This window comes from Macadamia integrifolia, chromosome 2 (assembly GCF_013358625.1).
Source record: "Macadamia integrifolia cultivar HAES 741 chromosome 2, SCU_Mint_v3, whole genome shotgun sequence".
Lineage (NCBI taxonomy): Eukaryota > Viridiplantae > Streptophyta > Magnoliopsida > Proteales > Proteaceae > Macadamia > Macadamia integrifolia.
The window spans coordinates 17421912-17557449 of NC_056558.1; the positions used below are offsets into that span (position 1 = coordinate 17421912).

The following is a 135538-nucleotide window of genomic DNA, read 5'->3' on the forward strand; positions in this document are numbered from 1 at the left end:
TCAAATGGTGGGACAACTGTGATGTCTCCAAATGTGAACGGACGACATTAATCAAAAGCCTCACAGGTCTTCAACCTGTTCCAACAATCCAAACCACCTCAAAATCAAGCATCAAAACTGAGAAGGAAGCCCTTCGTGCCCGTCTAGCCGAACTCGGATCCGACTCAGACAATGAAGACAATGAAGGCTCCAGTGACGGCACCTATAGTCTCAAATCCATCCAAGGATCTATTCCTGCCCATGAACTCTGCTATGGGCAAGATCCATATGAGGTTGACCCTAACTTTGAGCCTGCTAGCTCTAAGGCATCCTCCTCCAGCAAATTCAAAGAAGTTACTTCCCGACGATCCCGTCGGGTTGCCAAAACAAAATCCTCATCGACCAAACCCTAAAATTTGGTCTATAACGTCTGCTAGGACGGTCATAAACTAGTCGACGGGTGTAGTCATAAAACCACACCTAGTCAAATAACCTCGGACGACCTACTAAGGAAAGGAGGTACTGTTACTGCCCCAGGTCAAAGGGCAGTCCGGCCATTATCCGGCTCAAACAAATAGAATATAAACCTCTTGATCAAACCAATACGGAGAACAGTGTCTCTGACACGTGGAATGCCGTGGTAAGATCATTGAAGATTCCAAATCTACTATCGACAGCAAACTTATCAAAGATGCCAAATCATTTGTCGATAGCAAATCTAACTTTCGTCGCCAACAGTTCCCCAATTGTCGGCAGCAACTGTTCACTTCAAATACAGATTCAAGTGCACAGTTCCAAATAGTAACAAATGAAATGTCAAATAGTACCTAATTTGGTACAGTACCAAATGAAACCCAAATGTAATCCAAACTCACATGTAACTCAAATGAGCCTCCTTACATTATAAAAGGAGCACCACCCCTTCTCCCAAATCACTTGAAAAAATCAGAACTCAAACTTGTAAATTGGAGATTTAGTGGTAGAAGCTCCGAAGCAAGCTTTGCCTCCACAAGTTCTTCCAAGATCTCTCAGAGCTCATCACCTGACTGCAACCATAGGCTCTGATCATCTCAAGTCTGATCGTCCATCAAAGGTTAGCTACCTATAGCTCAAAGACTACTTCAACAAACCAACCTTCTTCTTCTCAAATCCTCTAACCTAAGCCTACCCAAACCTATCTCCAAATATTGTAAAACTTTATTTTCAAATATATCTCAAAATATTTTCTTTGATTGCATTATTAGCTTTCTGCATCTGCATCTGCATCTGCATACAGCAGCTTCTTGTTCTATCCTCAGATCAAAGCCTACAGTCGTGCCTCTTGATTCTGAAAGATAGATCTGGTTAAGCAGCTTTAATTTTCTGCAATTCCATATCCTTTATTTTTAGTTTATGGTTTTGTTCTTTATTTGTTCTTTCTTTATTCTTGCACAAAATTAGTTATGAGTAAGGTATTGCACCCATCTCAGTGTTAGTCTCCTTGCTGGATCGGAGTAAGGTATTGCACCTATCTCGTTCTGATTGCTATACAGAACCAGGAGATCCCGATTTCCCTGGATTTTAGCATATCTCGATCCTGTAATCTAGTATACTTAAGATATTATTCATAAATAAGAAAATACCCCCTATTTGAATCCAATAAAAATAGTTTAAAAATCAAATTCCTAAAGAATAAAAAGTCAACCCCCCAGTCCAAGAACAAAAACTGGATTTTGGTTATAGGGGCGATTTTCAATTAAATGCTGGGGTTTTTCGCAATTATGAAAATTTTATAAATCCTATAATGTTAAAACATTACTAAAAACCAAAAGTCCGGTAAAATAATATTTTGTTTTGATATCCCTAAAATTATTTTCATTTAAGCAATTTTAACAGCATTCGCACACTTTAAAATAAGTTTGACTTAAACATAACTATGTCATTACAACTCAGATTTAAGTAATCTTAAACTTGTTGACAAGCTGGTTTTATATTATACCTAATACAAAAAGTCTCATGTAAAAATAAAAATCATTTGACCAGTCAAACTTATTATAGAACAAGAGCATTTCTCTAAATGTTGATTCTTTATAACTTTATGTGACTTAATATTGATTTTTTATGATTTGATACGGCTAAATGTTGATTTTAATGACTTGATGTGGCTTAATGTTGATTTTTTATGATATAAGGTATATATAGCTTACTAAATAATGTTAAAAAAGATAACATGCATGCCTTGAGGGTAGTGAGTCACTACTTGGATGGAACCGCCTAGACACTACTTGGAATTGAGTCACTACTTTCGAGTGTTTTGTAATTGAGTCACTATTGTTCAGTGTTGATAGATAACTGTCGATGATGTAATATTTTTATCTATTTTGGATCATTTAGATTATGTCTTAGTTTTGATGTAGATTGTAGACTATATAGAGTCATGTAGTAAAGTTTCAGAATTTAAGCCAATAAGTCAACGTAATGATTATCGAACCTTTGGTTCACCACACAAGTAAGACTTTGTGTTTTTTTTATGAAACTAATGATGTGAATGTGTTAGAAATTAATAGGTTGTACACAAAAAATCAGACAAAAAAAACACTGTTTGGGGGTCGAAACCTAAGTTTCCACTATATCGCGAAAAATTCCCTAGTATTCTCAAAATTTCCCAGGTTTCCACCAAAATTTCAGTCTCCCCAGAGGTCGAAACCCGATACCGTGAACCTTGGTTGGTTGACTGAATAAGTTGAAGGAGATGGAGAACATGCACAAGCTGAACTAATCCTAAAAGGCCCAGAGATGTAGAGAAAATTTACACCAACTGAATTGATTATATGAGTTTCAGCAATAAATATGCTACCAAAAAACACAAATTACATCCCCAATAAAACTAGCATAATTTAAATTTTAAACAGGACATCTTCTGTCCTTTTCAGTACACCCGCCCCCCTTTTCCAACACCAAAAGAAAAGAACATCTTGCTACATATGACATGCAGATAATACTTCCAAGTTGCAACGTAATTGACACACAGATCCCTGTATATCTCCCTTTATTTTGTAGGAGTATGGCATAAATAACAAAGAATGTCAAAGAAACTCAAACTACACAATCTGGTATTTTTCATGAATTGTTTATTTTATTTATTTAGTTATTTTATATTGATGATGAAATGAAGCTTAAACCAAGAATACAAAAAGAAATTGATCACTAAATTAAATATTTAAATGAATCAAAAAGAAGAAGGTTGCTCCATCGTGACCTAGTGGTCACACAGTTCGAGTTGGGAAACAGCCCCTCCGCAGAGCGGGGTAAGACTGTGTGCATAATGACCCTCCCTAGACCCCGTAATGGTGGGAGCCCCACGCACTGGGTACACCCTTTAAAACAAGGTTGAAAGGAAAAATAATGGATTGTCAAATGTATATAGTCTTATATTTTCTTTATAATCCCAGCTATACAAAGATAGAGTCCAACCTGGACATCACTTTTTTCAGCTAGTGAGATCCTAAGTTTATAGTAGTTGATGTAAAGAACTACCTTGGGCCCCACGGTACAACTGGTTGTTTATCAGCATATTTGATGTCCTTTGAGACCTGCATTGTAAAGCATTTAAAATAGTAAAAATCAAAGAACATTGTAGAATAAGATTAACATAAAAATCTACAGCTAGATCATTGATCTTAAAAGTGTTTGATAAGCTTTGCAAAGGCGACAGTAGATTAATGAAGGCAGATTCCTTCCTTTCATACAACAGCAGAGCGGCAAAAAACACCCAAATCGCTTGTCCAGTCTAAGGCTAAGAGTATCCATAACTGCAATATTCTCCATCAAGGAACTTTTGGCCTCCCTTTCTATTGAGTGTACAAACCCAGGAGTTTACACGGGAGCAATGCTGTAGTGTCTAAAACAACAATGGAGCAAAAGAGGTGGACATAAGGCTTCATTTAATTTATTTATTAGTTTTGGAAGGGGTAGAAAGGTGGACATAAAGCATGGGATAATTTCCTTTAAGCATTTTATTTTCTTGTTTCATTTCATTTGTTGGTCTATGTGGGATGTAACTTAGCACTTTTAACTAAAATCATACACTAAAATGGATCTGACATGACACTGGGAGAGCTCAAACACCACATTCATAATTCAATCTCAGTAGGTCTCTCCACTCGCTCTCAAAAACAAATCAGCATTTGATAATTTGGGTGAAAAAATTTCAGTAACTGTTTAAAAAATAAATAAATAAAAGATCTTAAAAACCATCCACAATCATATTTCATATCTAGAACGCCCAATTTCTAATTTTCAACATCCATAGAACCCAAAAAATACAAACCTATATCTTAAACCATTTTATTAAAGCACTATAGTCACTCAAATTTGTAATAGGACAACAAATGCCCATGGAAACATCCCTAAAAGAGTCTAGCCTGTTAAAATTTTTAGCAGGGGAATGATCACATGTTGGCCCAACAAAGTACTAAAGATAATCTTAGATCAGTAGGTTTGAAACTCAGGCCTTGACCATATTTATAGATCACATTCCAACGGTTTAAAAAAAAAAAAAAAAAGCCAGTATGTTTTCAAGCAGACTAGGTTTTTTGAATTTCGACCGACCACAAATCAGAGCCAGTCGACCGCTGCCTGTAGACTTTCGAAGAACACCCTCTCTGTAACCATAGAATGGTACCAGTCATCCAAACCAATGTCCGTCTGACAAATGATGCTCACATAACCAGCGATTCATGTACCGGTTGACTGCCAAAGTGCACACAGTTGAACAGCTCCACACATGGCCAATCAGCCGAAGTATCGACTGCCAGTGCTATTAATGGCCCTTTTTCTCCAATTTGAAGCAAATCACTTGGACAGATTTTCCAAAATGGTCTCTTTACCATGCCAAGTGAGCCAAAGTAAGGTCCATTCAGGTTACTCCATTCAACTGCTCAAGTGAATCAGGCAGGTCACTTGAGCAGCTATATGTCTTCAATTTTGATGCTCCAACTCAAGTTCACTTCTTCATAATGCTTGGAAACTGTTAACTCATTAAAGCACTAGACAGCAACAAACTTTTTCATCTAAGATTAGGTTAGCATGCAATCACTAAAACATAAAACAATTAAAACTTAAAAGAACATGGATTGCTTACCTGGCATCCTTTGCCTCAACAACCATGATGCATGAACATCCAAAAGGCCCAATCACATAGTATGGCTTTCCTCCTCATACCAAGGAATGTTGTAAAAAAACTACATCGGGTTGTATGAGCTATTTCTGTCACATTCCTTAGGCCCTTGGTGGTGGGATGAGGAGGTCCAGGTAGCCATTAAGATTAAGAAAGAGAGATTAAAGACTTGGAAAAGGACTAAGGAAGTAGAAGATAAAAATGAGGTATAAGCTGCCAGAAACATAGCATGGAAGACTGTGGGAAAAGTAAGGGCAAAGAAATATGATGATTTGTATAATAATCTTAACATAAGGGAAGAGGAAAATCTATTTATAAGTTAGTTAAAATACGAGAAAGGAAGAGTACAGATTTCAATCATGTTAGATGTATTAAAAGTGATGATGGTAGAGTGCTAGTAAAGGATGATGGCATTATGAAGGGAAGGGATGAGTATAGATTTCAATCATGTTAGATGTATTAAAAGTGATGATGGTAGAATGCTAGTAAAGGATGATGGTATTATGAAGGGTAGGGATGAGTATTAATGCGACTTACCAAATGGTGACAGTACGATTTGGAATGGCCCGGAAGATTGCATTACCCATCAGAGCATCCCGCATTATAGATATGTTAGAAAGGTTTGAGTGACCGAAGTTAGAAGAAGCCTTAAGAAAGATCAAAGTGGGTAAGACACCAAGCCTAGATGAGGTCCCAATTGAAGTGTGGAAGAGCTTGGGACTTTGTGGTCTATCCTAGCTAACCATACTATTTAATAAAATTATGAGCATAAGAAAGATGTCAGATGAATGGAGGAGAAGCATTGTAGATCCAATCTCCAGAAATAAGGTGATATCCAGAGATGCAACATCTCTAGAGGCATAAAACTCGTGATGCTATGGAATTATGGGAGAATGTTACCGAGACCCACCTAAGAAGAGAAACTAGCATCTCGGGAAACCAATTCGATTATATGTCAGGTAGATCCATGAAAAGCAATCTACCTACTGAGGAGACTCATGGAGAGATCTAGAGTCTACAAGAAGGATCTCTTTATTAAAAATGAAACTAATAATAAAAAGACAAGGGGGGACATAACCCGCCTTACCCCAACCCAGGAGAGACAAGTCACTCTATCACTCTCAAAACCCAAAAGAAAAACCATTATAAAATAAACTATTACATTCTAAAGACTAGTAAACCAGCTTTGCCCTCTCGAATGATGCAACTAAGATCACCTAGAAAAGGATCATCACCATAGAAAATCAAATTTATTGTAGACTCACAAGCAAAATTAACTATAACCAATCCGCTGCTTGATTGCTTTCCCGAAATGAAAACGAGATGTGGGCTCTCAGAGAATCGCAAAGGTTGATAACTTCCCAAAACCAATACCAACAGCTCCATAAATTACATGATCTTTAGGTAACCAAGTTCACAATCAAGGAGGAATCAGAATTGACATAAAAATCGGAGAGGCCCAATTCCCCATACAATCTCAATCCATCTCTAAGGGCTCTCAACTCAGCCATTGAATTTGAACACACCCCATAGAAATTAGAGAATGCCGCAAGAACATTCCCGTTATTGTTTCTAATAATGCCTCCCCCACCACTAATGCTCGGATTTCCCTTACTTGCACCATCTACATTCAGTTTAACAGTATGAAAGGGAGGGCAATATATAGGAACTGGAGCCTTAACTCAACTAATAGGAGGATTTAACTGGAGTCTACAAGAAGGATCTCCATATGGTCTTTATCGACCAAGAAAAAGCATACATCAGAGTTTCTAGAGAGTTAATCTGGCATGTATTAGAGAAGAGAAGGGTGTCATGTACTAATGTGGCTATAATTGAAGACATATATGAGGGAGGTCAAGGTAACGAGCTCCAATTACAATTGGGTTATATCAAGGTTCAGCCTTAAGCCCTTATCTATTTACACTAATCATAGAAGATTTAACCAGGATCATTCAAGATAAGGTTCCATGGTGTATGCTTTTTGCCAATGATGTTGTTCTAATGGATAAAACAGGAGCAAGGATTAATAATAAGTTGGAGTTATTTAGATCTCCTTAGAATCAAGAGGTCATATGATAAGTAGAATGAAGACGGAGCATATGGTATAACTTTAGTTGCACAAGGATGGATAACCAAGCAGTGAAACTTGAGGAGAGAGAGAGAGAAATACCACAATGTGACTAGTTTAGATATATAGGCTCAACCATATAAGGAAAGTGATATAGAAGATGATGTCTCTCACAAAATTCAAGTAGGATGGATGATGTGGCGAGGTGCACCTGGGGACTTGTGTGACCGATGTATTCCTCTAAAGCTTAAAAGGAAAATTATATAAGACAATTGGAAGACGGACTATGATGTATGGGGCAGAATGTTGGGGAGTCGAGAAGAATAATATAGATAAGTTAAGTGTAGCAGAGACATAGTAAATGTTTCTATATTTGTTATTTCATTTACTTGAGATATTATTCATAAATAAATAAATTCCACCTTATTTGAATCCAACAAAAATAGTTCAAAAATCAAATCCTAAAAGGAAAAAAAGTCGACCCCCAATCTTAAGGCCGATTTTCAACTTTCAAATGCTGGGGTTTTTCTCAATTTTAAAAAATCATGGTAAACATTGTTAAAAACCAAAAGTCCAGTAAAATAATCTTTTGTTTTGGTGTCCATAAAATTATTTTCATTTAGGCGATTTTAACAGCATTCACGCACTTTAATATAAGTTTGATCGAAATATAACTTTATCACTACAACTCAGATTTAAGTAATCTTAACCTTGTTGGAAAACTAGCCTTGACTATACCTAATACAAAAAATCTTATGTAAAAAATAAAATCATTTAACTAGTCGAACTTATTATCGGACAAGAGCATTTCTCAAAATGATGATTTTTTTTTTTATGATTTGATGCGGCTTAAGTTGATTTTTGAGGATTTGATGTGGCTTACTATTGATTTTTGATGACTTGATGTGGCTTAATGTTGATTTTTTATGATAAAAGGTATAACATACTAAATAATGTTACAAAAGAGGGTAAATGTTGATTTGTTGTCTTAGGCGCCTTGTTCGCCTTAAGGCGGACGACTTATCACCTAAACGCTTAGACATCCCTCTAGCGAATTGGTTCGCCTTCACACTATGACAACTGTGCAAAAATGAGGCTATTGAAATAGATGTGCGGCAAGACTAGGAGAGTTAGTAAGGAATGACTAGGTTAGAGCTGATTTGGGAGTTGCTCCGATCCAAGACAAGTTCCGAGAATGTCGTTTGAAGTGGTATAGCCATGTTCAAAGGAGGCCTTGGCGATGCACAATAAGGAAGAATGGTCAAATTAAGAGGGAAGGAGCTAAAAGAGTTAGGGTAAGCCTAAAATGACAATAGATGAAGTTGTAAGGAAATATATGGAGAGTCTAGGTCTTGACTCTGACATGATTACAAACAGAGTAATTTGGAGTGCTAAGATCCATGTAGCCAACCCCTTTGTTTTCTCCTTTCTTTCTTTTTTTTTTTTTTTTTCCTTTTTTTTTTTCACTCCACCATAGATCCATGCAACTGACCCCATTTAGTTGGGAAAAGGTTGAGTTGTTGTTGTTGTTGAACGGTTTAGTGGGATTTTGGGGCCGCTTGAAAGCTTAGTCAACTAAATTTCAAGCAATACCAAGATATTGCAATTATGAGCTTGATTTGGAAAATTATGTCCATTTTCCTGATCAATTTTAAACGTGTGACAAGATTTTTGTTCAAGGAAGTTTTTCTAGATTAGGAGTTATATCATCCCTAGAGCCTATTTCTTTCATTAGTGTTCTTATTTATTTAGGGAAAGGGTTAAGCTCCCATAAGAGTTGCTAATTTGAAATTAAAGTCATATTAGCAATTCTTTTCCTCGGTGTCAACAAGTCAAACTCATGGAAGGACATAGGGATCTGATTAGTACCTATATAAAGCATTGTAACTAGGGTATTTTGAGCGGAATATTTTTGTTTGTGACTTTGCTTAAGTGAATGGTCCTTTCCAAAGTGGTATGATGGCCAAACCACTAGATTTGTTCATGAGGAATGAGCTTCTTATCTCTTTACTTTTCTTCTTCAAATTATATGCTTTTGTTATAGCTCTAGTTAGCCCCATTACCGCACATTTTGTAATTTTGCCTACATCAAACCCATTCAGTTTGAAAGGTGAACGGATTTGTTTACTGACCAAGTAAGTTCAGATCCAATACTCAGGGACTTCGTGTGTGTGTGTGTGTGTGTGTGTGTGTGTGTGTGTGTGTGTGGTTTTTTTTTTTTTAAGGGGGAGGGAACCAAATAGAGTCAATACCACGTAGTGGAAGATCATTCAAAAGCCTTTATGTTGGGAAAAATATTTGACAAGATTATTCTGACATGAGGTGCCCCATATTGAACTGGACCAGAATAAATGGTAGTCGTGGGCACACATCCTATTCCAATATGACCTATAACAGGCAAACTAACTTCTAAGAAATCAATGCCTTCACCATTGGTAAGGTCTCAGAAGTGACAATTGAAAACCATGCATCTAACCTCAGCCCCTCACTCTCAAAAAGAAATTTCATCTTATTTAACCAAGGAGCTGATGACCATCCAACCATATTTAGGCTTTAGCTACATCCAATTCAACCAAAAGTTGAATTCATATAATCGAGAAATTTGTTTCCAAATATTTTCTTTGCGCCTTCTTTTCGACTTAACAATCAGTAGAGAAAATGTGACAAATTAAATACAATGCTTCCTGATCCTAAAAGAAAAGAAATTCAAAATAAGTTACACAAAAAGGGAATTCACACACCTTAAATGAACCAAATGTTAGGCCCTTCTTCCGATTTGTCAGCTGTGCCATCATGACTTTATCATATGCCTTCTCCAACTGCAAAGAACATAAATTTAAATACCTCAGGATCTCATATTAAAAGAAACCCTTATTTCTTATAATATTCCAAACATGAAATTTAACCCAAATATCAAATTCAAGTAAAAGACCCTTTGTAACCTACAAGGACAGCAGTTGCTTCATCACCTCTTCTCACAGCTTCCTTCCGTTTTCGTGTATATGCTGCCTTAATCATATCAAATCCTTCTATGGAGCTTACACCGAGAACCTTAGATACAAATAGAAAAGAGTCAGTTAGTAATGCAGGAGTAGATTACAAGAAACTACCCCAGCAATTTAACCCCAAACAATATTTAAGAACATAGTTTTTAAGGCGGTAAGGCGATGGAGGCGTTTGAGGGTCTTTCAGAGCGCCTTAGCGATAAGGCAAGCATAAAGCGCCGCTTTATCGACTAAAGCGTTCCTGTGCAATTTTTTTTATAAAACCAATTTATTTGGCTCAAATTCTAGTTGAATCCTATTACTCATATGTTAAATAAATATTAAATGTTCATATTCATACCAATGTAAGATATTCATCAAGAAAACAAATCAATAAAGTGAATAAACTAAGTTCATCTTCATCAATCATCAATCATCAATCATTAATCATCATAACATATTAACATATAATATAAATACATAATTATGAAATAAAATTATAAATATAAAGAAAATAAGACATAAAAAATACAAGTATTTATTATACTTACCTCTATGATGCCAAAATGAGTGCCTAAGTCCTAAGGTCATCCACTATATTTCTACTCCAGTCAAAGAAGAATGAAGCTCACCGTTACCGGAGCAAAATGGTGGCCTGGATCAATGGTTTTTCCTTGTTCCTTGATTCCTTCTCAAAGCCCTTTCTTAAAACCCTTGACAAAATCCAAACCCTGTTTGTGAATCTTGTTTTTGTTTTGTTTGTTTTGGTTATTTTTTATGGAGTAAAGCTAATCCCATACATCTCAAGTGTTAACAAAACCATACACCTACCAATAAAAAATCTATATTTGGAATCTTCATCAAGTAATTTTAAAATGTGTTTAAAAAAAAAAAACCCATAAGGCGCCACTTCACATAAGGCGGAGCACTGCCTTACCATCTCTAGACCGCATCAGCGCCTTAAAAACTATGCTTAAGAACAAAACCAGATATAACCCACATAAGGATGAAAGCAATCCACGGAACAAGAGTTTAATAACCCACACAAGAGTCAAGACCCAACAAAATAGAGCCCCAAAAGCTACACCCAAAAACAAACCCTATGGGATAAAATAACCCTGCGGATAGGGTATGGAGCAATACCTGCAGTTGGAGTTGTAGGCCTCTGATGAGGCTGAAATTGTGGTCGATTGTAGGTTTTGTAGGTAGGAACAAAACCCCCAAAATTGGATGACTTCTGATGCCTGGATTGAAAGTTATTCAGTTTCTTGATTTCTGACCTTGGAGAGAGAATCTGAAAAAATTCTGCAGAACCAGCAATCGGATCGACTTGGACAGAGTCAAGAAGATAACCGATTGGTCCTATAGCACCCCTGAACACCTCCCAACAGTAACCCTCCAATCAGGTCTCAGAATGGGGAAGAGGAGAGAGTTCGCAGGTCTCAAAAATCCAAGATTCCAAGCAGGCCGATTCTGATTTCTGGTGTTTCTAGCAGGTCTGATATGCTCACAGTAGCAGTAAATAAGAACAATAAATAAAGGACAAAATAAAATAGAAAATGAAGAATAGAACAGATGGGGGGTTGAGAAGGGTTAAAGAAAATAAAGGAAGTGGTTATCTCCGCCTGGGCTTCTCACCCACAACTATCTCAATTGTTCTAAAGCAATGTCTACAACTTTTCTTTATTCAAATTTAAGAAATATCAGTGCATATGCTCCTCTATTTAAAGAGGGTAGAATTACAATCATACCTTAACTAGGAGCTAGTTTCCAAAATGGACTAGACACTCTTACTATAATTAGGACTTCAAATAGAACTAGGACTAGACTTCTAACTTCAACATGGAGTAGGACTGACTAACTAATAATCCTTATAGGACATTACACTTGATGGGCCCAATGGCCTTTATTGAATTAAAACACTTAAATAAAAGCACTATATATAATCACATTTTCCTACTTTTTACCCATATTTTAGGCTCATTAAAGTGGCCCATTTCAAAGAAAACCCATGGGATCAACGGCCCAACACATACATAACGCAACCCAAGGCTTATTTGCAATAAAATAAGAATAAGTGACTTATCTACATCAACTCGCCTTCTCTTAGAAAAAATTTGTCCTCGAATTTTGTAGAGTGTGAGAGTGATTATATCATGGTGCATGTCCCTCTTCAAGCTATAGAAAAATTCAGGTCGCTCTTTGATAATAAAGATGTAGTCTAGAATGTGAGGAGTTTGATGTTCAATATACTTTAATGGGATGATGAACTCCACATGCTCAACTTCAACATCTTTGGATGTATCCATAGGGTCATCTACATATACAACTTTGATCTCTTCTAACTTCAATGCAACATAAAGCTCTTTTGGTTCATCTACTTGGTGGTTCCCAACCGGTTCCATTTATAATTCAAACACAACTTCATTATTGAACCCCTTAGGATCTTCCTCTTGGTTGTTCACAATCATCACAGTTGTTGTAGAGTCAGGTTCCTCAGTTTCAACCTCATTATCCATTGTGGCAACCTTGTTACTTTCGACTTCTTCCACATGAGTCATTGATGGGAACATCAATGACTAGTTCTTCCTCAACAATAGGAATGGCTGAAAAATTTAACACTAACCTCAACTTTTGACTCGAGTTCACTAGTCAAAGGTGTCTTCTCTTGTTGCTCCTTTGCAATAGACGTTGATGATTCCTTCATGCTCTTGTCAATTGTGGGTGGCTTTTGGACATCTGGTGGAAGTACCTGCTTCGTTCATGCTCAAATAGGTACATGCCTGCCAACTCATACTGCATCTCGTCCCACATTCTAAGTTTATACCATTGAGCTTGAAGTTGCCTTTCATGGACTCTCCACCATTCTTAAGCACAACTAACCAATCATGAGCAAGCATATCGAAGCTTTTGTGTCTCTGTCAAGTTATAGTAGTCAAAGTATTCCTCCAGAGAATCTAACCAATCAAGGGTGTCGAACATATCCCTTGGTCCAGCGAAGTAGCGAACTAACGTAATCATCTTCGGTTAGGCTTTGATAGATTGTTTGGAGCTTTCTTCAACCATAGTTCTGATACCGCTTAATGCAGGAGTAGAATACAAGAAACTACCCCAGCAATTTATAACCCCCAACAATACAAAAGTGCACCTCAAAGGTAGAGATTTACGACCCACATAACTTAACAACCTCTATGGGTGGAATTACAATCAAAGATACTTAAGAACAAAACCAGAAATAACCCCCATAAGGATGGAAGCAACCCACAGAACAAGAGTTTAATAACCCACACAAGACCCAACAAAATAGAGCCCCAATAGCTACACCCAAAAACAAACCCTATGGGATAAAATAACCCTGCGGATAGGGTATGGAGCAATACCTGCGGTTGGAGTTGTAGGCCTCCGATGAGGCTGAAACTGTGGTCGATTGTAGGTCTTGTAGGTAGGAACAAAATCCCCAAAATTGGATGACTTCTGATGCCTGGATTGAAAGTTATTTAGTTTCTTGATTTCTGACCTTGGAGAGAGAATCTGAGAAGATTCTGCAGAACCAGCAATCGGATCGACTTGGACAGAGTCAAGAAGATAACCGGTTGGTCCTATAGCACCCCTGAACACCTCCCAACAGAAACCCTCCAATCATATCTCAGAATGGGGAAGAGGTGAGAGTTCGCAGGTCTTAAAAATCCAAGATTCCAAGCTAGCCGATTCTGATTTCTGATGTTTCTGGCAGGTCTGATATGCTCACAGTAGCAGTAAATAAGAACAGTAAATAAAAGACAATAAAATAGAAAAAGAAGAATAGAACAGATGGGGGGTTGAGAAGGGTGAAAGAGAATAAAGAAAGTGGTTATCTCAGCCTGAGCTTCTCACCCACAACTATCTCAGTTGTTCTAAAGCAATGTCTACAACTTTTCTTTATTCAAATCTAAGAAATATCAGTGCATATGCTCCTCTATTTAAAGAGGGTAGAATTACAATCATACCTTAACTAGGATCTAATTTCCAAATAGGACTAGACACTCCTACTACAACTAGGACTTCAAATAGAACTAGGACTAGACTTCTAACTCCAACATGGAGTAGGACTGACTAACTAATAATCCTTATAGGACATTACACTTGATGGGCCCAATGGCCTTTATTGAATTAAAACAACTTAAATAAAATAACTGAATATAAATCCCGTTTTCCTATTTTCTACCTATATTTTAGCTTCATTAAAGTGGCCCATTTCAAAGAAAACCCATGGGATCAAAGGCCCAACACATACATAACACAACCCAATGCTTATTTGCAATAAAATAAGCCCAAGTGACTTATCCACATCAGTTAGTAAGGACAAAAAAAAAAAATACTTCCCACAAGCTTATGATTATTCCAATAAGAAAGGCAAACAGAACATGAATTGAAGTTACCTCATATGGGTTAACATCACCATCACGATTAGAACTTCCTGCAGCAGATGAAGCCATACAAAAAACCACCACGGATTTCCGGGGAACTGTTCTAGAATACCTGTTCAAACCAAGATCATGTTAAAACTAAGGCATTGAAAAATTAATAAACAGCTATAAGTAATGTTGTTTGGAAGAACAGGCTCAACATATAGTAACCCAAAATGGGTCGTGTATTTGCCATTCCAGCTCCCTTTTAAGCATTGTCTCAATAATACTCTTATAGAAACAGAACCTTAAAACAATGCAAAAAAAACAAATGGAAACTGCAAACAACAATCACACAATCGCACACAGAGATTTAAGTGGTTCGGCAATATTTTCTACATCCAGGGTGGGATGAGATCCTACTTCAGTATCAATGGAGAATATGGTTACAACCGCTCATCCTCACACCTCTCTCACATTGCTTACATAGATAGAATCCTCGCTACAAATATATGGCAAACCTTATACAAGAAAATTACCGAAATATCCATATGGTCCCTAAAAATAATTTCTCGGGGGCTACCACCCCTGAACCCTCGCATGGACCCACCAAAAATGATGATAACGTGCAAGGTGGGCCTATTCCACTTTTGCAAGCAACGGAATAGAAGCCAATGTACCCCCAACAACTCTTCCACATGGGAAAAAGAAAGTCACTCTATCACCCTTATTCAATTTAAAACCAAAAAAAAAAACGAACACAAAATGCTACCCGCTGGTGCAGGTACACACCTAGACACAGCAGATGCAGAAAGACCGTGCTGCCCCGTGCACCCTCACATTGGCCCACTCGCTGGCTTGTAACTGTGCCAGCAGGGTAGCATTCTCCTGCCCAGAAAAAGACAGCAATTTGTTATCATTTGACAAGGCTCAGAAGTGATTAGTCCAGGAGATCCATTACCAGATAGATAGCCGAGATATGCCATGTCAATGATCCACGTATAAGAAAACCTTTGTCACTACAGGCTTCAATGCAAGCAGGGACATAACCAGATACAGTTCGCCTTTTATGGTAGAAAAAGTAACAAACCCCACAGAACAGAACTCATAAATGCAAAGCCTCAGGTAGCATTTCACTTAAAGTATAAGTTTCAAAAAACCTCAAGCCTATTTCTCATAATTGTATAAGAAATTATAAACAACGGGTAGAATGAAGTACCTACAGAACCACAATAGTATGAAATCAAATAAAACCAATTACAGAAAGCAATATGAAAATCAAACTTTAGATGTCGAGAGCAAGAAATTTTCAGAAATCGCAAAACCTCGAAATTAAAGATGACTAAGCAGAAAAATACAGGGGTTAATGGCAATGGCACCAAACTCAACTTCAAAATTAGTGAAACTTTCTCGACAGATATTACCTAACAAACAGAGAGGGCGAAGGAGCACGAGAAGCTAGACGTTTCCTTGGAGAGAAATGATAGTTTGAGCACTGGAGAACGTTCGAGATGGCCATCGCCATTTCTGTGAGTCCTTCCAATGGTCAAATGAACGAGCTCTGTAAAATTAGGTTTCAAGGTCTTTTAGGCTTTTCAGATGCTCGAGGACATCGTCGTTAAGAAATGGCAGACACTCGCCATTGAACTCAACCGTTTTTACCCTAGGGCCTAGGGGTAAACAAAAACTATTCTTTTCCTTTGGGTTGGGTTGGGTTGGGTTGGGTTGGGTGGGGAGAGGATTTTTGCATGGTGAACCGCCATGTGCACAGCCATCGGATGGAGGTAAAAGGATGCACCGTAGGGCCTCATCCTAAATCCAACAGTGTACATAATCGTACATCATATATGATCATGTATAAATTAGAGTATTCACTTATTTTGGGCATGCTTACTGAGCATGCATAGTGCAGAATAGGGGTGTCAATACCTAAATCGGACTGGTAAAACCGCCTTTGACTGAGCCGATTGAATCTGGACTAAATCGAATTAAAGCCTTATTGGGCCGATTTCGAATTGCCATATTGTAACCCCCTTAACAAACTGTACTACACCATAAACTGATTGAACCATAAACCAAATCGAAACCGATTCAAAAACCAGACTGAAATTGAATCAAACTGGTAAGAAAGCGAAAATAGCTCAGAAATCACCAAAAAAAATCAAAATTTGTATAGTTTTGTATGGAAAATCAAACCCAAATCGGTCAAAAAATCGAAACCAACATGATTACAAACCGATACAAGAAACCGAAGCAAAACCAAAACCAAACCGCCTCGAAACTAAAACCAAATCGAAATCTAAATATCCTTATTGGTTTGGTTTCACTTTCACCATTCCCACACCGAACCAATTCAACCTGGACCAAAACCGGGACTAACCAAACCATTGACACCCCTAGTGCAGAATATGCATATTTTTCCTATTTAAATATAAAAACATGATGTACACACCTGCGAGATATAGGAGTTGTTGTCGCATGGCTCTCAATGAGGCAAACCTGCACAACACAAATTAGAGGTTGGCCCTGAGAGGCTTTGGGACCAGGCTCTAATGCTAAAGTTAGGTCTCAATATCTTCATCCCTCCATAGAGTAATTAGTTGATTGAGAGTCTTACTTGCAACTCCAACTAAGTGCTTCTTAAATAAATGGCCCGAGTCCTCATTGGTCAAGCGTCACTGGCACGCTCACACGAGTCCTCTTCTTATTAGAAAGATCATCCTTTGTCGTGGCTGAGCTGGATAGGGCAATAGCGATTAACTCAACCTCGGTTGGTTGCCATAACGGCTAACAAGACCGTGGTGTGTTTAGGGGCTAGATAACCGCCTGACCCGGGTTAATTACTTAAGTCATAGCTTAAGTTGGTCACCAATGTGGAGACTCCATGTGCGGGTAGGTTGTAAGGTTGGGGTCCCTCTTGTTGGTCGAGGGGGTCTGTTCATGCTCGTATTAACGAGGTCGAGGGTAGGGCCTCCCGACCATTGACCGATCAACAGATATATTGGTATATCATATGCCCCCCCCCCTAATCTCTTAAGCTCCTAGTATAGGAGTTCAGGGGAGTGTCTCTTGCATCCAAGTACGTGCTTCGACCTTTTTTTTTTCCTTTTTGGTAGAAAGCTTCGACCTCTTCAATGACCGGTCGACCGACATATTGGTATATCAGGAGTCTTATACACTAGTTAGCATTATACTACCATTGACGGCTTTCCATAGTTTTGTACTAATGGGCGCACTGTTGTGCATAAGGCTTCTTCTTTGCCTCCCTGGTCTCCAAATCCCTTGGCCACTTGTATGCCTAACGTGAGCTTTCTATGTTTTTTATTTATGGGGATGGTGCCTGGTTAAATGGCTCCTTCCTTGGTGGATGGGGAGGCCAAGTCCTTCTGGCTGCTAAGTGTGTTTTATGTCGTGGGCTCTCTACTTCTTCAATGGAAGCGGCAACAGTTTGTGATGCAATTCTTCTCTCCTATAGTTATAGTGATAACATATCTTCATATATACCTGGACTATTTGTCCGTTATCTCAGCTTTGAATAACTTGGAGTTTTTTACCGATTGGACGACTTCCTCCACAGTTGAAGATATTCTGGATTGGATTTCAATTTTCGCTTTTGTTAGTTTTATTTATAGCTTTCATAATATTTAAGGCCATTTGATGGCCTCTGGTGGGATTCAAATTTCAGTTTTCTCATGCATGGTTTCTTTCCCCTCCCCTATTCTTATACTAATGTAAACACCTTATGCCATAGGAAGTTTCCCTCAACTTCTTTTAATTGATTAGTTTCTTTACTAAACCCTAAAAAAAAACCTATCTTCTAAAATTTAATAAATGATTAGACTCCTAGTTTCAACTTTCAAGTTCTAATAATATAGGGGAAATGAACGATTCATAGTCCGACAGCCTCTGTACCTAGACACAAATTTTGGGCCGTGTAATGATGCCCCTAGCCCATGCAAAACACATAAAAATCACCCCTATTGATGCCTACGTGTATGCCCTTTCATTGGCCTCCACGTTGGTGCAAGGCCCACATTAACATGGAGCGTTCTTTTCCCCTACAATATATAAATAAGGGGAAAGCATCTACTGTTGAATTACTACTCAACTTGGTCATATGATCTTCTATCTTCCAAGTACCTCAAATTAGATGAGTAAACTAAAAGAGAGCGTAAATACCCACTAAATCCATGGATATAGACATTGAATTGCAATGATCATAAGTAAGTAATATTGAGATGGATGCAAAAGGTAGGGGGAGATTAGAAAATTGGAATATATTGTATCATTTGAACTGAAGCTAGATAATATATGTAAGCTGGAATATATTTATTGTTGTTTAAAATATGGAGATAAGAATGTTATCTAGTTGTGCATCTAGGCACAAGGGTGATGAAATGACCATCCTATTCCCCTATTAGATGCTTGGGGTAAAAGCCACATGACCAAGTAGGGTTCCCTCCCGTAAAATATAAAATATAGACCGTATAGGTCTTCTTGTTCTCAGCCGCTCAGGTAAGGATGGGTTTCAAGTAACCAAGGGTCCAAGGCATCACCTAAAGGCAAAGCCCAATCTTACCTCAGGTTTTATTTTTTTAAAGCCCAAGCCCAACCTAGTTTTCTTTTGAGGTTCGGCTCAGGACTCAGGTGGGTTCGACTAAAGCAGCCTCAGCAAGACATGGGTAGAGTTCGTTGTAGGAGAGAGAGAGAGAGATTCTTATGAGGGAATTTGCCAAAATGCTAAAAAATCGAGGGTGAGCACTTTGTTTAAAAGGAAAAAAAAAAAAAAATCAATCAAAGGCTAAGCCCAACCTTACCTCAGGTTTTATCTTTATTTTTAAAGCCCAAACCTAGAAGAGTAAAGTAGCTTAAGGGCCCACTCTCATGGCAACACATGGGTAGAGTTTGTTATGAGAGAGAGAGAGTGATTCTTATAAGAGAATTTGCTAAAACGTTAAAAAATTGAGGATGAGCCTTTGTTTACAAAAAATGACAACGGGGAAAGAGAATTTTGTCTCAAAGTGTGAACTGTTCCCATGCTTCTATGTGTCTATTTTTTTTTTCTCTTTACGTGAAAAGATATCCCTATCCTTCATTTGCAAGATGAGAAAGAGATAAAGAGAGCGGCATAGGTCGCACTCTTGGATAGAACCACTTTCCAAAGAAAAAGTCGAAAGTTTTCCTGCACCACGAATGCAGAAAATAAATAAATAAATAAATAATCAGTGATTATATGTGTTTGTCCGTAGAGTGCAGGGTCAATAATATTCTTGTAGAATTCCCCAATCCCTTATGGAGACCATCCAAGTCCCTTGGTCAAGGGGTTCCGTGTTAGGTTTACACCAAGCCACCCTCCCATTGGGATGGGGTGTTACTATAAAACACAATTCTTAAGTAGCTTAGGTTTTTTTTTTTTCTTCAGGAAATAATAAAAAGGAAAATCTTGTTGTAAAATAAGGTTGCACATTAAAAAAATACTTTTAGGTATTATGTCTCGTTAAACACTATCAATGATATGATTAATATAAAATAATAAATTACCCCAAAAATATAATACATAAGGGCTTACAGATTTTGTTATAATTATATATAGTTGCAAATCCAAGGTTCGGATGGTCTCCATAGGAATGGATTAGGCCATATGTTAGTCCAATTGCAAACAGATAAGCAATTGGACCGAAGCTGAAACTGATTGAAATCATAAACTTTTTTAGCGGTTTTGTTTTTAGTTTGGCCTAGTAATAAACTGAAATTGTTTCAGCTAGATCAAAATCGGATTGAATTGATCGATTACCACCCTTCTTACTAGATATGCATTTACTGTCTGTCTATATATATATATATATATATATATATATTGTTGAAGACCCATATTAGGGCTAGACATACAAGGGACCCACGAGGGACCACTGAGCCCCACTTATTAGTGATTATTAATGTACTAACTATTAGTATATTTTATGAAGATGGGGGGAGGATACGGAGTGATCGACCTTCCGTCAACTTAAACTAAACCCTAATTATCGAACTACAAGCCACTGAGCTAGAACCTTATCCCCAAACATTTGCTATGATTGACATAATTACAGGTACCCAACCTAATTTGAAATCTACCAAACAAATCTAATAGCTCCATTAGGTATGAACACAAGAAATTTATGTATTTGACTCCACCGCCAGCCAGACAAAAAAGGTGCCAAGCAGGACTGTCCTACTTTACGGGATGTTTGACATCTGATCTACCTTAAAATACACGGGTTTCGAGTGTCAAATAACCAAAATACCCCTGACTTGTTGCAGTTGGTTATCAAACAACCCATAGCTTTGTGTATGGCCAGCTAATTATTAAAAAGGAAATAAATGTCCCAAGAGGACAACAATAATACTACTTTCACAAGTAATATCTCCAAGAACCCTTCTCAGCCATTCCTTTGGCTAGCGGCAGCCAAGGAAAAATTGTGCCAAGAGGACAACAATAATATTAATATTGTCAATGACTTAACAAGTAACCTCCAAAAATCAATATCAGCCATCAACCATATTATAGTCTCTTGACTTTCTTCCTATGTGATTTTCGTGTAGTGTGTGTCTATGTCTCAAGCTGTCCAGAAGATATGGAGAAGAATTCTTTTCATTGAGATTACGGCTAATTAATGGTTTTGATAGATTGATTTTCCAAACACCCCCTACACTCCTTTCATATGAATGAAAAATATAATAAAATAAAAGAAAGAAATAAAATGTCAATAGGACAAACAAATGGGAGAGCCCTTGCCTAAAGAACCTAACAGCAAACTAAGATGGAGGGGGATTTCAAGAGAAAGGGGGAAGGCATCTACCAAATAATTGGGGAAACAACAAAATCAGGGAAGGGAGCAATTACGTCTAATAAGTGTTAGAAATGTTACAGGGCTAGATACGTTACCAATTGGGATGTTACCAATACGGGGGGACAAATGGTTCAGTCTTCGGATGTGAGACTTTCCCAACTTTAGAGGTTTTTTCATTTTTTAGTTTGTAATAATATATGAAAAGAAGAACGCTACCTAATCATACATATAGCTTCTACATCAATGCAAGGGCTAATGAGAAGGTGAACAGGAGCAACAAGAAGGGTGGATTTTTTTTTTGTATTTCATTGAAATAGGGTCATCATTTCATCCCCTATGTGAGTGCAAGAACCACGGGACCATGTAATATTTTTTTCACTCTCAATATGTAGAGAACATTGACAGAGTTGCTGACCGAACTGAAGGGTTTAGAACTAAGATATGCATGCACCTCTATGTTGATCATTGAATTAGATTTACTTGATAGGATGATAGGTCACAATTTTAAAATTTTCCCTCTTGCTTTGACTATGTGAGTCCATAAAACTTTTTTTTTCCTTCTTTTAGTGTTAAACCAATATTTGTTGTTTTATGGTTGTTCTTGTTGGCAACCCGACCACGTGGCGGTGATGACGTGGTCAGTTTGGGTGACATGGATATAAATGATGACATGGCAGTGTCCAGTGTCACCGATGAGATAACAGAGCTGCTTGATATGCATTGAATGGTTTGATACATCCTTAGTATGTAGTGCGGGTTTTTGGGTCAAAACTGGTAAAATTGACCTATTTACGCTCGGGAGCATTTTTGACAGTGAAAATGATATTTTTGGAAGATGATTTTTCATGAAAAATATATATTATAATTTATCTAGTCCAGTGTATCTGATTTTGTCGCATTCCGATATCGTATGAAGTAGTTACGACATTTGTGACAGTTGAGGGCAATTTCGACATTGAAGATGAATTTTTTAAAGGAAGTGTTCTCCATGTAACGATACAAAAAAAATCCGATCTTTCCAACGGTTCTGATTTCATTGTGTTCTGATTCCATATAAGAAAGATGCGTCATTGGAAAGGTCTAGGGGCATTTTGGTCTTTTTATATGGCTAAGTCAGATGATCGGGTCTTCTGAAAATTCGTAGAGCGTCCAGTCATGATTCCCACACACTTCATTTCATCTTGATCGGATATCGTATGAAAAAAATTATAAATATTTCCGTAAAGCCATATCAAAAATCTAAACTGAAAATTCATCAGTTGCTCTCGATCTTGGGTGGATTTTTTGGAATTTATTTTTGAAATATGAAGGGCTTTTGTGTAATTTGAAGATTTTGAAGGTCTAAGTTGCAAAGGGTCTTTAAGCACTGAAATATATGAAGGCAGGGGCTTGATTGTAATAAAGAGAAGTAAAGGGAAGTGAAATGGATGGTCCAGATTCGACCACGTAGGCTTGATGCCCATCCAAAGGCTGCTGAGATTTTGCACTGACATGGACGAGATAGATGCTTGCATGTGGGATTTGATTGGCTAGATGCATAAGCCTTGATGCATTGGTGCTACACTTTATCAAGGTATGTTGTGGTGTCTCGTGCGTGCATAGAAGGTATAAAAAGTTTCCGATCTTAAGGATCACATTAGATATGATTGAAGCCATCTTGAAGGATTCAGATCCAATGGTTGATAAGCATTTCACTTTGTGAGTGGGAGATAAGCTCCCTTAAAATCCGGAAAAGTAACCAATAAAAAATCAACAACAAAAAGTAATTGCTGACGTCAACATGACGTCATCAATTGACTCTCTTATTCAAATCTTGTGGCTGAGATTTACTATCCGTTATTTTAATCGGACGGTCGTTATTAAAAGATTCTCTTTGATGAGATCTACGGACAGATTTGTGCCTCTATTGCTCATGCTGCCGGCGTAGCCTACGCCACTCCTACGAAGATTCTATTTCAAGCTATTTCATTGCTTCAACTTCAAATGGTCATATCTCCCTCATTTTAACTCAAATTTGGGTGAACCAAGTTGCTACTTCTTCGTTTTTTCAATACCTACACTGTGGTAGTAAGAAAAATAAGTTTTTAATGAAGAAAGACTATGATTTTGGCAAGAGAAGCTTTTCCCTCTTTGTTGGTCCTTGAATGAACATGAATACTTAATGATAAATGTTCTTAGGCCATTAAAGGAGGTAAAGGAGGTAAAAGAGGTGGTTAAGGTGTGTTAATGATACATTAACTCAAAACCAAGGAGGAAGAGAAGAAAGCAATGATGTGTTTGCTTTGAAGAGTAGGAAGCCAAGGAGAGAAGGTGTGAGCACCAAACTTGTCAGTACAAGTTTCTAGTCATCCCAGGCAATCAATTGTGAGATTCTCTAACCTTTGATTAACATTATATGCACGTATGTATGTTAGGGTTAGTTGTGGATGAATGTTTACATGCTAGATTAGTTATGGATGAACTGTAAGTATGCTAGCTAGTTGTGGATATATTTGCTAGAGAAGGCTTAACTGTAGAGCATTGATATAAGCCCAAATTTACTATATTCTTTATTGAGTGCTTAGTGGGTGCTAAGCACCGGGAGTGGGTGCTACACATTGTACCGGCACTGCGAGTGCCATCTCAACTTCGGCTTGAGAAAATTGGGTGTGGATGCTCCCGACTGTGGGTGCAGACAAAAGTAGTGTATTGAGAAGGTACAAAGCCTTTACAGGTACTACGCCGGGGATGTATGCAAATTATCGAACCTCGTAAAAACCCTGTGTTGTGAGTGTTTGTTTGCATTTTATATTGAAGTACGTAGAATGTGGAATGGGTATGCACACCTGAAAGTGCCTATGAGAGGCTGAGTGTGCATATGACTGTGTAAAAACAGGGACAGGTATATTAGGTTTTTCTTAGCCAGACATCAGACAGGTTTTTGAGGATCGGAATTAGACTCACTGATTCACCCTCCCTCTCAGTGACTGTCGGGTTACAACAATATTGGGGCCTAACAAAGATGAGGGAACCACGAGGGGCCAACAAAGGGGCCATTGGCCTCTATAGATGCCATTGGTGCTGAGGGAGTGAGGAACTCTCTTCTATGTGCCAATGAATGATCGGATCACACACCAAAACCTAACACTTGTACAATTTGAGCTCTTTTGACATCAATGTTCGGCCAAAGCCATCACACTCAAATACTCGATGCTCAGTTGAAAAATGATATCCAATCCAATAAGGATAAGGATACATAGTCATCACTTATTTTTTTTTTTCTTTTCCTTTGTTGGATATAAACCTTGAAATTTTTTTAGGGTAATTTACAACGCCACCCCCTGGAGAATGCCAATATTAGAGGGACACCCCCTCTATTTCATCAAATTGGACTCGGACCTCTTGTCGTCAGTCGGCGATACAGAATATATAAAGAATGCTGACATCAGCAATTCATAATTTTCCTAAATACTATTTTGCCCTTAAAAATAGGAAAATATCGAAATTACCCTTAATGGTTGTATTCCAAAATCGATTGAACAATGAAACTCACAACTCACAATTGTGTGAGTCACTGAGTTGGAGAAGAAGATCCCTTATACCTGATCGATCGGCAGCTACAATCCCTTTCGATGAAGAAGCCAAACCTTCTCCCTCACCTCCTCCTCCTCCATCGCCGCCACCACCTCTGCCTCCATGTCCGCCACCAGAGCTTGGCACGCCACTGACAGATCCGACCTCATTGATCCAAATAGAGCGATGGAGACTTGCACGGGCTCTTCAATGGACTTACCAGCGGTGAAATCATATCGATCTCTAGACCTTGGTTCTTGATTCTACACCTGAGGTTCGATGGCTGAGTTTTCTAGACCACTGCCACTAACACTACTCCTTCACCACGCTGACACCCCTCCCCTTCCCTATTTCTCAAGTTCCCTAATATGGCCGATCGTGTGAGTCACCGAGTTGGAGAAGATCCCTTATACCTGATCGATCGGCGACTGCAACCCCTTCCGGCGAAGGTGCCAAACCTTCTCCCTCACCTGCTCCTTCTCCACCATCGCCGCCGCCACCTCTGCCTCCATGTCTGCCACCGCCTCTACCTCCATGTCCGCCATCGACAGATTCGGCCTCATTGGACCGAAATCAGAGAGGTCGCAGGGAGGTAAAGGTTTTGAAACAATCATGGCCGTGAATAGGAATGGGAGGAGGAAGAAGATGAAACTGAGTCCGATGAAATCATTTATTTTGATCCAAATACTGCCGATGGAGACTTGCACGGGCACCATCAGATGCAGCACCACTCGCCATCGACGAAATGAGCACAACTCACCGTTGATGGAATGAGCAAAACTTGCCAGCTACAGCAACTCGGGTAGTCTGGATCTCGCCGGACTCACAAGTTGAGGTACGGAAAAGGAACGAGGGAGAGAGAGTGATAAGTGATAAGGGTGATTAAAGGGTATTTTTAGAATAGTATAATAATGGTGTTTTACTCATAAGGGCAAAATTATCATTTTACAACATCCACTTAACATAGACTGACAACAAGGGGTCTAAGTCCAATTTGGTGAAAGAGAAGGGGTGTCTCTCTAATATTGGTATTCTCCAGGGGGTGACATTGTAAATTACCCCTTTTTTTTTATTGAAAACTATGAATAAGGCAACACATTGATGGATGGTATTATTTTGGTTGAGCTCTAATTCATATTTTGTTACTCTATCTGTGGCCCTCCACCATAAGGGTAAATATTGACCCAACTTTAAAACCTTCGATCACTCATTTTTAATATCCATAAAAGGGTCTTAGGGTTGGACACTTCGTTAGTTTGTTAGGAACTAATTATTCAACAAATGAGAGGGTTGGGATAGTAAAATGTGTGTTACCTTTCTCACGAACCAAGTTTTAGTTCAAACAAACTTAGCTACATTAAAAAGCATCGGAAAATTATGAATATCTAAACAAGGGCACGGGAATCACCTCTTAGCATGATGGTGGCTGCATTTCACGGTTGAGCACTAGCATAAGTCATTGAGGAGAGGTTGCTTGCACAACTCTCCCCCCATTAGACGTTTGACATCTTGTGTAGTTCCCATCCCCTCACCCCCACACCTTGCTACCCTCTTCTCTTGAGTTGGGATGCCACCGACTACTGGCCACCTTGCCACCCCCTTCTGGCCACCACCTTGGGACATCATCTTAATGGCCTATGGGCCCTCAATACTAGGGGCGTCAATCGGTCGGGTCGATCCGGTTTCGGTCGGGCTTAATCGGGCTTGAAGACTTTCAAAGGCTACACCGTGTCTGCCCATTTAACTAATCGGGCTTAGTTATTGAGGGCATGGTACACTTTGTATTCGGTCGATCGGCCTCGGGCTATAATCGGGCTACCTTAATCGGGCTTTAGTCGGGCCTTAATCGGGTTACGAACATGTTTAATGTTAAACGGGTTTTAACTGGTTTTTAAACGGCCCTCTTTAAAATGTGCTCTTATATTCCGGCCCATTCATGCAAGCCAAAAAAAATGAAAATAAATCAATAAATGATACCAAATATAACCATTATTTAAAATGTGAACATGTCTTTACTTTTTAGTTTTTATTCTTTTAATTTAGGGGGGTAAAATAGGTATTCTACAATCATTAAAGGGTCAGGCCAAGTCGGTGCACAATAGGCCGGTCTCGGTCGGGCGTTATTCGGTCGGTCTCGGTCGGGCGCTCGACGGTCCAAGTAACAAAATCGAGACCGACCATTTATAAACGGGCCGGGCTCAAGCCCGACACGTTTAATAAACGATCCGGGTCGGGCCGGTCTATAAACGGTCGGTTCCGATCGATTTAGTCAGGTCGGGCCACGAATTGACACCCCTACTCAATACCATAGATAAGCCTTCCATATGTTGAACTGAACTTATCTATTAAGAATATTATATTTTATGAATTTTTTGATCTTTCAAACATACCCAGTGCATGAAACTCCCGCATGCATGAGATTCAGCGCAGGAGTGCAAGGACTAGACAATCTTACCTCAAGTATATCGAGAGACTGTTTTCAACTGCTTGAACTCATCCTCACCCCATCTGACAGTTGTGTGCATTTATGCATGATTGTGCACAACACCTCTCCCCTAAACAAAAAATCCACTAGATTTCAAGAAACCCCTATATGTAATGCAATGCTGTGCACAAAACACTCTTTTTACCTATTTATTAATAATTGGACAAGTTATTCTGCTGCTCCTATTCCCGTAGACCTAGCATTACTGTTCACACGTAGTGGAGTATGAGGGGTCTAGGGCCATATAACTAATAGTTGGTTATATAATTGTATCTTTTAAAAATATAAGGCATCATGTCATATGGCCTTTTAAACTGTGGGTATCATGAGAGTGACTACTATGGACATAATTTGATAACTAAGGTCAGATATTTTGGGCCCTTCCAATAGGACTGCTTGTATGTTTTAGCAAAGCCAATGTCCTCGTACTGCTTGTTTTCTGCACTTGCAACCAAAAGATATGTTCTTCCCAATTATTATTAAAAATTAGAAATGGAAAAAAGTCAACCTTAAGCTTTTTTGGCTTTATAAGGACAAAAGATACCACGTGATGCCCCAAACCTGATTAGACACAATTTGGCCCACAAAGGCTAAAGGTATCTTCTTATATATTCCCCCCCCCCCATCACAAAGAAGATGATATGGTGATTTATTTTTTATTTTTGGTTGGAATATGATGATTTTAATGATTGAATAGATAAAATATAATTTTAATTGATCACATGTAAATTTTTATGGTTTGTATCAATTCAATCACATATCCATTCATGTATAACCATACACCAATTTAGATATGAAGAAATGGTATATATAAAAGCAAAAGAGACACATATTGGCACTTGACATTTAGATATATATGAATGTATGTGGAGAGGATCCATTCTCTATAAGGAAAGCTTTGCTAAATATGTTGTCATGTAACAATCACATTTGACTAAACGAGATGCAATTTATTTAGAATAGATGGTAGAGGATATATTTTTTCCTATGCCAATAATAGTTCTGCTGATCTAGTGTAGAGTATACTCAGACACACACATATGTATGCTCAACAAATTAAGAGGGGGTGAAAATTTGTCAATTGAACAAAAATTCTATCACTACATCACATTACCCATAATGAGGGTATTCTTTCAACTCCACTCCGCAAGGAAATTTTTTTTTATTATTTTATAGGTTACACAGTTGAGTAGATTCCATAATAATTGCTTTCAAGATGCAGTGATTTAGCCTTACAAAGGATATGGTATCTATTCAATTTTTGGATTAACAAAATCAGTCCTCCACACAGTAGAAATAAGCCATAATTAGAAACAAAAGAAAGACTAAATAGAGAAGAAATAACATTTTAATTAAGAAACAACCATTTAAAGATGCAAATGAGGTTGAAAGACCCTGGAAAAAGCTGCCAAATGTGGAAATCTAAAAGTTTAAGTTCCTTGTATATTAATGATTCTAACACCTAATCTCCAAAACTCAATTTCAATTGGAAGAAAACAAATGAAAATTTGCAACTTGATAAAGCTGCAAAGATAATAGGATTAAGTTTATAGATGCTAAATGTATCGCAAAAATGGTGGGTATACTGTCGGTATATTGTAAGTTAACCCTCATTTTATATCCTTTTTTCTTTTTCCATCTTTTGAAACGACCCCTTACCCTTACCCCTCCCCCTCCCTCTCCCTCTCCCTCTCCCTCTCCCTAACATCCTCATTGGTGCCTACTAACTTATCGTATATCATCGATAGCATATCCATCCATCTCCTTTCATAAATCTTACCCTTAAAATACTTTCACCTGGTCATGTATTGGCTGCTCTTTCCTTGATCCACCATCACCACTCATAAAAAAAGGGAAGGAAAAAAAATGGAGAAAAAAAGCTAATAAAACTTTGTCAATTAATTTCTGTTATTGCTTATAAAGGGAAGCGAACATAACAATAGGTGAATGGCCACATATCTGTATGATATTCTTTACAAGACTAAACTTACTTATCCTTGAGAAAAGGGCAACCAAAAAAAAAAAAAAAACCCAAAAATTTAAACATCACAGACGAGACATGGCCATTACTGCTTGTTCCATAGGCTGCTGATGTGTATACTGTGACCTCTGATTCCTGCTTTGTGGGGTACTCTTCTGGTTAACATTGGTTTCTGAAATAGTGAACTTCTTTGCCTCTTCCCTCAACTCAAACTTCTTAATCTTACCTGTAGCAATCTTTGGGAGCTCATCCTTGAACACAACCTTCCTAGGAGCCATGAAATGTGGAAGATTTTTTCTACAAAATGAGATAATATCTCCTTCCTTTACCTCTCCTTTCTCACCTTTTCTAAGTGTTATGAAAGCACAAGGAGTCTCTCCCCACTTTGGATGTGGCATTGCAACAACAGCAGCTTCTAACACACTTGGATGCTTATATAACATAGCTTCCACCTCAACACTGTTGATGTTCTCTCCACCTGAGATAATCACATCTTTAGATCTGTCTTTGATTTCCAAATATCCATCTGGGTGGATCACTCCTACGTCTCCGGTGAGAAACCATCCATCCTTGAAAGCCTTGGAAGTAGCTTCTGGATCCTTGAAGTAACCCTTCATGATACTGCTTCCACGTAACACAATCTCACCCACACATTTCCCATCTCTTGGAACACTAATCATAGTTTTCAAATCCTTCACCTCCACATCAGCCAGCGTCAGAACACTGATCCCTTGCCGGGCCTTCAGTTTAGCTTGTTCCTCCTTCGGCAATAGATCCCACTTAGCTTGCCACTCACACACCAAAGCGGGTCCCGTGGCTTCTGTGAGCCCATATGCATGTGTTACGTGGAATCCTAATTTCTCAATCTTCTCCAACAACGCTGCGGGTGGTGGTGCGCCGCCAGTAAGTATCTCCACCGGAGAGCTAAGACGGCGGCCCTCCTCCTCAAGAAGGATGTTGAACACAATAGGCGCACAGCACATATGGGTCACCTTATGTTCGGCGATCGCCCGGTACATGTCGGCAGCACAAGTGTTGCGAATACACACGTTTGTACCACCGCGTGCGGCGACACCCCACGTGAATGTCCACCCGTTGCAGTGAAACATAGGAAGTGACCATAAGTAAACTGGTTCCTCCCCCATTTTCCACTGTAATACAAGGCTGAGGGTACTTAGAAAAGCACCTCTGTGGCTGTACACAACTCCCTTAGGTTTCGATGTTGTGCCGGAAGTGTAATTCAGTGTGATCGCATCCCATTCGTCGGTGAGCTGCTCCGGAGTGTAGCGAGGATTTCCATTGTGGATGAGTTGTTCATACTCAAGCCCTCCAAGGCGGATTCCGGTGGGGGAATCAATGTCATCTATGACAATAACAAATGGTATCAGAGATTCTTTTGTGTCGGCGACGAGTAGCCGGAGTGCATCACGAGCTAATGGCACATACTCGTAATCAACAAAAAAGAGTTTAGCTTCTGAATGCTTGAGGATAGTAGCAATGTTGTTGGCATCAAGCCTTGTATTGATAGCGTTGAGAACAGCTCCGGCCATGGGAACAGCAAAATGCATCTCATAAAGGGCTGGGATGTTTGGTGCTAGAACTGAAACTATATCATTCTTGACGATATTAAGTGACTGGAGAGTGCTAGCAAGGCGAAGACAACGTTGGTAGGTTTGTTTCCAAGTGAATTTGGTTCTGCCATGGATGACAGAGGTGCGGCTTCCATAGACAGTAGCAGCTCTAGAGAGGAAGCTAGTGGGGGTGAGAGGAACATAGTTTGCAGCACATTTGGGTAACATATCCATTTTTAAGAAGTTGAGAGAGGAAAAAGGGCTTGAAGTGAAGAAGAAGAAAGAGAAAGGAAACGATGGGTTTGTGAGGTCTTTGATGGATTTCTTTGGTGGAAGTGAGAGGGACTTAGAGAGAGGGTTTATATAGGGGTCGGAGGATGTAGACCATGTGAAATTTGAGGTATTGGGGAGAAGGGAAAGGGTAGTTATGTGGAAGTTTGGGGGGAAGGTTCAAAGATGTTTACATGGTAGTTTGAACATAAGACTATTGACCTTTTATTTGTTTTTAAATTTAAATCGTTCACATTTTGTTAGGCTCCTTAGGAGTCAGGAGACTTGGGACCCTATCACTGTGAACACCATTTTCTGTCTTTGCTTCAACTTCCCTGCCTTTGTCGTTATTCTCTTCTTTTAAACCCAACTGGATCGAGCCATTGAATCTAGTCCCTTTAATTTAGTCTTCTTGGTCTAATCCCAAATCCCAATTCATGCCGGTTAAACAATATATATAGAGAAATATATTGGTTGTTTTTATTTATTTTTATTTTTTATTTTATGGAAGAACTACTTTAGAGAGGGAGTCGCAACTTTTAGGCTCGTGGGTAAAATAAAGAGTACCTTTCCTTTTTTTTTTTTTTACTGCATAAAACCCACAACAACCCTCTTTCAACAAATTATTTACTTCAATAAGGTATTAATTGATGAGTCCTTTACATGATCTGTAATCTGTCAATACTTACCATCTTATTTTACGTACTACTTAAATATTTGTTTATTTATTTTTTGTGAAAGAGATTTAATATTTACATCATGCTTATTTTTGTCTCTCTTTTAGTAACATGTGAGTCTCCCATATATGAATTGTGAAGTGCCCTTTAAATATTTCGTTTCCTTGGTATGGGAGATTCTATTTCACGCGGGAAACATAAAAATCTCCTATCGAAAAAAATTATTCAAGGGTTAAGAAAAGAAGAATTTGATTACGCTACAGCGTGTGTATGGATATTGCTCAACACTTGCCCAATTTATTGTCATTTAAAAAACAATAAATAATATTTCTTGAAGTAAAAGAGGACAGGCATTGAGTGTTGCCCTGTATCTGAAGTGAATCTAGACTTGAAAACAATGACAAGAAGGATTAGGGAGAGAGAGTTCTTTTAGCTAGCAGTATGAATATGGAGAACTGACCAATTAGAGGTTGGGTTACATTTTGTCAATAGAAAGGTATGGGTAGGGGTGTCAATGGTCAGTTGGTCTAGTTTGGGTTCGATTTATTTTTATTCTCTTATCGTTCTGATATCATTTTGTATTGGGTTTGATGCAATTTTTGTTCAATTTACCATGCATATATATATATATACATAATTATGAAAGAAGCGTGTTTTATGGTTTTTGCATTGGTAAACATTGTTTTATCGTTGGGTTCTATTGTCTATGTTTGAAGGTGTGAACCAATTTTCAACCAGTTCTATAATACCCAAAACTAAAGACAGCCAGTTAATAAGGAATCAACTTGATTCGACAATTAGTTCAATTTAGGGTTTCACGCCCCTAGGTACAAGGAGCGAAGAAGAGAGATAGAGAGAACTGCTCACATAACCTCTGCTGGCAACTTAGAGATATTTTTCACAAAAATTATTATGCCCTTGAAATTTTGAAACGTATCAAAATTAAAAGAAAAAAAATATTCACACGCGAGGCACATTATAGAGACATAAAGTAGAAAATAACAAGTTTGGTAAGTGGATACTTTTATTTGGTAGTGTTTCCTAACAATTTCTTAAATAGAAAATTTATAAGTTCTCTTTTTCTATGTCAACCAACTTTTAAAGTTCCATCTCACAACAATCCGACAACCCTAATTATCTTTCTTTCTTGTGGAATGCCACGTCCATTCAAATAAACTTAACCTATGTGCCACGTCATAAAAAATATAAATGAAAATATATTAATAGTAATTTTAAGTAAATGATATTTTTGTTGTTATAATATTAAAATTACTATTTTAGCTCATATACATTCGATTTAATCAATTGTCAAAACTCATATTTTGTGATAAATATATAATAGGAGGACGTTTTTTGTTTGAGAGTATGGTTTCCATACGTGCGTGAGACCCAATTAACATCTTTCATTACGTTCAATCCATAGACTGCTAAGGAGTTCATTTACAAAGGTGAGGAGAGAGACGCATAAGAATCCTAACTTATACATTTCCGAACATAAAACACTTTTTCATATAATTACAAAACTGCCACTAATACATTTGAATTTTTTCAACCTTATTACTCAAATATCATAAAATCTTATTAATTGCTAAGAAGAAACAACTTAAATAATCAAAGGAACATTCACAACAAAGAAGTAGCTAAGGGTACCCACATACCTAATTATTGTGAAAACCCCACATACCTAATTATTGTGAAAACCCCTAGTATGATGGATGAGCCCCAATTGATAACAAAATTTAGGTATATATCATCAGATTGGCCCTATCAATCCATTCATAATAGGTTTCGGTCATAATTGGTATTGATTTGTTACAGATAAGAATCAATGTTATTGGTTAAAATAGGAAGAATTTTAAAATAAAAATAGTACAATTCATATCAGTATCGACGGCAATCAATAGTGGTATCAATACCATGCACTAAAACCCTGACTGATGAGGCACAATGGACTGTTATGGCAACTTAAAAGGCAAGTACATCCAACCTAAGGGGTAAAATTTTGGTGATGCTTTTTTAACAGTTTTAATTCTTCTAAGTGCAAGCCATATGTTGTTCAACATAACATCTGGCTGGCCTTGCCAAAAATCACTCATTAGGTGTGGTATGAATTAATTCATTCATCGTAATATTTATGATTAAATGTTACATTGAGAGAAACAGAAATCACCAAATAATAAAAGACAATCTTGTCGTAATTTAAGTTGGCGTGTAATAAGGAAAGGGGGAGGGGGAGAAAATGTGCAAACAATGAAGCCTTAGTAATAACATAATGATAAGTCATTTTCAAATTGTTTTGAAAACCTCTTTTAACCTAAGAATTGAGGAAATTTCTAAGAATAGAATTACGAGAGCAATTAATCAATAAAAAAAATTATAATTTTTTAGTAGCTCATCACTTCAATTACAACCTAATGTAACCATAAGTTCGTAACAAAAAAAGTAATAAACAAGACAAATCCAAAATCATAATTAGATACAATGTCACATGACCTCCATACTTATATTAAGTGGTGACCAGATGAACTTCCACTGTTGAGCCTAAATCTCTTCCACAGAAAGAAGAGTCGGTAGATCAATCAGAAAGGTTGAATCCACTCTCCTTTTGATATGGTTGGAAACTTTCCGATCAATGCAATTAAATACCAAAAACATAGCTCATTCTCTTAGGGGCTCCCCCTAAAAAACTCTATTTGCTTATAAATATATTCTCGCGCAACAATGCTCTATGATCAGTTTACTCTCCATTGGACTCATTCCTTGCTTGGTTGAAGCACTATTTATTTAAGACAAATTATCATCATATGAGTTAGAAAGCTAAAGAAAAAAAATAATAATAAAATTGCAAAATAAAGAATTTTCTTTAATATGGAACAAATACTGGGGACGACTAGCCCAATTGTTTGATTTGATGTTAGTTCCAATCATGTGATGCGTGGCTAGTTCTAACAGATGCAGAAGGCAGACCCTTGTCTATTAATATAATTTGTCAGCCTAGGCCTCCCGCTAAGATCTTGTCAAGAATATCTATTTTTGCCCGAAAGTTCTATAGATCAATTTGGGCAACTTTTCAATCTTTTATCTGCACTAACCGATCTACAGCCGTTATGGTTTGCTTTTATCTCCCTTCACTGTCCAGCACTTTCTCTCATTATATGTTGTTGTTCAATTTTCATCATGCATTGTCATTTAGGGCAGAAATATAAATGGCATTTTTATTCCATCTCATGTTGGATTGTTTATTAGAATTTTTATTTTATTTTATTTTATTTTATTTTTATGACGTACTTAATGAATGAGGCTCTCATCAGTCATTATAAAAGTCTGAAGAGGGTCATAATGTACTCAACCTATAACCACTAAGTCATAATGGAGCACTATTAAGAAGGTGACATACTTAATCCCCATTATCGATATATTATTATCCAAACCTGTGTGGCTCAATTAAATGATAGGATGCATTGCCTGAAGTCCAAATCAGCTCTCCATGTAGGGAGAGGAGTTCTCTCCCCACATAGGTCCCACATCCCAAGGGAAATCTGGACTATGAGTCCGATCAATTAATGCATCATTGACTCATGATCTAATACCCGATGAATGGTGAAGATCATATGTGGGGAGTTCACCATGTGGGAAGAGTATCCATACTCAAATGCCTGTGATGATGAGGAATTTGCAAGATATGACTATCGGCCAATAATTTGGAATCTCCTTAACAAGCCACCTATTGATCAACTTATATAAAACATTCAATCTCTTTTGTCATTCTCCTCTTTCTTAATTTGTGTACTACATATACGATAATAGTAACTCTAGAACACTTCTTAGGTTAAAAACAAAATTGAGTAACTTGCATGGTTATTAGTCTAATCTAATGAACCATTGTAAGTCCCTAATTAATACCCTTTGGGCTAAAGGTAACCACCAAGTCACCTCTTTTATCAAATTGAAAAGCATGAAACCGAATGGATGAAGTGGTTTTTTGGATAAAAAATTTCTACCATTCAATGAAGAAAAACACAGTCAAGATGTGATCCCCCTCTCTCCCTTTATTGTACATTTCCGATGGATCACAGTTTATTGATACCTATTCACCATGGCCACAAGAAAACTCGGTCTTAGTCTTTGTTTTAAATATTTTGGTCAACAATTTTTTATATCCACTAGATGGAGTGTTTGGAGTTTCCTATTGAGAATCTCTTCACCAAATCCAGTACCCCTTTCATCACTATATTGTCCAAACTGTAGTTTCTAATGCCCAACAACTACAGAAATGTAGCGAATGTCATAGAATATTCTCCAACAAAATAATTAAACAATTAGGTGTAGCCTAAAGGTTTTTTGCTGTAGAAAATGTTGGGTCCCACAAAACCAAGACCTACATCCTGACCCGACATAGGGCTCGATATTCCATCCTTGGTATAGCCTGCAGGTTGAAAAACATGACCTAGGTCTTCATATTTTGGAACAAATTCTGCCTCACAGGGCCAAACTTGCACCCTTAATAGTAAGAATGAAGACAGAAAAACCAAGAAACCCTAGCTCAACTAATTATAATCATATTCTTGAATAAATAAATACATTAATGAAAATATATTCATTATTCTTTATTAATTAGGTGTTGTATTCAATGATGGTTAAGAGATTACATTGTATAGAGATTAAAAAAAAAAAAAAAATCCTTCATGCATGAATAGACATTTACTCAGAATTAACAAACTGGATGTAATATTATAATTTGCATGTGTTCTTGAATAAGGTCCAGTGCTGCCACCTCTAGCCTACAATAGAAAGGGTTGGGTGTAACAATTTATTGTATTCATAACTAGATATCTTTTATTTTCATTAAAAAGTATAGATCGAGTTTTCCTAAAATCACGGGAAATAAATCATATACCCTGGTACATCATGACCACGGACAATATATAAGAAGGGACTAAGGAGGTAGAGTAAGAGAGGGGTCACATCTAGCTAAGCCGTGGTGAATAGGTCCCATATTCTTACCGAAAAAACAGAATGGATCACATACCGTGGTCCATCACCCACTGCGGCCACACACAATTGGAGGGGAGAAAGGTGAAATAAGAGAAGGGTCACATGTTATGGTTGGCCATATGGATTAGTGGGTACGTAACTAACTAATAAAGATAGTGGACGCAAAATATGCAAACCTCATGGCCATCATAAGACCGGGACAAGAGGAGCATATTATTGTGGACCTCATTATTATTTATGAAATTAAACCATTTGATATTGATAGTGAATATTAATGATCGTGTTATTTGGAAATGAATTTAAAAATTGAGCAAAAGAATCATACGCTGTCCGTCCGTGTGTGGATTCTTTTTCCACGTCTTCTCATAAAAAGTCTCCTTTTCTTCTTCCTCATCTTTCTTCTTTTTTTTTTTTTTTTTTTAAGTTTATTTAAGAGAGAGAGAGAGTCTAACCTGTATGTGATCTCCTGGACGGTTTCAGTAAAACACCAACAAATTAATTAATCAATTGTTTTTCTATTGGATAGAGTTGACACGATCTAGATTAGTTATGAACCAAAATTTAAAACTTAATTGAATCACATATTTTCATTTGTATTCTATGTATATTCATATTTGTTTATACATGCCTACGACACTCTAACCACAACTAGGTACTCTCTTATATTCTTAAAAAAATTATTTAATTAAATTTCATCATTTGATAAACTCCAGTTGAATTAAAACTTAACATGTGATACTAACCTTTACTTGGTAAAAATGTGAAAAGCATGTAAAAAAGTTATAGATGTCTTTGAAGGCAAAAACTATCAGATGCAAGCCTATATGGATCATGGTATCAGTTTCTATACCGATATGGCTAATACCGAAACGAGATACCGACACCTCAAACCCTGTTGGTAAGCCAAGGTAGGAAGGCTATCTCTACAAATCCAGCCGTGGGTTTAGAGATTTCTCTCTACAGTGAACATTACTCCATTGTGGGAGTCATATGGGCCACACAAATACTATTTGAGAGCAACCAGTGGGCACCACATTCCTCAACTGTTACCCAAGATCAACATTTTTTTTTTTTGAGTAATGCGGTGACGGGTGACCTAGGTGGGTCGTGACACACACACCACATCCATTGGAAAAGTAGCAAAGATATTATACAGCATCAACCTATGTTGGCTTAAACTGTTTAAGAGTATCTTTCAAACTCAACCGGAATCTGAACCAGAAGTAAACCGGTACGGTCAGGTCTAGTTGTGGCATGAACCTTGATAATGGTTTTTTTTTTCTTTTTCTAATATAGGTAAGCCTCAAGAAAAGTGGAATTTATGACCCCTTTATTGTGAGGAATTGATCTTTATATGCATTTTGGCTGATTCTCTATGTGTTGTCGCTGTTGTATAGTTGAGTAGCAATTTTTTTTTTCCTCTGACAATGGACACTTAAGTTTCATGGATACGTAGGCCCAAGGTCCTTTGCTAAATGTTAAGTTTCAGCCCAATGAAAATTTGACACATGGCAAAAATAAAGAATTACCATGAGGGGGCATAAGACTATAAGGGATGTGTGACCATACATGAGGGTAAGGGCAAATGGTTGAATTTGAATAAAAAATCAACATATATATGGTATATTTAGACCAGTTTCAAGATATTCAATGGTCTGAATTTTCACTTGTTTTTCCACATGGAAAAATAGTAGCGTCTACCAATCGTGTTCGTTGATTGGTAACCACATTAATTCTCACAAAAAAAAAAAATAAATAAAAACAAAATTCCAATATAAAAAAAAAAATTTCCAACCAACCATTCAGATGGCAAAGTCCAAATAATTGAATCCATCAAATCTTTTATGCTTTTTAGACAAAAACATTGCTCATTAAGAAGACAATTATTTAAAAATTGATGAAACATCAATCAAACGATTACATGCAAAAATATATCTTATCATGACTATTCTTTCTATATATCAGTGTCATTGTGAAAAGTATAGTCAACTAATTAGTTCTTGATGAGAATTTGAATAACCAGTTTTTCTTCCCCCTCTTATCTGTCAATTGTAATTTTTTTTTTTTTTGGCTTAATTTTATCCATTAATGAAATAATTTTAAATCTTATTTACATTTTATTCAAAAAACAAAAAAGGAAATATTTACATTTACGGTTTTTAACATCATGACTAACTATAGTCAGGGTTATTTCTTGGGGTCACCGCACGAGAGTTTCTGTCTTGGACTGACCCGGTCTTGTGTAAGCAGTATCACAGTGACCCCAAGAACTAGTTGGGTCAAAGATCCGGACACCTTGGGTATAAAAAAAAAAGAGTCAAGGTTACTTAATGTTTGAAGCTTGATGTTAGGGGTGGCCGAGGACAAAGGGTATTAATCAAGAATAATGACTGAAAATGAAATGATACAATTCAGCTATTATATTTTCATTTGAATCATAGTCACCAAGCACACAATGGTTTAGCTTGAAAAAGGAAATGAAGATGCGTAAGAACCACACAATTCATTCAAAATATCATATTGATGAAAAAAATAAACAAATATCATGTAAAAAAAAAAAAAACGAACAAACAAACAAAAACAAAAACAGAAACAGAAACAGAAACAAAACCAAAAAAGAGAAAAACTTTTATGAATCCATTTGATAAAATCTTTTTCCTAATTTGTTTTATGTTGAAATGTAAATTTTGATTTAGAGTTGTAGACAACCTACTCAGGAATTTCTTTCTTGGTTCTTTTAACAATGACAATTTTTTTTGTTGTATATCAAACTAATGATAAATCATATACTCAAGAATATTAAAATCTTGTATAAAACCTGACAAGAGAGATTGTATGGGTTCAACCTTCTCCAACAAAAAATAGATAAATAAATAAAAAATCAAATAAATAGCCTTTATGTATCCATATGACAAAAAATTCTCCCTTGTTTGTCTTATTTTAAAGTTGTAGACAACCATTATATTTCCTTTTTGGTTCCAAACCGGTTTCTTGATCAACTTAAATACTAACAACTTTTTTGTTGTATTAAAGTAAATCATATATTAAAAAATATTAAGATATTCAAATCTTGTATAAACCTGACAAGAGAAATTTTACAGGTTCAGCCACATTCTTCCAATTGGTACATTAATTTAAAAAACAAAAAAAAAAAAAAAAATTAAAATTTCAAATTCAATTAATTGACAAGTTGAAGCAAGGCCAAACATCAAATTCCAATTGCTAGGTCACCCTAGCATTCTTTATAGAATTATTCCTAGTCGAAGATTGTACTAATACAAATACAAAAAATTAAAAAAATTGAAAAAGAAAGGAAACTAAGCCCCCGCCCTCTCCCCCCATATATATATTTTTTTTCATCAAATATATATATATATAATTATATATATTATAAAAGAAAAGGAAACTAACCCCCATCCACCCCCCACCCCCCCAAAAAATGTTGTTTTATCTAACAACAGAGTAAAAAAAAAGGCATAGAAAACCTAAATAAGAAATTTTCTTCTTCACTGCCACACGTATTTTATATCTAATTTTATGACACACATAATGTTTTTTTGTGTATTAAATTGATGAAAAATGGTTTTCTATGGGGAAGATGAACCCTACACCCAAACACACGAGGGGCAAAATGACTGCCGTCCTATGAAATGGAAAATGAAGCATCTGTATATGTTCCATGATGCACTCCCATTGGCTCTTGCGCACGCTCCCCCAATGGAAACACTTCTCTGAACTTGATTATCAATGATATATTCATGTATTAAAATCTTCTTTACAACCTGACAAGAGAAATTATACCTCAAACCACAAAACAAGGAAGCATGGATTTATACATAATGCACAATTCTAAAGGAGAGCCATGGATTTTATTTCAAAAGCAAAGAATAGCTATGTCAACTCACTCAGTCTAAGGGGGTAGCGCAGTTGGTGAGCAACGAACTTGGTACAAGCCGTAATCTCAGATGTCCTGAGTTCAACTCCAACTAGGCACACCTTGGACCACTGACATGGGGGTGTTTAGTGTTCTTCACTGCTTTTAATTCAACAATAAGAAATAGAGATGCAGAAGAATCACACAAACCATACAATAAATAAATAAATAATAAAATAAAAAATTCGCAAAAAGGAGAAAAAAGCAAAGCCAAAATATTTCTCCCTTGTTTGTCTTATTTTAAAATGAAAATCTTGTTTTAAAAGCATAAATAACAAATTAAGGAATTTCTTTCTTGGGCCCCAAACTTGTTTCATCCAACTTTAGCATGGAGAACCTTTTTGGCTCTACTAAATTGTTGATCAATGATATATTCAAAATTTTAAATCTTGGATATAACTTGACAAAGAGAGATCATACGGTTTCAATCGTACCTTTGCAATTGATACCTATATTTTTTTCAAAAGATGTTAAAGCTTGGGATTATTGATTGATCATGTACTCATATAGGGGTATTTTTGACAATTCATTTAATTGAGAATATCGGAGTTGAGATATCCCAATTAAACATCAAGTTTCATATGGTATGTGTGACCCATAAACATTTCGTGTCAAAGAAATGAAACAAAGTCCAAAAAGTAAAAAGCCTTTTATGAAATGTTGTCCTTTTTTGGTTTTTTGGTTTTTTGTTTTGTTTTGTTTTTTTTTTTTTTTTTTTTTTTTTTTTTTTTTTTAATGAAATGATCCTCTAATTTGTCTTGTTTTAAATGAAAATATTGTTTTATCTGATGCAAAAAATTAGAGTAAAAAAGTCATATAAACCAAATTTCCTTTTGGTACCAAACGTGTGTAACGAGTTTTTTGACTAGTATTGGTTTATTCATAGAGGGTTGCAAATACATATATTTCTTTTTGAAACAAATTAACTAAAATGAGAAATGACAATTATAAGGGTGTCAAATTGGAAATCAAAATCGAAATCAGATTTGAATCGTATAACTATGATCAAAATAAACATGATTACAATATGGAGAATAGAATCAAAGCTAAACCAAATTTGAGCACTAATATATTAAAGTGTGTTTTAACATACTATAATATTTAATACACCATAATATTAATATATTATAATATATATTACTAATATTAGTATAATATTTTACTGTTATAATATTTTATAGTAGATATATACTATAAACCGAGTGGAGGAGCCAGAACTGAACCATGTAAGAACCGGATTAGGGAATCAAATAGGAACCAAATCATCCAGAAACTAGACAGATTTGATATGAGTACTGATTTTCAGAATTGAGACAAGACTTAGATATTGGATAACACTAATATTCTTTTGAACCGAACCAAAACCAAACCAAATATCAGTTCCAAACCGATATGGCACACAAGGCAAAGAATCATTGACTCCATGGAGCCTCTACCCAAACCATAGCCCTCCATGTGTCCTTAGGCTACGGTGTAGACTTGAGGGTAGTCCTGAGTCCTAAACATTTAATCGGTCCTCAAAAATCAATGATCGATCGGTCAGTTATTGGTCTTTCTTAATTTGGTTTCGGACCTTTCGATTAATTGGTCTTTAATCGGGTTGGACCGTGACCAATTGATTAATAAAAATTGTATATTCTAAAATCAGGACCGGACCATTAATAAACAATCATTCAGTTTCATTTAGGAAATCTCGGTCAGGTCTCACAGCCCTGAAAATGACTCTGTTGTATCAATGCACCCTCTTGTAATCCTTAGACTTTCAAAGCTTTATTTTGCCATTTCAAACTTTGTTCGAGTTAAAACCCTACATGTAGTCAAGAGACCTTAGGAACTGAACTATTCAATCTGCCTCGTGGTAAATATTTGAATTGTTCTAACAAATTTATTAGGACAGCTCATCCTCGATATTTTTTTATCTATCCCTAATTTTAGTTGCCAAATCCCATTTGCATCATTCTCTAAATTTGCAAAATATGAAAGGTAATTTACAATTTTAGGCTCCTATTTCAAATGATCCTTATTTCAAAGAAAAAATTCACTTATGTTTATTTTACTTTAATTCAAAGTAAAAATGTATAAAAGGAATGTATTTAAATGTAAAGTTGTATTTAAAAATATCATTTTCACCAAGAAATAAAAGAACTTAAAAAACAAATTGTTGGAAAATGGAAAAAGAAAGATAGAAACATTCTTCAAATACTGAAATGTAGTATAAAATTGAAAAAATATTGGTCACATTGATAGTTTTCCAGAGTTAGTGATTCACCCAACGGAGAGGCTGGAATGGAAAAAACATATGGATAATTTCCAAAGAAGAGGGAGAGAGAATGACATGGGTTAGGTTCCAGCAGCGTATCCAGCCCTTTTCCTATCAAAATTTTAGAAAGAAACGAGAGACAAATTACAAAGGAGTGTAGGAATGGGTGACTTAAGTAATGAAGAAACTGTTGGTCAAACGGTTCAAGCGTGGACCTGGTTCTTCCAAAGTGGCACCACGTACAGATCAATATGAAATGAACTTATGGTATCTTGACTATCTATTACTAAACAATTAAGGAATGGTTCTTTTCCTACAATTATCTCCCTCGTTGATGTTAATTAAGTCATTGGGTGAGTAGAGACTCTAGAACCTTTCTCTTGGTTCTGTTCACACTACAATTAAACCAATTAATTTGGTTCTTTGTTGATGAGATTCCAAAACCGAATGGACCGAATTGCGAAGATAGTAAACCAGTGAATGAAACTGGATCACAATGCCAATTCTTGATCCATCAAATCTATCACACCCATGATTTATAACATGAGATGGTTTCTAAGTAACGGTTTTGTAAAGGATCTTTCTTGATTTCTTACCTTAATTGTTGGGAGTTTAGTCCCACATTGGCTACTAATTAGCCTATAGTCTCCTTATATATTTGGGAGTCACTCCACCCACTAGTTTGAAATATTTGGGATGGAAATTCTACATATTAATTATCAAAGCAGACATGGTATCCACAAATGAATGCCTTTTAGACCCACATAGGCTAACCCTCCTTATACGCTTAGAAGTCTCTTTACCTGTTGTCACATTCGGCTATTAATTAGCCTATAGCACCTTTATACAAGTTTTTCCATGTAGAAATGCAATCATAAAATGATTAGGAGATAATGAAAAAACAAGAATAAACAGCGCACACAGTTTTACGATGTTCGGCAAGATTGCCTATGTCCTCAGTGAGACGAGATTCTGCTTCATTATCAATGGAGAATAAGGTTATAGCGCTCGTATTCACACCTTTTAATATTATTTACATTACAGAGAAATAAAATTTCGCTACAAATATATAGCGAAAAACCCTGATCTGAAAAATACAAAATTACCCTCAAATAAAAAATTTGAGAAATAAACCCTTCCTACATCCTCGTCGTCCTACCTATCGACGTTCGGCAAGATTGCCTACGTCCTCAGTGAGATGAGATCTTGCTTCACTATCAATGGAGAATAGGATTATAACGCTCGTCCTCACACCTTTCAATATTGTTTGCATTACATAGAAAGAAAACTTCATTGTAAATATATAGCGAAAAACCCTGATCTGAAAAGTACAAAATTGCCCTCAAATAAAAAATTCAAGAAATAAACCCTCTCTACACCCCTGCCATCCTGCGTGTGGAGGCGCCTACACCAGTACTCCATGGATTAAACTGTGACAAAATACAATATATCGTACACCAACACTTCACCTATTGGGTCAAACTTTTAAAATAAAATTTTTATATAGTATCAAAGCGAGTTTTCATTATGTCCACAAATGAATGTTGGCTTCTTAGCCTCACATTGACCGGCCCCACTTATACATCTGGGAGTCTCTCTACCTAAACAAACTTTAACTTTTACACGTTAAGAGCAGGAGAATAGTATTATGGTCACACTATTCGTTCCTGTTTTCCACGAACCTCAGTCACTAGTTCCTGTTTTGGTCAAGCAATTCATTCAAAGGAAAGAAATAATTTTTCTCTTTCCCCTTTAATCTTTTGGCCTTTAACAATCTCCTTGTCCCAATCTTCTTTTATGTGAGACGTGCATGCTTCAGAAATGTTTGGTTCTTTGGAAATGTCTGGTTTTAGAGGCTTTGAGTATCACATGACTGGTGGCTCACATGTAATATACCCTAAGATACTAAAATGTAAACAAATATTTAATAGCTTTTCCATGTGAATCCCATGTTTGTTCCCTACCTAAGAGCTTCCTTGACTTAGACTGTTCTTCATTCTTCCTATCCGCGTGTGTAAACTAATGGTACTTATAAGCTCGACAAGTTTAGACCTCAAATATTAGTTTTAATTTTTTTTTTAATTTAAAAAATTGTTTTGGTTGTTGGATGATTACTGTTAATTACTAGCTTCCCATATCTTGTTTTGGTTAGATAAGTAAATAACAATATGGAAGACTTGTGGTTTGGAAAGGGTTAATTAAAGAAAACCCATAAAAAATATGTATAATAATTGACTTTTTTAGATAAATAAAAAAAAAAGTGTTAGCCATCAATATTTTATTTGTTAATTTTTGTTTACATATGAGAGTAGTTAGAGATTGTCAGTTTGTTAATTGACTGTTCTTCATTCTTCCTATCCATATCAATGAGTGGTACTAGTCAGCTCAACTATTTTGGACCTACAATATTAGTTTTAGTGGTTATTGAGTTTTTTTTTTTCATTTTAATTAAAATGTGCTGGTAGTTGGCTGTTCATTACTGTTACTAGGATCCCATGTTTAGTTAATTAGAGAAGTAAACAACAACATGGAAGCCAATGGTAAGGAAATGATTAAATAAAAAGCACAAAGATATGGAATTAATTCACTTAATTATAACATGAGTAATTAAAGAGTTAGTGTTGCCTTATTTCTAATTTATCGATTATGTCTACATTATAATATTTAAAATTATAAAATTGGTTAATCATTGATATCGTAATTTTTTTTTTTCTAACTATGACTAATAGGAAAAAATTAAAACTAATTAGCTATTTTTTTGGTTCAAACTATAGTTGGAAAATCAGGTTTCGACTATGTCACTTGAGTTGATTAAAAATTTTGGAAAACCTGGTCAAGAGTCCTAGAGACTTAGTCAGGGTAAAAAATGACAAGACTCATGATACAACGCATTCAAATAAGACTGGGTCTTTTTGCTACAGTCACTTCAAACTAGGGGAGTTTAATTGTCTTTGATTTAAAAGAGTTTCAAACTTATTCACTATTTCCGTAGTTCACTTATATTATTGAACATGTTTGCAATGGTATAAGTTCATAATTTAATGATATGTGATTCTCTCTCCTTTATTTATTTATTTATTAATTTATACATATTTATTATTGTAAGATCAAACACCAAGAAACACGAATAATAAAGAGACAATAGATCCGTACGACATAGAGATTTAAAGAGGTTCACACACCAGGGTGGTGTGCTACGTCCTCGGCCGAAGAAAAAGATGATTCACTATGCAGAAGAGATATTACACCCTAGCAGCGGCGAGGAAGAACTCGCCCTGAAACCCTAGCTCGAAAAACCCCAAAATACAATTACTTTCTCAACAAGCAATAGTACATTATATATACTCAAAATCGCTGGTCGACCCATTGGGTCGTTGTCGATCCGGTCGAATCATACCGTGGGGGCTACGCCCCCGCACCCCCATACGAGATCAATGATGGGCTCCGAGCTTGGGCCTATCGGTCCAACCCCTCTGCTTCCATCATAGATCTCAGAAAAATTCTTCCATTCGGGTCGCCACCTAAATATGTCGGATCGGATCAATCTTCAAAACGGGTCAAGAATTCGAGACAAACTTAACAATTATATTTAAAAAAAAAATGTGACTCGCCCTGACTAGGTTGGACCAAGCTGAGTCACCGAGTTTTTTTGAAAGATAGAATAAGTCAGTAAACCTGGTCTTCCAACTATGGTCCATACTATTATTTCATATGAATTACAACAACCAGTCACCATACAAGGGGATGAAATGTGAATATGACCAGCCAATCAGTGAATTTCTTGCCCATTGATACATGAAACACTTGGTATTAATATCACTAGAAAAATTAGCAATGAATGATTTATTAGTCACCTAAATTTAATAATAAATTATATTTTGTGTCTAAAAACCTTTTGGCCGGTTTGGTTGAATCGGAGAAAGCCATGAGAAACATAACAAAACTAAAAGGAAGAGGAGTTTGAGGTGAGGGGGGGGGGGGGAGAGGAAGATATGTTCTTCTGGTGGGCCATGCCCTTAACTAGTTGGATGTCCTTTTGGTCCTTTCCTCTGTCCTTCCATTAAATCATTATATATATATTTTTTTGGGGGGGGGGTGGTGGGGGGAGGGGAGAATTAATGAGTCTCCCAAGTCCTGAAGCTTCATCTAGTGTCCTGATGAACAAGTAAGACTAGATATCATTGTTGTGTAAAGCATTTGTTTCAAAAATTCCATCCTCCTTCCCCTTCAGGCCCAGAAAAGATATTTCTTGGTTTCTTCATTTCAATTTCATGGATGTAACCAATCTTTAAAGCCAAAATAACAGTAAACTTAGTAATGATGAATAACAACAGAACTTTCAATATTCCTTCCCAGCACGCCAAGATTGTCACTTAAAAGACTATTTATTCTTCTAGACTGGTGACATTTCTCTATACATTTTCCACAAAAAAACTGTTCTTAATTTGTTTTCCACTAGTTGGGGCAAGCACGTTTCACCTTAATAAGGGAGGATCATTTTCATAGCACTTGATTCATATATTTCTTCCAAATTTCCTCAACAAATAAAGATAGTGGGATGATCTTTCTTAGCTTCTTCTTGTGAATTTTAATAATTATTTGTTTGCTTGTAGCCCCTTTTTGAGCCAAAATGTTTGTTAAAAGACTATCTTGTTAGAGTCTGTCCTTCTTCCTGACAAGTGAGAGTCTGTTTCCATAAATTTTCCACAAAACTGTGGTCTGGTCTATTCAATGTTCAAACAAGAAAATTTGGTTTTTATTTTTTATTTTATTTTTATGTAAATAATAAATATTTGTTAGTACCCAAAAGGGTTTTGCTAATTTTAAGAGAAATAAAAATTTAAGGATGATCTTTCAAGGTTCTTGCATGAAAATTTCATGGCAGGAGAGTAGTAAAGAATAAAGTTGGTCTTTAAGTCAAGAGTCATCTTTGGTGTAGCTCTTCTTACTTTTCTTATTATCTTTGGAGTATCTCTTCTTCCTTTTCTTGGTTCAAATTATTTTAGAATTTAAACATAGAGTTGACCAACTTGTTTTGAATAAATTCCCATTATCCTTATTGTCACCTATATTCCCCAATATGGGAAGACTGAGATTGACTCTCTTTAGTTGAAATTTAAATAATCATAGTAATCGTCCTGTGTTCATTTGTTTAATAGTCTATTAGATGATCAGTTACTTTCTACTGCCGTTACTAATAAATGGTTTTTACAGTTACTGGTTCACATCGCCGGGTTAACTCGGAACTAATGCTTGCAGTACTATCAATCCATAACTTATTTTGGTCTAGGCATCCTGTTCACCGGTCCACCCTGTCAGGCCATTTAGTTAAGCTAGGAGGGATTTAAATTGAGACCATGGTGTTGGTGAATTTCTATTTCAGATCATTTAAGCATTTTCTTGGATCAAATTATATTATTATCGACCTAGAATGCATTCCAAGAATGTATATCAAATGCAGCCATGTAACTATTTTTACTGGTTATATGATTTTATGGTCGATTTTTAAGAAAATTATTTCTTCTTTTTTTTGGCGGGGTTGTGTTTTTAGGTAAATAAAACTTTTATTAAACTCATCGGGGAAATATAATTACACAAAACCAAACTGAGAAAACAACATCAAACCAGCACCTAGGGCCCGAAACAAGAAGGGATCCGGCTACTTTTCTTAGTGCCCATTGTCCAGATTGGCCCATATATACCTGGACAAGCAACACAGGGTGAGGCGATGATCCAACGGTTTGAGAAGGGCATAGAAAACGAGGTGTTGACAAGGCTCGGTGAACAAGACATCAAGAATTGTTGGATCATCGCCTTACCAGGTGTCGTTCACCTAGGTAGCTTTCTGGGTGATAAGCGCTAAGGATAGGAGCCAAATCCAACAAGGATGCAGCTCAAAATACACCGGCCCAAACAAAAATATGAAGATACAAGGGGGTAATTATTACTCATACATGTTTTGAGGCCCAGAAGGCAGGTCGGAAGCATTTGGTTGGAAACTTGGGCTGGGCTGGGCTGCATTAGGTTTTTCAGGTTATTGGACGGTGTCATGCTAGACGCCTAACCGGGTGTAGTTAAAATTCAAGTCTCTCATGGGCGGCCCTTTACACCCCTAGTCTTGGGAAGCCCATTAATGAAAGAGAATCAGGGAGGGTGGCCAAACACTGGAATTGGTCCATGGTAGTCCAAATTTCTGAAGGGTTGTTCAGTTTTGTGGTTTTGCCACTTGCATCAGCTGCATAAGCTTTATACTCAGATCGTCTGAGGAATTCCCATTTTTCTTGATATGTTAAGCAGCTACAAAAATAATATTTGAAGAAAGAATGCTATCCGCTTGCATGTGTCTACCCCTTTATACTGTAAGCTGGGATAGAAAGACAGTGCTGCCCCTATGCTGAAGATGCACCAATATACCTTCCCATTGGACTGGGTGCTGGCGTGTACCTGCACCATCAGGGTAGCGTTCTCTTGCCCTTCAATCAATGTTTTGAAGCCTGGCTTGCCTTTTAACTCATTTTGATGACCAGGGCCAGGTGCCAAGAGCTTTTGGAATATGTAGGGCACATCCAAGAAACTGTAGACCACATTCTATTATGATGTAAATAGCAAGGGCACGTGTGTAAATTAAGTGGTGTTACCCACGTATCTCTGTTGAACACTGAGTGATTTCGTGATATGAAGTGAAAGTAAAATAAAATTTTTAGTGGTCAAGTGAAAGATTGATAGAGGGTATGGTTCTTGATCTTCTTCTATCTGCCATGTGGTACCTTAGTTGGTGCCCAAGATTATAAAGATATAGATCCTGAGGTCTTTCTTCTATGCTGATGTCAAATTTCAAATTTTAACCGGATTGGAGTTTGCAATTGAAGTGAGATTCAACCCATTATTAGTGTCATGTTATTGCTCTAATTCTTCTCCGGAAAGTGGCTTTTTGTCTTACTGTGCACCTTATGTCTATCTCTCTCCTCCCCCAAAACAAGGGTAGATATAGGGGTGTCAACGGTCCGGGTCGGTGCGGTTTCGGTCCGGTTCCACCGGTTTCGGTGTGAGTTTGGAAGAGACCGAAACCGACCCAATAAGGATTTATCAGTTTCGGTCCGGTGTCGGTTTCGGTGCGGTTTGGGTTCGGGTTGGTACCGGTTTGGATTTATTAGGTTCATTTCGGTTTGGATCGGTTTTTTAAACCGGTATGAAGCCATTAGGAAACAACCAAATGATGAATTGTTGAACTTCGATTTCTTAAATCGATTTGTAACCGGGTTGGTTTTGATTTTTGGTCTAGTTTGAATTCGATTTTCCATACAAATGTATATAAAACTATTCAAATTTTAATTTTTTTAATGGATTTTGGAGTGTTTCGGTTTCTTACCGGTTTGGTTTCGGTTTCGGTCCGGGTTTTGAGCCGGTTTCGGTTTGGTTTCGGGTTCATCCGGTTTTCGGTGCGGTTCGGTTTGGTTTTGGGGTTACAATACTTGAAACCGAACCGAACCAATAAGGCTTCGGTTCGATTCGGTCCGGGTTGTTATCGGTTCGGTCCGGCCGGTTTTACCGGTTCGGTTTAGGAATTGACACCCCTAGGTAGATATATCTTTTTACAGGGAATAGAGAAAGATAGACACATGAGGTCGCTATCGTAGACCACTCTCCCCGGCAGACTTCGATCTTTTTGCCATTCTATTTTCTCCCTCCAAAAAAACAACCCATACTTGGATAGGGTTTAGCCCAAAAGCCCGCCCACTTGACGGCCCAAGCCCTAGTATGCGTTCGTCGGGACCCATTTATGCGTTCTACGCACCAGGCGTACGAAGGCAGGCACCCAGCGCCAAATATCCCCGCGCTCGACTCTGTTTAGCGCCCTTTTTTTTTTTTACATTCTCTCTGCTGCGATTACTAAATGGTTGAAACCTGAAAGTCCACAACAGCTCTGTGAAGAATTGCTCTTCGTTCTTCTCTTTTTTTCTGTATCGAAAACCCTAATTTATCGACCTTACATCCTCTCTCTGCAAATTTATAGGGTTTCTCATGTTCCGCTTCATTGCTTAGCGACCAAAGATCTGTTAAAGAGTTCTGCAGAGTAAGATGAAATGAAGCGTGCGTACGAAGAAATCTCCGACGAGGAGTGGGATAATCACTCGTTTGATACATCGCGAGTGCTTAAGAAGGGAGTAGTTTCTCCTCCACCTATTGAATCTTTCAGTTATCAGTCGAAGAATCACATGAATCATGTGATTTCTGATGATAGTAGTGGTGATTGTGTGGAAATTAAGGAGAGTTTAGAGGATGATGATGCAGATGTCACTCAGGTGAGGCCTCAGGGTAGTCGTTCTCGTAGGTTTGTTGTCGATGAGGACAGCGACGAGGATTTTGCAGATGTGTTTGATGTTCGGTCGACTGAGGAGGAGAAAGAGCCTGTGTTTGTGGAAGAAGATGAGGATGAGGAGGAGGAGGATGTTGTGGGTAAGGCTCTGCAGAAATGTGCAAAGATATCGGTGGAGCTGCGGAGAGAGCTTTATGGTTCTTCAATTTCATCTTGTGATAGATATGCCGAAGTTGAAGCTTCTACTGTGAGGATTGTGACTCAGGTACTTTTTTTCCTACACTAGTTCCCCCCCCCCCCCCTCTTCTTTATTTGTTGTGTAATTGTTCTGTCACTGGCTTAGTTCCATTCTGCTCCTGTAGGATGATATTGATGACGCCTGTGCCACTGAAGAGTCGGAATTTCAGCCGGTTCTTAAACCATACCAACTCGTTGGTGTGAACTTTCTTCTGCTGTTGTATCGGAAGAATATTGGTGGAGGTATTATCTTTTCGTATCTTTCACTACTTTTTGGCATCGAGTATTTCAATTGTAATGAATTATAATTTTGTTTGCTGCACACTACTGATACTAGCAATGAGGTACGAGTGTGATAAGCAACTTAACTAGTGTTACAATTTGCATCTAAAGAGCATAATTTTTACTCCACTAGGTGTTAAGGTGTTAGATACCTGACCAATAATCCAAAAAATATCCAGAGCTGAGGGAACATGTAAAGTCAAGCCTTTCAACCTATTCCTGGCCGAATCTGGTACCCCTGCACCAAAATGGCCCCCACCATGCACATAACATAATGTCTCTTAAACAAATTGAATTGGTCCTATGAAGAAGAAATGCAAAGAAAGTGGTATTTTTTTCTATTCTTTTTTCAATCTGGGTTCTGGAAATATACATATCCATGGGCGATATAGTGAGGAGATATACCTTGATAATTAGAGATTCTTTTTTCACCTTCCTGTTTTGACTGCAAAAGGAGAATTTTGTTGTGTTACCTTGCGGAAGGTGGAGTTAATAATTCTACAACAGATGTGAGTAGCTTGATGTGGAGACTTATAGATACTTGGGCACCCTCTCCTTAATGACAAGCTTTTGAGAATGAGTTATACCCTTGTCCCTAACAAGTGGTATCAGAGCCAAGGTTGTGGCAAGGCTAAGATTCTGGCAAAGCTAGGGCATGAGAACCTAATGTACCTTTGAGGATGAAGTTTGAGAAGATCTTGGATTGCTTCCACATGGAGGGGAGATTCTTGCGGTTCCACACAGAAGGCCAAATTAATAATTCCACATTAGATGTGAGTAGTCCGTGTTACGAATTAACAATGCAACAGAACAATGATTTGCAAAGAAAAACGAAAGAGAATATCACACACGCACACACACACACACACACACACACACACAAGACTCTTTGGCTGAAGACCAACACAAAGTTGAAGTTTTCTATGGCATTCCATCCCCAAACTGACCATAAGACGGAAGTTGTGAATAGAAGCCTTGGAAATTGTTTCATTGCCTAGTTTGTGATTATGAGAAGAGTAGATGATGTGGCATTCTATTCTTGACATAATTGAATCTGCAAACAACAGTTTCGTCAACCGCACCTCCGGTCTCACACTATTTGAGATTGTTCTTGATCTTCAACCTCAACGACTGGTTGACATGGTACCCTTGTCACTTCATGCCCATGTTAGTGTTGAAGTGGACGAGTTCCTTCAGCATATTATAGAGGTACACGCTGACATTAGTTGTCGCATAGCTATTATTAATTAAGGCTATCAAGTAACCGCTAATTTACATTGCAGCTATGTGGAGTTTCAACTTGGTGATATGGTTATGGTTCAAATTCCACCTGAACGATTTCCTCCAGGTACTGTGCACAAGCTCCACCCTCAGAATATGGGAACTTACAAGGTCTTGAAGCGTATTGGTCCCAATGCCTACATATTGGAGTTGCCTCCTACTATAAAAATCATCATTTTTTTCAACATTGCAGATGTTACACTCTATATGGGCCATCATTCCGATGATGGAGATATGGAGCATACATTGAGACTTCCCCAATTTGTGACCCCTACGGACGATGTTATTGAAGACGTCATTGACAACAAGTTTACTACTATTTGTGATGGGAAAGGCTATTATTTGCTCCTTGTTAAATAAAAAGAGCGCCTTATTAAAGATAGCACTTGGATCCATGCCAAAGATTTTCAGCGTCTTGATACGGATCTCTATGAGTGCTTTATCCATTGATCGGAGACAAATGATTTAAAGAGGGGGGAGTTGATGTAGATCCCCATAATGGGATGCAGTATTTCAGCAGTATAATGGGATCTCTATGTAGATCCCCAGTTGGTTCCTTATTTTTTGCCCCTCTGCTGGCCACATCAATAGCCCATTGGCATGCATAGGAAACCCCGTTATTACAGTATATTTGTTTCCAGATTTGAGCTTCTAGAAGGCCCTCAATTAGCCCCCTTGATCCAGCCTTTACACCTGTCTGTAGCTAGCCAGAAGACTCTCCTTTGTGGCCTGCAATTTCCTTTACAGTTGGAATCTTGTGTTGCTTTGTTTGACTGGTCAGAGATGTTTTACAAGAGAGGAGATGCCTTTTAGAAAGCCCTTAGTAGCTGTTTATTTGTTTCCTTAAGTTAGAAGTTAGAGTTTTGTTACTATTATGCATTAGTTTACTTTTTGAATTAGTTTCTAATTTGAGAACAAGCTTCTAAATTGAAATTTTCAGACCTCTATTTAAGAGGGGTTGCTATAACAATTAGACAAAATTGAACGAATGAAGTTTATGCAGCAATTGCTAGCCTCCCAACTCGTGAGAAAGGAAGTACAACAGCTGAGATAGCTGTGGGTGAGATGCCCAGGCTGAGATAACCATTATCCCAGCCCCTGCTGAGCAGCCAACTGACAGCCTCAAGGGTTCTCTCTTCTGCCCAGAAAACCCTACTTCTGAGACCTGTTCTGCTGCTGTGTTCTCATACCCGTAGTTATCTACTGTTGGCCCTATTTTGGGGGTTTGCTGATCTGGCTTAAAGCCCCACTCAACCTGGTTTGCTGGTCCATTGGAGCCCTCCTTTGGAAGATCTCAGTTCATACGCAGTTCAGCACTATTCCCCATAAACCTCTAAGGCTCTAAAGCCAAATCATCTCTTTGCTAGCTTCAGTGATAGCAACATATTCTGCCTCTGTTGTTGAAAGAGCAACCACCTTTTGTAGTTTTGAAATCCAACTGACCATTACGGTAAAAACATGACACGTGGTGCTTCTTCCACTGTCTTTATCATCTAAATGATCTAAGTCAAACTATCCTTGCACAGTTGCACATCAATGTTAGCACCCCCAAAACTTTAATAGTAACTGGATGTGCCCTATGAGAAACCTGTGAATCCTCTGAACTGCCTTCTAATGCTCCTTTACTAGATTCTGCATGTATCTGCTAAGAACTCTCACTGCATGTGTAATATTTTTTCTCGTGCTTACCATTGAATACATCAACTTTCCACTGCTGAAGAATATGGAACTCTTGCCATGAACTCCTTTCCCTCGTCTGTTGAAGGACATATCTCCTTTGAAGATTAAGGTGGCTGCCAATGGAGTAGCTACCTGATTTGCCTTATCCATATTGAATCTCTTCAATACCTATTCGACATAGCCTTTTTGAGATAACCACAATTTCTTTTGTTTTCTGTATCTGCTTACCTGCATGCCAAGATTTTTCTTCGCCTCTGCCAAATGTTTCATGCCAAAAGCTTTGGATAATTTTTTCTTGAGATCTTTGATTCTTTGCATATTTGATCCTGCAACAAGCATATCATCTACATAATGCAAGAATTATAAAATCTCCATTTTCAAACTTTTGAAAATCAACACAGTGATTTGTCATCTTGCAAATTTTGAGTCTTGCATAAACTTGTCAAATTTGAAATACCACTGTGGCCTTGGAGCTTGCTTGAGGCCATTGTGCTCCTATTTAACTTACACACCAATTTCTCCTTACCCTTTGACTTAAAACCCTTCAGTTTGATGCATGTAGATCTCTTCATCCAAATCACCGTGTAGAAATGCAGTTTTAACATCTAACTACTTAAGATGTAAATCTTCTACAGCTACTATGGCCAACATAATACTAAGTGAAGTCATTTTAACAACAGGATAAAAAATTTCTTGGAAGTCAATACCTTTCTTCTGTGCAAAACCTTCTACCACAAGCTTTGCTTTGTACCTTATTGTTCCCCCAATTTCTTCTTTCACTCTATGTACCCATTTGTTTTACAATGCTCTCTTCCAAGTCGACAGCATCACCAAATCCCAAGTTTTGTTTTTCTTTAATGTGGCAACTTCCTCATTCATGGCTTGCTCCTGCTTGACTTTGAATCTATCCTGCATTGCTTCCTAAAAACATTCTGGCTCATCAGTATCAATATACAAAGCATAATTTAAAGAAGGAGAATATCTATTAGGAGGCCTAAATAGTTCTTTCAGATCTTCTTGGAACATGAGTTTCTGGTTCCTTCTCTTGAAGATTCTCACTATGACTGCTTGCAGCCTCAACATCTGAATTTTTAGAGTCATCATGCAAATTTTTTGGAATTCCTTACTAGGTATGACCCCACCTAAAATCTCATCCAATTCAAAAAACTCTGTTTCATCTTTTCCACTTTGTGGCTGCCTATTTTTGTACATGCAATTCTCATTGGATAACACTTCTGCTTCTGATGATTTTGTTATGTTCATAGTCCCATAAACAATACTAAATTCATCACCACCATACCCAGTAAATGCACTCTTAATAGATTTAAGATCAAGTTTCTTCCAATTTTCTCTATAAAAATTATCATGTGCAATGCAACCTCAAGTTCTTAGAGAAGAATAATTGATGTAGGGAGTTCCTAGGTGACTAGGATTAACTAATTAGGTAGGGTTAACTCAAGGGACTTGGGTAGATAGGACAAAAAGAAACTTAGCAAACAAGATTTAGCATGCAAAATAGAATGAGACTAATAAACAAAGTAGCAAAAAACAATAATAATCTAGGCGGAAAAACACATAAACTCTTACTTAAGCTTCAAGTGGAGACATGGGGAAGGGAACATGGTCGCAATTATGTGTTAGGTTTAGCACAAATCAATCAAGACACTAAGCATAATAAGTAACCCTTGAAGTTCTCTGAAATCAGTCAACTAATAAGGTAAAACAGCAGGAATTAATTTCAGGTTTCAGCCGAAAATAGATGGCTCGAAAAACAGAGATTAATTTCAGATTTCAGTGGGGGAGATAATGGGGATAATAGGCAGTCAATGGATGTGGAACAGGGGGTTTTACTTACCTTCTTGCTGTCCCGATCTGAGAAGAAATGGAGAAGCCGAAGTCCTCCAAAACAGAGGTACAGTCCACCTTATTTGACGAGGAAAAATGTCCAGCTTGATGATGTAGTGCTCAGCGGCAACCCAGGTGGGGTTTATTCAATGGAGGTGATCTCCAATTGCTGTGAACAATGGCTGCAATAGTGTAGCAGCAACAGAGAAGACAGAAACAGCAAAAGAGAGAGATGAAAGTCAAGATAAAAGAGAGAGTCGAGAAAGAGAGGACGAGAGTGAGAAAAGAGAGAGAGACCGAGAATGAGAGGAGATCGTGAGAGGGAGAGAGGGACGCTGGCTTTGCCTTTTTCTTTCAACAGCTTTTCATTCATTCAATAATTCATTCCGTGGCCAATGGCCTTACATAAATAAGAGACTAATTACTAAAAAGAAAAGAATATTCTAGGAATGCTATTTCATAAACAAAGAAACTTTCTAAAAAGAAATCAATAGGATATTTACTTAGTTTCCTAATTGACCTAAAGACTCAAATAAACAAAATCCTAGGAAATAAACTACTAACATATCCGATTTGGTGGGGGCCACACAATCTTGCCAAAGAAAGGGAGGAGAGGACTCGATCCAGCGCTGGGAAGGCTGGATCGAGCCTTCCTTTTCTTTTTCTTCCTCCTTCTAATCCTCCAACCACAAAGAAGGTTGGGTCTTCTTCTTCCTTCGGCTGTACGTCTTGATGTCCCCATCAATAATTCACCTATTTTCCTGTCCAAAGTCCAAACCTCCTTTGGAAACCCTCCATCTAATGCATTAGATGCGTTCCAACTTATTAAAAAAAAAAACTGCAGTGTCAATAACTGCTGCCCAAAACTGTAAATGGCAACCTATAATGTATCCTCATGCTCCTTGCACTTTCTAGGATAGTTCTGTTCATTCTCTTTGTGATAGCCGACATCATATTGTTGCGGTGTCCTTGTGACTGTTTCCAATCTTCTGATTCCATTGAGTGCACATTTTCCTTAACGTCTCCACCATTGTACTTTCCATCATTGTCAGTCTTGAGACACTTAACTTTGTTCCCTGCTTCAGTTTCTGCAAGAGCTTTCCACTTCTTGAAAACATCATACACATCAAATTTATCTTTAATAACTTAAATCCATGTTTTGCTAGTTGCGTCATCTATAAAAGAAACAAAGTAAGATTTCCACCAAAAGATTTTATTGCTCCCCAAACATCTGAATGGATCAATTCTAACCTTCATGTTTTCTTATTGTTCCCTCCTTTCTGAAAACTCTCTTCTATTTTCTATATACACAATCTTTATAGAACTCAAAATCAACTCCCTTCAGATCAGGTAGCAGATTCCTTGTGTGTAGGTTGTTCATGCTTGTCTCACTCAAATGCCCAAGCATGTGATGCCAGAGTGTGGTATTTCCATATGCATAAGCGAATGGAACAATGTGATCATTAGTACTAGTAAACATGTACAAAGTACCAACTAGATTTCCTATGGCCACTGATGCGGATCCGGGTTCCAAAAGTCGAAATCAGATCGCTTATGGGCTCACAATTAAGAAATAATTCAATTTGAAACAAACCAGTGGCAGTAATGTAATTTATTGCACAACTTAAAACCCTTTTTAGAATGAAATAGCTGAATGGGGACAGATCTGGAATTAATCCCAAAGAAAACTTAATTCTGGAAATTTAATTGGTGTTTCTAATAAAGAGTGGCAGAATTGTAATTATAAGTCACCAAGCTAATAAATGGAAACAAGGAATACCGTGAGATGAGGGAGGGGTATTCTGGAATTAGGAATAAAGAAACTCAAAGGGAATTAAAAAGTAAAGGCAGGGGTATAAATGGAAAAACAGAAGTTAGATGAGAAAAAATAACTCACGATAGGATGTCTTCTTCCTTGGACCAAAACAGGGGAGGCGATGGGGAGTAATCTTCAGTTCGATGGAGCTCAGCCGACAGGTCTCAGTTTGGCCTGAAATTTCAGGCGAAGTTTCTCAAGAGGAGGCTCTATTGATCCCACAAGATAACCCCTTGGATTTGCAGGCTGGAAGGCTGCGGGAAGAACCAGAAATAAAACTAGGCGGTAGAGCTTCTAGCAGTCCAGTTGCAGACTTGGATTCTCAACACAGAGGAGCCGTTATGACTTGAGTTTCAAAGAAGGTGAGTCGTCTAGACCCAGGTTACCCTCGACCCAAGTCTTAGGGTCACTCGCTGAGGGACCAGTCTTCAGGGACAGATTGTTCAGTTCTGGCTGGTATCGCCCAGAACAGGGAGATAAAAGAAAAAATAAAAAATAATGAGGATACGGGGGTGACAAAAGAAGACGAACCAATGAAGAAGAAACAAGAATGGAGATGAAGATCAGAGAAAGAACTTCAAAGTGGGAGAACAAGCTTCTCGGCAGCCATACTATTCATTCCAAACATTCAATTCTTCAAAAACTGTTCGTTACTAGAGTATTATTACATGGCTTATAAAAGAAAACTCAAGCATCAAAATGGTAACTAATTTAAAATGGAAACTAACCTAAAATTAGAAGCTAAATAATACCAAAAGTAATTGTTTCTAAAACCAAAAGGAAATCAAATCAAAGGTAAACTTTCCCTAGACCCATCGTCCGACTGCATCAGCTCTCCTGATCTTGAAAGAACTCGACTCCGTCGAGTTAGGTCGTGCTCCCAAGATACCCTAGTAAGTTGCTCGTTGATGAGGTAGCACATATTTCGAAGCAGAAGATGGGAATGTAACACCAAGAGGAGGGAGAGTAGGCTAACGTGTCACAGGAGCAGGTGTCAGTCGACGACGTGGCATGTTGGATAATGCGTGTGGCCTCATTAAGTACATACGACCACCTTGTTTCACCTTGATGGTATTCCGTGCGCCATCATAGAGAATACCTGCATGTAGCTACCAAGGTCGCCCTAGGAGAATATCGCAGTGCGCCAATGGGGTTACTAAACAGGTGACATAATATTGTAACGGCCCAAACTGTAAGTGTACTTGAACAATTGCAGTGGCCTCTTCTCGAGTTGTGGGCCCAAAACCTTTCACATGAATCTTCTTGAAAAGCTGCTTCTGGGGAAGGTTGTGTGCTCAAACAAATTCAGCAGATATGAAGTTTGCTTCTGCCCCGGTATTAACAACTGTATGAACATCAGTAGGTTCAGAACCGTGTAGAAGAGTACCTTTCTGTCTGAAGAGAGGAGCCTTCTCAACTAGTCTGCTTGAAAAAGGATGAAAGATTAGTTGAATGAGATTTTTCATCCTCATCACCATAGTCGAACGTATCATCTTCCTTGAGGGGATACGGATATAAAGCAGATTCATCCTCACTTTTCTCAATTGGTTGCTTCTCTGCTGCATTCACAGAACGAGTCCTGTTGGGACACTTGTTGGAGTAGTGAACCTTCTCGCCATAGCTATGGCATCTTATGTTCTTCACCCCATCACTGTCCTTGACGAACTTTGACCTTTTTTCTTCAACTCTACGAGCTTCAGGCTTCTTTTCCTCCATACATGGTGGAGGTCTATAAACTGAAGAAGTCTTGAGCATTCCCTTCCAATAAATGGACTTCTCTTCAGCTGTCTTGGCATGAGCCATTGCCACATCAACGGACCTGAAATGAGTGTTAGCTAGCTCAAGTCGGATCTTAGTACTTAGTCCACTGATATATTGCATCATCCATTGCTGGTCTGTTTCTTGAAGTTGACACCTTGAGGACAATTTGTGGAATTCGAGGGTGTAAGAATCCACATCTTTGTTCCCTTGTTGCAAGTTAAGTAATTTATGGAATAACAAAGCTATGACCAAGTTATTATAACTTTCTAACAATACACAGGAATAACAAAGCCCTAAGTTCGCCATCAAAATTCACATCCACATATTGCAATTGACTAGTAACTATAATAAATTCATTTAAATGATGTGCAACTAAACGTTGCCAGTCATTGTCATATTGATTAAAATTTTCATGAGAAAAACTTTATTAGATGCATGGGGTTTTTTATATAACTTAGCTAGGGCTGCCATGACTCTAGCTGTTTTATTCTCTTTGGAGATATTGAAGAGAACCTACGACGTGAGAGATAATCTCACCGTAGCCACCACCTTTTTGTTCAAAATATTCCATTCATCATCCTTCATTGTCTCTGATTTCTTGCCTTCCAGCGGCAGATATAGATCTTTTAGGTACAGGAAGTCCTCCATCCGTATCTTCCACCACTGAAAGTTCTGCCCATTGGAACTTCTCGATGCTCACATTTTCTCATCTTCTATCATCGTTCCCACTCAAGTGAAATATCCTTTTAGATTTGCTTCATGAACCTCGCTCAAAATTAGTTGTTATGAATTAACAACTTATCAGAACAACGATTTGCAAAAGAAAAACGAAAGAGAATCACACCCACAGAACACACAGATTTACGTGATTCACCTAAGCATAGTTTTTAAGGCGGTAAGGCGACGGAGGCGTTTGAGGGCCTTTCGGAGCACCTTAGCAATAAGGCGGGCATAATGCGTCGCCTTATTGACTAAAGCGTTCTTGTGTACTTTTTTTTTTTTTTATAAAACTAATCTATTTCGCTCAAATCCTAGTTGAATCCTATTACTTATATGCTAAATAAATATTAAATGTTTATGTTCATACCAATGTAAGATATTCATTAAGAAAACAAATCAATAAAGTGAATAAACTAAGTTCATCATCATCAATCATCAATCATCAATCATCAATCATCAATATTCAATCAACAATCATCATTACATATTAACATTTAATATAAATACATAATTATAAAACAAAATTATAAATATAAAGAAAAGAAGACATAAAATATACAAGTATTTATTATACTTACCTCTATGATGCCATAATGAGTGCCTAAGCCCTAAGGTCATCCACTATATTTCTACTCCTGTCAAAGAAGTAATTAAGAACTTAGAATTAAAACACATCGAAGGTAAAAATCGAGATGCCAAATTAAATGGATGAGAAGTGACTAACCTGGGGATTCTTAATCATTCTAAAAAACTTTAAACTTCAATGAAGCTAAAATATAAAATAAACTAAAATGCTAAGAATTTAGTAAACAATGAAAGTCAAATACTTAAAAGTTCAAGGACTCAAAAAATTTTAAAGTTTAAAGACTCAAAATACGTCAAAGTTCTAAGACTCAAAGACTTTCAATCCAAATCAGTAATTAAATTAAAATCTTCTTCTTCATCTGCATTCTGTTGCTGGCTTGCATCATTTGGAGCTATGCCATAATCATCCTCAATGTTTTCATCATCACGAATATCCTCTTCACTCATCTCATCCACTTCTTCATCTGACGAATCCCCAAGCTCAACCCTCCTACCATGCCGGGTATAGCAAAGATTGGTTCCACTGGTAGATGCTGGAGCCCTCCTTGATCTATTGTGGCCTTGATATGATGAAGATGCTCCAAGTGCTCTATCAACATCTCTCCAAGTGAGATCATTCTCAGGATGAACTAATTCATCCTTTGATTCACCAATCATCCACTCACTACTCCAATTAAGCTCATCGAGCAACAATGGATTGTAGTTTCTACATTGTTCTTTTCTTTCTTGGAACCTTGCTTGAAGTCGGCGATTATATTGAATGTAGACAAGATCATTTAACCGCTGATGCTCTAACCTATTCTTCTTGGTGTGAATCTGAAAAACATTAATAATATGAGGTTATCTACTTATCTTCAATAAAACCATATTAAGTGAAGTACATGTACTATTGTACTTAGAACTTAATAGTCAATACTCACAAATTCAAATGTGCTCCAATTGCGCTCACAACCAGAAGATGAGCAACAAAGACCAAGTATGCGCAATGCAAGCTTTGAAAGGTCAGGAGCAGTACTTCCATATCGAGACCACCAAGAGACTATAAATATATAATATAAAAAAATAAGTTAAGTAAAAAATCAACATACAATGTTCTAAACTAATTAGAACTTTAAAAGGAAATATACTTACTAGGATTTAACTTGTCCCTTTGTCTAATAGCCATGTCCTTTGCAAAACTTCCTTGAACAGTGGTATACTTATCAACCTGGACAATGATCTTATCTTGCAAGGTCTCATCAGGCATCAACCTTACAAGAACATCATTGAAGGCATCACTTGCTTTTTGAGCTAAGTCCAACTCATTATCCGGATTATCTGCTATTGCCTTAAAGAACTTGTTTGGATTGAGGAAAAAGGTAGCTAAATATATTGATCCATTCATCATAGTCTCACAACGGTGATCAACAATCGCTATGATTTTCTTCCATTTCCTTTCATCGTCTCCAAAATTTTTTTTGATATTCTTCTTTGCCACTTGTATTGCCATATATACTTCAGCCATAGCAGGCAACTCATCACCATCTACAATCCTCAAGAGTTGAAGAAGAGGCTGTGATGCTCTTATACAATCCATCATACCATTCTAGAATGTTGTAGCAAACACAGTCTCAGAAGCTTTCTTCCCTGCCTCTGTAGATGCAAGCTTTGAACGGGACCATTCATTATCAACAAATAATTTTTTCAAAGATTCTTTGTGCTTGTATAAGCTCTAGAGTGTTAAAAAGGAAGAGGCAAATCTAGTCACTCCAGCCCTCACTAAGTCTCCTCCTGTTTTTTGCCTCATGGCTTCAAGAAGACGAGTGTGCCTGTAGATGAATGCAGTCAATTTCCTGCCCTTCGATATAACAGACATATAAGAGCGTAATTTGCCTACTTTCTCCATCATAAGGTCTATGCAATGAGCTACACATGGACTCCAAAATAACCTCTTCCTTTTCTCCATTAGTAGTCGACCCGCTGCAACATAGTTGGCAGCATTATCAGAGACTACTTGAACCACATTATCTTCACCAATCTCTTCAACCTTACTATCAAGTAGCTTAAATAACATTTCAGCTGTTTGTGATTGGTTAGATGCATCCACATACTTCAAAAAAAAAGTCACCTCCAGATAGTTGACAAGAAAATTAATTAGGTGCCTTCCTCTCTTGTCTGTCCACCCATCAGACATGAGTGTGCACCCATGTTTCCTCCAATATCCTTGATACTTCACCTTTAACTCATCAATTTTATCATTTTCAGACTTCAATAGAGTCCCCCTATAGTCATGAATTGAAGGGGGCTTGAAACCTGGTCCATATTGACCAATTGCCTCTACCAATTCCTCAAAACTCCTTAACTTCAAAGCATTAAATGGAACACCACTCTCATAAGCCCACTTTGCAAAGTAAGAGCGAAGTTTTTCTCTTTCTTCTTCTCCTCTTACTCGGTTCTCCATTGTTGTCTGATATGAACCTTTATCCCGCTTATCTGTAACCACTTCTTCAGGAGTCCTCCTCACATGCTTATCCATGGGACCCCTTACTTGTTGTTTGGATTGTGTTTGAATGATAGCTTTATTTCTTCTTGAAGTTGTCCCAGAGCTAGGGATAGGAAATGAGACCCCCAAATCGGATACTATATTCTGTTGTGGTCCCGTTACTTCTGTAGGTCCATCACTAACATCCAAATCATCCAAACAATCAAGGTTCCTCTTCATCTGGTTCTTCAAGATTGCATCTCTCATCTCTTTAGCAATTGCTTCAGTTGTTTTCACACACTTGGCTACATCTCCATAGCCACCAATAAGATGTTGTTTCAATCGTTTTATTCCTCCCTTGACATCCTTCCCACAAAGGGTACACTTAATCCAATTTCTGTTTGATACGTCAAGCCAATACCCATATTTCCATCTAGGATCATTTGATTTAGCTCTCCTTTTTGGATCCTTGCTTGGATCAATCGTTGATTGTGCAGTAGCAACAGTACTTGTATTTTCACCCCCACTGCTACCACCAATTGTTTCCATAGATGAGTGGATTCAACTTGTCTCTTTGTCCAAGACTGTAATGTGAAAAGGTAATCATAATAAGAAGGTTGTAATCAGACTGTAATGTCTCCAAAATTATTTTAATAAATACGTTAAGCCCTAATATTATTAAAAAAAAAAAAAAAAAAAAAACCTGAACCTGCACTTATCAACCAACCAACAATCGCCGTAGGAAGAAAGAAAAAATAAAAACTAATCATACGAAGAAGGAAGAAGCAGGGAGAAGAAAGAAGAAAAGAAGAAGGAAGAAGCAGGGCGAAGAAAGAAGAAAAGAGAGAAAAAAAAAACTTCATTTATCAACTAGCCAACAGTCACCATAGGAAGAAAAAAAAAAAAAAAAAAGTAATCATACGAAGAAGGAAGAAGCAGGGAGAAGAAAGAAGAAAAGAGAAAAAAAAAAAAAACTTGCACTTATCAACCAGCCAATAGTCACCGTAGGAAGAAAAAAAGAAAAAAACTAATCATACGAAGAAGGAAGAAGCAGGGAGAAGAAAGAAGAAAAGAAGAAGGAAGAAGTAGGGAGAAGAAAGAAGAAAAGAGAAACAAAAAATCGCACAAATCAGAAATTTAAAATACAAACTAAAACATACCTGGAGAAGAATCGAAGGAGAAGGAGAAGCCGTCGGAGAAGAATCGAAGGAGGCGGTTGCTGCGGAGATTGCCAAAAATTAAAAATACAAACTAAAACATACCTCGAGAGAGATGAAAGCACTTCGTCAGAGATCGCCGGATGTCACCAAAGGCTGTCGGAGGAGAAGGAGAAGTCGCCGGAGAAAGGATCGTTGGACGTTGGAGCCTTGGGGGTTTGCGTTTTGGAGGCAAAGTAGCAGACTGAGAGAGAATGAGGCACGACTTTTACTGATTTTGGTTTTTTTTTAATTTGATTTTTTTTTATGGTAAGGGTTTTTATTTTTTATATGGTTTTTGATCCAATGCATCACATGTGCATCAGACTTTATACCCCTCCCAATGAGAATATGTAATTTGGAATCTTCATCAAGCAATTTTAAAATTTATTTAAAAAAAAAAAATTGATCCAATGCATCACATATTCATCAGACCTTATACACCTCCCAATTAGAATATGTAATTTGGAATCTTCATCAAGCAATTTTAAAATTTGTTTAAAAAAAAAAATGATCCAATGCATCACATGTGCATCCGACCTTATACACCTCCCAATTAGAATATGTAATTTAGAATCTTCATCAAGCAATTTTAAAATTTGTTTAAAAAAAAAAAATTGATCCAATGCATCATATGTGCATCATACCTTATACACCTCCCAATTAGAATATGTAATTTGGAATCTTCATCAAGCAATTTTAAAATTTGTTTAAAAAAAAAAAAATAGTAACCGATGATCTGGTCCGGATAAGGTAAGGTGCGTCAACTCTTGCATTGCGGGATAGCATATTCCGACGTATGGTGTTATAAAGTTCTAATTCACGGTAACCTATTTTCAAATGTTTTCAGTAATTATGATAGATTGAAGATATACGTGGATAAAAAAAATATACGACAAGAAGCATTCAGTTGTCGGTCTTGCGGATGTGATAATGTGTTTTAAAAAAAATAAAATTCGATCCAATGCATCACATGTGCATCAAAACTTATACACCTGCCAATGAGAAAATGTAATTTGGAATCTTCAGCAAAATAATTTTAAATTTTACTTTTAAAATAGTGAGTACATAAGGCGACCGCCTCATACATAAGGCGCTATAAGGCGTCGCCTTTCGCGCCTTAGTGTATAAGGTGGCCGCCTTCTCGTAAGTTGGCGGACTGCCTTACTACCAAAGGACCGCATCAACGCCTAGCCGCCTTACCAGCGCCCTAAAAAGTATGCACCTAAGATGGGCTAAATCCATGGCCGAGTGATAATGAGAGCTTCCACTATTCGGATGAAGAAAGATACGGAACCCTAACCCTCATAGTTCCTTAGCATTTTGACATGTTACAATATAGAGAAACCATAATCCCCGAAAGCAAAACTGCCCCCAGTATACTGCCATTATTGGGGAAAAATCATCAGTACTTCATGGATTAAACTAAGATAAGGTTTCATCAATAGCAAATTTTTCCCTAGGGAATTGTAAGGAAATGTATCACTTGTAGTTTTGAATCCAAATCTAGAAGCGTTATTGAACTTCTTATATGTTGATAGATGTCTGTTTGCTTACGCTAAAGAAAGTAATTTTGTATGGCCCTTTAATTCATGAACATGGCTGGTCTCAAATGGGACTAACAAGGTGGAACCCCGGTCTTCCAGTTTCCTATTACTGGTATTTGATAAAGTACTGCTGTGGTGAATAAGCTTAGTTCTATGTCACCCCAAGGGGGTAGCTCAATTGGCAATGATCAACACCTCAGGATGAAGAGGTCGTGAGTTCAACTTTCAACTCTCTTGGGCTTACCTATCAGCAAAAGAAAAAGAGGCTTACTTCTATGTTTAGGGTATCATGGTCTGTGGAACCTGAAAGGCTGAAAAACTATTACTTTAGGGTAGAAATTTTGAAGGCTATACACACCTTGTGACCAAATGCTAGAATTTAAAATAGAAACTGCATTCTTCTTCATGTGAAGTCCTTAAAATAATTTAGGCATTGACCTGAACACAACCAAATTGAATTTGATTAACTACTACAAACTAAAAGGAACTGTATAAATTCTGCTACCAAGTACTGACAGAAATAGTAAGATGGGTAAAGTCTGGGCACACTGCCTGGCTACCCAGCTATGTGTCTGAATTTCTCCCCCCTCCCAGTGAAATAATCCCCCTCCCCATGGCTGTTATCCCCTTCCCATGTATCAGCACTCGCTGGCTTACCTGGAGTGGGCGGTGTGCCCAATCCTTGCCTTATAATGATTTATAAAATTTCCCTTTGTTGGCCAAGGGAAAATGAGCCATACAAAAATGTGACTTCTGAATTCTAATTACATTTGAAGATTTTATTGCTCCCCACTTTTGACTCCCTCTTGCAATGTTGTGGTCTGTTGAATGATTGAACCCATTAATGGCTCCATATGAGCTCATTAAGAAAAGAAACATTTATTTTTGAAATGTACTTTTTTAGCCTTTAAGCTAATTTTTAGAAACTTGCAAAATTTCTTATAGCTCTCTTTGCATCCCATATCATTGATGTTGTTTCCTCTACCTACTAGTGGACGTTAGACAGTCATGCTAAGGATTTGGACACATTTGATGACTCCCAATTTAAGAAAATTATAGTGCCAAAATCAGTATGAGAAAATATGTTTCAACCATTCAATTTTACACCATTCATTGATGGTTCTAAGCCTATGCTCTGATATCAACTTTGGTCTCTTCACAAATCACAAGTGGGAGTATTTTATGGAAATTTGTGGAACTGTAAATTTCTAAAATGACCTGCCAACCCTTCTCCACAATTTGTAGGTGTCTGCTGGTTGAAATATAAGATTCAATATTGCATAAATAACTGATTTATGGATCTAAAGCATCTCTTAAAACCAAGGATAAGAATTTTGATCTTACGGCAGGTTTTGATCCAGCTTGAAACCGAGATATGGGTTGAAACAGTCGAAAGCAGGTATTTTTGGGGCAAAATTCGACATGTCATGGGCTGGTCAAAGATGGTCAAAACTGGTCGGAACTAGTTGAAAGTTGAAACTTGAAACTGGACTGGTCAAAAGACTCAAACTGGTCAAAATTGGTTCAAACTTGGTATTTTTCAGTCAAAAGTGATTGAAACTACTGAGATGTGCAAAATATCGTCGAAATAGATCAAAACTGGTCGAAATCAGTAACAAATTGGATTCGACGCTTGGTTCTGTCTCGGCCCAGCTCGAAATTGGGAAATTTCGATTGAATCTTGAAGTTTCAACTGAGATTTAGAACTATTCTTAAAACTGAAATGGGAAAAGGTTGGGTATGCCGCTTTAGTATACCCAGATCTGTGCGTCTCTCTCTCCTCCTCTTGGAAAAGTCCCCTATGCCTGTCCTATCAAAACCCTCCCATTGGTTGAACCGCTAGCTCCAAAAAAGCCACCACCATACCTAACCTCCTCCCAAACGATATTTACCATATAAATTTGTTTAAATAAGTTAGTGCAGATTTTACTAAACATTGAATAGGCCATGGTAGGGGTGTTAGTGGATCTTGTTCTATCGTTTGGGTTGTAGTTGTCAAGGCGCCATGATGTACATCAAAGCTTGAAGAACCAGAGAACAAGAATCAAATTCAGAAAAAAAGAAAGAAAAAATGTTTTACTATTCATGAGTACTGTTAACATGAATAGTGATGTGGTTCTGTTTTGGTAGAGATTTGGTGGATTTTGATGGGTATAATAGTTGCTACTTCTTTAGTTTTAGTTTCTATTTCTATAGTTTCTATTTTTGGAAGTTTTTTGTTTTTAGTCAAGCCTTGGACAGAAAGACAAAGATGATTGATTTGTTTCCTAATTAGTTCTATTTCTTCTTGTCAAGTAAGTAATTAAGTTGAGTTTAGGAAAGTCTTTAGGGAGAATAAGTTTCCTTTTTCTTGCATCTTTCGAAAACAACAACAAACTCAGCCTTATCCCAACTTAATGAGTTTGGCTACATGGATCCAAACAAAACGTAGTAGGTAAAGATTGAGGTCTAAGTGGAAAAGGTGGATGAACAGTTGAGAAATGGGAGAAAAGAAATGAGATGAGAAATGAAAATGATAATGACATAAGAGAGATGAAGAATGCAGGATGAAAAATGAAAGATGAAAGTATTAGGGAAGAGGGCAACCCTGCAAGCTAGAAGAAGCGCAGCTAAATCGGGTTGGCTACATGGATCCTTGCTCTCAAATAGGCTCTATCTGAAATCATACTTGGTACAAGACCCAAACTATGCATGTTATTTCTCAAAACTTCTCCTATGGTCATTTTAGGCCTGCTCCTTGCTATTTTAGCTCCTTTAATTTGAATCATAGTACTCTTTCTTACCGGGGAGTCCCTAGGCCTTTGTTGAACATGACCATACCACCTCAAACGATTTTCTCGGAGCTTATCATTAATCGGGGCAACCTCCAAGTAAGCTCTAACATTGATTTCGTACTTTATCCTTCATAGTTTTTCCGCACATCTATCTTAACATCCTCATTTCTGCTACACATAGCTTCACAATATGATACTTTTTAACAGCCCAACATTCTGCGCCATACATCATATGGCCGGTTGTACAACTGTCCTATAAAACTTTCTTTTAAGCTTTAAAGGGATACGTCGGTCACACAGTACTCTGGATGTACCTCTTTTTTTGCTAAATATCAACAAAGTATATATTATAAATAAATGAAATAATGGTAGAGAGTTGTGGTCTAGGCATCCCTAGACGAAATACACAAAGAAGCTACGAAACAGGATACCTCCCCACGTTCGGCATTGCCATCTGTAGAGAAACATCTTACAAGCTCAAAAAAGAGAAGAAATCTCAGTCAAATCTATATGATGGTCTGCCATGAGCTTCACATCCCAAATCTTCCAAAATATACATAGGTGGAGTGAACCAAATACCAAAGCTTCAAGGCTTTGCTGCTTTTTTGGCTAAAATATCAGCAACCGTATTTACTTCTCTGTAGCAAACTGAGACTCTCCAACTATCCTGTTAAGAAAAGAGCTGTAGAATCTCCATTTTTGTTGAAACTTCCATGGAAGAACTTTCTATGATGTACAATACACCACTAAGATTGAATGACTTTCGAACCAAATCTGTCCAAATTCTGGTCTACTGGACGCAACTCTCCACTTCATCCACTCCACTTTAATTCTTTGTGAAACATCATCCTCTATGTTACATTCTTTTCTTATTTTTTTCCTTTTTGTTATTTGTTTCCTTTTTATTTGAAACTTTTATTTTTGTATGGCTTTGGTTTAGCCAATTTAAAGCCATCCATTGTAAGCTTTGACACAAGTTGATTAATGAAAAAAAAAAAGAGTTGGTTTTATGCCATGGCTGTGAGATGTAGTGAGTTTTGGTGAGATGCGTGTGAGTGGGTGAGACGCCCGGGAGAGAGTGAGTGATTGTGATCTGCAGTGATTCAGTATTCCTATGGTGTGTTGCTGAAAATCTCCATTGATATACAATGCATCAATCGTACTGTAGGATTTGTTCTTGGTTGAACTAACTCCGACATTACATTACCTAGGTGATGCCTTGGCGTCTAGACACCTTAGTCGCCTAGACGGGTTCCTTGTACGCCTTGCATCCAAGCCTCCTCCAATGCCTTGGATTGCCTAGATGCCTTGACAACTTTGGTTGGGGTTGTTTGGATTTCAAAATTTTGCTGAAATTGCCTCAACTCGAAGATGACGCTTTTATTGCTTGTGTCAAAGTATCACGATCCTAACACTCCCTGTTTGTTAGCAGGTTGTGTTTGTGTCTACCTTCTATGGCATATCATGTCAGTGCCATATTAGTTTTGTGTCAAAAGAGTAATGTCAGTATTGTTAGATTGATGTTATTTGTGTCAAAGAGTAATGTCAGTATTGTTAGATTGATGTTATGTAACATTTTTCTTTTAAAATTTTTATATTGTTATATTATGATTCATTTGATGTAAAAAATTAGAAACCAAATCTCTTTATTAGATAACAGCTAGAAACTTGAACTCCAAACCTTATGAATAGAGAAAACATAATCAAACAATCAAACTTGCTGGTTCAAATGGGTGAGGAAGGTCACACACACTCAACCTCAATTCCTTCTACTCAAACCCTAAGACATTGTGTCGCGTTTGTGTTGGGTTGGCAGGTTGGCAAATCCATATTAGGGAGTTCCCTTATCCCAAAATTTTGTGGTATGAGTGTGCCTCTTACACACGCAAGGATTTAAGTAACGATATTGGGTATTGTGTCGAAAGGGTGATTTTAAGAGAAGTATTGTAAAGTATCGGAGATACGCAAGATACGCTAATGATAAACATAAAAATGGTCAAAAAATGCAAAGGATGCATACAAAATACAGTTTTAAAGCATAAAACACTATAAATAAGCAACATATAAAATATATCATGTATAAGAAGGAGAACAAAGTACGACAAGCAAATTGTATTCAATTGATTATGTATAAATGATGAGGTGTTTTACATGTATTAATAGTCTAATACTATAGAGTTGCAAAGTTGTTCAAACTTAGAGTTGGAAGTGGTCTCAGCCTCTCACGTAAAGGTGCAACCAAGATGATGAGACCGAACATATATACAATGCAAAAAAATATAAAATGAACCAATGTATCCATAAAGTGAGTATTGGTGTATCGATTAGTATAGAGCCATATCCACCTATATCAAGTTGTATAATAAGGATCGTATTGGTACCTTAAAGATATGATATGTATCAGTCAGTATCGGTAAGTATTCAAGATACTTAAAACCTTGCCAATGACCAACAGCCCCAGCCAGGCTCAACTTATAATGTTTTATACTAAAACTGGTTCTTCTAACATGCTGGTTTTGTCCTGTAGTAGTATTCCTGAAAAATATGCTTTGAGATTCAAGTGGATATTCATCTATGGATTTAAAAATAAATAAATCAGTATTTATGGTTCTTTTATTAATGTTGATCTAGAGATAATATTTAGTCTTTTCCCCTGCATTAATTTTTTCTTTTTTTTTTTGCCTTGCAGCCATCTTGGCAGATGAGATGGGTCTTGGTAAGACGATACAGGTAAGTGGGTTTCATGATGTTTGCCTATGCTGAATGATAGTTGCATCCTTGGATTCGTAGGTGATTGTAACCTTTTTATTGTCACAGGCTATCACATATTTAACGCTGCTGAAGCACTTGGACAATGATCCAGGTCCGCACTTGATTGTTTGTCCTGCTTCTCTTTTGGAGAACTGGGAAAGAGAGTTCAGAAGATGGTGCCCTTCATTTTCTGTGCTCCTGTATCATGGGTCTGGACGGGCAGCCTATAATAAGGAGCTAAACTCTTTATCCAAGGCTGGTCTTCCACCTCCATGTAATGTGCTTCTGGTGTGTTATTCACTTTTTGAAAGACACAGGTTTGCATGTTTAATCTCTAAGATTTGCATTTGGTTAAATGTCTAAAATCAATGTTTTTAGGCTAACACCCTTTCTTGCAGTATGCAGCAGAAAGATGACCGCAAGATCCTGAAGCGGTGGCGATGGAGCTGTGTGTTGATGGATGAGGCTCATGCTTTGAAGGATAAAAACAGCTATCGGTGGAAAAACCTAATGTCTGTTGCACAGAATGCAAATCAGCGTCTGATGTTGACAGGGACACCACTCCAAAATGATTTACATGTACACCTTTGAGTTATATCTTTTTCTTAAACTCCTACTGTGAGAATAGTCATGCAAATTTGATTAGGCAAAGGTTGCTCCATCTTGCTGTTCTCCAACACTATCATCTTGATTCTTGAGTAAAAATGAATATTATAAGGCAGAACTAAGACAGATGGGAATTTTTTTTTTATAGTACTGAGGAATGATATGAATATGAGCCATCATATGCTTGGGGCCACCATCCTCGTGCATAGTGTATAAGTCGTCCTTTAGTAGCTTTTTGTATGAATCCAATCTTAGAGAACCTTTCAGTAACTCCATAGTCCCTCTTTTGAAGTTTTTGTGGGAGTCTGTCAGGTGCAAAGAAATTGCAACTTTAGCCATCTTCATTTCCTGCTTCTTTGATTTCTAGAATAAAGGAATAATCCCTACTTGGTCACAAGTTTCGCATGGAACTCCGGATTGCTCATTGTACTTCAATGTGGATTACATTACAGTAGCTGATGGAAGTAGAACAAATTCTAGTACATATGTGTCAACTCTCTCTCTCTCTCTCTCTCTCTCTATATATATATATATATATATATATATAGTAATTGTTGATGCATTGTAGTCTTCTCTAATAGTAAAGGTTTCACTGCTTTTTTGCTTTCCAACATGTTTACCATCCACCTATTAGAAACGCACCAAAGAAAATAATTTGTTGTTTTGGGGACTTTGCGTGTTATGCCTGCCTCATATTTCTCAGTGAAGGAGAAAGGAAAACAGAACTGATTGTTCATAGATCGAAGATGTTCTCACATGCTCTTCAGAAGCTCTGATCTGTGTTCCTAGTATAATGATTAGAAACCATTTGTGATTACATTATATCACAATTCTTTTGTTGGGGAATTGGTTATTTGCTTCTACATGTCAATTTAGTATATTTATGCATACATATTATTCAATTGCTAGATATCAACTTAGTGAACCTAATCACATTTCTTTGCAGGAGCTGTGGTCATTGTTGGAGTTTATGATGCCTGATATTTTTGCAACTGGGGATGTGGACCTCAAGAAACTATTAAATGCAGAAGATGTAGATTTAATTGCCCGTATAAAATCCATTTTAGGTCCATTTATATTGAGGCGGTTAAAATCTGATGTGATGCAGCAACTTGCCCCAAAGATACAGAAGGTGTGTAAGGCTGTTAATTTCCTAGTTAGATTCCATTTCAGTTAGCCAAGTTTCTCAAAAGGCCTAAGATTATTTGAGGTCTTGAATCTACTTTTATTGAAGAGCTAAGAAGTTTTTGCTATAGGTTGAGTACGTATTCATGGGCAAGCAACAGGAAGATGCGTATAAAGAAGCCATAGAGCAGTATCGTGCAGCTTCTCGAGCTCGAATGGCTAAATCTTTAGATATTAATGCAAGCAGCGTTGTTGGAGCTCTTCCACGGCGTCAGATTTCTAACTATTTTGTTCAATTTCGCAAGGTGAGACCGTTTCCTCTACTATTCTGGTTGCTCCTTCAGACCTTTTGTATCTGATTCCTTATATTTGATGCTTCTGTCAGATTGCAAATCATCCATTACTGGTGAGGCGTATTTACAGTGATGAGGATATTCTTCGTTTTGCAAGAATATTGCATCCAAAAGGTGCATTTGGCTTTGAATGCAATTTGGACAGAGTGAATGAAGAGCTTAAGAGTTACAATGATTTTGCTATCCACCGGGTAAGTTCACTTTTATTTTACATTTTTCTGCATTCCTTGGTTCACTAGTTGGCTCAGTTATAGATCTGAGCTCAACATGCTATATCATCCATATTGGACTATTACTTGATGATTGATATTGATGCGGAACCGGGTTCCAAAAGCTGGAATCGGATTGCTTAGGGGCCCACCCAATTACCAAATAACTCAACCCAAGAATAGAATGGCAGAATTGTAAATATTTGGAATCTTGTAATAGGGTGGCAGGCTTGTAAATAAAAGGGATCTTAAAAGGGTAAGTAGAAGTTAAAGTAAATAATTGGATATGAAGGGAATTAAGAATTATTGTGAAGGGATAAATTAGGAAGAAAAATTAAGGCAAAGATTGGGGGTAAAAAGGGAGAAAAGTAGGGGTATTTTGGAAACACAAAGGACAAAGAAGAATAATAGACGAAAGAAAGAGCACCTTTTTGAAATAAGCAGGCCCACGATTTTGATTTTAGGTTGTCTTCAGCCTCATGACATCCAAGGGAGTCACGTTGAACACCAAAAGAAGAAATCGAACTTTAGCCCTTGGAATCTCTTTCAACAGCTCTTAATCTCCAGATCTGTTGTTGCCTAGGCCTGCTGAGTTGATCCAAAACATTACATTTCAAGAGATCAAGCAGAGCTGGATTGCAGATTTCTGAAACATGGGATCAGCGACGGTAGCAGGTTCCGCCATGAATGAAAGGTTGGCATTCTCAGTGAGAGGGATTTTAGCCACCAAAACCCTAGGATTTCTGATCGCCTAGGTTAGTACATCATTCGCTCAAAGTTTTAGAATTAATGGATGGCTTTCAAGAGGGTTTTGAGCCAACTGAAGGACTGATGGGTTAGTCCAGAACAGAGTAGTTCCAGAAAAGGGGAAGTACAACAGGAAAACAAGGAAGAAGAAGAAAGAAGAAGAAAGAAGAAGAAAGAAGGAGAAAGAAGAAGAAAAAGAAGATCAAAGGAGGAAGGGATATGCAACCCACTCGGCAGCTATGGTTTCAAGCCAAAAACTTCAATCAATTCTTAAAATCTGTCTTCCTCTATCATGTTACATGGCTATAAAAAGGAAAATCAAAGCCTAACAGTGGAAACTAATTAACATGGAAGCTAACCTAAATTAGCAATTGAAATAAAATCTCCCAACTTACTTGATGGACACCCTACTCTAAAAATAAGGAAACAAATTAATAATCAAAATATTGAATTAACCTCAAATCTTCCCACGCCCAACTACATCAACTCTCCTGGTCTTAAAAGAACTCAGCTTCATCAAGTTAGGTCGTGGTCCTAAGATACCCTTATAAATCATGTCGATGAGGTGGCACATATATCGAAGCAGATGACGGGAACATACCTCCAAGAGGAGGGAGAGTCGGTTGATGTGTCATTGACGTGGCATGTCTGATAATGCGTGTGGTGTCATTAAGTACGTATGGCCTCCTTGTTTCACCTTTATGGTGTTCCGTGCACCATCGTAGATAATACCTGCATGTCGTTGCCAAGGTCACCCTAGAAGAATGTTGGAGTGCACCAATGGGGTGACCAAGCAAGATACATGGTATTGTAACAGCCCAAATTGTAGATGTACTCAAACAACTGTAGTGGCCTCTTCTTAAGCTGTGGGTCCAAACCCTTGCACGTGAATCTTCTTGGAAAGTTGTTTCTATGGAAGGCTATGTGCTCAAACAAATTCAGCAGAGATAAAATTTGCTTCTGCCCTAGTATCAACAACTGTATGAATATCAGTAGGATCGGAACCGTGCTGGAGAGTACCTTTTTGTCTGAAGAGAGGAGCTTTGTCAACTAATCTGTTTGAGAAGGATTTAAGATTAACTGAATGAGCTTCGACATCATCATCATCATCATCATAGTCAATATCATCGGCATTGAAAGGATAGGGATGTAAATCAGGATCAACATCATCATGCTTCTCTGTCAGTTGCTGTTCTGCTGCATTCATAGAACGAGTCCTATTAGGGCACTTGTTGGAGTGGTAGTGACCCTTCTTGCCACAACTATGGCATTTGATGTTCTTCACTCAATCACTATCCTTGTTGATTTATGACCATTTTTCTTCGACTTTGTGGGATTCAGGTTTCCTTTCCTCCATGCATGGTGGAGGTCTATAAACTGAAGGAGTGTTGATCATATTCTTCTAATAAATGGACTTCTCTTCAGTTGTCTTGGCATGAGCTACTGCTACATCAACGGACCTGAAATCATTGTTAGCCAATTCGAGTTGGATCTCAGTACTTAGCCCACTAATATATTGTATCACCGGTTGGTGGTCTATTTCCTGAAGTCGACACCTTGAAGATAGTTTGTGAAACTCGAGGGTTCCACATCCTTGTTGCCCTGTTGAAAATTAAGCAATTTATGAAACATTACCTTATAATTAAGAGGAACAAATTTCTCAGTCAAAATCTGCTTCATGACCTCCCAATTGGTAATGGGTCCAAGTCTTCTGACCAACCTTGCATGCAGTACATCATCTCACCATGAACATGCATACCCAATAAACTTGGTGAGGATGAGTTCACACTTCTTCTCATCCGGAAGGGATTTATAAGCAAAAATCTTTTATAAATCAAAATTTTTGGGACTTCCTCCCTCTTTGAACGGTTTGCAAAGAATCTTTTTATTTTCTCCTCATAAATCTCACTATTTACCATATCTACTTAAATCTCAACAGTTAGTGAATAGTTAGTTCCTTTGTCTAATGGATATTTCTACATGAATCTATAAACAAAAGAGAAGCATTCTTTTGCTTAGTGAACCACACCAATTCTTTCCTTCTCTCTCTCTCACTTATATTTAATTTATCATGACTTAAAATACTGTGTGTGGTATATTCTTGATATTATATTATGATAGTAGTTAAACTTTATATGTTTTCTTTCCATATTGTTTTCTCTTTCACCTCCCCTAAAATAATTTTCAATTCTATTTTACACGTGTTTATTAATTCTAAAATCAGTATTAATGCAACTCTACTAGTGTGACTATTTTTTAATAAATAATTCCTCGATTTTGTTTGTTTTTATGGTTTAAGATTCCAAGTTTCTTGTCATTCTGTGCATTGTGTGGGTTTAATGCTAGTACAACAGGTAACCAAAGAGGAGACAAGAAGCATTCACCAATCAATCATTTATCATTCAACTTTCATTTAAACAAGCAATAAACGATCAATGACCGTGATTTGAAGACAGACTTATATTTCTTTTCCAATTTTAACCTCCCTTAGGGATATGATAACCTGCAACCAGGTGCACCATATAAGCATACAACATTTGTAGTTTTCGTGAAAGCATCTATACATGAAGAATTATATTCTTTTATAGCTAAATTATCATCTCTAATTGTGGAAATGGTTGGCCATTGATTATTATCTATAATTCTTGAAAAACACATGTGATTGGGTCGGTTATGTATGTATTGGACCTTTGATCTCATGTGTTTTCATTGTAATGGTCCACTTTAATGGGGCTATAATTGGGGTAGAGGCTAGGCATATGGGATTAGTTAGTTAGTTGTCTTTATTTTTTATTATTCTTTAGTGTTTTAGTGATGCTGGATTGGGATTCTCAAGCCCATTTCTGTTTTGAGTTGGTTTCCTTTATAATTTCAGTTTCCTAGTCAGTTTATGTTATTGATGCAGTTGCACGATGGACTCAGAGAAAAAAAAAAATCTTTTGATTTGATTCTCTTTGGATTTAGAAACAATTTCTTTTGTATTAGTTAGTTTCTAATTTTAAATTAGTTTCCATTTTCAAGTAGTTACCATTAATTATTTGATTTTTCCTTTATATTAGTCATGTAATAGAGAAGAACTCAGTTTTGAGATTTGAAGTTTTTGGAATGAAATAATTTGAATGACTGGTTTAATGGCTGATGACTATGACTGTGTGACCCCCCCTGCTTTTCTTCTTCTTCCTCCTTACATTCTTCATCTTCCTCTGTAGTTCTTCTTTTCTCTTTTCTCTTTTCTGGTTGTATTCCCTTTCTCTGTTATTGGGCAGTAGTTGCAGTCCAAAAGGAAGTGGATCGATCTCTTTCATGAGAGATCTGTTTGAGTCAAGCCTTTGATCAAAGGTAGCCTTTCCCTGGGCGACACAAATCCTAGAACATCCCCTTCCAAAATTGGGTTTTGCTGTGGAGAAATCCAAATCAGATTCAGGTCTCACTTTGCCATCGCCATATCCAGTTGTAGGCTCGAAACCCATCAGATCTGAACTGTCCAGGGCTTCTGGTGCTGGAATCTTGGAGGACCTGTTGTTGTCACCCTACGCCTGATATTTCAGGCCAAACCGAGACCGATCGGCTGAGCTCCATCGAATTGAAGCTTCTCACTATCGTCTGCCCTGTTTTGGCCAAGAAAGAAGAAGCCCCAATCGGGAGTTAGTGTTTATTCCCCTTTACTTTGATTTCCTATTTTACCCTTATGTTTGCCTTGAAATCTCCCTTATCCCTTACCTCTATTTTTGCTTCCTAGTTTAACCCCAACAAATAATTCTAATTCCCTTTACGTCCCATCTCCCAAGTAGCCCATTATAATTTCTGTTTATTTACAAGACTGCCACTGCATCTTGGTTATTTAGTTGCCTTTATTTGGGTGGGCCATTAAGCCATCCGATTCATGTTCTTGGACCTCAGATCCGCATCAGTTATCTAATTAGTTAGGGATTGGTTAGGCTTTTCTTTTTTAGTGTTTAGTATATTTTTCAGTGTTCTATGTAAGTTTGTAATGGGGCTCAGCATTGTACACGCACAAATTTTGATTAATGAAAAACTTTGTCTTTGCTACCTTTCGTGGTATGCTCTTCCCTTGTGTGTGATTAAGGTTTGATTGGTGTGTAATCCAGCCAACACCTTGCGGTGGAAGCCCGGGTGCGTTGCTCTCTATTATGCCTCTTAGGGGTTGTGATCTACTATTTACATTTTTCTATTCTGCTCATCCTTGATCCCTGCTTTCCATCACCACTAGGATTGCTGAATTTGAAGGTGCGTGATGTAGATAAGCCACTTAATGGACTTATCATATTGCAAATAAGCCTTAGGTGGGTTATGTATGTGTTGGGCCTTTGATCCCATGGGTTTTATTCGTAATGGACCACTTTAATGAGCCTAAATTATAGGTAGTAAGTAGGAAAACGGGATTTATATTCAGTGCTTTTATTTAAGTTGTTTTAATGAAGGCCCGTTGGGCCCATTGAGTGTAATGTCCTATATGGACTGTTAGTTAGTTAGTCCTACTTCATGTTGGAGTTAGAAGTCTAGTCCTAGTTCTATTTGAAGTCCTAGTTGTAGTAGGAGTGTCTAGTCCTATTTGGAAACTAGCTCCTAGTCAAGGTATGATTGTAATTCTGCCCTCTTTAAATCGAGGAGCCTATGCATTGATATTTCTTATATTCGAATGAATGAATTATTGAGTGATTACTCTTTAGCTAAAAATGTTGTTATTGAGAGGTGAGATGCCTAAACCTTTGAGGGGTGTGATACCCAAAATCTGAGGGGTGAGATACCCATTCCTTTATTCTCTTTCACCCTTCTCAACCACCCATCTGTTTTATTCTTCTTTTTTATTTTATTTTATTTGTTGTAACATTCAAGATGTACAATTCAGATTCTGTTAGAAGCTATTACGGTCCAGAACCGACCAGCATCAATGAAGATTTTAGGAGAGAGATCGATCTCCATAACTCCCTCCTCTGACCTCTGATCTGTAAAAGGGTGTGTTCTAGGCTGCTATTAGACCACTCGGTCCTCTTCCTGGAGCTGTCCAGATCTATCCAGCAGCTGTTCTGCAGAATCTTGAAGTTTACTCTCTCCTAGGTCAGAAAATCAAGAAAGCTTGTAACTTCACAGCCAGCCGTAGGATCCTCTCAACTTTGGGGGTTTTTGTACCCTCCCTAAGGACTATCTACGCCCAAGAGTGCAGCTCAATTGGACTCCTCCAGACCTGGCCGCACCTCTCTCTCTCCAGCTCTGTAGCAGGTCTTTCTCTTTCCTATTGGGTTGGGTTTTGGGTTGGTTTTACTTCTGTATGGGTATTGTATCCTTGGGGATTTATTTGATGGTCTTATTTCTTTGTTTCCTGGTCCTATTTGTATTGTTTGGAGTTATAAACTGCTGGGGTAGTTTCTTGTAATCTACTCCTGCATTAGTGAGTTTCTATTATGATCTTTTTCTGATTTCTGAATTCTCTTCTGGACATTATTCTCTCTCTCTCTCTCTCTCTCATGGTCCATTTTCAGAACCTGAATCTGTTGTCTAATTATTGCAGTCCTATTCTTACTAGGATTGCCTGATCTTGAGAGTTTTATGTGGTTGATTTGGATTGGGACTTCAGAAATATTCTGTCGACATTATTTTCTATCTTATCCTGTCTTCGATTTTAGATTCTGATATGTATTTAATACAATCCTATTCCAAGTAGGATTGCATCTATGGACCCTAAATCTGAGAATTGGTTTAACCTTCCTGCTGGTTTGAGTGATATGAAATTAACACTGCATATTAATATTCTGTTGAGTTAATTAAATTTGCAATCAGTTCTTGAATCAGACTTCTCGACTGATGGATTTGCCCCCTATCCTAGTGTCACTACGCACTAGGAATACCCCATAAATTCAAATCCAACTGTTGGATCAATCTGAACTTTCAGTAAACGTTCCCACCCCTAAGAAGAGAACTCGACCTGGCTTTCAGGTCCATCTGAGTGTTTGATTCTGATATATGAGCTTTCTCTGTAATCTGGACTTCTGTTTCTGTGTTTGCGGTTCTGTTTTGGTACTGTTTTAACTTCTTAATTCATTATTACATTAACATCATCAGTTGGAAGATCACGTGAGAATCTACAACAGATGATATTTTTTAAACCATAATTTTAAAGGTCACAACCACAAGGGAGTTTTATGTTTCCTGAGCTGTTAAAGCTGTCAATTTGTATCTGGCTTATCAATACAGACCTCTCCAATGTTTTTTCAGTAAAATGATTTGTTTTATTTAATTTGTTGCAGCTTTTAGTTTCCTATTGTGGCACCAACACAAGGGGAACTCTTCAAGATAAACATGCTTTGACCTCAGCAAAATGCCGGGTATGCATATTGATAGGTGCATTTTATATTTGAGTTGTTGCCTTACTAAATTTCTCTATTTTGTTGTGACTGCTTTATTGCAGGCATTAGCTGAACTTCTCCCTAAACTGAAGAGAGATGGACACCGAGTTCTGATTTTCAGCCAGTGGACTTCAATGCTTGATATTCTGGAGTGGACTTTGGATGTTATTGGAGTTACGTATAGACGCCTTGATGGCAGGTGCTGTTATTTCATCTGTTCATTATCGTTAGCCTATAAATATATAGTCATAACCATACTTTTAAATCTCTGAAATTTTGGTCACATTTTGGTGGTTTTGATCCAACCCGAGATGAAACCAGGTATTCGGGAAATTTTGGAAATTTTGGCCCAAATTTCTAGCAATAGCCCAGAAAAAAAAATACCTGGTTTCAGAAATTTTGACCTAAATTTTGGTTTTGACCAAACCAAGATTTAGAACCATGGGCATAAGCATAGCCAACGATGGACGATAACATAATGCAGGGGATAAGAGTGATCATTTTCCTGCTTTGTGTCCTCCCAAAATTGACCTGCTTGGGCCTTTAGACAATTATATCTTGTTCGTAATGGTTCCCAATTTTTCCAGAATATTGGGGAAATTTCAACAAGAGTTTAACCTTGAGAGGGTTCAAAGATACTGCACAGCCCTGTGTTAGGAGGCAGTTGGCATTCAAATTTCGTGGACATCCCAACGTCATCATCTACCACTTTATAAGGTTTTGTCCCAATCCACTTCACATAAAGATATGAAGGTATAAAAATCAGTTGATGCTTCAACGTCAGCTGATGTTTCAACTGTTGAGTGAACGGATACACTCATAGAAGTCCCAACATGGTGAGATATAGGGAGATGGAACCAAAACCTGGCACGTGGCTAATCCAATGGGGGACCTTCCATCCAGTGGTTGGTTTGACCAAAGATACCCCCCATATTTTGGTTTTCGGTTTCAATCCTGATTGACCAAGCTCGGAACCGAAATATTTTGTGAAACCACAAAAATTCAGTCAAGACCTATAAGGTTATGGTGGCTGGTCCTGATTGATGGTTCAGAGGCCCAAATGGACAAATTAGTTCCCAAAACTTCTACGAAACCCTATTTAGGCCCTTTAAACATTGTGGAACCCTTAAATTGTTATTAAAAAAAAAAAAAAAAAAAAAAAAAAAACACACACACACACACACACACACACACACACTCGATATGATAGTTTGGCTTTGGACCCTAAGTTGGTAGTGTACGTTGTATGTTGTATGGTGTTGTATACACAATGTTTAGTACTAGAACATAATTCAATTAAACAACAAAAATATGTTTTATTTTAAGAATAAATAAACATAAAATTAGAAACCATTTCATTATGAAATGTTAGACGTGCCCACATGGTTCATTGCAAAGATATGTGAGTGATTTAGTAAAAATTCACAAAAATTGAGGTTTTCTAGGAACTTTCCCTCTTTGGAGTAAACCAATGTAACAATACCGAAACTTGAAACATGGTCGATATTTCATTGAAACTATGAAATTTCGATCTTAACCATGCATTTGTACAAATGGTTTGGCCGAAATGATACCGAAATCTGAAACATGGTCGAAATTTTGCTGAAAATACGAAATTTCAACTGAAACATGGTAAGACTCAAGTGTCGCACCTAGTATCGTTTCGATCTTTGTTTAACTGAAATATTTTGATGACAAAAATTTCGAAGATTGGTGTTTACTGAAGATCTTATGGCTGGAATTATCTTTTAGTAGTTTCAATTACCTTAGTTTCTATTCTTATGCAATAGCTACTTAGAAGTCAAGTTATAACTAAGTAGAAGTTTCTAATTTTTCTGCTTTATATTTTCATGTAATAGCAATGGATCCCCTAGAAGGTTTCCATCCTAATTCTATTCTAGAGTTACTTTAATGTAAGATCGAATCAGTTATGGGAAATAATGTAAGATTGGTTGCAAGTGATCCAATCCCACGCAATTGATCCCCTAGAAGGATTCCATCCTAATTTCTATTCTAGAGTTACTTTAATGTAAGATTGAACCACTTATGGGCAATAATGTAAGATTGGTTCGCAAGTGATCCAATCTCAGGCAGAATCTTTACTAAATTCAATAAAAATAAAATTCAGGGACCGATAGAATGAATAAAACAGAAAATAGAGAATGAAGGGAAGAATGGGGGTGGGGACAAGTATCTCACTCTTCCCTAGGGCATCTCACCCAAGGTGTCTCTCATAGCACAAAGCTTTCGTTTTTTCTCTTTCATTCAATCAAATTCGTCTTCAATGCTGTAGCCCCTTACAAACTTATATAGAAGACTCAAAACTGACTCAAACATTTAAAAGGAAAGGCCCAAACCAATCCCTAACTAATTGGAAAACCTAGACTGATTAGAAAACTGAAATAACAAAGGAAATAGACTCAAAACAGGACTTTAACTAAACTAATGAATTAGATCCGTTTTTCCTACTTTCTACCCATATTTTAGGCCCATTAAAATGATCCACTACAACGAAAACCCATAAGATCAAAGGCCCAACACATACATAACCCAACATAAGGCTTATTTGCAATAAAATAAGCCCATTAAATGATTTATCTGCGTCATACTTCGGCTGTGTATGGGAACATTTCTGTGCCAAAATATTGTTTCTGAGTTATAAACAATTAATTTTGTTTCTATGTTTTTAGATTGATTCTACTCCTTAAATGTTGTATGGTAAAACATGAAAAAAATTAGATTTTGTTACTAGAAAAAAAAAAAAACATAAACATGTATGGAACACACTTATTTCTTCTGGTTATTAAAAAATTACCTAAAATTTTATCCACACGTTTTTTTTTTTTAATGACTTATATGTTTGAAAACATCATTTTGGCAATCGATAGAAATATTAAATCCTTTACAAGATTAAATAACCATAGATATAGTTTAGAAATTTTGTCTACAACCATCTTATTTTGTGCATCAGTTAAAGCAATAGTTATTACATAATTGTTCATACTTTAAAAAAGGAAGATCATAGCTGTTGATATGATCAGAAGCCATATCAATATAAATACAGTAATATCAAACATGAAAAATTGTGGCCTATTGCTCCGCAATGGTTGAGTACTAACTCCATGCTTAATAGGATTATCATGGACTCGTTGATCGATAAACTCATTAGGTTTGTGGGAATCTACCCACAAGAAAGAGTGTGGATGGTCTTCATTTTCAGGGCATTTAAAAAACCACCGCCCTAGGTTTTTGTCACTACGGGAAAGTTTCAATACCATGCAACCTTTGCCACATAGACACATGGGTCCTTCACGTTCCTTCGTTCTACAAGAATACTAAAAGCTAGAAATACAACATCTTTTAGTAATTAATAAAATATGAATGTACAAGATAAACGCACAATTAAACCAACAAAATGTAAAAAAAGGCCGTTACCCAGTGCATATAGGCTTCTCGCACTTAAGCAGGGTTCTAGGAGGGTATATAGGTAGACAACCTTACCCCCTTTATGGAGAGGCTGGTTCCCAGGACTCGAACCCCCACCACTGCTCAGGCGGAAAGAGCCCTTTGCCATTGCTCCAAGCAACGACCCCTTAAACCAACAAAATGTCATTACACATTAAATATTTATCATGTCCAAATCCAACAACACATAAATTTTAAAGCTCAAGCATCCAAGTACATCCAATTTTAAAAGTGTCTGTGAATCATAAAATTTGGGCCATTCTTACTTTAATAGCTAACTCGTTTGTAATTTTTTTCCCTAATGAAATCCATCTCTTCTTTTATTTGATTGGCTGCTACTACCATACTTCGGTGGGATATTATCTTCATCGTCCGAAGGGTCTTCATCTATCCAATCATCACCATACTCAGCAAAATTCTCGTTTGCAATTTCTTGATCTTGAATAAAGTTGTGAAGGGCACAACAAGCAATGCCGATCATGTTTTGAGTCTTGATTGGAAAACATGGCATTTTGCTTAGTATTGAAAAACTCTTTTTCAATGATCCAAAGCTACGCTTTATGACACATTTCTAATAGATGAGTCATGAGGGTCTATAGTTGAATAACTCTATTGTTATCCTTTGTTGTCTACTTTTGTAATCATTTAGGTGATATCTTTGCCCTTTGAATGGCGTCGAGAACCTAGTTGTAGATGGATATCCATAGTGAACCATGTAATATTTTTCTAGCATATATTGTTTAAATAATGAATCAATTTGTAGTATTAACACAATATACAAGTAAATAAAATTTGATTGTAATAAGGAGTTTGAAGCAATGGAAAAAAAAAAAAGGAAGAATAAAAAGGAGTCCCCTCCTTCTAGGGAACGTATGCATTGGAGCTTGGAGTTCGAAGAGAAAGAATCCTTGAGGCTCACAACTTCTCTATCGCCTTTTTGAAAGAGTCCTTAGAGTCATTGCCTCATGAAGATGGTGTAGATCCCAACGAAGAAATTTCTTTTGTCCATATTAATAAATGGCGGCCTTCCTTCTCTTTGCCTCACCAAGGTTGGTGTAACTATTCTTGAAAAAGTTGCTGTTCGAGAGGACTATTGTACTCTTACTTCGAGCGGATTCATCACATTAGGTTCTCCCCAAACTATCTTCAATCATTAGACTGGAAAACTTGATATTTGTTTCGCATAGATTCATTCTTAGTTTATATTGTTAGATTTGTTCCTTTTGTTGGTTGTTTGTTTGTTTCAATTGGGGTCCTCCCCTTGGCTAGCCTGCTTCACAGCTGTATTCTTTCTTTCTTTTTATTTTAATATATTTTCCATTCACCCCGAAAAATTTTTGGGTTACGTGTTGTAGTGGGCATTAATTATATGCCTGTATATTGGGTTGTGTAATTATATACAAAAATAATAATTCAATCAAGTGTTTTATTTTAATATTTCCTATTAGTAGTAGAGCTTAGTTGAGGAGGTTGCAAGTAAGTTTAATGTAGAACTAGAATCACAAGTGATCCTAATCTCAGTCAGGATCTCAAAATCTGGCTGAATAGAGAGAAATTCTAAACTCACAAATTGTGGCTTAGATGGAGCTGAAACTTGGAGTAGATGAAGGTTCTATATGAGTCAAAAAACCCTCAAAAGATGAGACAATTTCGATGGTTAAATTGAGTGACAGACTGTTGACATGAATTAGGAAACTTTATGGAGTTTCGCAATAGCGGCAGCTACAGACCTTGGTTGATCTCCATCAGAACCGTGACAATAAGACTAAAATCGATTTTTCTCTTGGCTGCCTCCAAGCTGATCTTTTGATGGAACTTCTGAACTTCAACAAACTTATTTTGATCACTCAAACACTCTCATAGCAAACAATTGAAAGGAAAATAAAGAACATAAAGAGAATCGATGGAGGGGTTCAGAAGGGGAAGAAGAACTAGTGAATAATCATCTCACCCCTCAAGGTAATAGCTATCTCAACCATGAGTAAACACTCAAATTCATAAACTTTAATCTCCTTTCTTTCATTGTGATCAATGAGCTTTAAATAGCCTTACAAAACTTGGACACAAATAAATAACAAAAATGGAAACTAATGGATTAAATTAAGACTTTCTTATTTGTGTCTAACTTGCTAATCAAGCTTAACAAAATTAGAAACTAACAACTGAACATAAAAAGGAAACTAGCCTAATCACAAAAATAGAAACTTCTTTGACAAACAAAATAGGAAACTAACTAGCTCACTAAGAAAATAGAAACTAACTAAAGTAAACTAAATAGGAAACTAAAAAATAGGAACTAATATCTAATATCCTAACAAGTGTTGGCAGCATCTTTTGTAATGCCCCAACCCCATTAACTTTGCACAATATTGTCCTCTTTGGCCCATGGGCCTTAAGGCTGTAAAACGCGTTGTGCTGTGTTAAGGAGGCTAGAGGTTATTAACTAGTCCAGTAATCTCTCCCTAAGCGATGTGGGACTAAAGTCTGCACACCCTCACCGATCTCCAAAACCCTTGGTACTTGTATTCTTGGGTGTCACAACTTTTCCGCTTTCTGCACAACACCCCGGCTGTGGCTCCACACACTGTCGGGGTCTACTCTAATACCATTTGCAATGCCCCAACCCTGTTAACTTTGCACAATATTGTCCTCTTTGGCTCATGGGCCTCAAGGCTTTAAAACGCGTTGTGCCATGTTAAGGAGGCTAGAGGTTATTAACTAGTTCAGTAATTTCTCCCTAGGCGATGTGGGATTAAAGTTTGCACACCCTCACCGATCTCCAAACCCCCTGGTACTTGCAGTATTCTTGGTGGGGACACCTCACAGATCTTCCAGGCGGGTCTGGTACTTGCCGTATTCTTGGGTGTCACATCTTTCCCAAGCCAACTGTCAATATTGGACCCCATGAACAGTACCTGCGTGAACAATAACAATAGGTTGGCCGATCCGATTGGAGAAAAAAAGGCTGGTTCGATGTGAGAAACTGAACCAAATCTGAACCAGAATTGGGCCAGCATTAAACTCTCCTTTTGACAGCTCGATCTACATCAAAGTTCAAGTCTTATTAAGTGGTCTATAGCAAGTATTTTGTTAGTTTAAGTTAGATTTCGTTTAGATTACCTGAAGTGAGTCTATTTGTTCTTTATAAATAGGGCTTTACCCCTACACGAATCTAGTGGAATTTTTGAATGAATTTTAGTTTGAGTCTAGATTTTGATTGCTGTGAAAGAAAAAAAAATTGCTTTAATTGGTGGTTTCTTATTCCTCCCTGTTTAGATTCTTTTCTCTAGACCGTTCTTCTTCTCTTGTTTCTCTTATATTCTCTCCTCTTTCTATTCTTCATTTCAATTTGATGATTTCTGATCATCTACTTCTTGGTTCTGAACTCAATTCTATAAATCTGAACATCTAGATCTTGTTTGGATCATATTCAACTAGTTCTTTACTAGAAAAAAAAAGATCATAATCAACTCTTTTATTAGTTATGATGATAGTTTTTAGTCAATCAACTTTTGACCACTCAACCCGAAAACTTGTCTATTATGACCTTTATCAAGGTTGTCAAGGCGTCACCTAGGCGTCCAGGTGGTTTAAGCTGGACTAGCGCTTTGGTCACCTACATGACTTCTTGGTGTCGCCTTTGTTTTTTACCCTTCTCCATTGCCTTGAGCTGCCTTGCGCCTTGACAACTATGGACCTTTATTTTGTGAGTTATTCTCAATTCTCTAAATTACTCTTCATCTGGTACTATCAATTATATATTTTTATTAGGTGAATAGTAAATGCATTAAAAGAAGGGAGGGAAAATAGAGCTGGAAAGGGAGAGTTACAAGCCCGTAAAGGGCACCAACCAGGGCCCACATGAGCTAAAAAAACTTCTACAACGCTGCCCAAATGCCCAAACAGAAGAGAAGGGTAAACCAGGGAGAGAACCACAAACCCTAACAATCTAATCTCAACACAACAGTTCCTAGCCGCCAACACGAAGGAGCACCGACGGTAAAGAGGCAGCCATGGTGGAGGAGTGTTGGCCTTGCAGAGGCCATGGCCAAGCGGAAGGGGTCGCCAAGGTGAATGGACACGGGACTTTCAGAGGGCAACGATGGAGTGGTTGCAGCCAAGTGCAGCCAAGTGCGGCCCAGTGGGCTGGTGTTGATCGGGACAAAGATCCAACGACCAACAGATTGAAAGGCAGGTTGCTTGCGGCCAGCATGAGGGTGGCATGCATGGCGAGCAGCCAACCATAGTTGTCATAGCGCCAAGGCGAACCAAGGCGGTGGAGGGTTATCTAAGCGATTAGGCGAGAAGGTGCACGCCTTGAGGTGAACAAGGCGACCAATTGTTATTTTTTATTTTTTCTATTTTCTAACATTATTTATTAAGCTATATATACCTTGTATCATAAAAAATCAAGATTAAGTAACATCAAGTCATTAAAAATCAAAATTTAGCCATATTAAATCATAAAAAATTAACATGTCATATTAAGTTATAAAAAATCAAAATTTAGAGAAATGCTCTGGTTCTATAATAAGTTTGACTGGTCAAATGATATTATTTTTACATGAGACTTTTTGTATTAGTTATAATATAAAACCAGCTTTCCAACAAGTCTAAGATTACTTAAATCTGAGTTGTAATGACAAAGTTATGCTCCGGTCAAACTTATTTTTTAGTGCGCGAATGCTGTTAAAATCGCCTGAATGAAAATAATTTTATGGATATCAAAACAAAAAATTATTTTACCGGACTTTTGGTTTTTAGCAATGTTTTAACATGATAAAATTTATAAAATTTTCATAATTGAGAAAAACTCCAGCATTTAAAAGTTGAAAATCGCCCTTATAACCAAAATCCAGTTTTTCTTCTTGGACTGGGGGGTTGATTTTTTATCATTTTGTAATGGTTTTTAAACTATTTTTTTTGGATTCAAATATGGGGTATTTGCTTATTTATGAATAATTTCTTAAGTAAATGAAATAAAACATTTACTTAAATGATATTTGGCATAAATAAGTGCCAAAACACAAGGCGACATGCAGTGCAATAAGGCGACTGTCGCCTAGGCCCCAGGCAAACTGCCTGGACGCCTAGGCGTCGTCTTGACAACTATGCAGCCAACCAAGAGGAAGAACCGGCGGAGCAGGTGAGCTAGCAGACAGACCAAATGAGCTTGGTGGCAACCGGAAGGGTGGACAACCAAAAGGGCAGCGGGCCTCGCAGTATGGCAATTTGGTAGCCAGCTAGCCCAGAAGGGGCCAGCACCAAATCATCTATTGACCAGGTCGGTGGGAAGGCGGCTACTGGGAAGGCGAGCCGAGCAGTTGTAGCAGCCTCAAAATTGATTGAGATGGCCTGCTAGGAATAGACAGAGAAGAAGAAGGGAAAGGGAGTGGAGGAGGAAGAAGGGAGAGGGAAAGGGGAGATGCAGAGGAAGAAGAAAGGTGGAGGGAGGGAGGGAGGGAGAAGAGCAGCCCAGCCTTACACAATGGTTGCTTCATTCGCTTAGGGTTTTCCAATCTAGGCCTGCTTTTCAGGTTTATCGATTACATATTGATCCTGGTTCCGACTGTGGTTCCAGCACCTTAGCTTTTGTCTAGTACATCCTCTAGAACCCTGATTAGCTTTTCAAATATTCAAAATTTCAAACTTGGCTAGTATATGAGTTAATCTGTTGGTCGAATTTTTATTTGTGTGAGGAACATATGTCCTTTCCTGTCCTAATCTTGATATAGATTTCCATATGGATCTTTCAGAATGGCTAATTTCTGATCTTGGATGTGTTGACACGAAGTTTAATTATGTAGCAACATGATTTGTCCTAGGGCTGTAATATTTACAATAGGGGATGTAAAGTTCACTATATTGTAATTATTATGCTTTTTTGTTCCTTCTTGGGTCCTCCAACTACCAGTTGCCTATGTAACTTTGCTTTCCCCTGGACTTCCCGAAGGAATAGTGTTGAGTAGTTTTGCAACTATCTTGTGCTAATTTTTGTTTGTGGAAGATCCTCACCTTTCTAGATGAGACCCAGGGGGAAGGGGGATCATTTAGGTTTTCAATTTAATCCCAATTGACATTTTCTAATGATTAACAATTTTATTGATGGAAAAATAGAACTTTCTACCCATCTATTGACTAAAAAAAATTGTGCTATTCATGAAGAACATTGTGGTGCGACAACTGTTATTACAACAACCAGCAATAGAGACAAACTTTCAGCAAAGTATTACATACTAGGATAAGCCCCTACATCTAGTTGATCCTTAGACAAGCCCTCTTTTGCGAGTTCATCTGCTATTGCTCATCTACTGTTCCACCCAAAATTATATATAATGGTCTAGGAATATTGATGTAGCGTGCCTAATCAGACCTGATGATCTCCATACAGTGTTTTCTTTTGGTAATTCACCTGATCATCAATGCAGAGTCCCCATCTTCTAGTTGGGGCCACTCTGAATGTGAGACACTTTAGTTGGGTCTGCAATGCCTTTGGACCCTAGAAAGTCAATACAAAGTCACCTGGGTGATTACTGAAAGGACCAACCCCTGCTTGACCTGGGTTCTCTGCCAATATCTTACCTGGTACATCATGACTTGAGGTTTAGTGGTTTTATTTATTTTATTTTATTTTTTATTTTTTATTAATTTTTGGGGGGGGGGTGGTGAGGGGGGTGGGTGGTGAAGCAAGGGCCGATCTCACGCCAATAATGATTCGCTAAAAATATACTGACATGGTATGGTCATCTTAGGATGGTAAATACAATCTACAAATGAAAGTATGCCACAAGGCAGAGGAATGACAATTTATTAGACAAAGGCCAAATAATGTAGACCTTTTGAATACAAAATTTATTTCTTGTATGTTTATTTGACGATTTCCCTTTTTGTATCCAGTACTCAGGTGACAGAAAGACAGACAATAGTGGACACATTCAACAATGATACTTCTATCTTTGCATGCTTGCTGTCAACACGAGCTGGAGGCCAGGGATTGAACTTGACTGGAGCTGATACTGTTATAATACATGACATGGATTTTAACCCACAAATCGACCGGCAAGCTGAAGATCGCTGCCATCGGATTGGCCAAGAGAAGCTTGTGACCATATACAGGTTACTTCCCTCCTCCCCAACCCCATCCCCCACCCCCCCACCCAAAAAAAAAAAAAAAAAAATACACAAGAAATTGTGCCGAAGTTTATTTGTTGTTTCCCTCGTCCTTGAGCTGCTGCAACATGTACCTTGTCTTGGAAAAGTTTTCTAAGTTATCAAGTTCCTTACAGGCTTGTGACAAAGGGCACGGTAGATGAAAATATTTATGAGATTGCAAAACGGAAGCTAGTTTTGGATGCTGCAGTGCTCGAGTCTGGCATGGAGCTGGATAGTGAAACTAACATTTCTGAACGGACCATGGGAGAGATATTATCTTCGCTTCTGCTGGTGTAGTATCTCAGTCAACTGAATTGAAGGATCAACTTATGATGTCAATGCATTCATCTCAAGGATGTTAAAGCCCATTTGGGAAGATAACAATAGCAATTTAGCTTTTCATTTTTGTTAAATGAATTTAGTTGATGCTCGAAGATTAAAGGGCTCTGAAGTGATTGCACTTATTCACAAAATAAAAGGTTCAGATCAGGAAACATGAAGCAGGGGCAGTAGAAAGCTTGCTAGCAGCTCTCGCTTGTAACTTTTATTGTCATATTAGAAAGTCTCGACTTAAATTTGCCTCCATTCTTCCTTTGGTGGCAACTCCCTGCTGTTGTATACATAATTACATACGCTTGACACAATTTACATGTACAATTGATTTTAAAGGTGAAATATAACAGGGTCCCTATGGTTCTTATATCAACTTAAATTTCAATTAAGCCTGGTTGGTTTGTTGTTTTAGTTCGTGATGTTATGGAGATCTGACTTGAAATATAGTACTTCTGTATTTGCCTGGTTGTAGTGATTGACAAGGTTGGGATTACGGGTTCTCTTGCGAAGGATGGTTCAGGGCTAATAGCAGATCATTGTCTCTTGGAATGTTGGGTGTTTAGTGTCTCTCAAAGTCCTCAGGGCTTCTCTCACAGCGACGTCTGACGTGAATGTTATATTTTAATAATTTATCTCACCTGTTATGAAAATGTGGGCCCATGATTGGTGTCACATGCAGATTCCCCCCACATTGGCAGCATGGGGAACCCTCTCTCTATTACTTCCAACCTTCTTTGAAGACGTTGGCATTCATCTTGAACTGACTTCCAACCTTCTTTGAAGACATTTACAAGGGCTACAAATGGACCAGATTTTGTTGTTGAGAGGCACATTATTACATACTTGAGTCCAAACTCAAGCCAGTCCAGGCCTGACCATTAAACAAGCTTGGTTATACAGGGCTAGTTTCCAGTGATTATATCGCCACTCCCTGAACTTTGCCCTTTGATCAATGCCCTTCCCTGTACTTCTTGAAATGACACAGACACCCCTTGAAATGGCTCTTGCAATGTAATTTTCTGTGAGGGAGTGTGGCCCCTGTGACACATGGGGGTGCGAAATGATCAGCTTGCCTCATACGAAATGGAAAATGATATCTCTGTGGATGGCTTGGGCAATCTGATTGGCTCTTGCGCAGGAACCACAAAACCAAACCCCCACAAAAAAAAAAAAAAAAAAATCCATAATCAATGTCCAAAACTCTCATGCAATACACAGGTTATATCCCTAAATTATTTAATTTTGGGCACGCGTGTAGGCCCAAATCCAGCCTACTGGATGACAGGCTTAAAAGTCACAAAGCCATTTTGAAAAAAGGCCGGTCAAAATTTTGTCCAAGTTAGCCTTTATAGTAGCAGGCTTTTCTTAAAAGCCCAGTATGCTAACCCAGCCGATAAAAATCCCTACTTTCCCTATAAGCACCTAAAAAGTGACCTTAGTTCCTAACATCTAGGAGAGAGAGAGAGAGAGAGAGAGAGAGAGAGAGAGAGAGAGAGAGAGAGACAGAGAATATCTAGACCATGGATAGAAAGGGGTTCATAGCTGCAAGATAAAATGTTCTGGGCTTGTACTTTCAGAGTATAAATATCACAAGCACTTGCAGTAATATTTTACTACAGTATAGAAAAAGACCAAAACTGATAACCAAGCGTAGAAAGAAGCTAAAGCCCTACCTGAATCACTACAGTAAGGAATATACCTTATAAATAACCAAGAATCTTTTCTCTCTCTCTCTCTCTCAAACCTAGCAAATATTTCGAGTTTGGATAAGGAGAAGGGCCAAATGGTCACTGTGTACAGCAAACATTAGGCATATGACTGCAGACAGATAGCCCACAATCTGTTGTTCATGACAACTTGCTCAAGGGTTAACCTACTACGTAGGGCCAACTATTGCAGTTGCAGCTGACCCAAAATAACCAGAAAGCGAGGGATAACATATGCATTGAAGCTTTGCTAGACATATATATATATATATATATATATAATATGAATATACTTTCTTCCTTCTACAATTATCTAGACCTTAACTTTGAAGTATAGGTACATATGGGTTCCCCAGTTTTCTCTGTATGGGGCAAAACCCAGCTCTAGTAATGGCTTTTAATGACTATAGTTTTAAATTCATCTTCCCTGTTGATCAGTAGATTTAACCCAAATGGTTCTCTTCTTTAGCCTAAAAGCAGTGCATGGATCTTAGTTCCACCAGCTTATCTGAGAGTGTGTTATAGTTTCACATGCCCATATCCTCAGAGGTGGGCTTCAGTAAAACTTTATTTACATGCATGAGACAGAGAACAGGAAGAGTCCAGATGAATATTTTCATGTCTATAGAAACAAATGGAAAGTGAGAGAAAGATGGTAGTTGACATGTCATGTTGGTTTTTGATTCCATAACCAGATATTTCCTGCATAATCATCTGTAGAAAGATAAGAGGATCCTAGAAGTGGGTACTTGTCCCCAAGGCCAACTTGTCTCCTTTGAGCTTCCTCTCTCTCTGTCTCTTTCTTTTGTATTGTAATACTCTCACTCTTTCTCTCTGTCTGTCTGAGGGGTTGGCCCGTGAACCCTTCTCGTACATCTGCTTTTTAATCCTTTACACAGCCAACTGAAGCAAAGCTAGAAAATTACCAACCTTTTAGAACTCAACTAGGAAAAGAAAGTTTTTTGTTATTGTTGCTCTCAACAAATCTTCTTCTCCTTTATAAACTGTTCCTTCTCTCAGTAATATATCAGTTTTAAATGTCAGTCTGGTGTCTCTGTCTGCACTTTTGTATCCCTTCCAAAAGAAATCAACATAATATGGGGTCTGCCAATGATTCCATGACACGTGTTGACATGCATCACAATCATTCACATGCATCCAGCAGGCAAATCACATGCTGATGGGTTGTAGCTAGGCATGGAATTTTCACGTAATTTTTTCTTTTTGGCAGTATTAAATTGTGGGCCAAAAAATTTTGAAAATTAAGGAAAAATTCATATTTACAGAAATGGTGAGATGTGGATGGGATGTGGGAAAGGGAAGGGGAGTGGAGGATATCATATACTTAATTTAAGTTAGAAACTTCTATGATACTTAAAATAATGTATATTCTTGGCATGACATAAAATCATATATGCTGTTGTGGGTTGTACTTGAAGGTTTAATATGGAAGAGTTTATGTTGCACTATAGGATATTACTAGCCTAGCTACTAGTCTTTTGGTATACTAAAGGGTAAACTTTGGATATGCTGTTTGCATGCTTAAGTCTCTTTTTTTTTTTTCCCCTCTTTGAAATGATCATCTTGCTCCTTTGCTGTTTGAAGCCTTGTCCTGCACATCAATTGATGCTGTTGCTAAGAAGATGTCTAAGTTGGAATGACTATGATATATATATATATATATACAAATGTAGGCCTTAGAAAGGTAGTGTTGTAGAAAAAAATAAGAAAGGGATATCATTTCTTCTTCTTGGATTGGAAGAAAATGAATGGGTATATATATATATATATATATAATTAACATTGAAAGATATTAAAATTTCAAGATGGAAGTAAATAAGGAAAGGGAAGTCAAAATTTGGCACTTCTTTTTAAAACCCCTCTTTATTTCTATTTCTTTCTCTCTCTCTCATCATAAGAAAGAATAGGTTGTTATGTCCTTTTTTTTTTTTTTTTTTTTGGGTAGAAGGTTGTTATGTCCCCACCTTTCTATTTGTACCTTCATTTTCTGTTGATGGCCCAGGATCACGAAGCCTTGGGATTTGAAAAAGAAGAAACAAAACATGAAAGCTTTTATCAGAGTTGATAGTGAAACAATTTATGGATAGGTGACAACAACATAAAACACAAAAGCAGTGTACTTAAGATAAGTTTGGGAGTCTTTTTCTCTTTTTCATTTGGTGGGTTCTTAATATTACCAAAAGAAAAAAGGAGAGAGAGAATCCAAATTATCACTTTTAAAGTTAAAAGCTTTATTAAGTCATAATGTCCTCATCATCCATTCAAATATTTATCATTCCTCGTCCATTCAAATATCATCACCAAAAGGTAAGGCCAATATCTTGTAACCAAGTGAATATCTCAATGGAGAGGGAATTTGCTTATAAGCTGATATAAATTGGTGATGAATAAGATGTGAACTTTTAGCATATTGTAGAAAATCACTTAAAGCTTATATAAAAGCTTATATGTAATCATGCATTATATCCTACCAATCTAATTATCAATACTGGAAGACAAATTCATGCACTTGAAACTTGTACCCAGCTGTGTATTAACTACTAACATTATTAATCCTTTCAATTATAAATCTATTCATCGAAACCCTAATCCTTCATATGAAAGTAAGACTCTATTTATATTAGAATTAGTCTCCCTTTTATGTAGGGGAAAAAAGTATCTATTTTGCCTTTTTTTAATCCTCTAATAGGACAATTATATTTCAACTGCAAATCATATTTAAGTGAGAGAAAACCATCTCAAAATTCTTTTTCTTTGACAAACAACATATATAACCTAATAATAAGATGAAAAACTATATAGAACATGTTAGTTTAATGCAATTTTTTTTTTTTTTAAAGTTGGATTAGGTAAAGGCAAGTGACTTGATTATTGTTTGTTTAAAAATATAAAATAAGGAGAAATTCTCTCTACAACTAGTCAAGATCAATTGTTGCCAAATATTTCTTCCCCATTGGACGAAGTGTCCGAAATACCTTTTGCATCTATTATTCTTACTATTGATTTGCGTGCCCTCCGACCAAAGTACCTTTTCTCATACAATTAAAAAAATTATGGAATGAAAATTTGGTAATTGAATGAGAATAAATAATATAATATAATTTTTATTTTTTTTAGAATAATGTAATAAAATGGGGGGAGAGGGGGAAGAAAGAATAATAGTTTAGGAATTGCTTGCATGAGAAGGATAGGCCAGCGAAAAGGATGTCTTTTGTGGCGTCGTCATTTGAGTTTGCCGGCGATGATTTCTCCTCCGGTCCAGTGGGACCATCAATTGTTTCCCTGAATGTTCTTATGGGCCCATTGCCATGTTAGAACCTCCGTGAGAGACAGGGAATCTTTACAAACCACAAAAGGCCTTCCTCCTGATTATGACAGCACCCCAAAGACTCAACAAATCAGATCCATTTATCTCATTATTTGTTTTTTCCCCCTTCCTATAAATAATAATTTCCAAAAATTCTAAGAATAAAAAAAAAAAAAAAAATTGTTACGGTTTTTATATCCAGAGAAAGGACTTATTTATGAGCTTTTTTATTTTCTTCTTATTATTCATTTTTTTATATTAAAAATTATTAAATAATTGGTAAAAGATTGTGTGTACAGGTGCACAATTATGCACATAGTCGTCGGATGGAGTTGTGCGAGAATGCACCGTAGACACTCATACAAATCAATAGCTTTACCATGCACAAAACCCTTCCCCCTAATTAATTTGAATTCTATTTTTTTTTTTTTTTTTTTTTTTACATTAGTAATGTTTTATCTTATTAATATAAGATTGTCTGAGTGGCACTTCTATAAGTGTATTTATAAATATTTCTTTTAATTTTTCATTATCTTATTCACAAAATTTCTTCAAGAAAAAAGTTTAAAAAATATTTTAAAAAATAATTTACAAATTTAAAAATAGCATATATTATGCCATTATCAAAAGGTTTCATTGATATGTACGTTTTTCAAGTATACATGTAAAAATGTAAAATGACTCCATTATCTCTATTAAAAAAATTGTGTATCTTAAAAGGGCAAAAAAGTAAGGTTACAAATTATATGACACCCTCAAAGTACGGTGACAGATTATTCGACACCTTAAGGGGTGCCAATAAGAAAATCCCTTAATATAATATATTTTTCCTTTTAGTGGGATAAAATTTGATCATTTCACACACACACACACACACACACATATATATATATATATATTCTAAACATGTGAGAGACAATGACAATTTTAACAATGACATAATGGAAAGTTTTAAGAATAAAATTTTCATGCATTATTTGAAGAACTTTTATGAATACGACAAACAATAGTAAAAAAAAGGTTACATATTCTAAATACACCTCTATGTTTGTCATTCCAAGAATCCCTTGCTTATAGAATTGTCCTACTTCAAATCCGTTAATAAGAATAAGTGAAATTATTATTTTATATAGTATGCTTCAACCATACGTGGATCAACTCAATTGATTATTAAATAACAACACCATTGGATTGTTTACATGTCAAATTTTGTGATCAATCTCAACAATATCATTCTCAATTTGTATTTTTTCCTCAATGTACTTTTAATAGCATCAAAGCAATGAAAGATAGATTTGCTTTCAAGTGCTTATATCTGATCCACCCCCTCCAAAAAAAAAAAAAAAATGTATACTGAAGGATTTAAGATATATTTCCTACCATTAGATAGATTTGGGGGATATAATGATCTGGAATTTATCAAATTTGAAGTGCACAAAACTTAATAATATAGTGTTTACCCCCAACCTAAAAAAAAAAATAATAATAATAATAATAATAATAATAATAATAATAATAATAATAATATAGTCACCATTTATTCAATGTTGCTCTCATTATCAACCACCTTATCTTTTCAGAAAGAGGGAAAAAAAAACGTACAAGAAAATTAAATATCATTAGCCGTCACATTCTAGGCCAAAATTGACTTCATAGTGCAATGTTTTGGGATGAAAATTTCACCAAGGATTATATGGATATATTAAAAGAAAAAGATTGGGTATGCTGCCAGTATGCTGTAAGCTAGTATCCATGGTGTTAATCTCTTTCTTCCCCTACCCTTCCTATATATCTCATCCAACGCTCCCATTGGTATTGTCTGCTAGCTTATTGTATACCAATGGCATACCTATCCCTATACCTATATCAAAATTAAAATGCCTACTAATCTGTCATGTCGCAACTATTAAAGCTGCACATATAAGCTTTTTTTTTTTTTCCCCTTAAGGTCAGCAAAAGAGTATATGAAAAAAAATATAAGCGTTAAATAGTACAAAACCCAATAGGGTAAACTCACATTGACTCAATTTCCATCTCCACCTTCGACATTGCCATCAGCAGAGAAGAAATTGAGATCCTCACAATAGCCAACACCAAGATCAGGAAAACCTGAAAAGAGGTTTACCCATAGCGTCCCATTCAATATTATATGCAGAAAAACTGGAAAGGACTCTCTCATTGATTTGAGATAAAGGTCGCTGCTGCATGCTTCAGGTGTGATGAAAACACAAGCCTTATACACATTTTAGTTAATTTCCTGAGCTTTCTTTTAAAGGCATATTTAGCATAATAATTCATATGTTAGATCTTTTATTTACCAATTAAATATATCATGGGACCACAAACTGCCCTTGAAATTACTTAATCAGTAGGTCAGTCATGGTACTTTTGATGATGGTTGGATGGAATGCTGAAATATCTAGTTGAGTTCAACTAGCAGGTAGGTTTAATATTTGGAGTCAAACAGTATAATTCAACACAGAAGTGTTGTAGTAAATTTGATCCAGTTTGGTCTAATTTGATGGTTCAACGGCTCAATAGGTTTGGCAAGTCAGGTTCAACATCGAGGCTGTGTTTAGTATGCATTTTCAAAATAGATTTTGAGCCTAAAATAGAATTTGAAGTGAGAAAATAGAAAAAAATCTGATCAGAATACATTCTAGACCCATAATCTATCCCAAGAATATACATCAAACAAAAAAGGAGCTGGTTCCTGAGTTCTCGTGCTCACCCAGTCGGTTGGATCCATCCCGGTCTTTTATTTATGTTCTCTCACTTTTATTTTTTGGTAAAATTCTCTCTCTCTCTCTCTCACACACACACACACACACACACACATGTATGTTATCCGACCTTCATTCTTTTCATGTGCCATTTTACATCAGGTTTACAACTTGTTAACTCAACCTTTCTTGTTAGACCTACTTAAATTCAAATAAAACGAGGCCACACACCATGTTTTTAGGGATAGAATTACTCAAGCCTTACAATAAGGATGTGATGAGGTCAAATAATGATAATAATTATAATCATAAATCGACTGATTAGGAGTTTAGTCCCACACCCTCTAGTAATTAACCTACAATCCCTTTACACACCTAAGAGTCCCTCTACCTACTTAAGTTTGAACTTTTAAAAAGAAACCTTTCCATGTCATAGAAAACCTAGAAAGAAGACAATAGGGATTGAAATCTTGTGTTAGTTGCATCATATTGGCCCAGGATAATCTATATCCTTCAAGGAATTATTGAATAAAAACTTACATGAAGGCTGGGTCTTTTACACACCTTTTTCTGTGGGGACTAGATTATGTTGGAATTTGGCTGAGTTTGATGTGTAACAACCGAAAGTCACAGATCACAATCCGGGATTTGTGGAGATTAGAAATTAGTGTTTGCCAGAGGATTAGCATTTTATTAGTGAGAACAAAATTCTCAGAGTAGGGATGTCTGTTGCACCATTCTCCATACATTCACTATCCTATTATCACTGAAAACTAATTAAAAGTTAAGAAACCCATTCTTTGTCTCCAAAGTTATAGTATAGAGTTATGGACCCCTCCCCTCCCCACCCCTCCCCACCCTTTCTCCCTCTTCAATCACTGCAATATTACTCTCCTTAAACCAGACATAATTTCCTGTCACCTTTTTCTTTTTTTCATTAAAGCTCAATCATCAAGTTTTTAAAAGGTGATCAATATATAACATGAAATTAGATTTGATTTGGAAGTCAATTCATGGCAACATATTTCTATGTTTGTTTATAAATGGCAAACTAATAAACATGTTAAAGTGATGAAATACTGGATTGCATGAACATAATGCATGTGTAGTGTGGCCTACATGTAAAGAGATCTTCGGGAAGGGCCCAACACAGATATGGAGGCCCTCTAGGTTTGATTTTTGGACTCATAATGTGGGCCCAATGCTCAAAAGAGGTTTGATCACCTTTTCATAATTATTCAAAAAGCAATGCTAGGAATACTGCCAGGTCAGCTATGTAGCCGACCCCTTGCTATGATTGGACCACATCATCATTAGTTGGATATGGATTAAATCCATTGTGCATGCCTAACTAATGTTTTATTAGAAGATATGGGGAAGTCTTTTCTTGTGGGGAAATGCAGTTTCCCTATGCACGCGAGGGCCAATAGAAATGTGTGAGGAATCATCACTAAAGGGTGTCATTTTTCATCATGAGGGGTAGGTTGGTAATTTCATCTTCTCAATATGCTACAGGAGCTATACTCTTCTACAAATACAATTTCCTTAGAAGACATATATATATATATATATATGGGAGAGGGATAGGTATGTCGCCGATATCAAGTATGCTAGCGTATAGCACCAATGGGAACACATAATGGAGTACCATTCAAGAATGATATAAGGGTCATTTCAGAAAAAGGGAAGAGAGAGATAGACACAATGGGTGCTAGCATACATGATATCGGTGGCATACCCAACCTTTTCCCTATATATATATATCTATAAGAGCAAAAGAATGCTTACTGGTTGCGCGGCCCCTATGCTCAGACACAAAGTGAGGCAAAATGACAAACCCCACCCTTGTGAAATACAAAAACCCACACATGTTGATGCTCATCTACGTTCTCTCATTGGCACGACTAAGGAGTGTTCTTTTCCCTATAAAGAGAGAGGAGGAGAAAACACTTTGTTGGCATGTAATGGAATCTCCCACACCCAATGAATGAGGCAACTAGAGGAGGCGTTGCACAGTTCTTCAATAAGGAGACCCCAATGTTTGGAAGGAGAAAGAATGCAGTCTTTTTTATTTTTGTCAAAAAAATGTGTTGCTATAAAATTTGGCGGTAAGGTACCTTGAAATCCTCTAGACATTAATTTTCCCTTCTCTAAATACCATCAAACTGTGAAAGGATTTAGAAAATCATGGGGACATAATATTTCTCTCTCTCTCTCTCCTTTCTGTTGACGAACTGTAAATCACTCTTGATTGGTGGGTTATCCATACCATTATCTTAGAGAAAACTCTCCTACATTTATTTATTACAAAATTGTTATTTTCTTAGTGCAAACATGGGAAAAGATTCTATATCATTCATATAACCTAAGTTGCATGATAAAAGACTCTCTACTTCCTCTTGACTACCCAAGATTCGATCTAGAGTCTAGATTGGGCATATATCATGTCGTAGGGATGAATTTAAGAGACATATCATATTGTATCTAAGATATATAAGATATGCTAAAGATACACAAATAAATGGTTAAGAAATGTAGATGAACTTATAATTCATATATAATATAATTTTGAAGCATAAAACACCTTACAATGCAATGTGTACATGTACATCAACTTGCAGTAAGGACTGAGTTATTTTTACCTAATTTAGTGAAAGCCAAAAAATAAATAAAGAAAGAAAGAAGATCTGAGAAAAGATAAAAAAAAATGATATATATTTTTGCCTAAACCTTGATCATTGATTTAAACACTGTAAATCACAACTTTTAACATTGAGAAAAAACTTAAAAGTTTAAATAATTGTGTTGGAACCGTAGTATTGTTTTTCATTATTGTGTGTTTATCTCTTTCTTCTTTACATGTAACGGTCTTGCTGACCTCCTATTTATGATATTGTTTTGCCTCATCTCATTGATGGGCTCCCCTATACCACTCGCTTAGAAAACCTTTGCCCTAAAAAAAAAAAAAGAAAACTTCAAAATCTCTCTCTCTCATGACAAATAGGTAGTTTGATGAGTAAGGGGCTACAGATGGGATGTGAGAGAAAAAGACGGGCCGGGGGACCATATGCTCTCTCCAAGTGGGCACCTCGCTGCTTCAAGCTCTGCAATATAATCCTCTCTCTCTCTCTCTGTGGATTATATAACGTGCAGGTTCATTAAAGAAGCCCAAAATATGTTGCTGCATCATCATAAAGGGTCCCTGTAATAAAAAGAAGCTTAATTGTTTGGTTCTTCCTCACTCTGCACAACACTTGCATGGCCCTCTCTCTCTCTCTCTCTCTCTCTCTCTCTCTCTATATATATATATATATTCAGAGTATACGATAGGATTGATTAACCTTAATTAGGCTTTGGCCACATGGTACGGACATAACTGGATCAACCTTTCCCATACACAAATGTTTAGTGGACCTAGCTAGGGTCAGTCATCATCCACCTAGGTACATAAATTAATTGGATTGGGTCTAATACGAACAAAAAGTCCCTCCCCCCGCCCCCCGGGAAAAGAAGTTGTGAAATTGGGATACCACTTGGTGCAATGCAATTTGGGGGTGTGGTTGGCCTCAATTTTGATTTGAATTCAATGTTTGGTTTGGCCATTGGGATCCTTTGCTCATATATGAAGGTTTTCAGATAAATGGATTTCACCATGTGGCAGAATCAAGTCTTAAATATTATCTAAGAGAGAAAATTTTGAATTCACACACCAGACTGGATGGATGAGAAATACGAAGGGAAGTGTTAGCCATAGAAGTTCAGAATTTGGCTTTGAAGTACAAAATGTGGTCAACCTAGCTAATGTCCTGAATCCAACAGGTAGAACTGCCATATATCATCCTTTCACCTGGTACAATTAAGTAAATCATATAGAAAGTTTTTACTAGTTCATAGAAGGGGTCACACAGGCAAAGCCAAGCGAGCTAACAGTTAGACCAAGCGAAAGGAATGGTTAATTGAGGAGATAACAATAAGAAAAGCGAGAAAAAACATAAGGTCTAAAAGAGCTTCCATCTTATCACTTGTCGGCCAAGGTAATAATCTCCCTTGAAAACACTTGCTACAAGATGAGATGACCACTTAGGAGAATTACTTTCTTATGCAATTTTTTTTTATATATAAATAAATAATAATACGTACGGAAAAAAAAGTTGCAAGACTCAGTAATTCATATTGCTAATTAAGGTTCCAATCCCCTATATTTTCCTCTTAAAAATCTAAATTAATAGACTTTATAATTACTCAATTGATTTTTTTTTAAATTAAAAATTGGTTGGAAGAGTCAACCCAAGTCACAATAGATGAGGAGGCTATAAATTCCGTATCTACTTAGATTATATATATATATTTTTATTTATCTATGTCTATTTTTTGTGGAAGATAGATGAACAAATTGGGGTCAAGTACACCTAGCTACCAAAAATAATTAGGTTTAGGTACTGTTGTTAATTTTGGAAAGGAAGACAAAATGACAATTGCCAATTCTGATTCCTCACCAATTGTAATTCTGATGAATTTTTATTTTACTAATTTTGACCGAAAATGGGTAGGGGGAAAAGAAATAAAAAAGCATTTGGGAATGGGTTCCTTCACCCATCACAAGAAACATTATTTCTTATATGCTTGCATTAACTACTAAATGAAAGTGTGGTAAACATTCAAATTTAAAAACATGTTATCTATATCATCATTTAGTCACGTGATAACTTTTAGATCAATACTTCTTCGGGTTAAGACATTGAATGATAAAGACAACTATAAAATAAAGAAAAAGGACTTTATAATTATTGACTTATCCAATGGTTTTTCTATCTATCTAATGGTCAAAATGTCAAAACTTCTAACTAATTAGTACTTATGGAGTTTTATTAAAAGAAAAAGAAAAGACATTAAAAATTTCATAGTGGAGCTAACTACTTTCTATTTCACAATAAAATGATAGGAAAAAAAAAAAAAAATGCCCCCAATTTATTCTCACTAAATAACCTAAATATGCCCTTTTGGGAAAATGTTGGGTATGCCGCCGATATCAAGTATGCTAATACCCATTGTGTCTATCTCTCTCTTCCCTTTTTCTGAAATGACCCTCATATCCTTCTTGAATGATACTCCATCATATGTTCCTATTGGTACTATCCACTAGCATACTTGATATCGGCGGCATACCTATACCTATCCTTATGCTTTTATATTGGTTTGTGAAATTTATATATATGTAGGGCACATGCACATGCACATGCACATGCATGTCATGTGTCTAAGCCTTCTTACTAATATAGTTAAGCTCAATTAATACTCAAATCATAGAATGTTAGTTAGTTTCAGAAATTGACTCTAGAAGAAAAAGTAGTAGAGCTTGGATCGAAGTCCTTATCCGTCACTTGCATTTATAGTCTATTTAACCTAGAGAATTACTGACTGAAAGGGGCCTTTTTCTTTAGCTGTGTCCCTGGAATATTTGGGAGACATTTTTGACAATGATGTGAATGAAACTGATGGCTCGTGGGTCCTTGATTAAAATTAGGACTCTTCACCCATTCATTACTCATGATTTAGGAGCATTAACCAAATGATATATATTTTTTGCTGAATCAACAAAGTGAATTTTATTAGTATGAAAAATATCAAAGAATAAAGGAGAAGAAAAACATCCATTGAGATACTAATTCACCCTCGGCATGGCATTAAACCAAGTGACTCTTTAATTTATTTTTTTAAATGGTCTGAAAATTACAATAAATTATAATATATAGGGAGAGTTTTCTATCTACAAGCGTAACACAGGGGCCAATGAGAGTGCCCTAATAAGAATTAACACAATGGTGAGATTTTTATCTTACATGGGAGCGGCCCGTCATTTCATAGTAGCTTGTGTCTGGGTACATGAGCCATGCTCCCGGACAAACTCTTTTTTTCTTATACTATATTATAGAATATATACAGATATTAAAGCTACTGCCCACTTCAAACTCAATATGATGAATGCGACATCATTTACAGTTTGGATGGAATAAATTGAAGGCACACAAAAGTGTGACTTTGGTAAAAGATTTGCCAATTAATTTTCTAAAGAGATGTGTGGTAAGAGAAGTGTTTCTTGATGAAAATTGATAATGAGTAAAGTTAAAATCAATTTTGAAATACTTTGGCCTTTCATGAAAAACTTCATTGTGATATATTTGAATAATACTTTGTTATAGAAAAAGTAGTGGAGTTAGTGTATTCGAGGAAACATTGATATTTAAAGGAATTAGCGTAACCAATTAATCTCTGGTGTACGTAATATTAGCAAGGGCACAAGAATGAACTTCACTAATGATGTGAAACACAATTGACTGCTTTTTACTACGCCAAGATAGGAGAGAATCTGTATAAAAATAAATAATAAAAAAAAAGAGAGACAAAAACACATAATCAACCGATCAGTGGCAACATCGGCCCAACAAACATCAAAATAAACCCCAAGTTCAAGAGATGAAGAGGGGGGAAAATTATCTTTTAAGTAATGTACTTTTTAAATATCGAAGAATGTGATTATTTCAAAACAAATGACTTTGAGAGAAACTAAACTTGCCTTCAAAGTCCAATAAAGATACAAAAATCCTCAGCGCACAAGCAGTGAATGATAGTGGGGATCCAATAGTTAGGTGCATATCAAGATCCTCCCAACCATTAAATCCTTACTATCGCTCACCGCTCACCACAAAAGATTTGAATAGCCGTTAAAACTATATAAGGTAGGAAAACGTGATGCAGCCCATGAATAACTTGTTGATAGATATGAATTTATAGCTCCCATCCTAAAGCCCTAAGGAGATCAACACACATCAAGCAATACCTAGCTAAACATGGATTGCCACGTCATCCACAGGTAGAGGTTATGTGCTCTATTTCTGAGAGAATCAGAATATTATCATTTCACCTTTGACAAACACCAGCCTCTTCACATGAAAGTAGAGTTCTCTATATATTATCTTTCATTTGGAGATGAGCACAAAAGACCGGTTCATCATTGTGGACCACGTCTGTACTAGTGGTCAGAAAAGGCCCACATTATTGATCATGCCAATTAATGCATCGAAATCTTTGGTTGCTCCTTTCATTCCTAGTACTAGTTGTTGGGTAGGGGCCACAGGTCGAGTTTGGAATTCAAAATCAGGTCGGGATAAGGTCCAATCCAAAGTGCAACCCCTTTTATTTAAAATTAAAGTTTCAATAGTACATGTGAACTAGAATGTTCTACTAAAAAAAAAAATAGAATGAAATGAAAAATAAAATGGAAAATTATCAACATGGTGATTGGTTGGCAGTGTGAATGAAAAATGGCTTTTGATTTCTGGATCCTCCCCCCCTATGTGGTGATCTTTTCAAATGGAATTCCATTTCTTATGGGGTATTAGGGCACGAGTCAATGGTACACTAAGGCCCCGTTTGGTATCCTTTCTCTTCTAGAAACTCTGTTTCGTGTCATTAACGGAAATTTCAGTTTCTGTGTCAAAACATCATTTTTTAACTAACTAAGGTTGTTTGGTGAATCTGTTTCTGGAACAGTTTCATAACAGAAAAACGATAGTTTAGCCGTTTGGTAATGCTTGTTTCAGAAACGTTTTTTTTTTTTTTTAAAGTCAATAATTACATAAATAAATGCCAAAATACTATTATAAATTAATAATCCTTTGAGACAATCAAGCATTACATACCAAATAAAAAAAAATGGTTTCACAATGACACATAAAGTATATAATTAAGAATGCCTTGTTCAAGTTAATTATGCATTACATAATTCCCAAAATTTTTACTTTTTGTCCAAGTCTAAAGACTTGAATGCATTGAGGATATCTTTCATCTTATTTGTTTGGTCCTCTAATCTTTTAAGTGTCCATTCCAAATATCCTTTCATGTACTCGTTAGAAATGGACGGTGATGTGAATGTTGTTGATGTTGAGCTTTCTGAACCTAATGTACGTTGTATGGTAGAAATATGTGTTTCATCTTTCAACCATACAAACATATCACATCCACGGTCATCAGCCTATATCAAATAATAGATGTGATTAGGGTCATTGAAACCAAAATCATCCAAACAAGAAATAACATAACCATCAAAATAATTTGAATATTTCCAAACAAAGGCCCTATTCACACCTCTCAGCCAATCCAACGCATCTAAAAGCCAACTCTTGGATGATACTAATCCAAAAACAACTTCAAATCTCTATTTTAATATTTTAACAAATGTATTAATTATTAGGATCTGCGCAACCCTGCACCAAAAGGAAAAGGAAATTGAAATAAATAAATAAAAATTGTGAACACATTAGTCTCTGTAAAAAATAGAAGTCAGGGAAAAAATTAAATCATGTTTGCCCTTCATCATGAACTACTTATTGTATGCCTTAATTCCAACAATTCTTGCTTTCCATACTTTTTCCTCTTCAATTGGATGGAGTCCCATACTATTAGACACAGAAAAATATCTTTCTAACTCCAATGACAACTATTTTAGCAGCAAGGGTTTCTTTGCTTCTCCCATTCTCATAAATTTGGCTTTGCATTATCTTCTTGGTTGGTGATATTGAGTCAAATTTACACTGTCTAGAAGTAACTCAACCACTACCATGAAACGAATGTGCCACTATAAGCAGCACTAAATAGCTCATATTGATAGAAAATGCATCAAATAACAAATGCATGTTTCATAATCTCTCTACCTCCCAAAAATAACACTGGATGCAGAGAATGAATTTCAAACAAGACATTTAGCTGACAGAATTGCCAATCCCAAAGACCACTACATTCAACTTGGAGATTGACGATTAAGTCTTCACACCTAAAATCTTGTTCACATTTAATATGAATAAAAGCTGAGCAAGTGATTCAGTTTTATCCTCAACTCTTTCTGTTTCCTTCTTCCCCATAAATTGACTAATCAAATAAAACAAGGTATGACCAACTTGAAAGAAATGGGTTCAAAACCAACCTGTTCTCGTCCGAATCAGGAAGTATGGATAGGAATTCTCCCGGCACAATTAACACCGCAAACATACAGAAAACTAAACCTAGAAGCAGTTCAACCACCAACTGTATTATCGCAAAAATTCAAGTTCCATTAATACCACAACAAATCAAAAAAACGAGAGGGGGGCTATGATTTACATTCATAGGAGGTCCTGAGAATTCCTCTTCCAGGACCTTTAACAAACCTCTATCTGCAACAAAATCAACTCAATTTCAATCGGCAGAAGTAGGTACAGAGACAGAATAATCAGAGCAGATACACAAATTTAATCGGTAATGTAATGCTTCGGGAACCAGCACCATTTTTTTCTTTTTTGATTTTTGTTTTTTTTTTTTCGATCGAGTATCTAGAATTTTTTGGGAGAAAAAAAAAACAAAAAAAAGACCAAAAGTGTGAACAGGGGAGAAGAAAAGAAGAAGAGAGAAGTGAACAGAGGACAAGAAGAGAGAAGAAGAGAGAAGTGAACAGAGGAGAAGAAGAACGGAGAAGCGAACAAAGGAGAAGAAGAGAGGAGAAGAAACGAGTACGCAAACAGAGGAGAAGAAGAGACAAGAAGAGAGATGAAGAAGAGAGAAAAGTTACTTGCAGATACTCCTCCCGCTCCAGCTATCAGGAACGATAGTTCCAAATTAGGGATTTTGAAACAAAACATCATAGTCAAAACTCGCTTTTGGAGTTCCGACTTCTGACTCATTTTTCGTTTTTATTTTATTTTATTTTATTATTATTTTTTTTTTTATAAAAACTAAAAACGCCCCGGCGTACCAAACAGTTTTTTGCATTTTTCTATTCCAATAAAAAGAAAAAAAGATAGAAACGTTTTCTAAGAACGATACCAAATAGCCCTTAATTGTTGATTTAGATATTAATTGGGTGATGGGATCTCATGTGGGAGGTTGGAGCTCATTCAAACTCAGGCCACTAGGGGTTGGCATCCTAACTCAACAAAGAGAGGCCAAGTCGGGGGTTGGGGGGGGGGAATAATAGGATGTTCATAAGGAGGTGGTGATAAGGACCAACACCTCACAACTAAACTAGTTCAACTCTCCGTGGAATATTTCGTTAATGTATGTCTATGTAGGTTTCACTATAAATTTGTAAATGGCTCATTATTTGTAATCTGAGAGAGGCATAAGGACAGATAGTTGAAATCGTATTCTCCATTGATGGTTAAGCAGATCTCATCTTATTGTAGACATAAGCAATCTTATTGAACCACATAAATCATTGTGTTGCTTTGTGTAATTATTTGTTTATGATTTCCGATTCACTTATTTTGCACATCAATTTAATTATTCATTTTCAACAAATTAACCCAACTTGGAGTAACGAAAAAAGAAAAAAATAAAATAAAATAACATCATGGATTAATAATCTCTGCAGTTCCATTGATTCATCTATCTTAGGTGGGACTGATTCTTGCAGTGAGGAAGTTGTTTCTCCTTGAACTGTTTTGACAACATTTTTGTCCTCATTTAAAGGTGAAACATGAGTGAAGAAGAAATAAAAATATTATATGGATAAATATTTTTATGTAAGAGTGTGGCTCCTGCACCTATACACGTTGGAAGTAAAATGCTAAGCCTGCCTCCCATGAAATGAAAATAATATTACTGTGAATGTTTCTATGTATGTTCCTATTAACCCTCATGCATGGGTAGGAGCCGCACTCCTCTCTCTCTTGTGTCAGGTCTTGAGTGAAGACCACTGATTCTCCTTCTGTTTTTTTTTTTTTTTTATCATTTATTTGAAATGCATTTCAATATTATTCTTCTCAAGCTTAGGTCTGTTTATGTGAACCCCTATGGGAAACATTCTACTATTTTTGTTCTTTTTAAATAATAGAAATCATTTAAATGATTTTTCTACAATAAAATTAAAATCAAACTATATAAGTATATATGGTCCTTATGAATTTCATGAAGAGTAATGTAGTAAAAGGGGTGATATGGCACACTCTTGGCTTGACACAGCATTGCTGTCCATGCTGGTCACTATAATAAAATGTTAACTCAGCTGAAATCAATGCGATATTGTGACTAAAACAACCGAATTCAACTCAACTACTTCTTGTCTTCACCACAGTAATTATTTTTGTTTCTGTTTATTAATTGTATTTAACATTTTTCAAAATGAAGATAAACCCTACCTACACTCCATACATATATTTCAGATAGCAAACTCACAAAAGGGTAATATAGGGAAAAGACGAAACAAGTTCATACTAGTAATAAGTTCCTAGTTTTAATTGAGATAAAAAATACAATACAGTGTCACAAGAAAGGTTGGCTTCATTAATGCCAAGAAATTTCTTTGAGTCTTCCAGTTTTTGCAATTGGGTAGATGTCGAGAAGTGACAGTGAACGAGCTGCCTTTGTTTTAACTGAAGAGATTTAAAGCCTAAGTCTCCTCCCATTGGAAAAGGAAAAATAGAAAAAAACCCTAACTTGCATTAAAGGCCATGGGTTTCATGTTAAAAGACAAAAATCATTTATTTATTTTTGTCAGAAAGTCAATTACCTTAAGAAGTTGCTAGGGTTCTCAGTACCAATCCTAGTTTTGTGGATGTGACAATGTTTGTTAAGAGACTAGGAAGAAGGTAATAATTCATTAATAAATAAATAATTAAACATGATTAGGACCTTTCTAACTTGTCAAATATCCAGAAAGGTCTCCATAATTTTGAAATGGTGGACAGACGACCCTTCAATTTTTTTTTTTCTAATCCTAATCCTAATTAGGATGTTTACACTTTACATTCTCTCTTAACTTTTTGGGAATTTTTTAACACAAATTCTCTTTGTGTGATCTTAAAATATTTATAAATGAGTGTATTAACATAGGCTGGGACTAATGATTTCAGGGTTAGAGTTCCAGAATAGAATCCTCAGAAGTGGAATGGTGAGATTGTACACTTGATACCAAAAGGCAATAAGGATTAGTTAAGATGAGACCATATGTAGAGTAAATAATTCTTTATATATATTGATCTTGTAAATCCATTCTCCGTCAAAGCATCTTACCATATAGAGGAAACTGAAACCATAACAGGCAAAGGGAATTAAATTTGCCAGAAATGAACAATTGGGTGATGGGATAATAGACATACAAGCATGGATGTTAAACTCATATTTTTAGTAGTTTTTCATAGAATGTCTGAAGTCATGATCTCCTGTCACTTAGAATAATATTTACCCTTAAATCTGAAGAAACCCTAGTGTGGATTTTAGTGAAAAAAGAAATAAAGGCCTTGCTGTGATTCTTCAGGGCCGGGTGAAGTCTTTAGTGTCATTCCTTTTCCAATTAATTGAGAAAGGACAAAGAAATGGCCTAGGATACTGGATTAGTTTAAGAAGCAATTGGCCTTGCTTACACTAATGCCCTTTATCTGTCCATTCTACAAAATTTCTTGTAATTAATGTCTATAGGGGGGGGGGGGGGGCTTATAGACTTAATTTGTACGTCTTTAATTTGTTGTTGTCCTTCAGGGTGTGGTTGTATCTCCTTTTGTTTTTGTATGAAATCAATGCTTCAGCTTACCTCCTCATAATTTTAACCAGACAACTTTGAAAGGAACCATTAAGGGTGGTAGGTGAAGTTGTGGCTTTAAACTGAATATATTTAGGGGATGAAGTTCTACTTCAGTGGTAGGCAGCTACTTGTTTGGGCTCTAACGTAAGTTTAAGGAAAGTAAAAAGATCGACTCTCCTCTCTCCATGTTTCTTGATATATAATATATGATAGTAAGTAATTAGACTAGTAATTAGTGATAAGTGTGGCCATTTTCTATTTGGAATGAATGTGGGTCTTATACGTTTTATCAACCCAAATTCTCTTTAGCTTTGGCGTCCACGATTTCTTAGTATGTCCAATTGTGCATTAGAAGAACTTGGACTATGAAAGGCAGAAGAAGAAGAGATGCATATATGGTAGATCATATGGTTGATATATGCCATTAATTCAACAACTGCTTATATATATAACTAGAGAATTCCCATATATCTGTGGTTAGATTGACTAAATAATCCTTCTATGTGGTATAAATAGCTACCATTTTCGTGTTGGATAGCATGTTTTTTTTTTATCATATTTATTACTATTATATTGTCTCAGTGAAAAAATATTTTAAAATAATTTTTGAAAAGAAACAAGAAATTTTAAGAGAAAAAGAACAATATAAATTATTTTGTTAAAATTTAACAAAATTTTGAATAAAACAACTTTTTATTTTTATTTATTTTTTGAATGTTATTACCCTCAAAGAAAAGTTATTGCAACTTTGCCAACCATATAATTTCTACTAATGGAAGATACCATGCTAGGATACCCCTATGCCAGTTTGTTTGGAACAAATAATCTGGTCCATCCATGGCCAAAATTCATGATATGAATATTTATTTATTTATTTTTAATCTTTCTGTTCATTCAGTCTTTTGTTTTTTGATCTTGAGGTCGAGTTTGAATAATTGGAGTAGAAGATCTAAAATTCTACTTCTATTGGAAGTAATATAAGGGTAAAGAATATGTTGACTTCACTTTCATGTTTAATTGTCTAATTCTTTTTTTTTTTTTTTTTTAGTTAATATATTCTTTGTTGACTTTTAGGAGAAGAAAAAAAGAGAGGGGAGTCACCTGACGCCCATTAGATAATAGATGCAACGAAAGTCGATTAATTCCATCAAAATTTAGATTCCAAGGATCCAATCACAGGCTATGATTTGGTGTAGAATGAGTTTAACGTAGCTTAAAGTAATAGTTTCTAGGCACATACAATGAGAAGAAAAGATCTCTAGGACTATAGAATAGCATGTGGACTGATGATTTTGCAATTCGACCACTCCATAATGTTGATCCTTCAATCAAATTTATTCACCAACTATTGAAAGATGATAGTAGTTTTAAAAATTTAAAACAGACTTAGGGTTTCAGACAAATTTTGAAATAATAAATTTCTGTGTAATTAGACTATGATTACATTTCAACTTCAACAATATATTCACAAAATTTGAGTCCTATCTGAATTGTTCTATGATAGTTATGTCCTATTGCTTTTGTATTTACATGTGCTGAAATCCATCATAAATATCTTTTTATTTTAAGGGCAAGAGAACCCTATCCTCATGCATGGCCATTGCACTAGTGTGCAGCATGGAGGTGTCTGAGTAGGGGGTAGCACCTTCTTTTCCCATCTGCCCATGTTTGGACATAGAGACATGCAAGCAGGCATGATTATTTTCTCTTTATTTTATATTGTCTTTCATTTGAGTGAATATAATATTTCTTTCATGGTCTATGATGATGATTTGAAGTACCCAATCATTCCCCCCCCCCAAAAAAAAATAAAAATAAAAAAAGGAATAGTATTTAACCTCATCTACTAAGTATGGTAAATTTAACCATTTACACCCCAAAGATTTGTATCATCTTGAGTAGGACTCGAAGAATCTATCCAGTACAAAGGAATCATGCTGATTAAAGTTTAGGTGGGTTAGATATCATCTCTAAAACTTCATTGCGTATAACATCAATTTTTATTTGAACAAATTAAAGGAGTAGTATAGCCATAACTAGACAAAACAACAATGACAATTGTATGTTTGAGAATATGAAAAATGACACCCCTATACTCTACTAGTGTATTTAGAATTTGACACTTTTTTTTTTATTGTCTCTTGTTTTATTCCCGAAAGGTCTTAGTTAGGAATTGGTTCTTTTCCAGTGCATCCCATTTGCATTAGATGTTCGAGAGTGATGTTTGGGTATTGTCAATCATCCGATACACGCTGAAGAAGATAGCTCGAGAGCCAATGGAAAAGCATGCAAAGGCATCAATACGGGAGGGATTTCTCCCCTTTCATTGGGGCGGGATGATCTTTCACCCCATCTTATGTCTGGGTATAAGTGCCCTACTTCCGGACAGATCGAGTTCTGTTTTCCTAAAAATTATTTGACACATTAAATTTTGCCAATGAGAAATTATCTTAATGTTTTATATAGTCTCATTTTCCTTTTATTATGCTTCCGCCTTATACACCGCATGCACTAACTTCATCTATTAAGTTTAATTTCTACCCAAAATATAATAATAATAATAATAATAATTCATCTATAAAGCTAATATTCAAACCATATAGGACTATGAGGATTTATTTCAAAGTACGAAGGCAAAAATCTTTTTTTTTTATTGGATGAAACCTAGCCACCATTTCTTAACAAAAGTTGAGGTAGTTCGGTCCCTACTCATGGGCATGTTAGTGGGAGCTTCTACCAGTAACTCCACAAAATATAGACCAACAAAACCAGCCAATTACCCGCATCCTAGAGTGGTTAAAACCTAAAGAGTAGAAGAATTTTTTTTTGTCTACAAGCTTACCCCAATGACAAAACCTAAAAAGGTGCATGATTTTTCTTCAAGGAGCTAGGTAAGTTTCTCTTCATTAATCGTTCAAAGCACAGTGGACAAATTAAAGACAATTTTGTATTGAAAATGTGATAACTTTTAGAGTTTTTAATATTCATGATTTGTAACTTGTTTCATTTTTATTTGAATAAAATCTTTAATTCAAAATAATAGAAAAATATTTCCTACATGCCTATACTAATAATCCCTTCATGTAGGCCTACCTTTTTAGTCACATGGACAAATAAGCTTTGGATCTCCTTTCCAAAACAGATGGGAATTGTAGGTAGGATTGATCATTCTAACATAATTCAAAAGAAGGGAAAATTAGTGGTTAACTTGAGATTCGTAGTCACAAATCCTTCTACGAGGTATATATGGTCTTTTCACCATAGTAGCAATGCATTCCTATCTACATTGGCCTCCACTAAAATCACCACTCTTTTTTTTCTTCACACGAAACCCTACACTTTTTCTCACACACTCACCAAAGGGAGAGGTAGAGAATCGGTGGCGAGAAAGTGAAACCGATGGGAATTCATGTTTCTAAGGAGAGGAAGCGTGAGATTGAGTGGCTAACAAAATCCTTAAATCCCATTAACCATTTAGGGGTGTTTTGATTTTCCATATTTCAAGCCAATCAATAAATAAATTCTAAAAATCATGCATAATGTGATCTTATCTCATTATGGCATGATTATAAGGGTGTTTGAATTCCAAATTCAAACCTATTCTTAATCCTTATCCCCAAATGATTTTAATATGAGATCACATCTCTCATCATGTTTCTAATCAAATGGTCAACTCAAGAAAAAGGTTATCAACTTAAGAAAAAGGTTATCTCCCCTGCTAGTCCCCATGGATGTTGTGATGAGATGGGGTGGGATGGCTATTTCCTAGTAAGTGTGGGTTTAATGACCACAACTTCACCAACTGCCCTGGGCAATTGTTATTATTAGACTATCAACCTTATCAAGCGTTGAATTCTTTTTTTTTTTTAATTGAAAACACTAACTTTAAAGACTCTTATTTGTTGGGCATAGACTACTGTATGTACTTATTTTCTTCAAAGTGTAGATATATATATATATATATATATACTATAGACAAGGGTTTTGCGCTATCAATTGTAAACTATAGTGCTTTTGCTAAAAGAAATTGCAAAATTGAAATTTAATTATAATCGTATTAATGATTTTGTTCCTTTACTAGTATTATTTTTGTTAAGAGGCCTTCATCTATATCATTTTTAGGATTTTTTTACCCCATTAAGATTACCACAATTATGTACATGAATTCTCAATTTACTAAATAACAATGGTTTTCATAATGGGATGTTGTTAGATTAAGTAATAGATGCTTTGACCGCTTGAGTACAGATGGTTGACCATGATGATCTTTGTGGGTTTTTTTCTTTTCAATTTTTGATATTAATTATTGATGGATGATCATATAGGATGTAGTATTAATCTTAGTTCTTTAGAAATTGAAGGACAAAGTGGAAAATTAGGGAAAGTGGAGGGTTTTGTAGCAGATTTGAAGTGCCTTTGTTGTTGCAAATGTGAGCTACCTTTTATACAAGTATAGATTGTTGTGCTATCATTTCCTAGTCTTTGGCTCAAGTCACACAGGAATCTATGTGGTCAAATTCTCTCTTTCTCTCTCTAAGAAAAAGAAGATTTTATGTTTTCGTTTTCCTGTTTCTTATCATTTTACATTTCTTCTTGTTTCCATACCCCTTTTTTGAACAATGCCGTGGACTTAAGAATAAGTTATAACAAAAACGATAGTTGTCTTGTCTCATTATCTAACCATATGATATTATAGATATTGTTTTGTTATTTTTCACGTAAAATATATGATATATTATATGAGTTAATGTTCTCTGTTCTAGAGTGTAGCATATGTTAGCGCCTCCCTGTATCTTTCTGTTTATTCTCTTTCATGAATGGCTTTTTTACTTCTTCTTAGGGAGGAGAGAGTGTACACGATGCTCCCAAATAGAGAACTCAATTATGTGTGGAGAGAGGATGCATGCCATTACATAAGAGGTTATTTGATTGAATTTGAGGTTGAAATTTGATGTGTGGCCAATACACACCATTCCCTAGACATCCATATGGTTGAAATTTTTACGTCAACCTGCAAGTGAAGTGCTATTGTAGAGATATCTCTTATTATGCTAGTGTATATTTTGCAAAAAGTAAAGATTTCTCTTTTCCGTCACTTTGTCTATACTTCACTATTTGCCACATGGTAGTACATGGGTTATTCGATATGATAAAGGACCATGCAAGCATATCATTGGTACAGTTTAAGCTTAAAATGAATAGAAAAATTACCTAAAATTACGAAAGATTCTATTTTATAATTTAATTATATTCATCTCCATTTGATGGCATTTTAGTAATTTTACTAAAATTTTGAATTAGAGTTTGCACAACTTTCCTTGTCTACTTGTGACTAAAAAAATGGCCATTTAAATGAACATATGGTCTGCTTTCCCATGGACTAATTCATATATTATCAAGTGACAAATAATGAAAAATTATATTTCACTAAGCATAGTGATGGCTAGAAGAACCCTTTTCTAAACATAAATAAAAAAAAAAAAAAAAGAGAGAGAGAGAGAGAGAGAGAGAGAGAGAGAGAGAGAGAGTGTAGCTTTTTCTGAGGTTTGTTATTGTGCTAGTATCAGAATTGAGATTCCTGGTGAGAAAAGAAGAGAAAAGGATCTGAGAAGACGTGAAAATTCAAGAGAAGTTTTTTTTTTTTTAACTCCTCAGCTTCTTCTGCTACGACCAGTACTACAACAACTACGTGTAAGGAAGTGGCAGAGGGACTGCTCCCACGTGAAAAATCTCTGAAACTGCCATGGTCATGGAGGTTTAAAAAAAAAAAAAAGAGTTAATCTTTTCTTCTTCCTCGGAACCACCGCCCTTGGTTCTCTCTCTTCCTTCCTTTTCCTATTCACGTGCTGCTATGACATGTAACGAAGGGCTGTTATTGTTGTTATCAGGTTTGTTCTCTTGTGGGTTGGCTAGATGTGACCCGGCTGAGCTCTTGCAGGTTACTTTTTCCATGTAAACGTTATAGACCTGTATACTATTACGCTGCAGTCTGAAGATGCTCTCTCTCTCTCTCTCTCTAGATTTGTTCCTCCATGGGAGGAACTCCATTAATGTTGAAGCTTGGTTCTTGCGTCCCTATAGGAGATGTATTAATTGAACTAAGAATTTCTAAAATTGAGTTTTTGATTAGTGATGAGTTTCATGGTTTCAGCAAAAATCTCTTCTTGGAAAAGAGACAGTTCCTGGGTTTCACAGTAATTGAAGAATAAGTCCTTGAAATGGGCTGTTTGATTGATGGTCTTTCATCAATCTTGGAAAAGTTCTATAGCTGCATTTACTGGTTAATCTATTCCCCATTTTCTCTCTCTCTCTCTCCCCCTTCAATTCAAATAGTACCCCTTTACTCTAGGTTGTTCCTGGAACTCCCATTCTTTCCTATTTTGTTACCTTGGATTTAATATTTTCCATTTCTCTACCTTTTAATTCTTCAATTACTGAAGAATTCACTCATAATTCTATGTATATAAAAATCAAGGTTCCTTTGGGAAAGACAAACATTTTTTTTTTTTAATGAATAAAGAACTCCTAAAATTGGATTCTCTTCATGAAGATCTTAGATTTCTACCTAAATTTCATCATCATCTCCTTTTTATGTATCAAAATTGGTGTCTTGATGAAGACAATTAATTTCTTAGAGAATTCTTTCGTGAAGTATTGTGGATGGACTTTTGACACTTAATTCAATAAAAAATAATCAACATGAATTTCTGTTGACAACTTCATTTTTTAGCTTTCTTCTTACTTCAATTTCCTTGTAACTGAAGTAAAGAACACTCATACACCCCCACCTCACCAAGAAAAAAAAACTTCATATTTCCTTCCATAATTCAAATTTAAAACTTGGTGATCTCATGCATTTCATTTTCACTTTCTTGCAGACGTGATAGTTTCATCACCCACAGGGCCTTCTGTGATGCACTGGCTCAAGAGAGTGCAAGGCTACCCACCGGGTTAAACACAATGGGAAGCCATTTATATGGAAGCAGCACAATGGGCTTAGGGTTATCACAAGTGGGTTCACAGATTTCCTCATTACAAGATCAGAATCACCCATCAAGTGAATTACTGCGACTTGGTGGCGCCGCCGGAGGAGCACAATTCGATCACCTCATCTCACCATCAAATCCTTCTTCGTCGTCCTTCCGTCCACCACAACCGACCCATTCATCTGCCTTCTTCCTCACAGGGACTTCCAGCCAAGAATTTCATGAAGAACCCCAATCCCACCATGGGCTGTTACAAACTAATAAGCCCTTTCATGGGCTAATGCAACTTCCTGAACTTCAAGGTAACACAAACAATTCCTCTTCTGGTGCAGCTGGAGGTGCTGCCAATCCCTTCAACCTCGGCTTCTTTTCCCATAGCAGCACCAACAATAGCAACAATGCCAACAGTAATAACAGTCACCTGACCTCTTCTGGGTTACTAATTCCTGAGCAGTTCCATAATGGAAATGCTGGTGGAGAAGGAGTTTCCCTCTTTTCAGGTAACTTAATGGGTGATCACATTGGTCCAAGTGTCTCTTCTCTTTACAGCAATTCAGTGCAAAATGACACAGTCAATATTCCTCAAATGTCTGCAACTGCATTGCTTCAAAAAGCTGCTCAAATGGGCTCAACAACAAGCAGTGGGAGTGGTTCTTTACTTAGAGGCTTTGGTAGTTCTTCAAGTGGTCCTAAATCTGACAGGCCTCAACACTTGATTGCTAACTTTAGGGCTAATTTTGGAGGAGGTGGGGGTGAAAACCTAAGGGCATCACAGTTAGAAAATGAAAACCAGCTCCAAGATCTAATGAATTCTCTAGCAAATGGTAGCTCCTCCATTAATTTTGGAGCTCCTTCGGGAGGAGTCCCTACCTATGGAGTGAGTGGCACCAGTGGTGGACATGAACAAGAGACAAACTTCGGCGGATTCAATCCAAATCGAATGTCATTGGAACATCATCATCATCATCATCGTAATACAAATTTTGGTAACATGGAGGAACCAAAGTTGCATCAGAATCTCACAGTGAGTCTTGGAGGATCTGATAGGCTAACCAGGGACTTCTTAGGTGTTGGAGGAATGGTAAGAGGCATGGGTGGTGGGATGTCACAAAGAGATCATCAACAACATCATGGCATTGATATCAGCTCCTTGGATCCAGAAATTAAGTCAGCCACCGGTCGATCCTTCGTAGGTGGCGGAAATCTGCAGTAAAGATAAACTGAGGAGTAAGAAAGAAAGGATATTAGGTAAGTAACTTAACAAACTTGGTCAATTTGCTTTGAGTTGGAGGAGGAACTGTGAGTAGCTGTTTTGATTATAGATAGTCAGGCAGCTGTTTTTGTTCCTTATATATATATATATATATCTATCATTTTTCCTTTTTCACTCTATGTTTTTGTTTTTCTCCTATTCCTCTCTTGTACTGGCTATCGCTAGAAGGGAGAGTTACTGAAATAAAAATGGACTACCTTTCCTGCATGAGATCATCTTATGTATAATGCAGTTGCAGATTATCATAGACACTTTTTGGCAATTCTCGAACCATTACTATGGGGTCATATATGTGGGTTAGATACTAAATTATCGATTCAATTCTGGGTCAGGTCCACCCGGATCAACATGGATTTGAATGGTTGATATTGTCGGGGGTACAATGTCTTGTATTTCGTCATTTTCATAAGTGGGTTGATTCCAAAAGGGCCGTTTAAGGCCATATAAGTATTTCAATGTATAGGGTTTCATTATAAATTTGTTGCGAGGGTTCTTTCTCTATAGTTAATCTAAAAGAGGTGTGAGAATGAACCGTTGTAACCCTATTCTTAATTGATAGTGAAACAGTTTTTTGCAATTCTGTCGAACCATATAAATGTTTGTGTGTTGTCTGATTGTGTGATTGCAATTTTCATTTATTTTTTCAGCTTTTTTTTTTAGATTCTCATTTCTACATATGTGAGCCCAAATAGATTGGGTCAGGTCAATAATTGTCAGACACGAGTCCGTGAGTGTATGTGTGAGAGAGAGTTGTGAAAAAATAATGGGTTTTCACGTGTGATAATAATGTGTTGGTGTGTGAGGGTGCACAAGCTAGCTCGCCTCTTGGTGTGTGGGTGTGTTGTGAGGGAAGAAGAACTGTGAAGGGTTAAGTACGTATCTATTTTTGTGTATGAAGTTATGGAAGAGTGTAGTTGTGTGTGTTTGGTGCATGTGAGTTTGTTTGTGGTAGAGGACGACGTGAAGGATGGGTTATTTGCGTTTCTGTGTATTTGTATGTGTCGGCTAACGTGCAAGCGTGTTTACTCACGAGAGAGAGAGAGAGAGAGAGAGAGAGAGAATGAATAATGTAAGAATTGTTTAGATTTGGTCGAGCCTTCTTGTCTCCCATGGCGTGATTATTGGTTGTCGTACGCCATTGTTGTTCACAAGGGAGGCTCTTCTTTGTTTTCTATATCTTTTTTGACACAGACCTTACAACTTACACAGAGAGAGAGAGAGAGAGAGAGAGAGAGAGAGAGAGAGAGAGAGAGAGAGAGAGAGAGAGAGAGAGAGAGAGAGAGAGAGAGAGATTCTTTCATCTTCAAAGATGGAAATGATAATGGAAAGAAAGAAATCTAGCTTGGATGGTTCCTCCAATTTGCGCCAACAAAAAAAAATTCGTCCTACCTGCTACCAACTATACTGAAAAAAAAAATTATTAATTTGCATTCCATGACTTGGGTTGACATTCGGTTGAGACTCTCTCTCTCTGAGTCGGCTACTTTGGGTAGGGAGTGAATATTCGATGGATTTCATTCTGATTTCGACCCTTGGGACTTCTTTCTTCTTTACAAATGGTATCACAGGTCAGTAGAGCAGGTCTCTCTCTCTCTCTCTCGTTGACTCCTCACTTCTTCTGGGAATAGCCTCTCTCCCATCCTGATTCAGTTTTACCTTTTTGTGTAATTATTATCTTTCTCTTGCACCTCCACTTACTTTGATTGATCAACTTACTCTTTACAGTCTCCATCTCTACCTTTTCCAACCAGTCAAATATCAAAACAAGGCCTGTTACATAATGCCACCCCGTGATATATAGTTGGGTTTTCAATATTTTATGCATTGGTGCCCATTGTTAAGTAAAGTACTTGGACTCATCAAAATTTGGATTGAGAAGTCTGGAATCTAGTCCCCAAGAATAGAGACAACCATATCAGTTATCTCCCATGGTAAAAACATTCTATTTAAACTAATCACAAAGGAATATTGAAGCATTTCATAATAATAAACTAAGGGTGCCCCAATGTGAGGGGGGATTTCATTTGCCTTTGATAAGAGACTGGTCAATTAAAATTATATATTTGATAAAGAAACCATATATTGCTATAGAGAAAAATATAAGAGGTGTATGACAAAGTTGGACAAATATTCCCTATAAGGAGATTATAATTAAATGCAAAGAAAGACAGCAAAGGATTTGTTTTTAGCTTTGTCCTGATGGGTTTGGATTATTCAGGTTTGCTACTGCATGGTTGTTGCATGGGGACCAGAGGTATGGTACCTCTGGAGCTTTTTTTTCACCATGCATAAACAAGAAAACTGATGTAATTGTTGTGTTGGAGGAAAAGAGTTGAGGGTCTTTCCCATTACAATGGTGGAGGAAAGTTATAATAGTTTTGGATCTGTGACAAATTTCATTTTTGAGGGGCTAAAATACTTGATAATTTGAGATTTGTAAATGTTAGGGAAAAAAGTGGGATATATATATATATATATCTCTTAAATGGGCTAGGCTCCTTCTAGTCCTTCCCCGCCGCCAGTCCTCCTTTCCTTTCTTTTGGATTTGCTGGCAATTCCTCTGTTGCAATGTAGAGCCTTCGTGGATAAGGTGTAGTCCTATAGTTCAATTAGCTAAAGCATTTGGAATAATAGTACATGTAACAAGTGGATTTACTACTCTATTGCTAATTCAATTGGAAAGGTAGTGAGACACAAATTTTGCACTTTTTTTTTTTTTTCTTCTTCTTTGGTATAGGGGACTTCATTGTTTAGAGAGGCATGAAGGGTTCAAGGCTTCGTTTACACAGAGCTCATGAAGCAAAGGAGTTGAATTCGGGCATTCTGTCTTACATGCAATCGACATGACCTTCTAAGCAAGAGTATGTGCAATACAATTGGCATCCCTGGAAATGAAAGAAAAACTACAACTCTCAAAATCTGTGGAGAACAAAAAGATGTCTTCAATGATAAGTCTTAGTTGCAGAGGGATACTATGATTGGTTCTTGAATATGAGAGATCCTTGCAATCCGACTCAATTTGAATCTTTGAGTAACTGAGAGAATTGTCATGCAACAAACCATGCAGCTCTCATAGGCAATGCTTCTGCTGTAAAAACATCAACTGCATCCATAGTTTCAGAGACAACAAAGAGTTGAGTTCCCCAAGGGTCTCGGCTAATAAATCCCAATCCTCCTCTAGAGGGCCTACCCCCTAAATCTGATTGATTCTCTAAAACCTCTGCTTGGAATATGATGCATTCTCAAAAGCCCTTGGTTCCTTGGGCCAAAGTGGTTTCTTTTAGAGATCGACTTTATCCCTAGCTAGGCCAATTTCATCACTTGGAGAGCGTTCACCTCCAATGTTTCTAGTCAGGCTTTCCTTGGTAGTAATCCCTTAGTATCCCCAACTATTGTCTTTGTTGCAATGCCCTAAAACGTTGATCAACTATTCTTCTCTTGCCAGTTCTCTAGGCAAATTTGGAAAGAGTCCATGCCAAGTGTTGGCCTTCATCACCTAGGAAGATTCACCATTTTAGTCAGGAGTGGGCTTGGATTCTTTCCCATTTCGAAGGGGAATCAGTTTGAATATTATTAGTCGATTAGTTTTTTGTGCTACAATTTACCACATATGGTGAGAGCATAACAAAAGAAGGGTGGTCTGCCTTAACTCCTAATTATCATCAGACTTGGACTTCTATTGCTTTTGACATTCATTAGAAATCCCTCAACCTCCCCTCCTCTTGTAATGATACTATGAGGATATCCCAGTGTGGGTTCTCTCCCCACCTCAATCCCTAGCCTCCTTTGTTGGTGGTTCTTTTTTTTTTTTTTTTTTTTCTGAATTTGTATGTACTTCTTGTATTTTCTATTTGAGCTATTAATCTTGTTGTTCTTTGTAGGCTTCTTGAGTAGCCTGTTTGAGGGGTTTGCCCCTTATTTGCTTCGTTCTTTCCTTTTTGGGACAAGAGTCTACAAAAAGGGAGGGAAGAGCCCTAACCAACCACAACATACTAACAAAAAGAAAATCGTACCTGACCATAAAATAGCAACCAGACACCAACTTAACGTAGAAAATAAAAAGCTCACTAAATTATTATAAATTGTCATGACAAAGAACATGGCTACAGATTTCCATGCTATGAGGCAAAAAAAAATTTCATTTCTTTACATGGATGTAAAATTTTGATGTATCCTAAACCAAGAAGGTCATGGAACAGGTGGTACATTCTTTATAGAATAAGAGAGAAGCTTACTAAGAGGAAGAAAAAAATATTGTTCATACCTTTTCTACTTTGATCATATCACATGGTCAGTTGTGGCTATGTTTTCCTAATTTTCAGATGTCAAATATAATTAAGCCATTGCTCATGGGTAGGCTGATATGCCCGGGAGAGAGATTGAGCCAATTCTTAGGATTGTTTTTTTACAGGACAACTGCCAATTGTTTGGATCCTTGTCATGAAACCTATGTTGCCAAAAAATGGATTTTTGTAGAGAAATATTTCTTAGAAAGGATCCAACTCCTCTCCATAGAACCCAGAGATGAGGGATCAAAGAGTGATCCTAGGGCTGGGAGGACCTAAGCACGTATCCCTAGCTCACCCCCGCCCTAGGATCACTCTCTGGTCCTTGGACTCTATGGAGAGGAATCCTATCCCATTACTCAAAAAAGTTATCAAAAGTAAAGTATCTTAAGAATTAAGGACATTTTGTACCATTATTTCTAGGTCATAATATGAAAATGGACAACTGCCAATTGTATGAATCCTTTCTAAGAAAATATTTCTCTATAGAAATCCAATTTTTTGACAACATAGGCTTCATGAGAAGGATCCAAACAATTGGCAGCTCTATCTTGTAAAAAACAATTCTAAGAATTGGCTCAATCTCGTGGGTTCCAAATGGCATTGCATAGTATCCCAAGTCATAAAACAAAGCCAATGGATGACCATAGTTCAAAAATACAAGTGGGATCACAAATCCAATTGTTTGGATCATTGTTATAGCTTTTCTTTCTATATTACATGAATTGTGTTACAGGGTTTATCCTGTTTGATTTAAGGACCTCTCAACATTTCTTTTGGTCTGCCCAAAGAAGATTGTAGGTGTTGCCTTAGTTTGTATTTATATATATATATTTTTTTCCCTTAATACATACAAGTTACCTATTAAAAAAAAAGGATATTTGGTTCTAAATCATATAAACAAGAAGTGGAAACCAGAAAAATATAAAAAAAGGAGTTTATCGTTGAGGTTGAATGTCGCTCCCTATTTTCTTTCTATTTTATTTAATTTTTGTGTTTTTTTTCTTTAGAAAAATCTAGTTTTCTCGATCATCCATGAAATTTTTATCAATTGCCTCAAGAAAATTTTTTGTCCCACACTATAAAAAGATCCTTTCCATAAGGTCCAGGACTAGATAATCATCCCATGACTAGAGTGACGTAGGGACACATGCCTGGGTCCTCCCAGCCATGGATAACTCCTTTGTTCCTGTGCCGGATCCATCCCCACATCCTGAATCTTTAAAGAAGGGAAGAAATTCGTACAGAATCTCCCAGTTTAGATTGTTTTCTTTTTTCTTTTCTCTTTTCGTGATAAACAAACACAGCCTAAGCACCAAACGCAGCTTTAACCTTCCATCGTTTGGAGTGTAGACATACTCTCGTCTTCCTCGCCCTCATTCAGAAGCTTCCCTCGCTCCGCAGTGGAGTTTCTCCACATGAATATCGGCTTGTTTTCCTCTCATGGAGCTTTTCCTCCCCACGAGTATCTCCACAGTCCCCACTGTACCCTTATCCCATTCTTCTTCTGTGAAACTTCTGTGCAATGGATTTCTCTTTCGTCAGAGAAAACGACATAGAAAATCTAATCTTGTCTCTATACCTCTTCGAATTTCTCTGAGGTTAGAGCAAGATTGGTCGTTGAAGGGTCATCTCAACGAAGAATATACTGTAGACTGCGATAATTTTTGGGGCGATTCGAAGAACTATGTTGAAGTGATTGCAATCGGCAGCAGGAAAGATGCCGTTATCGATTTCTGTCTGGAGTCTCCTTTCCAGTCATCGTCTTGGAGATTCTGGTATTCAAATTTCACTGTGTTTTATCATGTCGTTGTTGTGTCTAAATCTGTGCTTGTGAATTTTGAGAAATTGGTGGGAGCTGGGGTTTTGAAATGGAACTCTGACTTAGCTGAAAAGATGTGATAAAAATCGTTGGGAAAAATAAACCCTTTCCCACCTGTGTGTAAATTAATGGAAATATACAACAACGAAAACATGTAGAGAATAATAATGCAGATAAATCAAATTCAAGCCAAACCCCATAAGGCCAAACCAACTTTTACGTGAAAAACCCTTCCAATGTGAAAGGGGAAAAACAGGGAAAAACCACGGGATCTAGTCAAGATAAACTTCCACTATGTAAGTAATGGGATTATAATGTTACTCTCTAGTTAAACTAGAGGCTACCAAGCATTAAGAGAAATAACCCACTCTTGGATAACAAATTATCTCAACAAATAATAAAGTGGATTCACAAACACTCTTACCTCAATTCTGGCTAGGACAAAGACAAGATGAAATGTCACATTTCCTTATCTTCCCTAGACAAGGAGAACAACGTCACGCTGTTGCACTGTCGCATTGTCACCGTGTACAAAAACAGAGCACCCAAAAGTGACCATTTTTTTTTTCTTTCTCATGACAGTAAATTCCTGCGGAATTATGGCTTTGGAAATCAAGGAAGAGAGAAATAAGAATGTGAAATTGTATTAAGCTCACTGCCTTATCACTATTTTATAAACGAAGAAAGAAGGGAAGGGAATGTCGGTTTGAAAAACCTCCTTCACAAAACAAAAGTTAATTGGGTCCCCCTCCATGTGAGGAGGTACCCAAGAAACTCCCTCTCCGACTCACAAGAACGGATCTACCACACCCAAACCTGCCATGCTTTTGCAAAAGTCATGCTTCTTGGGCAATGCTTTTGTCATCATATCTACACTATTCTTGTAAGTATGGATCTTATCAAGTTCCATAAGTTTTTGTTCCTAAACATTCCTAATCCAGTAATACCTTACATCAACATATTTTGTCGTGTAATGGAAACTTGGATTCTTAGTTAAGTGGATCACACTCTGACTATCACAATGTACAATGTACCTGTCTTGCTTCAAACCTAGTTCTTGAAGGAATTGCTTCATCCACAACATCTCTTTGCAGGATTTTACTGCAATAATATACTCAGCTTTTGTAGTTGATAAAATAACACACCTTTGCAATTTCAATTGCCATGACACTGCTACCCCTGCAAAAGTAAACAGGTACCCTAATGTAGATTTCCTTGAATCAATGTCACATGCCATATCTGCATTTGTGTATCCCTGCAACACAAGTTTATCACCTCCAAAACACAAACATGCATTGGATGAACCAATGAGATACCTCATAATCAATTTTACTACATCCTAGTGCTCTTTGCCTGGATTGACCAGAATTCTACTTACAATTCCAACTACATGTGCAATGTTAGGTCTTGTACACACAATAGCATATATCAAACTTCCTATAACTTACACAGTGATTTCCTGTTGTTCTATTGTACCCACAATCCACCATGAATGGTTCATACTTCTTGTACCACTGCCTTGGTGTCTATTTCAAACCATACAAGCTCTTTCTTTACCTACAAACCATGTGTTTTTATCTCTGACTTTGAAATCTCTAGGTTTTCCATGTAAATCTTCCTCCAAATCACTATGAGGAAACGCTGTTTTCACAACAAGTTGCTGAATTTCGAAATTCATGCTTGCAGTCAGACCCAACACAACTTGAATCGATGACATTTTCACTACGGGAGGGAAAGTCTCTTCAAAGTATATGCCTTTCTTTTGTCCAAAACCCTTCACAACCAGTGAATGCCTTTCTTTTGCAATTGCAAGTTACAAATGGAGAAAAAATCATTTAATATTTTTAAATGTCAAATGTTACAACGTACAACTACAAGGACACTATATGTACAAGTGTACAAGTGTTATAACTACAACTCCATAAATGAACGTTCAACCATTAAGTAATAATTTATTTTTTCAAAAATTTGTTGCTAGAAAATCTTTTTTTAAGCTAGAAAATTAAATCCGACTTTGTCTAGTTGTAGATCTGCCTATGATACCTAACATATAAAAGATTGAAGCCTAACTGTTGCATATTTACCCTTTTTTTTTTTTGCAAAAATTTACTTTAGGGAAATAGAGTATACCTCAAACTGTGGATCTTCAAGAAATTAGCTCAAATGCACCAAATCTTCGCTATACATGTGTTGTAGAATCCTCCAACATGTTCCACTAAGATTTGCAAGTGGAATGGCCAAAAAACTCGTGAGCAAGGGGTTGGAGTCGAATTCATAGGTTCCAGTCAAAATATGTTGAAATGGGTTGATTGAGATTGAGATTGAGATTTGGTGTTTAAATCAAATGAATGTACTGTTTTGGCGGTATGAAACCGAAATGCCAAAATGGTACAAAATCATGCCTATAGAGTCGCTTGCAGTTTCGTTTTCACCGAGGTTGATACTGAAATATGTTTGCGAAATTTCGGTATTCATTGATATTATTGGCTGAAGTTTTCCTCAGACTTCTCATGCTGCTATTACTACATTGCTCACATAATGGGCATGAAAAACATAAGAAAACCTATGTGTGAAGTTGTAGCGTCGACAATTTCTTTGTTGGGAACACTTTTAGTTGATAAAGTTAAATTTTTTTTTATTCATCTTTTATCTAGATGTGCATTAATATTCCTATGCCAATTCATTCTTCTTCTCATTTTCTTTCTAAGTTGTTTTTTTGCTCGTCCATTTTTGGGAGCACTATCTTCATCTGTTTTGGTTTGGATTATTTTTCCCTATGATTAGCGGTTTGCTCCTTCCCCCCTTTCCCCCTTCCCGTTTCCTACTTCATTTAGCATACTTGAATTAATGTTGCTTCATTTTGTTTCCATTCCTTAACTAACTTATTATAGATAGAACATGCTCATCCTGTATCCTTTTTAAAAATTTTAATATAATTTTAAGTTACTTTGCCTTATGGTGGCAAAGCTTCTCGACCATAGTTGTCAAGGCGACCCAAGGCGGTGGAGGGGCACCTAAGTGCTTAGGTGACCAAGGTGTCCAAGTATTATTTTTTATTTCCCCTCTTTTCTAACATTATTTTGTATGCCACATATACCTTATATCATAAAAAATAAACATTGAGTCATACCAAGTCATCAAAAATCAACATTAAGTCATATCAAGTCATCAAAAATTAACATTTAGAGAAATGTTGTTGTTCTCTGGTAAGTTTGACTTGAAAAATTATTTATGGAATTTTCATTTAGCAAGTTATGGCCATCTGAACAAATGATTATTTTACCATACTTTCGGTGTTTAACAATGTTTTACCATGATCAGATTTATGGAGTTTTCTGATATCTAGCATTTAAAAGTTGAAAATCGCCCTCACAACAAAAAATTATAGTTTTTGTTCTTGAACTAGGGGGGGGTTGACTTTTTTTCATTTTTGAATTTGATTTTTAAATTGTTTTTATTGGATTCAAATAGGGATGTTTGCTTATTTATGAATAATATCTTAAGTAAATGTAATAACAATTATAAAATCATTTATGTTGGAATAAAGAAGCACCAAACCTAGTTCGATACCATTTCGAGGCGCCTTGCAAAAAGGCATCAATTGCCTGGACCCCAAAAAAACAGCCGGACTTCTAAGTGGCACCTTGACAATTATGTTCTTGACAGTTCCTTGGTGATGTATGTGAAGATCCTTTTTGAGAACTCAGTTTCACTCTCCATATCTTTTGATGGGGGGGAGGGTTGATGTTCTCTCCTTTTCCTTTTCACTGATGAATTATTATGGTTAACAAAAGAAATTTCTAGTCATGTAATGCTTTGTATATTTGATTATATTACATGTTTTATGGCAACTTCTTCAACAGTATCTTGTTGGGCTGCAAAGATGTGTGGTATAGCTTTATTCACTAATTCTCTTTGTCTTGTGAATTGTATTATAGGAATATCATCCTGAAAGATTCACTGAATGTGCAGTTACTACAGAGGTCCATTGGAGAAGGTGTGCACTCCAATCTTATTATGCTTTACCTTGTTCTTAATTTTTTTTTTCTTTGGGTGGGGGGGGGGGGGGAAAAAAAAAAAAAAGATGTTAATATTTGATATGGATGAGAAATACTAAGCTTTCCAGTGATTTGAGGTGAAATTTTGACACATTTCAAGGTTTCAACCCAGAAAACTAGAATAAAAATTGTATATAACTTCAAAATTCCCTTATGTTGGAAAAAATAGTTGATTTGGTACATATCCCTAGTGGTTTTCAGTTTCACTATATCAGAGTTTTGTTATTCGTATTAACAGCTACTCTAGGAGGAATTTTTTTATGTGTGTTAATGGTTTAATATCTTTGTAGCTCCAAAATGTTTTCAGTTTATGCTCCTACCTGTTATCTGGATATATCAAGAGAGAGGTATGGTCTAATGAGGCTACAATGAAATATTTACTTAAGGGTGGGCAGCTCTTTTATTCTGGTTCATGGTTTCTCTTGGCGATATGGTTCATCCGTGGTTTGGCATGTTCGTCTCTAGGTCGGTTTGGTCTAAACTGACTTGCATGGAATACTGGGTGAGTTTTCACTGAGTTGGTCACTTGAGTCTATAGGCTTCCTTTCCTATCCTCTTCTATACAAGGCCTACTTTTTTCCTTTCAGGCCGGGCCAAGCCTGTGGGTTGTTTACGTAGGTTAGGCTAGTTTTGGTTGATCTTTTGGATTTATCTCGAAGAAGAATCGTCACTCCCTTTATGCACCTTGCTGCTTCGTCTAAGCAGGTTGCGCTAGGTCGTTGCATTCCTACCACCTCTTGGCAAAGTAGGCTGATGGGCAAGCCCCATCCTATCACAATGGTGTGGGGCGTTAGAGGCTGTTGCCTGGATAGCAGTAGTCTCTATGTGAATCTCTTCCGATCAGACCGTACCAAATTGGGTAATGTAGAACTAGTATTGGCGAGGCTAACTTAATCCCAAACTGCAGGATACTTGTCAAAGAACATCCAAAGTAGAACTGTAGATGGGTGCGGTAGAAGTAGATCCTTGACTAATTGAGAGGAGAAAAAGATTAGCAAAGGAAGAGGACCTTTTGGCCTTCCCACTGCAGAGAGCATAGTTTTTAAGGCAGTAAGGCGACAGAGGCGTTTGAGTGTCTTTCGGAGCTCCTTAGCGATAAGGCTGGCATAAAGCGTCGCCTTATTGACTAAAGCGTTCCTGTGTAATTTTTTTTATAAAACCAATCTATTGGCTCAAATCCTAGTTGAATCCTTTTACTCATATGTTAAATAAATATTAAAGGTTCATATTCATACCAATGTAAGATATTCATCAAGAAAACAAATCAGTAAAGTGAATAAACTAAGTTCATCTTCATCAATCATCAATCATCAATCATCAATCATCATAAATCATAACATATTAACATATAATATAAAAACATAATTATGAAACAAAATTATAAATATAAAGAAAAGAAAACATAAAAACTACAAGTATTTATTATACTTACTTCTATAATGTCAAAACGGGTGCCTAAGCCCTAAGGTCATCCACTATATTTCTACTCCTGTCAAAGAAGAATGAAGCTCACCGCTGCCGGAGCAAACTCACCATTGCTGGAGCAAAATTGTCGCCTAGATCAGTGGTTCTTCCTTGTTTCTTGATTCCTTCTCAAAGCCCTTCTTAAAACCCTTGACAAAACCCAAACCCTGTTTGTAAATCGTGTATTTGTTTTGTTTGTTTTGGTTATTTTTGGTGGAGTAAAGCTGATCCCATACATCTCAAGTGTTAACAAAATCATACACCTATCAATAAAAAATCTATATTTGGAATCTTCATCAAGTAATTTTAAAATGTGTTTTGAAAAAAAAAAAAAAAAACCATAAGGCGCCACTTCACGTAAGGTGGAGCACTGCCTTACCATCTCTAGACTGCATCAGTTACCATCGGCTTAAAAATTATGGCAGAGAGTCAACTGGATCAAACACCTCGCCTTAGCAGCGCCTTAAAAACTATGGCAGAGAGAACTGGATCAAACACCAATTCCATTAGCCTTGATCAAACACAAGACAAATCCCAACAAAGAGAAGCGGCAGCAGTAGCAGCAGCCATGGTTTAATTCTTCAAATCATTACAGTTTTAGGAGCCTTTTATTTATTTATAATGTTAATAGGGGAGGAAATTACAAAATATAAGGTTCCTTGAAAGGAAACCTTAATTTAGTCTCTTAATACAGTACTTACTAAAAACTGAAATTAGAAACTAGCTGAAAAAGGAAACTAACTACTAATGACTTGACTCAACTGGTAACTTGACTCCTAAGAAAACAAATATAACTTAAATTGAATCCAACTATAAAGGAAACTAATATAAAAGGAAAGAAATCAGTTAATCCCATATGCAACCATTACACCCCTAGTTTAGGCCCATAAAATGTTAGAGGTATTAGTTATGTTGTTCTAAGGGTAGTTTAGTAACTATGTTTTATTTTTCCCTTTTTCCCTAAGTTTTTTCCTTTTTCCCTCCTTAGGGCTGTTGCTGCCAAAAACCCCGCTGGTCCAACCTACACAAACACAGACGACGGAGGCCCAGAACTTTGTCTGGGGTTAATCCTCCGACGCTCAAACCAGGGTCGGCGGCACAGTTTAATAAGTGGGTAATGGCGAGAGTCTCAGAACTTACCTTCCCCTTTCTTCCGTGCCTTCTTATATAGCTCTTCAGCCTTAGGGTTTTTTTTCTTTCTTCCCTCTTAGAGTCCTACTAGAATACGTCCAACCTTCTGGGAGAATATTCCCCTCATGCAGACGACGTGACCCCGCGTGATTCTGCGGGCGTGCCTCGGTGATTGAGCGTGCTCGGGTGTGAGTGGTTCCTTGGGCCCTTCGTCTGGTGGGGGACACGTGTCCTAACAGTGACACGTGTCATTACCCCCCACCGAGAGGTTATTTTGGCTATATCAGGAGCCCCCTTACTTCCACTAGGAGCTTCTTCCTGTGGGAGTAACTATCTTCTGAGGTTGACTTGTTCCCTCGGTCCTGGCATTACCAGTGACCAAGGCCTTGGGGTCGATCAAGAGGACCTTTGGCCGCTTCGGATCGGCTTTACTGAGCCCCCTGTCGAAGGTGGAGCCTTCGGTCAGCACTGCTCGGCTTTGCCGAGCCCCCTGCCGAGGGCGGGGTCCTTGGTCAAGTTCGTTCGGCTTTGGCCGAACTCCCAACCGAAAGGGGGACCCTCGGTCAGGCACGTTCGGCTTTGGCCGAACTCCCAACCGAAGGAGGGACCTTCGGTCAGGTCCGTTCGGCTTTGGCCGAACTCCCAACCGAATCGGTCAGGGTTCGGCTTTGGCCGAACTCCCAACCGAAGGGGGACCTCGGTCAGGTCCGTTCGGCTTTGGCCGAACTCCCAACCGAAGGAGGGACCTTCGGTCAGGTCCGTTCGGCTTTGGCCGAACTCCCAACCGAAAGGGTCGGTCAGTCGTTCGGCTTTGGCCGAACTCCCAACGGACCTTCGGTCAGGTCCGTTCGGCTTTGGCCGAACTCCCAACCGAAGGAGGGACCTTGTTCGGCTTTGGCCGAACTCCCAACCGAAAGGAGGGACCTTCGGTCAGGTCCGTTCGGCTTTGGCTGAACTCCCAACCGAAGGAGGGACCTTCGGTCAGTGTGAACTCCGCCCCTGCCCTATTCGGGGCAGATGCGGAGTCGTTGGCGATGGCGAGGCGGCAGGAAGGCTGTTCTCCAGTCGAGGCCGACTGCCTCTGACCAGTGCTTCCGCGTCCTTCCTCATTGTCGGCCAGTACAGGCCCTGCCTTAGCACTTTGTGAGCCAGGGCCCGAGCCCCAAGGTGTTGGCCACATATTCACTCTTGTCTCGGCATCTAAAAGGGTTCGGCTGACGTAGTATATTGGCCGTTGTTGTTCCTTCCTCTTTCGTCAGTACGGCGCTTACAGCAACCGACGATACACCGTCAGCTCCTGGACTTGCTTTACGTTCTGGGGTGACCTCATGTCCCGAATGGCTTGTATTTTGACTGGGTTGGCTTCGATTCCTCTCTCTGCCGCCCCCCTGAACGTCAATGGAAGGGCCCGACACATAATATTTTCCGAGACGCGATGAAATTGCATGGCGACCTTAAAGCCTTCCAAGTGATA

General features: G+C 37.0%; 5 protein-coding genes and 2 long non-coding RNA genes across 10 annotated transcripts in view; 4 read left to right on the forward strand and 3 right to left on the reverse strand.

The window, feature by feature from the left end:
• LOC122071394 overlaps positions 1–16227 on the reverse strand; it is a 26672-nt gene extending 10445 nt beyond the window's left edge. The window contains exons 1-5 of one of the 3 annotated variants that reach the window (XR_006138179.1): positions 15999–16227; positions 14608–14707; positions 10152–10256; positions 9947–10024; positions 3496–3551 (exon numbers count right to left, since the gene is read on the reverse strand). Coding sequence is in view for 2 of the 3 variants with exons in the window: in XM_042635743.1 (XP_042491677.1) it covers positions 3496–3551; positions 9947–10024; positions 10152–10256; positions 14608–14707; positions 15999–16099 (440 nt within the window). In the remaining variant the exon portion in view is untranslated. Of the gene's footprint in view, positions 1–3495; positions 3552–9946; positions 10025–10151; positions 10257–14607; positions 14708–15366; positions 15935–15998 lie in introns of those variants that run through there. The other 2 variants (XM_042635743.1, XM_042635749.1) reach the window with 2 other exon arrangements.
• LOC122071414 lies at positions 3558–9189 on the reverse strand. Its single transcript, XR_006138181.1, has 3 exons — positions 9178–9189; positions 6300–6302; positions 3558–4203 (listed from the first exon to the last, which is right to left on the reverse strand). It is a non-coding gene; the product is annotated as an uncharacterized LOC122071414 (long non-coding RNA).
• Positions 16228–29322: 13095 nt separating the features above from the next.
• Positions 29323–31337, reverse strand: LOC122059539 (trans-cinnamate:CoA ligase, peroxisomal-like). The gene has a single exon (XM_042622382.1). It carries the CDS (start codon positions 31225–31227, stop codon positions 29488–29490), a length of 1740 nt encoding a protein of 579 aa, XP_042478316.1. The 5' UTR covers positions 31228–31337; the 3' UTR covers positions 29323–29487.
• Positions 31338–50964: 19627 nt separating this feature from the next.
• On the forward strand, positions 50965–93110 carry LOC122089352 (protein CHROMATIN REMODELING 19). The gene is made up of 12 exons (XM_042659011.1): positions 50965–51711; positions 51809–51926; positions 72321–72361; positions 72449–72699; positions 72781–72961; positions 73935–74120; positions 74245–74418; positions 74499–74657; positions 81689–81766; positions 81850–81986; positions 92150–92368; positions 92539–93110. The coding sequence occupies exons 1-12, from the start codon at positions 51214–51216 to the stop codon at positions 92699–92701; spliced, it is 2205 nt and encodes a 734-aa protein (XP_042514945.1). The 5' UTR covers positions 50965–51213; the 3' UTR covers positions 92702–93110.
• LOC122089360 lies at positions 51933–54062 on the forward strand. The gene is made up of 2 exons (XR_006143305.1): positions 51933–53174; positions 53249–54062. It is a non-coding gene; the product is annotated as an uncharacterized LOC122089360 (long non-coding RNA).
• Positions 93111–118880: 25770 nt separating the features above from the next.
• On the forward strand, positions 118881–121510 carry LOC122089272 (protein indeterminate-domain 5, chloroplastic-like). 2 transcript variants are annotated; one of them, XM_042658871.1, is made up of 2 exons: positions 118881–118996; positions 119923–121510. In XM_042658871.1, exons 1-2 carry the CDS (start codon positions 118896–118898, stop codon positions 121241–121243), a joined length of 1422 nt encoding a protein of 473 aa, XP_042514805.1. In that variant the 5' UTR covers positions 118881–118895; the 3' UTR covers positions 121244–121510. The 2 variants fall into 2 exon arrangements, with proteins under 2 accessions (XP_042514805.1, XP_042514813.1); XM_042658879.1 differs by lacking the exon at positions 118881–118996 and adding an exon at positions 119049–119324.
• A 5217-nt stretch (positions 121511–126727) lies between these two features.
• LOC122072235 (protein ACCUMULATION AND REPLICATION OF CHLOROPLASTS 3-like) lies at positions 126728–131410 on the forward strand (the record flags this gene model as incomplete). Its single annotated transcript, XM_042636814.1, is given in 2 exon segments — positions 126728–127367; positions 131350–131410. Coding segments are annotated over 2 exon segments (396 nt in total), but the record flags the coding sequence as incomplete, so codon positions are not given.
• Between the last annotated feature and the right edge of the window lie 4128 nt (positions 131411–135538).

Bases quoted from the DNA above. Each gene is read 5' to 3' on its own strand.
- LOC122059539 (XM_042622382.1), bottom strand. From the start codon at position 31,227: ATGGATATGTTACCCAAATGTGCTGCAAACTATGTTCCTCTCACCCCC.
- LOC122089352 (XM_042659011.1), top strand. From the start codon at position 51,214: ATGAAGCGTGCGTACGAAGAAATCTCCGACGAGGAGTGGGATAATCAC. The intron at 74,419-74,498 runs GTGAGACCGTTT...TGCTTCTGTCAG, and splicing joins ATTTTGTTCAATTTCGCAAG to ATTGCAAATCATCCATTACT. The intron at 81,767-81,849 runs GTATGCATATTG...GCTTTATTGCAG, and splicing joins TGACCTCAGCAAAATGCCGG to GCATTAGCTGAACTTCTCCC.
- LOC122089272 (XM_042658871.1), top strand. From the start codon at position 118,896: ATGACATGTAACGAAGGGCTGTTATTGTTGTTATCAGGTTTGTTCTCT. The intron at 118,997-119,922 runs GTAAACGTTATA...ACTTTCTTGCAG, and splicing joins TTGCAGGTTACTTTTTCCAT to ACGTGATAGTTTCATCACCC.